General features: G+C 38.8%; 1 protein-coding gene across 1 annotated transcript; it reads left to right on the plus strand.

The window, feature by feature from the left end:
• Positions 1-14,430: 14,430 nt before the first annotated feature.
• dachc (dachshund c) lies at positions 14,431-121,186 on the plus strand. Its single transcript, XM_052126038.1, has 11 exons — positions 14,431-15,200; positions 48,140-48,255; positions 83,243-83,368; positions 98,766-98,938; positions 100,466-100,601; positions 101,368-101,502; positions 112,179-112,324; positions 113,435-113,582; positions 118,518-118,661; positions 119,050-119,115; positions 119,751-121,186. Exons 1-11 carry the CDS (start codon positions 14,659-14,661, stop codon positions 119,786-119,788), a joined length of 1,770 nt encoding a protein of 589 aa, XP_051981998.1. The 5' UTR covers positions 14,431-14,658; the 3' UTR covers positions 119,789-121,186.
• Positions 121,187-121,896: the final 710 nt, after the last annotated feature.

The raw sequence follows: 121,896 nt of genomic DNA on the forward strand, positions 1-121,896 counted from the left end.
TGGAAGATCCAAGCAGGGCCCATTGTAAGCTTTCTGATGGGGGCAGTCAGGTTTTTATTTTTTATCTGTTGGTATTTGATAGAGTCCATGATGCCATGTATCCGAACAATATGTCCAGGACCTCTGGCAGAAAAACTGCCCCACAACATTCAAGATCCAGCACCACATTTAACTGTGGGCATTGGTTACTTCTTCATCTCTGTGTATGCCAAGCCCATCTCTGGTGTTTGCTGCCAAAAAGCTATTTTTTTTTGTGTCATCTGACCATAAAACCCTCTCGCATTTGAAGCTCCAGTAGTGTCTGGCAAACTGAAGACACTTGAGTTTGTTGTTGGATGAGAGCAGAGGCTTTTTCTCTTGAAACCCAAACATCTTGTGGTGATGGCGGTGATGTCTGATATTTATTTATTATATATATTTGTTAGACTTTCTGACCCCAAGACCCAACTAATTTCTGCAATTCTCCAGCTGTGATCCTTGGAGATTCTTTGGCCAATTAAACCATCCTCACTGTGCGAGGAGAGACACGTCCTCTTCCAAGCCTATTCTCCAGTTGATTGGAACTTGTTAATTATTGCTCTGATAGTGGAAATGGGTATTTTCAATGCTTTGGTTATTTTCTTGTAGCCACTTCACATTTTATGAAGCTCAACAACATTTTGCCGCACATCAAAACTATATTCTTAAGTCTAACCCCCTGTGATTGATGATTAAGGGAATGTGGCCTGTGTGTTACCTCATATTTATACCCCTCTGAAACAGGAAGTCATGGCTGAAAAATGTCATGTCACCCAGGTGTACTAAAATGTAAACTATGAATGGGAATATACTTCAGATATATTTTACTCATAAGAGTTTCCAGGGGTGCCAATAATTGTGGCCAACGTGTTTTGGAGAAAAATATTTATTTAATAATGAGATATTTCCCCTTTCAATTATTTTACTTCAATTAAAAGTTAGATTTCTGTGATTTTTTTTTAATGAAAGATCAAAAGGATAAACAATACAGATTTCATTTCACAACCTTCTTTGATCATATTTACCAAGATTGCCAATATTTTTGGCCACTACTGTATTTTTATTTTTTGTATTGTATGCTTGCGCTGTATTTTTCTTTACTTTTGTTTACAAATTTGGCGCTTTGTTATTCAAAACTTGCAAGCAAATGTGAGTTTCATGTAAATCAGAGGGTGTTTTGTGTCCCTATTGGCCCACTAGTTCTGTTAGGAATTCCTTGTCTTGTTTCACTGTTGCCCTTGTTTGCCTTTTTTGTCACCTTTGCTTTCCTTAGTTTTCTCTTCATTCCCCTGTTGTCTGCCCTGTGTTCACTTGTCATTGTTTAGAACTACACTTCCCAGAATCCACCTGCCATCATCACTGCCATTTTGTTCATTGTTTTCACCTGTGTCTCATTCAGTCATCACTCACTGTGTATTTAAGCCCTGCTTTTTGTTCACTCCTTGTCGTTCGTTGAATGAATGTTGTTAGCCTGGTGTGTGTGTTCCCTGCCTGTGTTTTCTAGTTTTATGTTTATTTCCCCATTGAGGGTTTTCCTTTGTGTTTTTTCTTGCTTGTTTACTTAATAAAGTTGAACTGCGATTGGATCCGCATCTCCTCGTCTGCTTCGCTGCCTCCATTCGTAACAGAAAACAATGAACAAAATGGCAGTGATGATGGCAGGTGGATTCTGGGAAGTGTAGTTCTAAACAATGACAAGTGAACACAGGGCAGACAACAGGGGAATGAAGAGAAAACTAAGGAAAGCAAAGGTGACAAAAAAGGCAAACAAGGGCAACAGTGAAACAAGACAAGGAATTCCTAACAAGTTCTTGTTCAACAGCTCCTCCTCTAGACAATAATCCGAAGAGGGGAGGTGACATAACTCCAATGCGTCTCCGACTTCTGCTGCTCAATTGCATGATGGTAGACGAAGATGGATCGCTGTCATTTGGCAAATCCTGGACAATCTCAGGTAATTGAATATAACTATATTATTTGTGGTTGATTTGATACGCTGCTTGTGTTTTGAGTATTTTCTGCCAGCTCTAGGAAACAATGTGTTGTCCTAGTAGGCCATTATCATAGTCCATTAACACATGTATCGAGTCAGATGAATTTAGTTAGCAGAGTCTTTAGTTTAGGCATTATTTAAGACTTCCTTGTTTGTAGGTTATTGGCTACATATATAAAAAAAAAAAATTTAAAAGCTGTGTTGGTGTGGATGTTTGATGAATTTTTTTACTAGCTGTACCAGTGTAGGCGCAAGTTCAGAACCCAACATGATCCGCTCTTCCGTGTTGCTGAATGTGCCGTTATGTTCTGATCCTATGTTGGCATCATTGGCACAGCTACATGTAGTTTCTTTTTCCACGATACTGCAGCAAAATCAGAAACAAGTGACCAAGCGTCCTCATATCAATAAATAATGCAATAAAGTTGGCTTGACGTTGAACGATCTTTATTCACAAATAGGTGCAAATTTAGGGACCATCTCTAGAGATACAGGCAACATTGGAGCATACATTTCCAGGATCACATCCATGAGTTTTTAGAGCTAGCAAATTTAGTGCACTATCCAGACCGCTCTCTAGTGGTTTTCTTCCGGACTGGTCTGAATAGTGCACTGAAGGAACTGATGCCTGCCATGGCCAACGAGTCAGCGCCCACGTCTGCCTCAGCCAATGAGCCAGCGCCCACGTCTGCCTCGGCCAATAAGCCAGTGCCCATGCCTGCCATGGCCAACGAGTCAGCGCCTATGACTGTGGCCTCATCCACTCCCTTGACTATGCTCCCAGCTTTCTTGAAAAGGAGAAGGAAAAGGACACCTTCTCCCCAGTCGCTGCCAGTACTTACGACCACTGATATCGTTCCCTAGTCGCTGCCAGTTCTCACGACCATGGAGGTCATTCCTCAGTCTCTGCCAGTGCTCACGACTATGAAGGTCGTTCCTCAGACGCTGCCAGTGCTCACGACCATGGAGGTCATTCCCCAGTTGATGCCAGTGCTCACGACCATGGAGGTCATTCCCAAGTCTCTGCCAGTGTTCATGACCACAGAGACCATTCCCAAGTCTCTACCAGTGTTCAAGACCATGGAGGTTATTCCCAAGTCTCTGCCCATGCTCATGACCACGTAGGTCGTTTCCCAATCATCCAGGACTCTTACAACCGAGCATCCCATGGCTCTGCCTGCTATGGCCTGCCTGCTATACTCATGGTCATGAACATGGACAGAGACTTGTGAACGACCTCCATGGTCGTGAGCACTGGCATCGACTGGGGAATGACCTCCTTGGACTCAAGATGGCGGCGAGTATGGCTGCTGCGTTGCAAGCTCCGACACGTTTGTTTTGTTTACAGTTTTTTGTTTTTGTTTTGGATGTTGTCTGCCTTATTGTATATGACAGACAAATGCTTTTGGACATTGGTTCTGCAATTACACACCGAAAACCGGACTTCAAATTCCTCAATGCCAGCCGCGGAAACACAGAAGGAAAAGGGGAAAAAGAGCCTGCTTTCTCATCAGAGTAAGACGTTGCGCAAATCGACCCGCGCTACCCAGTATTCTACTTGCAAACGTTCAATCTCTGGACAACAAGCTCTGCGAGCTGAGAGCGTGGATCTCTATCCAACGAGAGATGAGGGACTGCTGCATTATCTGCCTAAAAGAAACCTGGATGTCTGCGGAGATTCCAGACTCAGCCATCGAACCCACTGGGTTCTCCGTGCACCGAGCGGACAGAGCGAAAGACCTCTCAGGTAAAAGCAGAGGTGGTGGTGTATGTTTTATGATCTACAAATTATGGTGTGATCACAGGAACGTACATTTGATCAAATATATCTGCTCTCCTGATTTGGAATTTCTCATGCTTCTGTGTCGACCATTCTGGCTACTGAGGGAATTCACAGCGGTCATTAACACAGCTGTGTACATCCCCCCCACAAGCCGACACAGACCGGGCACTCGAGGAACTGTATGGGAGTATAAGTGAGCAGGAAACCATGCACCCTGAGGCCACGTTCATTGTGACCGGGGACTTTAACAAAGCCAAACTTAAAACAATCGCACCAAAATACCACCAACATATCAGCTTCAGCACACGAGGGGACCGGGTTTTGGACCATTGCTATTCTCCTTTCCGGGATGGATACAAATCCCTCCTCCACCCATAGCGTAACGTGTTTCATCAGGAAGTGCATAGAGGACATTGTTTCGGCCAAAAAAATACGTATCTACCCCAACCAGAAACCATGGGTTAACAGCGATATTCGCGCGACACTTAATGCGCGGACCTCCGCTTTTAATTCCGGGAACACAGAGGAGCATAAACAAGCCAGTTATGCCCTCTGTAAAACTATCAGAGCAGCGAAATGCCAGTACAGGCACAACATTGAAAGACACTGATTGAATTCAACACCACCGACTCTAGAAGTATGTGGCAGGGAATTAACATCATCACGGACTACAAAGGGAATAAAAACTCCGCCATGAACACCGCTGCCTCTCTCCCGGACGAGCTAAATACATTTTATGCTCGTTTCGAGGAAAATAACACCGCCCTCGCGGAGAAAGCCCTTGTGGCCGACGCTACAGAGGTTGGTTCACTCTCTGTCTCTGTTGCGGATGTAACCCGTTCCTTCCGACGGGTGAACATCTGTAAAGCAGCGGCTCCAGACGCCATTCCGGGCCACGTCATCAGAGTGTGCGTGAACCAACTGGCTGGTGTTTTTACGGACATTTTCAACCTGTCCCTCTCCTTATCTGTAGTCCCCACATGCTTCAAAACGTCCACCATTGTGCCTGTACCAAAGCAATCAAAAATCACTTGTTTAAATGACTGGCATCATGCTTTGAGAGGCTAATCAGAGATAACATCTGCTCTGTTCTGCCCACCTCACTGGACCCATGGCAGTTTGCCTACTGCAACAACCGCTCCATTGATGATACCATTGCATCTACAATACACACTTCTCTCTCCCACCTGGACATATATGTGAGAATGCTGTTTGTAGACTACAGCTCAGCATTCAACACCATAGTGCCCTCCAAGCTTGATGTGAAACTCCGGGCTCTGGGCTTAAACAGAATGGGCAGCAACATCTCCTCACTGACCCTCAAAACTGGAGCCCCGCAGGGCTGTGTTCTCAGCCCACTCCTGTATTCCCTGTACACACATGACTGTGTGGCAACACATAGCTCCAATGCCATCATTAAGTTTGCTGATGATACGATGGTGGTAGGTCTGATCACTGACAATGATTAAACAGCCTACAGAGAGGATGTGCACACTATGACATGCTGGTGTCAGGAGCACAACCTCTCCCTCAACGTCAGTAAGACCAAGGTGCTTGTAGTGGACTTCAAGAGGAAAGACAGAGGACACAGCCCATCACCATTAATGAAGCACTGGTGGAAACAGTCAGAAGCTTCAAGGAACTCACATGGTCCGTCCACACTGAGGCCGTTGTGAAGAAGGCTCACCAGTGCCTCTTCTTCCTGAGACGGCCTCCACATCCTCATACAGTTCTACACCAGCACTGTAGAGAGCATCCCGACTGGCTGCATCACCGCCTGGTATGGCAATAACACCGCCCACAACCGCATAGCCCTGCAAAGGGTGGTGCGAACTGCCAGACACATCATCGGAGGCGAGCTTCCCTCTCTCCAGGACATATATACCTGGCGGTGTGTGTGAAAAAAGCTTGGAGGATCATCAGAGACACCAGCCACCCGAGCCATGAGCTGCTCTCACTGCTACCAGGTGGTATCGCAGCATCAGGACCAGCACCAGCTGACTACGTGACCGCTTCTTCCGCCAAGCAATCAGACTTTTGAACACTTGATCTCTCACGATCAATATCCATCAGAACTGCACTTTATTAATCTTATTATCTCACACTGGACTGTCATAATTATATTCTCTTCACAATACAACTTCTGTATATATATTTTTATTAACTTTTTATTGTATGTGTATTCTATATTTTGTGTATTGTTTACTGTACATTTGTATATTATTATTATTGTGATGTGTAATTGTGTACATTTAATATGTAAATTGTGTTGTGTAAATATGTTTATTGTAAATTGGTATATGTCTCGTCACTGTCATGACTGCTATGTTGCTCGGAACTGCACACAAGACTTTCACCACTGTTGCACTTGTGTATATGGTCATGTTACAATAAATTGATTTGATTTGATATGGCATCGCCCCTCGAGCCTCCCACAGCTCCACCTTCCATGGCTTCGCCCCTCGAGCCTCTCACGTCGCCTCCTTCCATGGCTTTGCCCCTCGAGCCTCCCACGGCTCTGCCATTCATGGCTTTGCCCCTCAAGCCAACTACGGCTCCGCCTACCTTGGCTTCGCCGCTCGAGCCCCCCATGGCTGCGCCTTCGATGGCTTCGCCCCCTGAGCCTCACCCGGCTCCACCTTCCATGGTTCTGCCCCTTGAGCCTCTCCCAACTCCACCTGCCTTTGAGCCTCTCCTGGCTCCACCCACAGATTCTTCCACGGCTCCACCCATAGAGTCTTCCACAGCTCCGCCTGTTCCCCCAGAGTCTCCTCTTCCAGCAGCTCCGCCCGCTCCCCAGAGACTCGTCCTCCAGCAGTGCCACCTACTTACCCAGAGACTCCTCCAGCGGTTCTGTCCGCTCCCCCAAAGACTCCTCCTCCAGAAACTCCTCCTTCAGTGGCTCCTCCCATTCCTCCAGAGACTCTTCTTCCAGCGGTTCCATCCGCCCTCCCAGAGACTCCTCTTACAGTGGCTCTGCCTACCCCTCCTCCAGCAGCTCCATGGCCTGACCCAGTCCCTGTCCTATGGCTGCCACTGTTTTACAATTAAAACTGAATTGTTAACAATATGCTTCAACCAAGATTCTTAACTCGACATGGCCCCAACTCAGACAGTCAGGCCTCAACAAAAATCCAGAATTTCCCACTCATAATTAAGACTTTGTGGTGGCGTTCATGTGCACTCAACTCCTAAATACAATCATTCTGACATGACTTGAATGCTATGATACCCAAGTTTCCTAGGTGAGAGGAGATGTAAACTTTCAACAAGAGTACTGTAGTGTCTGTGTCATAAAAGAGTTTCCCAAGAAATATACAAGAATGAAACTGAAACATTGTTAGATAATTACGATAGCAGGTCCAAAACACAGCATCAATCCACGATAGCTTAGAGCAGATTACTACCACACTACAGCTGAGGAATAGAGTTAAACTAACAGCTTAAGCATCAATGTTCATAACTTCTTTTGAGTGGCAACAGGTGCTGGCGATCTCACACGCACATCTTCCTGTTCAGCTCAAGTGAGGAAATGCCCAAGATACTGGATTATATGAATCAGTTATTTTCTTCTAAATTCTTTCTGTTTTTGCACTGTTAATATCTAGCAGTATTATTTTTTTGTCAACATATTTTTTTCAACAGTATGTTTCAATTAAAATAATTTACTTATCGGCATGTGTCTATTACATCTTGTATTCTTTAGTAACTTGGAAGAATGTTGTCATTCAGTGTGCTGGAACATTCAGTAGTAACATGTCTGCTTCCTGTTTGATCATGTTGCTGAGGTAACCATCTTTCCAGAGTTTGCAGATTAGAGCTATGTTTCAGCCAAATCTTTAAAATTTGTATTTCAAGGACAAGCTGGTCCAGGATCAACACAAAATAATAACTTCCCAAGGCATAACTCTGGCTTACACTAGCAGTGAGTCTTTTATAGACAGCTTGCTCACTGCTGTAGTTGAGTGAAGGTTATTTGCCAGCTGAATGACCCCTCTTGTTTAGGTTTGATGGATGTTGCACAGAATGAGCACAGCAGGGGGTCTAAGGGGCAGGATGTGTGTATGTGAGTGAGTGTGTGTGTGTGTGTGTGTGTGTGTGTGTGTGTGTGTGTGTGTGTGTGTGTGTGTGTGTGTGTGTGTGTGTGTGTGTGTGTGTGTGTGTGTGTGTGTAAGGAAAAGGATACTCTATGATCTGTAAAAGAATCAGAGCGAGAGAGAAACAGTGTTAGCATCAATGCTTATGAGGCTTATCCATCAAACTCAACAAATAGCTAAGCACGAATGAATAACCTTCACCCTCTCTCCGCCTCAGGAGGAAGGGATAAAAAATTGCACTGCCGTTGAGGTCACAGAAGTTGTTGGAGGAAAAGTTCAGTTACACGTTTGAAAGGAAGTTTTGTTCTCAAAACAGGTTATAGACCTCTGGAATGGATGGTAAATTGAAGAGAACCCCCATGAAATACAGTAGGGGAATGAAAAATCACTGTACAACTCTGACTGGCAAAGTTCAGATTCCAAATTGAAAGTATTTTTCCCAACAACATCAAAGGCTTGAACTAATAAAATGTTGATGTCACATGTATCCCTTTTGTGTCCAAACTACTAGGGACAGTATATTTTGTAAAAGGCATTATTAAAATTTAAATAGTTTGACTCATTTGAGTACACAAGGCTGATCTAATCTGAAACGGTATAACAAAGCACAACTTGCTTCTTTTCCACAGATTTTAAATGAATGGCTTAGCCATCCACAAACAGAGAACAGATTCTCATTAGTACACGGGAATAGGGGTTGCACGACTAATGATTTTTAATAGTCAATTATTCTAGCCCTATAAGTCAACGCCATTCCACACATAAACCATAGTATACATGACCAACCTGCGAATGTGCAAGACACATATGGAGAATTCGTAATATTGTTATTGATGCATTGCGTTGTTGAGCAGAGTAATACATTAAACCAACAACGGTTCTGAAGTACATTCTGTGTTTGTGTGTGTCTTTTAATATGAGTCTGACAGAACATCACAACCTATATTTGAGCTGTATTTCCTACAGACGCGTTTCATAAATCATGTGGTGAGCACCTAGTCAACTTCAGGCTGACGGTATCAACTATGTTTGTTGTAGTCGAAGAGTCGGCAAGTCTGTGCAACCCCCACAGGGTAAAGAATGGATTTTAGACTGTTGATAAGTGTAATCTGGCTGTTGATTGGCTACCAGTTGTTTCATGGAGAAACCGGACAATTCAGATTACTTATATTCTTAAATTACTCCTATTTTTTAAAGGGAATGTATGACCGATACATTTAGAAAAAAACTGCAAGTACTGTCACTTCTAATTTAACTTTTGTTTAGCTTTCACTTTGATTCACATCCCAGAGTCTTAAACTCTGCAACCTTGTTACCTCGGTATTATTTTACTCTTCTTTATATTTCTGTCATGTTCATTGGTGTCTTTTGTCTTCGTGCTTTTATTTTGAAGTTCAGTATAGTCCTTGTTTCCTGGTTCCTGTTTCCTGTTTGGTTTCTGTCATGTTCATTGGTGTCTTTTGTTGTTGTGCTCTTATGTTGAAGTTTAGTTTAGCCCCTGTTTCCTGGTTCCTGTTTGGTTTTTTGTTGTAGTTTGTTATTATGATTGGTGTTCCCTTGATTGTTTCTTCCAGGTGTCCCTCATTCCCTTGTTTGTTCCTCTTGTATTTAAACCCTGGTTTCTTGTTCAGTCCTTGTTGATCATTGTTTGATGTATGTGCATGAATGTTTGCTGCCCTAGTTCTCTGTTTATGTTTGCCCTGGTTCTCTGTTTAAGTTTATTTCCCCCTTGTGGGTTTTTCCTTTGTTTATTCGTTTGTTCATTTAATAAAAGTGTAAACTGCATTTGGATCCTCTCTCCTCGTCTGCCTCGCTGCTCAAACGTAACAATTTCCTTTCCTATGACACATTAATCAGAGTACCAGGAGAACTGAAAGAAAGCGAGGTCTTGATTTTACAACCCACTGTGAAACACAGTGAAGCAGAGGTGCAGCATATGGAGGAAAGGAGGTTAGCTTACTTTAACTGCTGTGTGATTGACTACTGTTGAAGATATGTTGGATGAAATGTCATATGTATAAAGAGCATAGTGACAACTGTCAATCACAAAGTACCAAAAACAAAGAATGTGTTGCGTCGTGTATGTCTAACAAAACAAAACTTGTTAATATATAGTGACATGTTCAAAAAAGTTCAGTTATCAGCTCTTTGGGAAAATATTGTTATGCATAATTACCCAAATTTGATTAGAACAGAACTTGACTTCTGGAGATGACTTTTAATGAATGTAAATCAGGCATCTCACATCTCCACAATTAATTTTGTCTCTACCAAAAAAAATAAAAAATGGTTAAAGAAAACAGAAAAAATGTCAAAGCGCTGACGGACGAGTGCTGTCAGGCATTTTCTGCTTATGGTGATGGGGGCGTGGTTGTGTATCTGTCTGTGGGAGAGAGCGGTAAGGCTCGTCACCTGGGTTGTCATTATTTCTTACACCAGTTTCTTGATGTAGTGATGGTGGGGGTAGACATAAAAAGGCGCACGAGGTGTCAGAGTAACAGAGAGAGACTGTTCCTGTGTGTGTGTGTGTGTGACAAGAATTGTTGATTCATTTTTGTGTGATTACCTGGCCACCGAGTGCCCTTTTTGTTTAAGTTTTCTGAACACCGCTGAAGAGTAATAAAAAATACTTAAGTTGACAGTTCACTGCCTCCTGACTCATTCCTTGCTCAGATTGTGAACCAGCTACACTGCTCCATCTCATTTCCATGTCTGGCACTCGAGATATTTCCCCACCCTGTCTTTGATCATAGAAGTGATGTTCTTGATGAAGCTGGAGTGAATTCCAATGTGAAGTGGGCACGTCTTTAGCATACCTAAATAAAGTTGGACTGGACACTGGCATTTTTGGAGAGCTTGAGTTATTGCAACAAGCGTCAGTGGCTGCATCAAACTCCATTCTCTTCTGAAGGACCTTTGTGAAAATGGCATGATTAATCCATCAGGGGACATGGCTATGCAGGGTTTATGCATGGCGAAGGGAATTAAATTACAGGGCTGTTGAAGGGACCGTCCCAGCACGGTGCATTTGAAAGTGTGGCAGCTTTAGCTGATGGATGTTGGTGGTCTTAATAGGCTGGTGGTGTGTGAATTGAGGCATTGACTCCTTCACACTCTGTGTCTCGTGCATTGCTGTTAAGGTCGACATGGGAGATAAGAGAAAGTAAAACATGAAGCCTGGTGGATTCATATGCAAATGTGAGGGTGAGATTTAACTAAATTGAATGTTCATGAGGCCTAATGAGCAAATATGATTTATGTTCTAATTGCGTATGTTGTAGGTGTATTGATTGAGGGAACAGCATTGCTAAAAGACGTCTTGGAGGAATCGATAAGCATGTGTATATCAGTAGTACATACAGTAAATTCTCCAATTGTAAATTGTATGCACATAGTTCTCTATCTCTCTGTCTATCTCTCTCTAGTACAACATGGTTGAACTTATTGATCGTGATTGTTCAAAGGCACTTGATGTACATTATAACAAATGTTCTCTGTAATAGGGAGCGACAAATGTGCCCGACCGATGAAGAGAAGGTCAGGGAATGGACTCTGGCCATAACAGAGAAGTCAATGAGGAACTACTGTAATCACTGTAGTGAATTGAATAAAGGAATGTGGAAATGAGGAATGCAGGCAGTATAACTGCTTCAAAGTAACTCAAAAAGATCATCAGTGTGAAATTCCTCCAGAAATGCACACTGTTTTGTGTAATTTTAATGGAAAAACAATGAAAAAATGCTACATTAAAAATAAAAAAGTGTGTATATGTATGTATGTATGTATGTATGTATGTATGTATGTGAGATATATATATATATATATATATATATATATACACACACACACACACTGTGGCTCAGTGGGTAGCACTGTCACCTCACACCAAGAAGATCCTAGTTCATGCAGGTGAAGTAAACTGGAATCTCTAAAATTGTCAATAGGTGAGAGTGTGAATGTGTATGTCTGTGTGTGTTAGCCCTGTGATGGACTGGCCACCTGTCCAGGGTGTTTCCATGCCTTCGGCCTGTGACAGTTACAATTTGATCCAGCACTACCTGCTACCATACATAGGACAAGCTGCTATAGAAGATTGCAAAAAAATATGATTTACCATATAGTTAACGGTTACATTTTATATGATATTTAACAAGACAATACTTGTACTTTTATGGTACACTTCTGTTAAAATTACTGTAAAAGACAATAAATGGGTATTCCCGGATATCCCTGCTTGACCCATCATATTTGATTCTATTTATTAAAATAGTTTTCTTCTTATTTTTTTTTTTAATCAGTTATTTAAACTGGTGTGTTTTGTTACATTTTATGTTGTTTAGTTGATGCATATTGGATTATTTTAGTGTCCTGTGTGTCGCTGTTTTGGGTTTGTGTGAGTGACACTGAACTGTTTATCCATGTGTATCGGCCATTGCTCCTGGAAAGGCCACTGTAACGTATTCAATGGAAAGGAGGAGGCGAGTACCGGCTTGATGATATAAATGAAAGTTTTAATGAGAAACTTAAAACAAAGACACAAACACACACATGACGGACATGTCCGCTAACGATATCTCTCTCTCCCGTACGATACTCTGCAGTCGGCCTTTAAACGTCAGGCCGGGGGCTCCCTTAGCTGAGAGAACGAGGGAGGAATGTGGCAGGGCGGAGGGCGGGGCCGGGTCGTGATCATACACACCCGGTCCCGTATCAGGCTAATCAAGCCTCTGAGGTTTAAAGGCCGACTGCAGAGTATCGTGCGGGAGAGAGAGATCGTTAGTGGACATGTCCGTCATGTGTGTGTGTTTGTGTCTTTGTTTTAAGTTTCTCATTAAAACTATCATTTATATTATCAAGCCGGTTCTCGCCTCCTCCTTTCCACTGAATACGTTAGATACTCTTGATGAAAATACAGTAATCATGAGGCTTTATTTTTCACCACCTGTGTTGTTATGGTGGTTAACAGCCATGGTTTTACTGTAGAGTTTATGTTGTTGTTTGTGTAATGCAAATGTGCAAGGTTATTTAACATAAGAATACATGACAGATCATTAGCGTGTGACCTATTACATGTGTGAAATACACTAAACAAAGTATGAAGTAGAAGAACTCTTAAATGTTGCATAAAAAGGGGTAAATTTATAATTTTTCATATAGTGATAATAAAAAATGTAAAAGGAAAAAATAGGGAAATTATTTTAAACTCATAATCAAGACCAGTGAAAGAATTACAACACTGCTGCTGCTGCTGTTGTTGTTTAAGTCTATTCAGTGTATTTAAATTGTTCCATTATTCCTGCACACATGCTAAAAAACAGACCTTAACTAGGGCTAAAATGAGGTAAAAAATTGACTTCCTGCTATATATTATGAAATTTAGAAAATGATATAACATCAATAAATGCTATTCTGTATGTCAAAATATGTGTTTAAAATGAGAGTTAAAGATTAACAGCTGTAAATGTTATGAATTCTCACAAATCATAAGATCTACAGTCTGTGAGGAGCACTTCGAGCATTTCCAATTAGTATATTTGAATTCAATTAATTCATTTTTTTCAATCCTTCACAATAGATGGCAGCATAAGCTTTAAGTCCTGTCTCTCTGTGTATGTGTTTGACATCACAATGTAACAAAACAGGAAAAGTATTCTTCTATAAGCAGCAAGTAGGCTATATTTGTTTGAACTTTACTCCACATTCAAGCAGTGTTATGGCATTGCACAGAAGTTGTTTACCCCATTCTCTCAGAGCTGACCAGTTATATGATGATACCCATAATGTTCATAAGGGGATGATGTATAATTGCTTTAATAATTTCTTATTAAAAATTTCACCATGCTTTCTAAGGCATATCAATTTTGTTAATACCATGTAATTAAAATATGTCAGTGCACTACAATGCTCTGGCTGTATTAATGACCATGAAAATTGTTTTAATTAAACAGCCAATTATAGTAAAGCCCCAACCATGAGAAATGACATATAAATGAGCTTTATTTAAATTGCTTTCAATTTAGTTTCATCAGAATAGTTCACGTGGCGAATGAATCACTTACCCATGTGCATGTACAAAGGGACAACTATTTAAGAGCTGTTATTATTCATTTCACCTCATGCTTGCAATGATACAGTACATCTGTCCTTTCATAAACTTTATGCGACTGAATAAACTTGATTTTAACCCCGGATACAGTACAGTAGACACTTATTGCGTAGGTCAACATGATAATATGTGAACTCGACATGCTGCGTCCAAAAGTTCATGTACCCTGAAATCGACACCATTCTGACGAATTACTGAAAAGCAGTAGAATGAAACGGGAGATTTTTGTATAAATGGCTGCAAAAATAAATGCTAAATACGAAAATTGTATTTCATACAATATAACTTATAAATCACGCAAAATAGCATGATTCTTAAGTTCATTGTTTTGTTTCAGATGTACCTGGTCTGAAAGAGTGAAACACACGTGCGTGCTGTGTCCTTCCAAACTCTCTTTGTTTCTTGGCTCCTCCTCCGGACCACACTAAATGTGACAGATTCAACCCGTCGGAGCACCAGCGCAGCTCTTCACTTTTTACCTGTCACTACCACGCTTTGATCTATGTCGTGACGCACAGACTATTAATAGTTTTTTTTTCTCACAGTGTCAGGCTCTTTATATTTCTCAATCAAAACGGAACCGTTTCTGAAGTTTTTCCACCAGTTTTCCCCGTGATACTTTTTGTCCGAAGACTTTGAAGACATTTATTTTGTGTTAAACATGGCCACACCGGCTGCGCTTCTACCCACGACACCGATGGCTCACGCGCCTCCAATCTCGGTCTCCGCCGTTGCCAACTCCTCGACCCCCGCGACCCAATCCCCTCCACAGTCAGTGGTAATCCCCGCCGGACCAAGCCTCTTCAGATCGGAACTGCTCTCCTCCGCAAGCCCGGGTATACCCATCGGTGGTCTCCCTCACAAACCCGTATATTCCACCCCTTCTCCTGTGGAAAACACCCCACAGAACAACGAGTGCAAAATGGTCGAGGTCCGAGGCGCAAAACTAGCATCTTTCACTGTAAACGGCAACGAGCTCATTTGCCTCCCGCAGGCGTTTGACCTCTTTCTCAAGCACCTGGTCGGTGGACTGCACACCGTGTACACGAAACTCAAGCGTCTGGAGATAACGCCAGTGGTGTGCAATGTGGAGCAGGTTCGCATCCTCCGTGGACTTGGCGCGATTCAGCCTGGGGTCAATCGCTGCAAACTCATATCGAGAAAAGACTTTGAAGTCCTGTATAACGACTGTACCCATGCAAGGTAAATGTCGTGTTCTCTAAGTTACATCAGAAAAACTTAAAGGTAGGCTCATCCTTTTCCCAAAAAGACTTAGCAAACTTTAAGTTAATAAAGTTGCAACAAATGAAACAAGTAATAAAGTGCTATCACACTTGGCACCTTTAACTAGTAGGTTAAGAAAATGTGATAATGCTTCATTGTTTTATTGAGCTCATATCAGTACAGTATCTTGCATAGGCCTTACTTGCATCTTTCTTTGCTGAGCTAAGTGCAATTATCTGCTTATGTTCCACAACAGTTTGGCCTTTGATAATCATGCACATATCAGGTTACTTTTATACTGAATGTATCAGCTTCAGCAATACACACTAAATATACACCACACACACTTAGCCAGGCCTGGGACACCTTTGGGCAGGACAGTCTATCACCATCCATTATATATAATATATATAGTCAGAATAGAATTGGATGTTATTCTTTGTCTCTTTTCTACCACAGATAGGTATATATCGAGAGAGCGAGAAAGAGAGAGATGATATCTGTCCATGATATGAATATTTAATAGGAATTCACTGCTTCTGTTATGAGTTAAAACTGAATGTCAACTCACAGGTTAATCGGCAGTTGTCCCGTGCTTGGTATCACCTGTCACCACTTCTAGTTTGTTGTGTTATTGTGTTATATGATTTTAAAGGTTGTGCTTATGCCTATCATGTACTATTACATGTGTAATTTCCTTATAATCAAAATAATTACTGTGGTGTGTGCAATGAAAACACTGCACCACTGTGTGCTTATTTAAATATGACGTGTACACTTCTTTCTCAGTAAAAACTGAGTGACTTGCAGTGACTCACAACTTGACCTGAATTTATTATTCCAGGTAGCAATTGAATGTGGTTATTATCTGTGGGATGCCTTGCCATAAAAAGTTATTTATCATGTTATAATTAAATATAGTTTGCCTTCAGCTGGTGCTATTGTCAGCAAAGCTTGCATGATTTGAAAACAATGAACACCTTTATTTGCGTTTTACACACATATATTTGTCCAAGGATTTAATGCAAGTCTACTAATAGTCGGACCTTAGAATGGTAGTAAACATACTTATGCGTTTGCTTTGGGAGCGAGGTGTTTGGTTATCTAAACCATGGTGTATGTGGGCAACTTTATGACACCAGCTCAATAGAGAATGCTTATAAAGGAGCGATTGCCACTGAGAAGATGTTAAGCGCTTGTGACACAAGTTTCTGGAAAGCAAGGGCGTAGATTTGTCTTGAAAATTGGGGGTTTGCAGCGTGAAGCATTTACACGTTTCCATTGATCATGGTATAAATATATAAACCCCCCCCCCCATTCCCCCCTAAATCTACGCCTCTGCTGGAACAATTAGAATCTCCGATTCCTGTCTGTGCAATGCTCTCACTCTCCGGCAGTGTCTTATATACAAATTGATTCTCCGCAGAAATTAATTAATTTTTCATATTGCCTGGAGCGGCAGTTTTAAAACTCTCTAACAGCCCCCCACACTTTTGGTCTCCACTTTGAATTATAACCTCGTCGCATTAATAACTTTTGACTCAGGATTAAAATAAAAAAAATTACCAATGTGTTTTGAAGTTTGTATCATTGTCTAATTATGATTGTGTTATATATTATTATGTATTATGTATTAGGTTATGAGAAGGTATTTGGTAATCTAAAATGTGACTAACTCTGGTCAGAAAGCTCAAAACTGCCACTGGCACAAAGTTTCAAGTGTCTTTTGTATAGGATTTGAGATCAGACAGCAAGGCTAGACAGCATGGGCAGAGCTCAGGGACCTCGGTTTCTTGAATTCTCTGAAGACCTAACTGAGATCTGTGAATTAAATGATATGATGATATGTAAAGGATGGTATTTGATTTAAAAGAGTCAAAATTCGACACTGTTCTGTTACTCTTTGACCGGATAAAGGGTTCCGCTCAACTGGCACTTTACTTTTGTTTTAATTAACTCATTAATACAACATGATTTAAAGTGATAGTTCACGGAAAAATGAAAATGCTCTCATCATTTACTCACCCTAATGCCATCCAAGTCCATACAATGCAAGTGAATGGTGGCCAGAACTTTGAAGGTGTGCAACCTGCATATAAAGGCAGCATAATAGTAATCCATATGACTCCAGTGGTAATATCCTTATCTTTAAAAGCTATATCATAAGTCCGGGTGAGAAACAGATCATTATCTAAGTCCTTTTTTTAGTATAAATCTCCACTTTCACTTTGTGTTTTGAGCGATTCACATTCTTTGTGTTTATTGCCACCTACTGGGCTGGGAGGAGATTATTTAATAAAAAAGCCCAAAATATTTTTATATATCATATTACTTCTGAAGACATGAATTTAACCACTGGATTTCTTTTATGCTGCCTTCATATGCTTTTTCAACTTTCAAATGTCTGGCCTCCCATTTGCCTGCATTGTATGGACCTACAAAGCTTAGATATTCTTCTAAAAATCTTTGTGTTCAGCAGAAGAAAGTAAGTCATCCACATCAGGGATGGCACAAGGGTGAGTAAATGATGAGATAATTACATTTTTTAGGTAAACTATTCCTTTAATGAATGTAGAAATTCTACATTTAAACAACAAAACCAAGACTTTCATATGCATGTCATGAGTGTCCTTCAGACTCAAGTATGCAGTTATATTCTCTGATGTCCTTTTTAGAGTAAGCGCTATGCTTTTATTCATCAAGTTTGATTACTTCCTCAGCGCTTCACTTTGTTGAAAAGATTAATCTTCTTGGACTGCCATGAGCTCTTTCTGGCAGACAGAAAGAATGCCCTATAGGTGCTGACTTGGTCTGTTTGCTTTATAGACATTCATCACATTGAGCATTTCCTTTTATGACTAAATTCTAATGGTAAATGTTCAAAAACAACTAAACATAAATTTGATCAGCATAAAAAGAGTTGATTTACTGCAGTAGTTCACAGTGCCCAATAGATTAAGCAATCTCAGTTGTGCAGTTTTCTGTTGCACACAAACATAATGTTATTATTTAAAGGCTATCAGTGTTTTTGGTTTTGCACATAATAGTAAAAAAAAGTGCATGCCCTCTTACAGTTAGACTGCACTTAGTCAGCCTTTATTTATTGAATAATTTGTTTTCTCAGAATCACATTCAATTCCAGAAAGTCTTAAATGGACGTGATGTATCACGACTCATTGGCTTTATGTTTTGACCTTTCTCTCAGAAACTCTCCATCTGTGAAATGTAGCCTATGCAAGCCTGTGTTTTGTGTGTGAGACTTGTGTCCAAGCAAGAGAGTGAGAGACAAAGCTTAGCCCAAACCTTTCATTATTATGCTGTAAAAATTGGTATTTGTGTCTTTGAAGATTTTCTTGTCGTAGAGTTAATGTGTGAGAGGAGTGTGTCAGTGTGTTTTCTGTTTCTCTGATCTTCAAATTGAAGGCATTTTAAAGACTACTGATTACAGTAAAAAAAAACTGTACATCATGCATTTATTGAACTTGAAAAAACTTGTCTTTTTAACAATGGATTTCCTTGAACTTGAAATGTAAACTGCACTGGGTAGGGGAGGAGGCTATTGTCATATGATCATTATTTTATGTTACGGAAGGTAGTCAAATAAAGGAAAGCCTCTATCGCCATAATTTACAGCAGGGGTGCTCACACTTCTATGAAATTAGATCTACTTTTTCATCATGTTATTTCAGCAAGATCTACCGTGTTCAATAAGGGTTATACATTATCACAATACCAAAATTTCGGTAGTGAAATTTGATGATTCTCAATTCCAGCTTCAAAACCACAACAAATAATAACACTAACTAGTTAATTATGGAAGAATGGTTTCAAGTTCTTAAGTAATTATTCAAGACTAGTAATCTAACAGTAATAAAATAACAATAAAATCAGCAATGTATAGAAATAGATACAAAATAATTGAAAAAAAAAAAATCCAAATTAAGAAAATTCAGTGTTTTTTAAACAGGTTTAAAAGTATGATTATATACATTAATCCTTTTTAAAGCTACTAATGTTACCCAATCAAGAGAGTGAGCGTTTTCTTGTTGTTGTTTGCTTATTATAATGGCACATTACATTAGATGGCAGCAGATCTATTAGCTTGCGTTTATACTTACATGTCCGACATTTTAATACAAATCCGATTTTTTTCTCTGCTGTTTACGTTCATTTGAGACATCACACTCTGTGTTTACATGAATACCTCACCAAGACGGGCATTTTGGCAGACTTATGAAATGTATTTTACCATTCAGCATTTTCGGAACACACGTGCATGCTCAGCACACTCTCATAAGCCGCCTGTCAATCAAACAGTTGCTAGATTGCTAGCGAATTAGAAAATTATTCTGGATTACTTTCAGCAGCAGTATAAGAATATTAACTTTCTAATTAGAGACACAGGCCTAGGCTATCACAAATACAGCAGGTTAGTTTATTGACGTTTTAATCAGTCTGCTTGTCCAGTCGGATAAGTAAAATAATATTTAACTTGCCCCTTCAAAAATCCACTTGTGCTGGACAAGTGTTAATGTCGAGCCCTGATTAAAAATTGTATTCAACATTCTCTGATAACAATTTTTTATTTTGCAGTATAGCTCCTAAAGAAAATGTACATTGTTTTAAAGGAGTTTTAGATGTTATTTAGGAAACAAGCCAAATCATCAGCTGGGAGAAGATTAATTCTCTTCCCCGGTCACTTCACGCAACTCATGGATGTGGCGTTGAACCACACAGAGAAATGGCTGTTTATTTTCATAACCTGCTTCCTTATAATTTTAACTTTAATAATTGATACTTTAAAGATATAACGCCGGGGTGTTTCGAAACGGAATGCTGCACAATAATAGTTTTATCTCGATTATCTTTTTTCATAATCGTTGGAAGCCAAAATCATAATTGAAAATAACATTTTATTAATAAACTAGCCCTAATGAAAATATAATGAAATATGAATATAATAATTATTTAGTACCATAGTAGTACCCTTGTAACACCACAGTGCTTCACAGTGCAAACACTTTTCTAATCACTCTTCACTTTCTCTCATCTCTGGTCCCTCACTTCATTCTGTCATCTCTGCTGCTTCCACCCTAACCACATCATCCCCTATATAGAATTGACACTTCCTGTAGTACTTTTACTTCATTTAATTGTAATGTAATGCTATTTTACTATATTATGTGATTAATATTAAGGACCCTACAGCAGAAAAGTGGCAGAACCATGGTACAATGATGATAACAAGATATTATGATTCTGAATGGTTACCATGTTATCCTACATGTCCTTAAAATGGTAATTCCATGGTACGTTTACGAAAGTAGTGATAAGTGTAATGACTTATTCGATTTAAAGAAAAAGTAAACTGGATTTTGCTGAATCAGACAGCTCCTTCAGTTTATGACAGTTATTATATGAAAGAAAAATATAATATGAAAGACATATTGAATTTCTATCCAAACTGAAAGTGACATGCATACTTCCATTAAAATTATTAAAACTGTCTAAACTACAAGTTTACGATGTTCGAAATGCGGTAGGACTCAAGTATTTTAAAAAAATAAAAATAAACTGAAACTACAATTCTGTACATAAAGTGGACTTTTTATCTGACGTGTTACTTTTTTGAGGCAACACCACTTTGATGATCCTGGGGGGAAATTCCCAACAGTATTTTTGCACCCTTGAATGCCACTACGCGAAGGAGATGCCACTTGAAGGGTTGTTCCAAACGAAAGTGAGAAAATTAAGCTTTTCTTGAAGGGCCCATCCTCAAGACTGATAGCAACGGGTACAGTCACACAGTAATGGTCTTTTGAATGGAATTTGCCCCGATCTGCTGAAGCGTGCACTGTTAAAGGCACCTTCACTTCATTTTCTTTAATGCTTCTGCGATTTACAAAGAAATTTCAAATTGACACATTATTACTGTTATTGTGAGATTATTAAGACATTTTAATAATTTTATGTTTTTTACAATTTCCCTCCATTGTCTGCATGACCAGAAAGGCACCTTTAGAGTTGTGAATGAATGTGCATGCCACTGTATGTCAGTTTTATTGCTTTATTTAAAAAAAAAAAAACAAATCTTCCACTACCCACTTTTTTCCCCAATCTCTTACGCACACACATACTCATTAACCTCAAACAAACGTTTCTATATTTCTCTCTCTTCCCTTGACCTTCAGGTCCTATCCAGCAGTAACATGAGCTTCTATCAGTCAGCAAGGTTTGATTCAGCCAGCCCGTTCACTGTGTGTTAGTGCGGAGCGAGGGATTAGTGGAAGGAAAATAGAAGAGGTTTTGGATGTGTGACACAGAACCAGATCTGTTATCCATCCATAAAGTTTTCCTGTGCTTGTATTGTAATGAAAGGTTTCGATTGCCGATGCTTTCAGGGCTGCTGTATATTTTTAATCCTGTAATATCAATCATTACATATGTCTGTGGACTTTATGGTCGGCTGTTGTACATGTGTGGTTGAAATAGATACTCTTTGTGTGTGTGTGGGCAGGTTTAGCTATACTTGTGAGAACCACATTTTTGAAAATGTCCTCACAAATATAGTAAAACTTAAGAAAACCTACTTGTGGGGACCTTTTAGCTCACAATCAAAAAATCAACTAAATTATGTTTATCTTTAAATCTAATGAAGTGCACAGGTTTCTGTGAGGGTTAGGGGTAGGGGATAGAATATATCTTTAGCCTGCTATAAAATACACAAAAGTCTATGAGATGTCCTCACAAGTATAGTAAAACCAACATGTGTGTGTGTGTCCAGATATCTCAAAACTTTAGTGACTCTGTTTGAAACATCCAGAGCAGCTGCTCAGACAGCTGATAGCTTTGTAGTGGCATGCTGTGTATCATAAAAGAAATGTGTTTGCGAATAAGGCTTAAAAATACTGTTGATATCTTTGTAGTGCTATAAGTACTTTTATAGTCCATCTGCCTTTTTGTGTAAGAGTGTGTGTTCTCCGATGAATGGGGTGGATTTTTTGATTGAGTACTTTTGGAAAATATCAACTTACATAGTTTGTGTGTGTGTGTGTGTGTGTGTTTGTGTATAATTGGATGTTTAGTGAGATGAAGAATTAAGCATTTTAGGTAGAATTATTCAAAATGTAAATATATGGAATTACTTGTAAATCACTAAAGCAGCCAAGAACATAAAAGTGAATGTAAAAAAAAAAACTCTTTATATGTCCAGTTTGTGTGTTCATGTTATATTGACATTATTGTACCAGATCATGTCATGTCAATATATACATATATTTTACTCTCCAAAAGTGCACAGACACTCTCACACACAAACACACACATTTCTCACATCCATGCATGCGATAAATCTGAGACTGAAAGAGGAGACAGTTGAATCCAGTGGTGCTTTTCAAAAGTGGGAAGCACAGACAATGTGTTTTTAGTTTCTTGGATGTTGCTCCAAAAGCCGCTCAAACTACTAGTCAAATTACTTAACGAAAATGAACTGAGCTGAGCTTAAAGCTTTGTTGGAAAGTCCTGACCAATTGAGAGTGAGACCAATCATCATATAAAGCAGCCAGGCAACCAGGTGGGACAAAAATGCATTGATTGAAAGCCCAGTGTCATATAGGTAATCAGATGCAGATTCAATGCAAATAGCGCTCCTGAAGCTCCCATAGACTCCCAGAGAAGCACGGCATCTGGGCGGGACTCAAAATAATGTGTTTAGAGCCTTTCATCCAATGAACATCAATCTTTTGTACCATTAATTTGAATGGTACAGGTATCTGCCATAGACATACTTCTGTGGGGCTTTATCAGTCCTGCGTCCATTGACTTCTACAGACATATTCATGTCGAAAAAAGCGCATTGTGTTACTTGAATGAACATTGCGATAGTGATATGTGATATTTTACACATTTATTAACAAAAATATAAAAAAGTTATATGAATCTTATATATATAATTTGTACATATATTAAACTCATCATTGTTGTCCTTCTCATGTAGTCTTAAAGCAATCGCCATTGGTTAAATCTAACATTCAGTGGATATCTGCTCTTTAATTATGAACTGAACTGAACTGAACTGAACTGGTTTAAAGGAATAGTTCACCCAAAAATGAAAATCCTGTCATTATTTACCCATGTCATTCGGTTTGTATTAGGGATGCACCGAAATTTCGGCCACCGGAAATTTTCGGCCGAAAATGGCACTTTCGGTTTTCGGCCGAAAGAGAAAAAAGGCAGAAAATATGAGCCGAAAATATATACCTCCTCGCTCCGCCCCTCAGTGCTCTGATTTCACTCTGGATCGATCTAGCCCTTATCACGGCGCTACCAAACAAAGGCCGATCATGTCAGCGGTATGGAAATTCTTCAACGTTTCTGATAAGGACATCACATTTGCGATCTGCAGTGTTTGTTCAGCAGAACTTTCAAGATATACAGGTGAAACTCGAAAAATTAGAATATCATGCAAAAGTTCATTAATTTCAGTAATTCAACTTAAAAGGTGAAACTAATATATTATATAGACTCATTACAAGCAAAGTAAGATATTTCAAGCCTTTATTTGATATAATTTTGATGATTATGGCTTACAAAGTAAGATATTTCAAGCCTTTATTTGATATAATTTTGATGATTATGGCTTACAGCTTATGAAAACCCCAAATTCAGAATCTCAGAAAATTAGAATATTACATGAAATCAATAAAAAAAAAGGATTTTAAATACAGAAATGTCGGCCCTCTGAAAAGTATAATCATGCATATGTACTCAGTACTTGGTTTGGGCCCCTTTTGCATTAATTACTGCCTCAATGCGGCGTGGCATGGATGCTATCAGCCTGTGGCACTGCTGAGGTGTTATGGAAGACCAAGATGCTTCAATAGCGGCCTTCAGCTCTTCTGCATTGTTTGGTCTCATGTCTCTCATCTTTCTCTTAGCAATGCCCCATAGATTCTCTATGGGGTTCAGGTCAGGCGAGTTTGCTGGCCAATCAAGCACAGTAATACCATGGTCATTGAACCAGGTTTTGGTACTTTTGGCAGTGTGGGCAGGTGCCAAGTCCTGCTGGAAAATGAAGTCAGCATCTCCATAAAGCTTGTCTGCTGAAGGAAGCATGAAGTGCTCTAAAATGTCCCGGTAGACGGCTGCGTTGACTCTGGACTTAATAAAGCACAGTGGACCAACACCAGCCGATGACATGGCTCCCCAAACCAACACAGACTGTGGAAACTTCACACTGGACTTCAAGCATCTTGGATTGTGTGCCTCTCCATTCTTCCTTCAGACTCTGGGACCTTGGTTTCCAAATGAGATGCAAAATTTGCTCTCATCAGAAAAGAGGAATTTGGACCACTGAGCAACAGACCAGTTCTTTATTTCTTTAGCCCAGGTAAGACGTTTGACATTTGAAGCCCATGTCCAGGACCCGTCTGTGTGTGGTGGCTCTTGATGCAGTAACTCCAGCCTCAGTCCACTCCTTGTGAAGCTCCCCCACACATTTGAATGGCCTTTTCCTGACAATCCTCTCCAGGCTACGGTCATCCCTGCTGCTTGTGCACCTTTTTCTTCCACACTTTTCCCTTCCACTTAACTTTCTATTAATGTGCTTTGATACAGCACTTTGAGAACATACAACTTCTTTTGCAATTACCTTTTGAGGCTTTCCCTCCTTGTGGAGGGTGTCAATGATGGTTTTCTGCACAACTGTCAGGTCAGCAGTCTTCCCCATGATTGTGAATTCAACTGAATCAGACTGAGAGAACATTTAAAGGCTCAGGAACCCTTTGCAGGTGTTTAGCTGATTAGAGTGTGACACTTTGAGCCTACAATACTGAACCTTTTCACAATGTTCTAATTTTCTGAGATTCTGAATTTGGGGTTTTCATAAGCTGTAAGCCATAATCATCAAAATTATATCAAATAAAGGCTTGAAATATCTTACTTTGCTTGTAATGAGTCTATATAATATATTAGTTTCACCTTTTAAGTTGAATTACTGAAATTAATGAACCTTTGCACGATATTCTAATTTTTCGAGTTTCACCTGTATATATACAGAGTACAGCAAGAGATTCTACAGGAAAGCGCCCCGATCCACAGCAGTGCCACAACTAGCGCAGCTACACCACAACTTGAGACGTATCTAGCTGAACTACCCATTGCCAGAAGCGACAATCCCCTTGACTACGGTCGCATAAACAAAGACCGCTTTCCTTTGCTTGCGCGGATTGCGCACAGGTATTTATTTGCCCAAGCACCAGCACAGAGAGTGAGAAACTGTTCAGTGCAGCATCTCATGTTCTTGATGAGCTTTCTGACAGGAGAGACTGTCAGAAAGTTTAGCAACTTTTGTTCTTGAAGAGAAACCTGTCACTTGTAGTTAAATAGAAAGCGGTCCAAATTGATGTGTATAGCAACTACATTACACTTGTTCTTCACTTGAGGATACATCTGTCATTTACAGTTGAGGTTGGATTTAGTTCAGTTACTGCTGTTTTGCACTGTTGTTTTGCACAATAATTTTCACTTAAAGTGTACATACGTTTACATAAACAGAATAGAGCACTGATCTATATATATAATTATATATTATAGTTATATATAGATCAGTGGAATAGAGGCCCTCTGCCATTCTGTGTTCTGCCTGTTGTTTTAATTAAAATTACTGTTGCATATTTAAACTTTTTGAAAGATGCTAGCTAAGTTCATTACTTGACTGTTGTTTTGCATATAGTAGTTTTCTAAAACTTTACATTATTTGGATAATTGTTAATAAAATCTGTAAAATTGCATTTTTACAGAACTGAATGAAGAATAATATTTATTAATGTTTTAATATATTTTTTGTCCAATATTGGTGTTACTTTCAATAAAAGTGTGATTTATTTTATTGGTTTGTAGTTTTTAAATTCCGATTCATTAAATTCATGAAATTAATGAAAAAATATGTTAATACAGTTATACACAACAATTTTCTTAAATAGGTAAAAAAAAAAAAAAAAGTAAATTTCGGTTTCGGTTTTCGGCCAAGTGCATCCTGGATTTTCGGTTTCGGCCCAGAATTTTAATTTCGGTGCATCCCTAGTTTGTATGACTTATGATTATTTCTTATGATTATTATTTTTTTAAATAGCCTAATAACAGCATTTTAATTTGTGGATGAAGTATTCCTTTAATATATCTCTTGAAATGGTCGAGGTGTGGAATTGGGTGGACAGATTACTTTCATATCATCATTTGGCACTAAAAAACTGTTGTTTATTATTTCTCTTTCTTTTTGAAGAGTGGGAAACTCCAGCTGCTCACTCTCTCTCTCTCTCTCTCTCTCTCTCTCTCACACACACACACACACACACACACACACACACATGTTTGTGTGGCTACCCTTATGAGGACTCTCCATAGACATAATGATTTTTAAACATCGTTTCGTTTTTTTAAGTGATTTGAATTATGGGGACACTAAAAATTTCCTCATAAACCACATTTATAGCATAATAACCAGTTTGTAATCTAAAGAAAGTCCTCTTAAACCACCCAAACCACACACACACAGAGACACATAATTAATTTTATACTGTACGAACTATAGAAATTAACCCTCACAAAAAACATTCTGCATTTTTACATTTTCAAAAAACATAATTTAGTAAGTTTCTAAGTGATTTGAATTATGGGGCCACTATAAATGTCCTCATAAACCACATTTATATCCTAATACCCTTGTAATTACCAGTTTGTAATCTAAAAATATGTCCTAGTAAACCACACAATATAACCCCCCCCACAAACAGAGAGAGAGAGAGAGAGAGAGAGAGAGAGAGAGAGAAATGTATAGTGTTGACTACCCTCAGTGTTACATGTGGACACACATCTTTACAGGTGCACACCCACTCTAAACTATCATGTTCTTTAGTACATAACGGTGCTTAGGCTTTTTCTTTTTTTGCTGAGCAGGTGAAACACACTGTAAAACGAATGATGGATTACTCTGATAACAGCTGTTCTCACAGTGTTGTGTGCAAATTAAATATGATGTCTGTAGACTAAAGGGGTTTTATCTTTAATTGACAAAATTCTCATTTGGGTGCTAAAAAGACATTTTTGGATCCATTAGCTGTTTGCTTATGATGTGTTGTAGTGTCTGATAGTGCTCTTGTGTATTCAGTGTAAGCACTGCGCTAAAAGTTCCCCTGGTGTTTACAGAATGTTACCAAGCTAATGAAACACAGGAGGACATTAGAGATAGAGTAAACATGTCTTTTCAAATGGAGTGTGTGTTTGAGTACACGGTTGTGCTTGTGTGTGTATGTGTGGGCAGCTGAAGAAATAATGTGTATGTCTGTGTGTGTGTGTGTGTTGGCGCTGATGGCCTCTGTGGGAAGGCGAGCCAGCATGGAGGAAAGGAGGACGTCAGAGGGAGATTTTAATTAAAGTATGAAATGAGAGGTCATGCGCTCTGACCCCCCTCCACTCACTACACTCACAAGGACATGCTATCTCTTTTTTTACTTTCTCCCTTCCTCTCTATCTCTCTTTTTCTCATACACACATATACACACACTAGTGGCCTCCTCCTCTCTCTCTCAGCTTGATGAGTTTTCTATGAAAGGGTTTTTCATTAATTCCACCTCAGGGAGTCTCTGTGTTCCAGCTCCCTCTGTAGCACATAGACATCTAAAGTGTGTGTGTGTGTGTGTGTGTGTGTGTGTGTGTGTGTGTGTGTGTGTGTGTGTGTGTGTTTCTGTTTGTACGTGGCCGCCATTATGTTTTGATTCGGTCTGATCATTAACACACTGTTCTGGCGTTTTGATCAAGTATCAGCCTCAAAAGCACACACACAGCAACACATGGTCCATGAACTCGTTGATGAGTGAGGATGATTGACAGAACAGATACGGTTCATTAGTTTCCTGTGATTGCTTCATAAAGGGACATTATAAACACCAAATTACAGTGGTTTTAGGATAATTCAATCCTGAATAACACTTGGACACAGATAAGGAAGTAAAAGGAATAGTAAATACTGGATACGCTTCAAAGTATACATTAAAACTCTGTGGTTTTTGTTTTTATCTGTATGTTGTATTAGTGTAGTTGAGGTCATAAAAACTGATTGCATCACAATTATAAAAGTATTAGCTGTTTCAAATAGTTTTAGATGAAATAGCCTATAGTATGTCACACTGCAGAACACCTCAACTTTATAAAAGGAAGAATTTACTAAGAAAAAATTGCGATCGGTAAAAACGCTTGTTGATTTGCACACACTGTCTGCACTCATTTAGTGGCTGATTCACAAAAGGAAGTATGCAGATCAGGCAACAGTGCAAACACGCCCTCAAAATCATTGCTGAATGTAATTTGCATGCACAATTCTGATCTTGCAGGCCGGTTCTGAGTGCTATAAAGCGGAGGATGCAGCAGACTGTTTTCTGATACACTTTAGCAGAACTGAACAATATCACTGACTACTGTGATTCAGACAACTGAATCATCTCTTTAACTTGACAAAATTGCACTGGTCTACACCACACATATACAGTCTATGCCAGGTTATAGTGCTCTTTTCTTCATTCTCATCATTATTTGTTAAATTACTGATACCGATAAAGTTTTGTGAATGAGGCACAATCTATAATAAGCCTAATTTAAATTGAAAGGAGGTGTTTGTTGTGCGGGATGACTAAATTGAATTATGAAAACGGATTAAAATGTCAGTGCTGATTGCGCCTGCTTAAACTAGATTGTGGGTGGTTAGTGAACAAGACGCAGGTTTTTGCACTGAAATACCACATGCAAAAGTGGCACAACTGTTGAGTAAATTCGTCCCACAATGTTTTATTTAGGTGCTCACGTCTGCTTTGAAGCGACAGACGTGACATCAGAGATGATCATGATCATAAGGCCTGTGCTGAGCCAGTTAGATGTGTCACCTTTGGGCACACTTTATAAATACAGCATGATATGAAATGTGCTGTACCTGTGAATTAAGCAGAGAATAGCTGCCGAAAAAAGCCCTTTAATTCTTTACTGGGAAAAAAAATTGTGGTTAAGTAAATATAGCAGAAAAGATTCAGTACTTTCTACATTTAATAAGTTAAAGTGTGAACTTTTGTACTTAATTCAAACATGTAAAAATTAACAGTCTAGCTTATAAGTAAATATTATTTGTGATTGTTTGTGTTGATTTTGTTGTTAAGTTTGGTAACTTCATGTTTTGTGAAGTCTAAAGTTCATTTTCCATTCAAAATGACCCCAAATATATAATCTGTTAATTGTTACATCATTGTGTTTTGTGCAGCAAGTGTTGAGGTCTGTGTGCAGCTCTTGATCCTGTTTCTATCATGATTAAAGTAAGGCAATTTTGTATAATAGACTACATAGCATGGGTTAAGATTTCCCCTGGAAGGTTTCTGTGTGTCATGTGGTACAAGATTAAGTATGTTAAAAACCCATTGAAATGCTAGTACACTTTTAAAAGCATGAGTTAATTACTTGAATTAAGAATTGTGTTGAGCCTTGATTTGAAAATATGATCTATTACATTGACCAGCAATTTCTGCTTAGAAATTGTTTCCTAGGTTTTTCTAAGTAAATCTCACTCCAATTTAATTTTTCAGTGAGCTTTTTCTGATCTGTAGTGTAAACTGTGAAGCTAGTTGAGTAGCTTCTTCTAGTGGTTGCCCAAATTATTTTTTTAAATATCAACAGCTGCCGATATCAATATCTTTTTCCTCCTTTTCTTTTTCTTTTTTCAGATGCCGATATCAAATTCCTTTTTTACATGAAAAATGTGACATGACATGTACACAATTAAATGTGATTATTATTAGAGAAGCCATCATGCTTTGAAAAGCTACTGTAAGAGACTTAACCATGGACGTTTGGAAAGTGTTACAAACCTTCACAATTGTGCAGTTTCACCCCGCTGGCTTTGAAGCTAATAAGATTATGTCAAAAAAGAATAGAGATGTCCAGACACTGGATGTGGCACGGCCACTGCTACGCTTGCACAGTGAAATTAATTGTAAATCAGACCGAAAAGGCAATCTAAGTGTGCACTCCTGTTTGTTTGTGCTGTATCTAGGAAGCATGGTGTGCAGAATGTGGCTGTTTTTGAAGTGTCTTAGTTGCCAGAAGGCTAAACAGTTGCATGCTTGTTAAACAGCAGTCAGTTGGGGGGACGACCATAGAGTTGAAGGGAGAGAGATAAAATGCAGAGGTTTCGATTGGAGGCAGAGAGAGAGAGAGAGGGGGGAGTATCTGTTTGTGGGACAATTCAGCTTAATGAGTTATGTGTAAACAAAGTGTATTAGAAGGCAAAATCGGCATTACAGTATTGCTTTAAACTGTTGTTTAATCTTTTCTCTCTTTCTTTTGCCCGCTCTACATTTGCTCTCTTTTTTTTCACTGTCTTAAAGGTAGTGCTTTTTAAGTAGAACAGGATACTGTAGCAGTAACGCATAAAGGTTTTGCCTAAAGCTTCCTTTATGACTGTGACCTGATTAGTGGAGAGAGGACAGAGGAAGGAAATTTTGTGTGTCCTTAAAATATGCAAAAGAGACAAAAATAGAGATGTAGATATGGGTGGAGTGATCAAAGTAAAACACTTACAAACAAGGAGAAAAAGATGAACCCGTATTACAGCTAGGGATGGGCATTTTGGTAATTTTGTCTACTCGAATACTCAGACTAATTACTCGAGTACTCAAGGGGCTATTACATGTTCATAACTGTATATATAATAACATGTCTGACAAAGGTCTATGGCTGCTGCATTGCATCTTGTTGTTCCAGTGTAGTATGTTACAAAATGTACAAAAGATTGCATAATCAAAATATAATGTTTCATATTTTGTCATTATGTGAAGATTCGCTGCCCAACTCTGAAAGAATGATCACACCGTGCGTTTGTCTGTTCTTATTTCAGGTTACTGTAGTAATCTTACTAACTAAAACACATTTTTTGTAGTGACCGTCTGAACCATCTATTTTCAAATAACAGGAGATGCCATAACCATTGCATTTTAATATATAATTTAAGTTGAAGTTACATTTTTAAAAGATGCTGCATTGTGTTCCAGTTAACTGCTCTCTGTCTAGCTGTTTGAAACACTTGCCTGCTGTACACTGCCACATGCTCCTGGTGTGTATGTGTAAGTGTGTGTGTGTGTGTGTGTCCAAATGTTCACTCCTGTGAGGAAAGCCGTGATGCTCTGTATTGTTGTTGCTGTGATTCATGAAGTGTTCCATTCAACTCGGAGAGTCTGAATTTACACCTTTGAACTGAGGAAAGTGCAACAGAATGATACTTTATATCGGATATCTAACTTGGAAACTCGAGCAGAAATCTTCATTCATTTCGTCGAGATGCAGGTGTGTGTTACATCATGCAGGGCAGGGAGGTTTAGCCAGTGACAGTCATTCACTTTTATTAAATAATATCCATTAACGAGTCAAAGTTCTTACAATAAATTATAATAAATCATGTTTAGCAAATGTTTTACAGAGACAGGTTTTCAAAGCACAGTTAATTACACGCTCTTTATTTTGATTATTGTAATGATAGCATTGCAGCTTCGTATCAGTGTGTTTGACCTTAGAAATCTCTGATAATTAATGTACTCAAAGTCACAACATAATCAATATTAAAATAAAAAATAAGCTCCCTCTTTGACACATTTGTGTTTAGTTGTCAGGTAATTGTCCCTGGATTTCGAATTAAGTGAAAATTCACATGATGCGTGATCATTATCTATCATCGTTTTCATGATCGATGATCACCACGTCCGAACACCCGAGTACTTGTGCCCATCCCTAATTATGGCTGTGTCGATTTTACCTCATGTTTGTACACAAATGTTGTCACTGAGCTTCAAAAAAGCTGCAGTGCTTTTAAAATGTCTCTGGAAGAAGGTAAAGTTTACACACACACTCATATATACCAAAAGCCACTGAGAGTGAGAAAAGCAAGTGATTTATATGCCAGCGTGTGAAAATTCCTATTTCTGTTGTGGACCTTTATTGTATGAAGGACAAAATGATGAGAGGCAAAGCAATGTGATGTTAAATGACCTACATATTCTCAAGACATGGCTTAGATTATGTCCTATATAGAGGTGAATACACAGCTTAGATATCCCCATAAATGGCAGCTGTTATTAGCTTTTATTACTATTGTTTCAGACCACATAGATGTTTCTGTGGAATTGAAAAGCCCTCCATTCAAAACTCGGAGTACAAGGAGAATGTTTATCACTTTTGTTAAGCACTTTCTGCATAATGATCTTATCTTCATTTTTATTCAGATATACTGTATATTTTTTAAGATATTAAAATCCATGTGAAATGCATTTTGCATTTACTTCTGTAATGTGGTGTATTTCCAAGCGAAACCGGATATCCAATGAGAAAAAAATGTATGGCGGGACTTATAGCATGAATTTATTGAATTGTGAAAAGTGTCTGTTACATACCAGAATGTATCAAGGTGGTTGGAGGGAAAGAGTTGAAAAGTCATTGCAAAAGTTGAACACATTTTTCCACCCCCTTTTGATTGACAGCAAATAATCATCCCTGATCATCGGCTGTTTTTAAACAATCAAGCGATGTTCGATGCAGATAATGCTTTAATCGGCCATTATACTGATAAGTGGCTAATACTTCTGTGCATCGCTAGTAAAAAAGGTCAATATTGATTTCATGTTGCCTTTTAATTTATTGTTCATCCTAATATTTGATAGAATTTTGTAAGTTACTGCATCAGGATGATATGGATGGAATTGGTATTTCTCTTATTCATGGTTTTAGAGATTGTTTTGACAGATGTGCCAAAGAAATTCAGCTCCTCAGGAAACCAATAAAAATGTTCTGTCTTCCAAACGTGTGTTGCTATTCACTGACACTCAAATTAATATTTAGCAGCCTGTCTGCCATCTTTTTTCTTTACCTATACAAATGTAGCCCAATATCTATGATTCGTAAATCCTGGACTAATGTCCTCAACAATTAAACTTCTATCATTTACTCACCCTCATGCTATCCCAGATGTGTATGACTTTCTTTCTTCTGCAGAACACAAATGTATATTTTTAGAATAATATTTCATCTCTGTTGGTCCATACAATGCAAGTGAATGGTGGCCAGAAATCAAGATTAATATTTCACAACGTGGTACCTGTGAAAGTGGAGATTTATAGAAAAAGTACTTGAGTTTTGATCTCTTTCTCACCCACACCTATCATATCACTTTTGAAGATATGGATTTAACCACTGGAGTCTTATAGATTACTTTTATGCTGTTATTACCAGCTTTTTGGTCCTTCAGATTTCTGGCCACCATTCGCTTGCATTGTATGGACCTACAAAGCTGGAATTTTCTTCTAAGAATCTTCATTTGCGTTCAGCAGAAGAAAGAAAGTCATGCACAACAAGTATAGCATAAGGGTGAGTAAATGATGAGAGAAATACTGGCTTACATTGATTTTATAATTCCTATAGTAATCCAGAGGAGCTGGTTTATAACCCTCCCCTGATGATAGTATGTCACCTGGCAGGTCCCTATTGGCTAATTCTGTAATGAGAGACAATAATAATAGAAAATTAAACCGGAGCACGAACCTGAACAGAAGAAATAGGCTTTTACAATTAACCTTTTAACACCTGCCAGATATGAGATTGAACTGTTCCCTGGTTACAAACTGATCAAATCGACCTGTGAACTTATATAACTGAACTGAAAGGATTCATAGATGTTGAATTATGCTTGTCAAATGATAAGGGAGTTTGGTTAATTCAATTTGTTCATAAGCTGTATGCTTCATTCTTTTGTTGATTAAACGGATCAGTTGTTTTGCCTTTGATTCTGTTTTTTAGGTCATTTAAAACGGTTCTCTCTCTCTCTCTCTCTCTCTCGCTCTCTGTTTTAGAGTCAGGAGTTTGTTACTTATGTTAATCATTGGCATATTTGTCAAAACCAGTTGAACTTCAGCTTAGCGTGACATGTTTTTAACAACGTCTTGAAATGTCATACACAAAAACAAGACAAGGGGGTGAAATAGTTCACTTTATGTCATACATATTTACTTACAGATGAGTTCAGTCAACAGCTCCTAAATGACTCCGTTGCACTCATCCTTTGCTCGGCATTAATTTCCGACCGATGTGTTTCTTTCCCAGCACAATCCCAGCAATGAAAACATGTCTTCTTTAAGTTCTTTGTATCATATTTATTGGGGTTTTCAGACTATATAATTTCCACAGAATTCTGGTCAACATATTTGAATGTGTTTACATAATTCTGATGAATGTTTCCTAGTCTATCGAATGCCATTATGACCTCTCATAGTTCCTGTTATAATGCATGTGGAGCTCAGATTTGTAAATTATATTTCATGAATTTTGTTGTTGTGCTGCTTTGCTGTGATTGTGTGAATATAATCTGTTATGAGAATGATCTGAGTTTGTGTTCATAATGTAAACAGACTTGTCAAAGACAGCTGGCAGTGTCAAAGAGAATATTATTGCAATACACACAAACTCATTGCAAGATTCTTGTGAAAATTTGTTTGTGTGTGTTTGGGGAAGCAGTCTGTTTGTAAAATGTTTACTGGACTGCCTTTTTCCATTGCTGTTATTTCCTGTGCATATGCATGTCTCTGTGTGTGTGCATGTATGCTTTGGGAACAAGAGTGTTGGAAGTGTCTGTGTGTGTATGGGACAGATGTTAAGTCTCTCTGTCCCTCCCCGCTGGGGCAACAGCACATATTTCCTTTTCATTTATCACAGAGCGCCGCAGATTGAAACACAAACAGTGGACTATTTGGGTTCAGTCTTTCACTGTGATAAGAGCTCCGATTACGCCCCATCATGAAGGAACTTCCTGTTTGAACCCAGAATAAAGGATGTTTGCTATTATCCTTTCTTCTTCCCTTTCAACTGTATTTTAATCATCAAAGATCAGTTCCATCAAAATGTTGTCCCTTTTTGTTTCATGTTGTTTTCAATTGTGTAACATGTTACATGTTGCAATCCATTTAAATGTATTAAAAAAAGTCAAAAATGTGTAGATCAAAATGGCTAAGTATACAAATAAATGAAAAACTGATTGGACATCCTTTTCAATAAGGCACTGTGGGTGAATTCACTAAGAATTAATTGTGCCCAATAAAAGTGCTGGTTATTTGCACCTGCCGTTTTTAAGTGCCCGATTCACTAAAATAATTATGCAGATCAAGCAATGGCACAAATGTGCCTTCAAAATCAACGCTGAATGCAATTTTAACATTCAGTTCTAATCTGGGCAGATTCTGAGTGCTTTATAGCGGAGGATGGAGCAGTCCACCGTTACATGACACACTGTACTTGGACTTTACATCATCACCCCACTACTGTGATCCAGACACTGGAATTATCTCTTTAACATGCTTAATGCACACTTGACTGCACCCTGCATGTGGATATAGGCCAGGTTATAATGTTCTTCTCTATCATTTGATAATTCACTTCTGACATGTTGAAAATGTAGACAAACATCTCTTTTAAATAAAATAAAATCTTCCGCCTGCAAAATTAGATTAGTGAATAAGACTTATAGACTTTAGATGCGCTAAAGTGGTGCAACTGTTTAGTGAATTCAGCCCCACAGTCTAAACTCTGAACTGGATTTTTGGAATTGGACATTGCTCAGTTGAACCATGCGCTTTGTGAAGTACACTCAAAAAAATATTTTTGCCTATTTTTAAGATGTATCCATTTCAATTTAATAACAAATTTCCATCTAATTTAATTGAATAGTCTTGAAGAAAATGTAATTAAGTTGGCTTGTGAGAGCCAACTTACTGAAATCCTATTTAAACTTATTATTATTAAGTTGGCTTGTGAGAGCCAACTTACTGAAATCCTATTTAAACTTATTATTAGTGGTGCTTGCCAAAGGCAAGGCATCACTATTGTTATTCGCCATACTTATTATTATTATTATTATTATTAGTGGTGCTTGCCAAAGGCAAGGCATCACTATTGTTATTCGCCATACTTATTATTAGTGGTGCTTGCAAAGCATCACTATTGTAATCTCACATACTTATTATTTTTATATTTTTTATTTTTATTTTTTATATCTCCATCGTACAAAACTTGGCACCTAACTCGTCCCGCACCGTTTGGCGTAGACCCACGAATGAGGTGTCAAATCGAACGGCCTATTGATGACATGTGTGCTATGACTTTTATAAGTGATCGGGGGTACGGTATTTGCCCCAGGGGCAAAAAAGCAGCCGAAAAATCCCATAGACTTAACATTGCGACAAACTTTGACGCGTCACAGCTCCAAGCGAGGATTTCGCAGAAACGTGTGATTTGCTACATTTGAAGAGGCTGGCAGGCTCAACATTTACCCCAGCCTCAATATGGGGTAAATGTTGCACCCCTGGGGAGCAGGAGCAGCCCAAAGTTGCCCCCATTGACTTACAATGGTGTAGGACGGCCCATGAAATGAAATTGCATGGTGATTTTGTATTGAACATAGCTCTGGATCACAGTGTCATAGAGACGAGGGGGCAGGCTCATTTTACTCAGACGACCAATCAGTCAATCAGGATCATTGTGAAGCTATCAAGCCACGCCCTAGCAACAATTTAAAACACCTTACCAACAAGTCCCATAGACTTCTAATGAAACACATCAAAGGAATATCTCCGGATAGAAGTGTCATAGAAACACAAGGGTGGTCTCGTTTGACTCGGGGCAGCAAACAGCCAATCATGAATCACCTCAACACTTCCTAGCCCCTCCCTAGCAACCATTGTCGAGCACCTTAGCAACCAAAATCCATAGAGGGATATCTTCCATTCTGAATGTCACAGAGGCATGGGAGTTGGTTTATATCATTCATACTGACAAGCAGCCTTTGGAGTTTCATGATTGGCAGCTGCCAAGCCACTCCCTAGCAACTAAACAGAGTACCCTAGCAACCGTTTAGCAATAACTATATCTCTGCACCACAAAATCAGAGAGACTTCTGGGTTGATTTATTTCACTCAGGATGGCAAGGAGACTTCATTAGTATCACTATGGTATAGGGCTGTCAAAATTGCTAAAAAATGACGTTCGAATATTCCCTAGAAAAACACACATATATTCGAACTATTCGAATATCTGGTTGCGCATTTTTTCAATGACGCAGCATTACGTCAACAACAGGACAAATTAATACAAAGAGACAGAACTGCTTATATAGGTAGTTTATTTAATTTTAAACATATTTAACAACGTATTACCTACACAAAAAAAGTAAAACAAATAATGGGCAAGACCATAAACCTCACTCTCACTCGCAATATCTAATTAGTCAGTACAAGCTAATGTTTCTGTTTAAAGTTAAATAAAATGAGGCACACAATTCCGAGAAATGTGACAACACCTTTACCCTGAGGTTCATAAAAAATAAAGTGCTATTAAAAACGAAAAAGGCTACTTACATTCTTGGTGCTTGTATTAAAAAAAAAAAGGGAAGGAAAAAAAAATGACTGCAATTTATTCCATTGTCTTTTTAGTGCACTGTCACCGTCGGGTCTACAGGTTATTTGCCAAAAACACAAGACAGTCCACATTTGAAGGGGCCAGTGCTGATCTCTTTTTATTTACTATATTCCCAGCGGAGGAAAAGACGCGTTCAGAGCGCACTGAGGATCCGGGGATGGAAAGATATTTCTTTGCCATCTGGGCGACGTGAGGGTATCTCCCAGAGCCCAAAGTTTTCCACCACATGAGAGGATTTTGTTGAGCAGGTATTGGAGACTCTTGTTCATACATCAACATTTATTTTTGAAGTAGCAAACTGATGTCCTGGTCTGGGCTGTCCGTGCAATACGTGTCTCCGAAGAGACACCCCATAGCAGATAACGCAGTTTTCTCGGCAGGTTGCTGATCACGGGGCTGTCCGGCAGAGGCCTCACTTCCTGTGCCTCCTTTCACATTCACTTGTTTCATCTCCTCCAGTATAGCCACCTGCACCTGCCGTCTCTGCTCCTCTTTTAAATGAACGAGGCTGATGAAAGCGTGGATCCAGGTAACTTCGCTTTGTTAAGCAGCATAAATCGCCCTTTTCCTCTCTATAACGCTTCTCCAGATCTGTGACGATCTTTGTCTTCATCTCTGACAATGCAGGTGGTTCTGGTTCGGTCTGGCGTTTGCTTGTTCAGTTGAGCTGAGTAGAACATGTATTAAAGGCAGTACAGCTGACGCTGTTGGATATTTGTCAGTTGAAAGTGCTTCGGTTGCCACTTTAAAGGGTTTAAGGACCTCTTGCACCTGCGATAAATAAGTAAATATAATGCGTTGATATTAGGACAGGTTTGCATTTGTCCAGCTTATTAACATTCACACAAAGTGAATTAGGGCCATCATTCTACCTATTTAAAAAAATATATTTGGACAGTTTTGTATTTGTCCAGCCTATTACGGTAAATATTTCATACACTATGCTCACCTTTTCCATTAGGGACCATTCAGCTGTGGTCAGCTCCATTCTTGACAGTTTTTCTCGAAGATGACAGCAGACACAGCTGCTTGCTGCTCCGATGCACGGCATATCATTTCATATGTGCTGTTCCATCGCGTCGGACAGTCGTTAATCAGCTTCTCAGTTTTCAATCCCAAAAGTAGTTGTTTCTGCTGAAGGAGGTAGCTGTCGGCGGAAGATTTGCTGAAATGTGAGGCCGCCACTTTCAGCCTACTAACAGGGATTTCAATGGCTCTGACCCCGAGCCCTTTACGCACAGCCAAGTTTATTGTGTGCGCAACACATGGTATATTTACTGTTTGAAGATGTCTCTCCACTGCATTGACGTAATTAGTGCCATTGTCCGTTGTGATGGCAATCACAGATCCCCTTTCTATGCCAAAAACGTCCAAGATCTCTTGAATGCATTCGCCTACATTCTCTGCAGTGTGGCTTACCTGAAGCTCTTTTGTTTTTAGCACATTGTTAAGCATTTCCCAGTCATCATTAATCCAGTGGGCCGTTGCTGTAACATAGGATGCTGTTGCTAGGGATGTCCACCCGTCCGTGGTAAGAGCCACATCTTTGTCTTTGATTGATTCCTTTATTTTGTCTGAAGTGCTGTTATACACTTCTACAATTCTATTGGTGACTGTTCCACGGCTAGGGATATGGTACCTCGGTTCCATTGATTGACAGAACTCCCTGAATCCTGCCCCATCCACGACACTGATTGGTCTCATGTCCTTACAAATGAATGAAATTAATTTCTGCGTGATGGCCTCTTGTCGTGATGCAGACAAAGAGTGTGTGGCTGGCGGTGCAAAATAAGTGTCAAGACGCTGCTGTTTAGCTGGAGTTCCACACATTATGCCATGCTCATTTGGGTGCACATTTTCGAGATGTGACCTCATGTTGCTAGTGGTCGAATGGTATGCTAACTGCATCTTACATAGCTTGCATACAACTTTATCTCGCTGGCTCCACAATTTTACCATCTACCGACCAAAATCCAAAGTACTTCCAGACATGGCTTTTTAGATTTTGGGGGTTAAAATCACTTTCTCTGCTGCGGTCGAGTTGGGCTCTGCACTTTCTGCCATCTTCCATATAAATCAACTTTCAACAGTGAGTGACGCGGCTGTACCAGTGCGACTCATGTGACCTGTCCCTGATCCCTCAGGCAGCGTGCACGCCCACTCGCAAAGCAGACAGCCGCGCCTCTGCTACCGCGGGCGTTTTTTTTTCCTCACATTCGAATATTAATTTTCACCTTCGAATTTCTGTTTTTTAAAACTATTCGACTATATATTCGAATTTAGAATATTCGTTGACAGCCCTACTATGGTAACTGCCTAGCAACCAGATGGGGTTACCCTAGCAACCGAGTAACAAATCACATATCTCTGCATCAGAAAAACGTAGACTTCGGGGTTGACTTATTTCAATCAGGATGGCAAGGAGACTTGATTAGTATCACTATGGTAACTGCCTAACAACCAGATGGGGTTACCCTAGCAACCGAGTAACAAATCACATATCTCTGGATCAGAACATCGTAGACACTTCCAGGTTGACTGATTTTACCCAGGATAGCAAGGAGACTTCATAAATATCACTTTGGTAACTGCCTAGCAACCAGATGGGGTTACCCTAGCAACCGAGTAACAAATCACATATCTCTGCATCACAAAAACGTAGAGACTTCCGGGTTGACTTATTTCAATCAGGATGGCAAAGACACTTCATTAGTATCACTATGGTAACTGCCTAGCAACCAGATGGGGTTACCCTAGCAACCGACTAACAAATCACATATCTCTGCATCACACAAACGTAGAGACTTCCAGTTTGACTTATTTCAATCAGGCTGGCAAAGAGACTTGATTATAATCACTATGGTAACTGCCTAGCAACAAGGAGGGGTTACCCTAGCAACCAAATAACAAATCACATATCTCTGGATCAGAACATCGTAGAGACTTCCTGGTTCACTGATTTTACTCTGGATAGCAAGGAGACTTGATAAGTATCACTATGGTAACTGCCTAGCAACCACATGGGGTTACCCTAGCAAAGGAGTAACATATCACATATCTCTGCATCAGAAAAATGTAGAGACTTCCGGGTTGACTTATTTGACTCAGGATGGAAAGGAGCCATGTATTGTATTACCTTGGTAACTGCATAGCAACCACATGGGCTTACCCTAGCAACCGAGTAACAAATCACATATTTCTGCACCAGAAAATCGTACAGACTTCTGGATTGATTTATTTACGACCATAATTTTTGTTCTTTTCAAGCATGCTATTTGACGAGTTTTGCCACAGCAAGCACCACTCACATTTTCTTCAGGGAATGTACCTATCTAGTTATTATTATAATAATAATAATAATAATTATTATTATTCTTCCACACAAAAGTTCGACGCGTAACTTGTCCCGCAGCTTTTGTCACACACCCCTGAGTGAGGCATCAAATTATGCGGCCTATTGAGGAGAGGTGTGGAATGACTTTTATAAGCGATCGGGGGTACGGTATTTGCCCCAGGGGCAAAAAAGCGGCCGAAAAAATCCCATAGACTTAACATTGCGACAAATTTTGACGAGTCACAGCTCCGAGCGAGAATTTCGCAGAAAGCGTGTGATTTGCCACATTTGAAGAGGCTGGCAGGCTCTGTAAGAGCATACCTCAATATGGGGTAAAAGTTGCACCCCTGGGGGCAGGAGCTGCCCAAAAATGCCCCAATTGACTTATAATGGTGTAGGACGGCCCATGAAATGACATTGCATAGGGATATTGTATTGAACATAGCTCTGGATCACAGTGTAATAGAGACAAGGGGGTGGGCTCATTTCACTCAGACGACCAATCAGTCTCTCGGGATCATTGTGAAGCTATCAAGCCACGTCCTAGCAACAATTTAAGGCACCTTAGCAACAAGTGCTACAGACTTCTAATGAAAGACATCAAAGGGATATCTCCAGATAGAAGTGTCATAGAAACACAAGGGTGGTCTCATTTTACTCGGGACAACAAACAGCCAATCATGAATCACCTCAACACTTCCTAGCCCCTCCCTAGCAACCATTGTCGAGCACCTTAGCAACCAAAATCCATAGAGGGATATCTTCCATTCTGAATGTCACAGAGGCATGGGAGTTGGTTTATATCATTCATACTGACAAGCAGCCTTTGGAGTTTCATGATTGGCAGCTGCCAAGCCACTCCTAGCAATTAAACAGAGTACCCTAGCAACCGTTTAGCAATAACTATATCTCTGCACCAGAAAATCAGAGAGACTTCTGGGTTGATTTATTTCAGTCAGAATGGCAAGGAGACTTGATAAGTATCACTATAGTAACTGCCTAGCAACCACATGGGGTTACCCTAGCAACAGAGTAACAAATCATATATCTCTGCATCAGAAAAACGTAGAGACTTCCGGGTTGACTTATTTCAATCAGGATGGCAAGGAGACTTGATAAGTATCACTATGGTAACTGCCTAGCAACCAGATGGGGTTACCTTAGCAACCGAGTAACAAATCACATATCTCTGCATGACAAAAACGTAGAGACTTCCGGGTTGACTTATTTCAATCAGGATGGCAAGGACACTTCATTAGTATCACTATGGTGACTGCCTAACAACCAGATGGGGTTACCCTAGCAACCGAGTAACAAATCAAATATCTCTGCAACAGAAAATCGTAGAGACTTCTGGGTTGATTTATTTCAATCAGGATGGCAAGAAGACTTGATAAGTATCACTATGGTAACTGCCTAGCAACCATATGGGGTTACCCTAGCAACCGAGTAACAAATCACATATCTCTGCAACAGAACAACATAAAGACTTCTGGCTTTGTTCATGGGACTCAGGGTAGCAAGGATCAATCAATCAATCAATCAATCAATCCATCTATCTATCTATCTATCTGAGGGTCAATATCTATCTATCTATCTATCTATCTATCTATCTATCTATCTATCTCTCTGTCTCTCTGTCTCTCTGTCTGTCTGTCTGTCTGTCTGTTGTCTATCTATCTATCTGAGGGTCAATGTCTATCTATCTATCTATCTATCTATCTATCTATCTATCTATCTATCTATCTATCTATCTATCTATCTGAGGGTAAATATCTATCTATCTATCTCTCTATCTATCTGAGTGTCTATCTATCTATCTATCTATCTATCTATCTATCTATCTATCTATCTATCTATCTATCTATCTAGCAACTAAGTTAAACTTTAAACTACTTTAAACTAATTTAAACTAAACTACTTTAAACTATAAACTACTTTAAACTAATTTAAACTAATTTAAACTTCAAACTAATTTAAACTACAAACTAATTTAAACTATAAACTACTTTAAACTTTAAATTAATTTAAACTAATTTAAACTTCAAACTTCTTCAAACTTTCTGGTCCAAACTTTCACAAGCCAACTTAAAGTTTGTCTCGATCGAACTTTTTTTTCTAGTTAATAATTGTTTTTTAAGATTTATACACTTTATTTAGTTAAAGATTAGGCAATTAAATTAGATGGAAATTTGTTATTAAATTGAAATGGATACATCTTAAAAAATAGGCTAAAATATTTTTTGAGTGTATATATTAATAATACTGAGTGTGAGATTGATATTAAAATAATTCCACTGTTTCACGTTTAAACCCCTCCACCTAATGACAGAAATTCACCTGTCTGTATACACATACTACAGCCTCTATTTGTGTGCTTCATTAACTCTGAACATTAATATGGTCATCTTTTAAAAGAGAGAAGAAAATGCTACCCATATCTTTGTTTTATTTAATTAATCTTCCACTTATAGAAGCTAGATACTTTAGGCAGATGCCAACATGGACAGGTAATGTGAAATACTCTCATCTGAAAAAAAAATGATGATGAGAAAAGTACCTTTTAAGATAAATTACAATTCAAAATCATGTTTGAACCAATCACAGTTTTGTGTGATGAGATTTTGGCTGCCGAGAGCCTGAAACCATATTGTTTGCCTGAGTTGCATATTGCTGAGCCTATTTTTTTCATGGAAATATGAATTTAAATTTTGATTTACTTTGTACACGACAGACAGTTTTGCACTGAAAGTACTAAAAAGTACTAAAGCACTAAAGTAATCAGTTTTCCTCATCTATAGTGCCGATCTACTGCCTTCACTGGACATAATCATTGAAAAGTTTATCTGAATGTTTGACACTATTTTTCATTGGACTACAGGGAATTAGATTAAACAAGAACCCCTTTTTTCTGGCAGAGGGGTTGTGCCCTTTCATACACCAGTAATTGATGAATTGTATGTGGTATGCAAATGAGAATCCATAAATCTTATGAATGACAGCTTAATTTATGTGAGCCTTAATGAATGCAGGATTAGATTTTAATTAAATGTCCTCAAAGGCACCCTGAGTTGTACGTTGCATTTTGTGTCCCCACTCACTGTTTTCATATACTACCATGTTAATCTTAAGTCTTGTTTCCTGTGCACATATGTCCTCTCAAATAAAGTATCTAGAAATATCTAAATAATAGAAAACTCTTCATTTTGTGAACAGAAGGAGGCCATAGTTAATGAATCATACCGGGAGGGAGAGAGAGTTAAAATGGGACTGTATCTACTGATCTCTCTTAGAATATCTTCAGTCATTTCCGCTGCACAGCTTAACCACATTTAATCTGATTCCATCAGTATCTGTTTAATTAAAATATGGCCCTATTAGGAATTATTAAAAATGTCAGCCTGTTAGGCATTCAAATTCTACATTGCTGTGGGAAGAGAGAAAGAGAGAGTACTTCAGTAGAGCTGCATCATTAGCACTAACATTCTAGCACATCTCTGTGCTGTTACCTAAATATCACATGAGCAAGAGTGCTGTTAGGTAATCTAACAGAGGTTATCACAGTCATACTGATATTCAGTACAAGTGCAATTGTGAAATATACAACAGTTCTACAGTATAAGCAAGAAGTTTAAATTGAAGAAATAATTTTAGACACAATATGGCCAGTTATTTTGCACAGATTGACAGCCTGTCTGGAACGATGCAGAAACAAACAAGCAGAGTGATATAAACAGTGAAGCTTCTCAGTACTGTTATACTAAATATGAGCACTCTTGGAATGGCGCTTGTCCATTCAGATTCGAGGACCGGAACTAACCGTTGTTTGTAAACTGAATCAGACTAGATGTTCTGATAGCCAGAGATGATTGTGTTTGTGCAGATACAGTATTTGCATGTGTATTCGCTGTTGTGTTTGTATAAAACATGAAACCGCAAGGGTTTCAACTGGTTTAAATATATCTGATAATAAAGAATAAATGAAAAAGAAAAGAATAAATGAAGTATTCTGGGTTGTGTTGAAACAAAATGCCACAACCAACATTATAAATATAATGTTCACGTCATTGTGTTGTCGTTTGCTTTATTCCTCATATGCACAAAAAAAAACACACTCACACACACATGCACAGACCAGTCTGTGTACAGGGTGGGAGAATGGGTGAGAAATAAACCTGTGATAATCCTCTCCCATTTCAAATGTCAAGCGCTGTGATAAAATGGCTATTTTGTTCATTTATTTACTCTCTGCAGTGTACAGATAAGGAAAACTACAATTAGGGAATTGAGAGAGGGAGATTTTAAAAGGGCAAATGGTGGGGAGTTTAATATTTTATGAAGGATGATTGGCGCACAGGAGCACTAGGGGAGGTGTGAGCCGAGAATTTTTTTTGGAATGCTCAGCAAAATGGTAAAGTACGTTTTTAAAAGAGAATTCTTTCCATTAAAGAACTTCTTAAAGATCCACTTCAATTTGTAAAGATATAGAGAGGGTAAGAACAATCAAAAAGTGCACTTAATTGAGTGAAACTGGACCATAAGCTACCTCCTCTCCAACTTGGACTCAATTAGGTGAAGAGGGTTGTCTAGAGGAACACCAAGTTAATGCAAATGTTATTTGTGTGTGCTGCTGCTAAGAGCTGTGGATGATTTTAGCGCATGTTAACTCGACACATTTAAATTGCACATGAATGCACAGGAGCAGGTAACAAGGTGTACAGCATGCATTATACATGAGAAAAAATATTGGCTAATTATGAAAAAGGGAGATGAGTCTACTGTGTGATCTAATTAAAGAGAGAGAGAAAAGAGTTTGGAAGAGGAACAAGGAGTTGCTGAAAAAAGATTGTCATTGAGTGTATTTTCTGGTGCATGCTAGTATGCATTGTAGATTTAGTCCAACTCTTAATATAAATGTGTTTGTTTGACTGTGTAAGCCATACCTTCTTTTGTCGACGTCTGAGTTGCTATATGCATTTTTCAGTCATGTGTACACATCAAAACTACTATTCTCCCATTATTATCAACAAAGCTGTTTTAATCACTTGTGGTGTAGGTCAATGGTTCTCAGTTGGCTTTGCTTCAGGACCCAGTTTGAACAGCACAGCACCCATCACAGTAGCAAAGTTGTTTATCATAGAAAAGTAACAAAAAATTTCCTTAAAATAAAACCTGAAATACATTAATGTTACCATAAACTGCATTCATGTTACCATAAACTGCATAGGCCCAGCAATTTGCAAAATTATGATATTGACTTACTTGGCTTAATATGAAAAAATTTGCACAACAATAGCAGAAATGGGATTTATCTAGGGCTGTGTTGATACAATCAAATATCGAGATATCACGATACTTTTTCTCACAATGTATTGTGATATATTGTGATATGACAAAGTTCAATCTAATCTAATCTAAATTTTCAGCGCAGTCTGAGATGCTTCTATGAGGCACGAAATGGTCTGAAACTGATCCAGCATGATTCACGGTGTGAATCTCTCACGCGTTTAGATCTTGGGCTGGGCAACAATATAGATTTTTCTAATTTACCTTCATTTGTAAGGTTCCAATGTCAATTATTAAAATGCCAAGATCACTCTTTCTTTCTGTCTGCAATCCCCACAATCATATTTGCGTGAATACTTCGCATTTGTTTTACTGTGATTAGCCACTGGCTGGTAATATTTTAGATTACACTCTCCATTGTTTGATTGGTGTAGTGGTAGAACTGAGATATTTTTGTATCGGGAAGACACACAGGCTTGAGTGAAGTTTAAGATGCCATTTATTTGATAAATGTAAAACAGAAAGTAATGTCTCTCTCTTTGGCGTAGGCCCCATCCGGCGGTCCGAGGGAGTTGTGCCCGAAACCGTCATATCCTGCCGGAGATAGGAGGCAGGGGCGAGGAGCCTACCCCCATGCGGGACAGGGCTCAGCTGGTGGTGGTGGGGTGGCGGAGGTTGCCTGTGTCTTAGCACACTGAAACAGCAATGTGATAGATTGTGAGCAGACTTATAAAGCAAAGGCTTACATGCGATTGGCTAGGAATTACCCCGCTAATGAAGTGATGATGTACAGCCGCTTGTCTTCCTGCTAGAACTACACTGCACTTCCATTTACTGCATGCCGAGAGTAAAAGTTTTGATTCTTTCTGTTTAATGTGATTCCTAAGACTAGATTCAAGCAAACTATTTGTTGTTTAATAATGTCTCTTTTAATATCTTTTCTGTTATCTACAGTCAGTTAATTATCAAAAATAACAAAATAAACATTAAATTTTAATTACACATAGCATGGCCCGTGCCATTCTACCAAACGAACACTACTGCCACAGGTCTTAAAGAGACAGTAAAATTTGTTGACTAACATTGACTATATTTATAAAAGATTTTTTTTTTAAATGTAAAAAAAAAAGATAAAATGATAATGATAAACAAAAATGTGTTCAAATGATACTGTATGTCTGTAATTTAATAAGTTAGAAGGTCCCCTGTGAATAATGAATAAAAGCATTAGCTGAAAGAGAATTTCTTTCATACTGTAAGCAAAATGGACATTATAACTGAAATAGACCCAAATTAATTGAAATTAAAAGCTAAATCGAATCATGATATTGTGATGTATCGCGATATATCGAATTGTGACATGTGTATCACAATACGTATCGTATAGTGAGGTGGCTGGTGATACCCTTCCCTAGATTTACCTACTCAAAACATTGAACAAACTCCAAATATTGTATTAGTATTAGCCATATTAAATACATTTTGCTCTAAAAACATATAATATAGATATGGGAAGTGTTTCCTCTTCCCTTAAAAAGTTGATAAGCCTATTTATTTTGTTATCCTAGCTACAGTATACACAAGTAATTGGTTAGTTGGATTTACTTTGTATTTAGTATTTTCCTGCTGTCCGTGACCTATCAGTTCAGAACTAGTGGTGTTAAAAGTGTGTATTGTAGTGTTACATGCAACATAGTTAGCCTGCAGTAGAACACTGAAGGAAGTGCCTGTCTGACATTTGGTGTTCATATTTCAGCTCCAGACCTGGCAGACCTCCCAAACGGACCCAGAGTGTGACATCACCCGAGAGTCCTCACGTCCTGCCCCATTCCGTCTCTGGACTCATGTCCTCAGGAATGATGTCTCACGCTGGTAAGAAGATGAGGAAATGCTCTTGCCTTATTGATACTGCCAGAACAAACAAATCTCATTGTTTCTCAAATGAGACAAAAGGAATTTATGATGATCTGGATTCATAATTAAAAGTCAAAGGAGAACAGGGAAAGGAAGTAGTTCATTAATCATTCAGAGAGGGTGAAATAGGAAATACTGAGATTTACATTAGAGCTTAACTTCATTTTTCAGCACTTGTGCATGGCTTTGTTTGCATGGCCTTTTAATTCAGTTGTTTGTTGCTGAAATGGTGTAACATTTCTGATGAAAACCATAATATCTGGTGACCAGCATATGTGTGTTTTAGATGCAGGTATGTTGCTGGTGGTAAGCTTAATGAGTAAGACTTGGTCAACCAGCTTTGTTTCAAAAGTCATTCTTGTTTACCAACTTCACCAGCTAAGTTTTGCTATAAATAGTCGGTATATTTATGTCTTTTTTTATGTGATGTATTTGCTTTATTCAAACTGAAATCATACCAGTCTGACTTATTGACCTACATAATGCGTTTGTAGCTCGGCTACATTTATTTATCCCAGACTGAAGCCCTGTTTACAACAGGCATTAAGATTTGTTTTAGGTAATCCGATCACAAGTATATTTTGATTACTTGTGTTGGGGTTTTGAGGGTAGAGTCTCTGCTATCATGACGGCATACATCAATCATTACATAAATGCATTACTGCATGATAATAAATCGTAAAAGGTAAAAGAAGAAATAAAAGCATTATAAACCGGCAAACAGTTTCACTTAATTAAACTTGCATTTAATATGAGCACAAAAATGACGTTTAGAGCAGAGTTATTTTAGTGGAATGTGTTTCTCATCCGTGTCATTACATGTTGATACCAGGCACAATAAAGAAGATCTGTGATGTTCTTGTGCATGTAAATGTATTCTCTATTTTTACTTTTTCTGATCGGACTGTTATTTCCTTTCAAATTTGCACATAACCGGAAACAGATCAAGCGGATCACTCAAAGTGCATCTTAAAGATACGATCCCAAAATTAATTCACAAAATCGTGCATATAGCAACGGGAGAGTTTATTATTGATAACATGTCAACAAAAAACATAAAAGAAGGGTTTTTATGTTTTGTTTTCTTCTTCTCAATGAATTACTCTCCTCTTGCTCTCTCTCTGTATTTCATTGGCTTTTGCTCATTGTCAGTCTCGTTCATTGGAACAGTTTGCACACCTGGTGACTCGTCAGTCAGATTTCAAGCAGGTTTAAAATCTATCATAGCTTCTGCAACTAGTCTGGGCATATCGCACAAGTGCACACACTACACCGACCATCAGTCATGAGGATCTGAGACTTCTCGTTGCGGACGAGTTGTTGACTCAAAACATCAATGGAGACGAGCTTGAGTCCTGTTGTGTGCGCCAGGCAGATGTCCTTCCTCAGGGCTCCAGACTGTGACTAAAGTGGTCGCAAATGTGGCTCGGATTGTTGAACATGTTGGCGATGCTGACGAAGGACGTTGCTGACTTGGAGAATCTCGTGGCAATACTTTGACAAAATCACTGCCATGGAGACAAAATTCACTGACGTGATTACAGGTCAATTATCTGGAGTCATCGAAGACAGAATAAGCCGCTAATCCGCTCGTGACTAAGGTGGATTTGGAGCGTGTCTGGGAGAAGTTTGAGGGCTTGGAGAACCGTAACCGGCAGAATAACAAAGTGTATGAATTCTGATATGGTGAAATTCCTGGACAGGCTCTTTCCGAGTCTGCTCGACATAGGCCATAAGCTGGAAATCGAGCAAGCTCACAGGTTTTGCAAATTTGACAAGAGAGAAACGTGATCAATTCAAGGAATGCAAAAAACTCTTACATCAACGGAAAGTCGCTTTTGCACTGATGTTCCTGGCCAAATTGAGATTAGATGCAATGAATGGCCGTAAGATATTTACATGTCCCCAGCAAGCGATGTCCTTCATAAAGTTAATGGACTGAGTACATTATTTTGTGGTACTCACGTTGCAGCCAAGTGGCAGTCAAATATTTATTTGAGGCAGATGAAAAGGGAAACATCATAGATCAGCAAAAACCTATTTGTAAACGCTGCTTTCACAATTTTCCGACGAAAGGAGGAAACACATCAAACTTAATAAAGCACCTGAAAGACAGACACCCGGATTTATTCAAGCAAATAAAGCAGGTGAGTTTTGATATTATCATTTACATTAGGGCTGAAACATTTAGTCGATATTATCGACAACGTCAAAATAAAAAATTGTCGAGAACATTTTTCGTTGTCTAATAGTCGTTTGATCTCAATGAACGTAACATGAAATCACATAAAACTGTAATGATGAAGCGTGAGAGCAGAACTGCAGTTCACGCCTGGCGGAGGAGAAGAATTACACAGATGACAGTCCAGATGCACTCTAAACTTTCTCAGCTTCATCTTTTGTAGATCCCAATGTATTAGGGAATTATGAAAAAAAATTTAATTCAGAAGCACTCGTTGTGGAATAAGTGGAGCCGGAGCTCTTTAAAGGAAACATGCGTTACATCTTAAATGCAGTTATTTTAATGTGTTATAGCTTTATTTAAGTTCAAATAATACAGAAGCAGCTCATGTTAATAAATATAAACTCATTTCTCTGTGTGGTCGGTGCCTCTTCTATGAGTTGCGCGAATGTCCCGATCTGAGGGAGAGAGATTGAAACTGCACCCGACTGAGAGAGACTCTGCCTCGGGGACGCGCATCCCTCGAGCAGCTCGCAACTTATTTAATCATAATATATGTCACTGTGCATTTATTATCGTGAAGAAAATTGGCAATATGCAGCTTTATTAATATGAGAGCACTTTGCATATTAGTTTGGAAATAGTTTTTTATTAATTCTATTGTATGCTTGTTTATTTAGTTTTTTTTTAGTACTTGGTAAAAACTAAAAAAGTAAAAGTTGAAGCAAATCTTATATATGTGTTCAAAAATACTTTAAGCATACATTGTACAGTTTTGTTATATTTCAAAAATAATATATTTAACTTGAAGTGTTGCTCAATAGTATATTTTTGTTCTTGGTTCAGCTGTTCATTTGTTAACTTTGTTTATAAAAGAGTGTTGTTCAGTAACCTGTTTTTGTGTTTTGCTTTGGTACCGAAAATGGTATAGAGTACCGTGAAATTTCACTGGTATTGGTACCGACTACTGAAATTTTGGTACCATGACAACACTAAAAGGCTGAAATCAGTGTTTATATGGAGACCAACTGGTCCTCAGTATCCTCTGTGGGCATGGCTTGGAAGGCACTTAAGGCAGTTCCTAGGGGTCGGATCATATATTATGCCTCATTCACCAAAAAATACAAAGTACGAGAATTCGTGGAGTTGAAAGGGAATATTATATGCTGATGCAGAGCTGATGCGTCAAATGTTGTCTGATGGCCTCAGAGAATTGACCCGATTGAAATACAGATATAATACTATTTTGTCGCGGAAGGTGGAGTATTGACTATTCAGGGCAAGACAATCATACTTTGAGTCAGGGTGCAAAGCAGGGAAGCTTTTGGCTAGATATATTATAAAGCAGAGAGAGAGTCTTTTTCTACCATTCCCTCAGTGAAACCTGCTGGTGGTGAAATATTTACCTCGGCCATTGATATTAATAATGCTTTTAAAGAATTCTGTCTTGATCTCTATAGTTCCACATCTTCGCTACTGATGAAAATATTAGAAACTTTGTGGAACCATTAGAACTCCCTAAACTGACAACTGAGCAAAAACAAATGTCTTGAATCTGAGATAAACTTGGATCTTGGTGAGGTAATTAAGGCCTTGACTACAGGCAAGGCTCCAGGGCCAGATGGCTTTGCCGCTGAATGGTTTTAATTTATGCTACAGAACTTGCTCCACTTTTGTTAGAAGTTTATACGGAATCATTAAAGAATGGATGGATGGATGGATGGATGGATGGACAAATATCCAAGCGAGTGTAAGAGTTACCGTCCAATTTACCTGATCCAGCTAGATGTAAAAATCAACAATGTTGGCTAACCGATTAAGTGAAGTTATGACATCTCTTATAAATATAGATCAGGTGGAGTTTATTTGGGGCCACAGATCTTCTGATAACATTAGGCGTTTCATCAATATCATGTGGTCAGTGGCGAATGATCAGACTCCGGTCACTGCCATCTCACTTGATACCGAAAAGGCATTTGATATGGTGGAATGGGATTATCTTTTTAAGATTTTAGAAATATACAGTTTCGGGAATGCTTTTATTAAATGGATTAAGTTACTTTATAGACACTCGGTAGTGGCAGTACAAAAAAATTTATTAACTTCAGATTATTTTACTCTGAATAGGGGCATTGTTGCCCTCTTTCCCCCTTATTGTTCTGCCTTGCCCTGGAACCATTAGCAGCCACGATAAGAAATTAAGATGATTTTCCAGGGGTGGTGGTGGCGCATAAGCTTTTGCTTTATGCAGATTATATTTTATTATTCGTCTCCGACCCCACTAGCTCTATACCTTAAATCCACAGAATTATTAATTCCTTTTAGAAATGCTCAGGATACAGAGTAATCCCAAGCTTTGGATCTGACCGTGTACTGCCCAGTAACAGATTGTCAGCCAGGCGGCTTCCACTGGCCCTGACAGGGCATATTTTGGGTATTTTATTCCCAGCAAATATGTGTGATTTAGTTTAATTTTGACCCTTTTAATAAAAAGGTTTTCGAGCGATGTGGGCAGGTGGGCTTCATTACATTTATCTATGATTGGGAAGATTAATGTTATTAAAATTAGTTGTATTCCAAAATGTAACTGCTATAGTCTCTCCATATAGATGTCCCCCTCTCTTATTTCAAGTAATTTGATAGCATAGCAAAGTCTTTCATTTGGAATGGAAGCATCCCAGATTACATTTCAATAAATTACTGAGAGAGCCCCTCCCTGGTTTTGTATTGAACTGGAAGTTCTTGCTCCTATTTTGCCATTGCAAAGCCTTTCTATTAAACTAACCGGAGAAGTTAAGTTACACCCCTTTATCTCGCATTTGCTTGCGATATGGACAAAAGTGTCCAGAGTGTTTAATTCAGACATTTATTTTAATGTTGCCTCGAGCATATGGCTGAACCCCCAATGATGTATTAATAAGTCCCCTTTCTGCTGGTCAGAGTGTATTGTGAGGGAGGTTAATTTTCACCTATATGAAAGTGGATTGTTGAGATCCTTTGAAAATATGGTTCAACATTTTAGGATTCCCAGATCCCAATTCTTTAGGTATTTACAGCTGTACCACCTGCTCTGTACTATTTTTGGGCGTAATATACACTCCCCTAAAGTGGTAGATACTACTGCTTTTAGAAAAGATCACGAGGCATCAGTGTATTACTCCCTGTTAATTCAGAGTCTGGGGGATGGCGCTTCAACTTCTCTACAAGAGATTATGGGAGAAAGATTTAAACTTGGTATTAGAGGATAGAGTGGGGGCTAGGATTCTAAAAAACATCAAGTCTACATCTAGAGGTGCAAGGGTGCGTCTGATGTAATTTAAGATTTTACATAGATTCTATTGGACCCCCTCTAGATTGTATAGGCTTGGTCTTTAAGATACACCCACCTGCTGGCAGTGCCAATCAGAAGACGGGGACACAACCTAGGTTTTTTGGTAGTGTGTTAAAATACAAGAATTATTGTGAGGGTACAGAGTTTTATGTGTGATGTATTGGGCACTCAAATTTCATTTAGCCCTAGACTCTATATTCTAGGCCAGGGGTTCGCAACCTTTTGCAAGCTGGGCCCCCACAAAGCTGGTTCATTGCAGTTGGGGCCCCAGTGCTTTATTGTTGTTATTATTATTATTATTATTATTATTATTATTATTATAATTGGCAGTAGCACCAGACTTCTAATGTGAGCTTGCAGGCATTATTATTATTATTATTATGAGTAGTAGTAGGCCTATCATCATTACTAGGCTATTGCTATATAATTATATGAGGTTACATGCTTTATTGTTGTTATTATTATTATTATTATTATTATTATTATTATCATCATCAGTAGGCCTATTATCATTACTAGGCTATTGCTATAATTGGGAATTGACACCAGACCTCTGATATTAATTTATGCTTTATTATTGTTATTATTACTAGGCCTAATAGTAGGCATCATCTGCATTTTTTAACGAAGCTTGCTGGTAGGTGATGTTAATGTGAGACCTGAGCCTGCTTTGCCTTGCAAAGATCCTCAATTCTTGGCTCAATGTTTGATAAACATAGCCTCAAATCATCCTCGATTTGTGCACGATTGCGGTATTTAGTTTTGATTGCAGTCATTTTTGAGAATCCTGCCTCACACAAATATGTCGACGCGAAAGGAAGGAGAATCTTCAAGGCGACGTCACAGAGTTCAGGGTATTCCTGCGTCAATGCTGCCCAGAATGACGAAAGAGGGCAGGAGCTAAAGAGTTCCTTCAGTCTACTGTCACTCTTCAGCTCAATAAGCTGTTCCTGCATATCAATTAATAGCTCGTTTGCTGTGCACACAAACGGATCTCGAACCCACGCAAAAGAGCGATAATCCTCTTTAAAGTACGTCGCAAATTGTTTTCTCATTGCTGACAGGTGCTCAGACGCTGATTGAAATAGGGAGGAGAAATCATGTGACGTGCCTTCATCAGTGATAAAGTCTGCAAGGCTGGGGATCTCCTTTGAGCACATTGGTCCCTTAAAAAGTGGGAGGCACATATACAAACTGTTGTAATTCCTACACCGTTCACCTGATTTGGATGTAAATACCCTCAAATTAAAGCTGAAAGTCTGCAGTTAAAGCACATCTTGTTCGTTTCATTTCAAATCCATTGTGGTGGTGTATAGAGCCAAAAAGATTAGAATTGTGTCGATGTCCCAATATTTATGGACCTGACTGTATGTTTAAATAGAGAGTGCATGTACTTTTTTACGGTAAATTATTGTTAAAATTACAGTAAAAAAAAGTATTGGGCGCTCTCAGAATTCCATGCATGATCCTATCACATTCAATTATATTTTATGGGAATTGTTGTTTCTTTTTCTTTTTAACATCTTTTATCTACATTGGGGTGTTCTGTGTTATATTTTATGTAGTTTAGTTAATGTTTATTGCATAATTAAAATTTCACATGTGTTACCCTGATGGTGTTTAGTGTTTGTGTGAGTGACACTGAGCACTGTCTTTACGTGCTTATTGGTCATTGCTCTTAGAAAGGCCACTATTTATGAACTTGTCATCATGCACCTTTCTGTAATTACTGCGGTGAATAACAATACATTATAAAGTGAAAAGCATTGTTACAGTTTCAGAAGGTTAAAATTTTAAGTTAAATGATTAAATAATAAATCATTTAATAATATAAAAGGTAATGCACTGCAAAATATACAGGCATCAAAATTAAATCCCATAATGCTGGAAGCGTGGTTACCGTATTTTTTATGTTGAATTTCTGACAACCTCAGCTGCCAGTTTTTTACAGTAATTTTAACAGGATTTTTTTTTTACAGTGTAGGTGTTATTTTTTATTGTAAATATAATAATGAAAATAAAACACATTAACTTGTTTTGTCTTTGATTTGACTTGATTTAATATAGTCTGTTAAGATGAACATACAAACATATTATTGTATTGTATGCTTATTAGGGCTGCACGATTTGGACAAAAAGTCATATTGCGATTATTTTGAAAAATATTACGATTTGAACTACGATTATGATGGTAATATTTTCCACATGTTCAACTGCAAAAAGGCTACTTTTCTTCACATTTGAACCCTCTTAAAAAGAACCAAACTGAGGCCCTTTTTCATTTCAACCACAAACAAATAAATATATAAACAGTGAAACAAAGTCTTCTTCATATCCAAATGTTACCATCCAACATGTACCTGATTTTGTCAATTTTGTGATAGGGTCTCAGCCCACTAATCATCATCATTAGTTTTTGAAACAGTCAACTTGAATATTAGGGATGCTCCAATCAGGATTTTAACATCCCATTGGTGTAATTAAATTTAAAGTGAACATTTTGGTTAGTTTGTCACCATTTTATTAAATTAGTTTTGCTCATTATTTTATTATATTTAATTTAGCAATGCATTATATTATAGTAACTAAATATTTGATATAGATTTATTATATGTATATTCCTTCCTTTTCATTTTGTTTGATGTTGGTAATATTAGTTCCGCTTTCACTTGTTTCCGCGGGAGTGTAATAAGGCGACAAGCTCTCTTGTGAGGTAAACAAATTGCAGGAGAATGAAAAGATGTTTGTAGACTCTACAGGTGTTTCTGTTAAGGCTGTTTGCTCAGCAATCATTTAATAAAGATGTTTGAATTATACCCCATCTTGTATTTTGCGTTATTATTATGATACCTGTGCCGTGCGGAGACTGAGATGCTGCTACTGCAGATGATAATAATAAAAAAACGCTCACGCAGGACCCGCCAGTTTAGTGTAAATAAAGCCTTTAGCGCAAGTAAGTTTAGCACTTCTGTTACTCTAAGCATGAGAGGGAGTTGTGGAGCACGTCCGCTCTGAAAACACTGTAATAATGCTCTAAATGAATGTAGACTGGACAGAGCAGTGCAAATAAACTTCGAAGGGAGCAGAGTATATTTAACTAGATGGGTACATTTCCTGAAGAAAATGTGAGTGGTGCTTGCCGTGGCGAAACCCGGAATTCTGTACGATTTTCTGGTGCAGAAATATGTGATTTGTTACCCGGTTGCTAGGGTAAGCCCGTGTGGTTGCTATGCAGTTACCAAGGTAATACAATACGCGGCTCCTTTCCATCCCGAGTGAAATAAGTCAACCCGGAAGTCTCTACGTTTTTCCGATGCAGAGATATGTGATTTGTTACTCTGTTGCTAGGGTAACCCCATGTGGTTGATAGGCAGTTACCGTAGTGATACTTATGAAGTGTCCTTGCCATCCTGATTGGAATAAATCAACCCAGAAGTCTCTCTGATTTTCTGGTGCAGAGATATAGTTGTAGCTAAACGGTTGCTAGGGTACTCTGTTTAGTTGCTAGGGAGTGGCTTGGCAGCTGCCAATCGTGAAACTTCAAAGGCTGCTTGTCAGTATGAGTGATATAAACCAACTCCCATGCCTCTGTGACATTCAGAATCGAAGATATGCCTCTATGGATTTTGGTTGCTAAGGTGCTCGACAATGGTTGCTAGGGAGGGGCTAGGAAGTGTTGAGGTGATTCATGATTGGCTGTTTGCTGCCCCGAGTCAAACGAGACCACCCTTGTGTTTCTATGACGCTTCTATCCGGAGATATCCCTTTGATGTCTTTCATTAGAAGTCTATGGGACTTGTTGCTAAGGTGCTTTAAATTGTTGTTAGGGCGTGGCTTGATAGCTTCACAATGATCCTGAGAGACTGATTGGTCGTCTGAGTAAAATGAGCCCACCCCTTGTCTCTACGACACTGTGATCCAGAGCTATGTTCAATACAAAATCCCTATTTCATGGTCGTCCTACACCATTGTAAGTCAATGGGGGAACTTTGGGCTGCTCCTGCCCCCAGGGGTGCAACTTTTACCCCATATTGAGGCATGCTCTACAGAGCCTGCCAGCCTCTTCAAATGTAGCAAATCACACGTTTCTCGCGAAATCCTCGCTCGGAGCTGTGATGCGTCAAAGTTTCTCGCAATGTTAAGTCTATTGGATTTTGCGGCCGCTTTTTTGCCCCTGGGGCAAATACCGTACTCCGATAACACATAAAAGTCATAGCACCGTGTCCTCAATAGGCCGTTCGATTTGATACCTCATTTGTGGGTCTACGCCAAACGGTGCTGGGACGAGTTAGGTGCCGAACTTTTGTACGGAGATATAAAAATAAAAATTAAAATAATAAGTATGTGAGATTACAATAGTGATGCTTTGCAAGCACCACTAATTAAATCGCAGCCCTTTGCAATTTAATAATCACACAAGGTCATATCGTGGTTTTGATTTTATTTCGATTAATTGTGCAGCCCTAATGCTAATTACATAAGATAAAAGGTATTTCACATACTTTCCCAAATAGAAATCTGATATATGACCATGAACATTTTAACCCTTTGATGCGCAAGCTATGGAAACCCCTTCTAATTGCGCAACATGTGTCTAAAAAGACCCGTATTCATGTCCTATGTTATTTCATGCATGGCTGGACTTTTTTTTAATTTTTTATCTTTTGAGATCAATTTACTTCAGCATTTAATATTCCATGATCTATAAATTCCATGATTTATAAATATAAAAAATTTCTTGTTTTCAATTACCAACAATTATTATTTAATTTTTTTCTAGGTTTTGTGTTACTATATCAAATTTACTTATCAAGCATGATAAAACAAAAGAATAAAGACAACATTTTGTCAAATTAATCATTTTAGCAGTCATTTAGACAACACATTTAACACTTGAAATGTTTATTTGCCACTTTGTCTCACATAGCGTTCACATATCACAGATAACTGATAACACTGAAATTGAACTGTGTAACTGTATTGAATTGTGGTGAATGTGATCAAATAAAAGAAAATACAACAAACAAAATAAAATCACACTGGTACATCGGCATCTCAAATTGCCATCTTAGTGCTTACATGCCTCACAAATGACAACTACACGTTTGTGCTCCTTGCACACAGGCCTGGTGCACTGGGAACACCAGCTGCTGACTTTTCTGTCTTTGGCAGCTGGGCATATTCTGCATCTCTTCCTCTTCGATTGGCCCTCCTGCCTGATGTCCTCCTGTGGCCGAGTGTTTTGTTTTTCTATCCCACATCTTCCCATTGCCTCTATGATATGGCTTTGAAGGAGAGGCATGCCCTCCAAGCGTCTCTTCATATAAGGCATGACAAGCTCTTTGACGAGCTCCTTGAGGAATAGCCATCTTGCATTGGTCACACCACCCATGTAATCAGGGTGATGTGCAGTGAAGATGGTGTAGGCATTGAGGGTGGCAACATCCAGTACATTGTACCATAGCACCACGGGCCACCTCCGTGTTCTCCGCTTACATGAGTAGGTGTGAACCATCTGATCCATTGTGTCCACTCCTCCTTTGGTTTTGTTATAGTACTTGATAATTTCTGGTTTCTTCTTGAAAGAAACACTGTTGTCATCCACTGCTTTGTCATCATGCATGGTGCTCAGGAGGACAACAGCCTTTCCCTTCTTTGGCACATAGCTTACCATGGTCATGTTGCCATTGAATCCAAATTCTGAGCTATACTTCTCGCTCAATTTGGATGGCTTCATGACAGGCGGTATGTCCTGCTTGTTCTGGCGAAGAGTTCCCACAATGGTCAGGTTCTTCTCAAGAAGCTTCTCAGCCAAAGGGACACTGGTAAAGAAGTTGTCCATTGTGATGTTGCGACCTATAATTAAAAAAAGTAAATTAAGTACATTACTTAAATTTAATTACTTAAATAAATTTACTCAACATAAAACTCTCAATTTCCTAGCCAGGAAACAGTCCCAGACATACCTGAATGCCGCCATGTGATCTGTTTCCAGTCGTAATGCCCTGGTCCTCTTGTCATCAAATCGTATGAACCTGCGGATATCCTCATATCTCCTGAGCCCCATGGTTGCTTTGTACATTGGATTTTGCAGTGGATCCAGAAACAGCACCCGCAAGGCCACATCCCAGCTCTTATCCCCCCCTGCAAGGAGGGTCAAACCAATAAAGGCCATGAATTCCTCTTTGTGAATGCTTCTCCATTTTTTCCCTTTTACTGCTGCTGTTCTTCTTCCCTCTAAGTTGGTACATTTCAGAACCTCCTCAATGATGTTGTCACTGATGAACATATCCCAGGCATCTTTTGGTGAGATAGCTGTTGAACCAGGTACAGGTCCTGGGCAGCTCCTTAGGATGTTGTGGCTTCTTGTTCTGCCCTGAGGGGGGGATGCTCGCTCCAGTAAGACCCCCTTTTACTCATTCTATCTGACTGGGTCTGATTTTCATCTTCAGAGGACTCATCAGACAAGTCTTCAATGTCATCAAAGGAGTCTTCATCTACAAGAGCTGGATTTACACCCACAACTCCAGATTGACCCTGTGGCACATAGTCTAGGTCATCAGCATCAGATATCACAGAGTCTGAATCAGTACTAAGAATTGCCTCATCTTCCTCATCCTGTTCTTCATGCAGCATCTCGACAACCATTTCAACCATTAATCTTGATTGGCTGGTCCCAGTCATACTCACACTCTGTGTAAAGAAATTCAAAAGCACAAGAATATTTTCAAATGCACATCAAACAGTTTATCAAGTATATAGTTATTATATATTGTCATTATTGGACAGAAACCTTATATGTCCAAAACCTGTGATTTATGACAAAAAATAAAAATTAAGGTTTCGCTCAGACAGCTAAGATATATATGAATATTAGTTTATTTACAGTTTCAGTGTGTCTCTTCTATTTGTGTATGTAAAAAGAAATTATGCTTTTGAAGGCCAAAATTAGCATAAATGGACAGTATGTGAGCCCTTTACAATGTTAAAAGAAAAAAGGGATATAAAGTCATGGGACTTTAATGTTTTTTTGTTTGTTTTTTGTGTGACATACATTATATTTCTCTGTTGGCTACTTGGTGGAGTAGAGAAAAATGTCCTTAACTGAAGAGAGCTGCTCACACTTAAATGTAAACTAAAAAAGGTAATGACTAGCAGGACACCACTAACAACTTGAAAGTTTAAAAAAGATTTACAAAGATTAAAAAGATGTTAAGAAATACATAATTTACCTGTTGAGGGTGTCTTGACAATCTGTGTAATTGGCCCAGCAAACATGCTCCATTGGGGCCCGTTTGGGGCCATTGCGGGCAGCACCACTGTGGGCCCAGATACCGGCGCGAAATGTGGGGCACGTGTGGGCACCACACTATGGGACCCAGGTGGGGCCCCAGTGGTACACCCCAAAGTGTGGGCTGACTGTGGGCAGGCCCACAGTAAGTAGAGTGGGCCCCCATTGGGGCCAGTTGTGGGCCCACAGCAAATCCCTTAGGGGCCCATGTGGGGCCACTGTGGGCAGCCTATTGTGGGCCCAAATACCGGTGTGAAATGTGGGGCACGCGTGGGCCCCACACTATGGGGTCCAGGTGGGGCCCTAGTGGGACAGCCCAAATTAGAGTGGGCCCTCATGTGGGCTGGATGTGGGCACACTGTGGGTGTAGGTGCAAAGTTTGAGCACACGGAGTGTGGGTACTTTACTTTATACAGAACAATTGCACTTGTTAAAGGTAGCAGCAATAAATCGAGGGTCATGTTTTTTTAAAATAATTTATTTACAGACATTAATAATAATTATAATTAATAATAATACATTGAGATTTATTTTTAACCAGCAATAAAAAAAGCAATAGAGCAGTTTAAAACAGCAATAAACACACAAAAACAGAACCACAGAATATTTAAAACACATATGAAAGTAAATTAAAAACCAATCCCCTCAGTAGGTATTTCCCTCATTGCAGTTCTGGCCCTTCCTTGCCTTCCCCCATCTCTGTCCCTTGCATTACGGAGCCACGTTTTTATGGACGCTTCCACCTCGCATGCAGTGGCTTGGCTGCTTTTTGTCACAGCATCTAAGTGAGAAAGGATCAATTGAAATACAAATGTTAAAAACAAAATAAGGGCTGTTCAAGTACTGTTACGCCATTTCAACCTCCTTTGCACTTTGACGAGGATTACTGGCTACAGGAAACATGGAGACAGATCAAACATTGTTCATTTACTGTACATTTACACCTGACTACTGATTTTTCCTTCCCATTTATTATTTTTTTTAATTTTTATTCCTGTTATACGGGCTTATCACATATAAACATTATATACTGTACCTATAACTGCTTTGCAGACCAACATCTGCCCAAAGGCCATCTTCTGGCCAGAGCCCTTCCAGCACAGTTGCTGGGCAAGTGAGGTGGTCAGCATGCAGACCAGAATACGTCTGGTGTTGGAGGTTGGGCTTGTACCCCCAACTGTTGCCAGATACTTTGCCTAAATTAAAGCAGTAACACGTTAGTATATTCACAGTACAGCTATACTGAAACTGTAGTGAAAAAGTACAAAACTTTATTTATTTAAATGCATTTATTAATTTAGCAGGCTTTTAAAGAGGTGTTAAATACCAAATATGTGTGTTAAGGAGTGACTCATTGAATCGTTCAAATTCAAACTCTTCGCACCACTCTATTGTCTGGAGACGCAGGCGCACAACCGTTTGGCTGTGGCGTTATTTTGGAACTATTAAACAAAACATCTAATATTCGAGTTTTGGGGGCTCTTATTTTGGAAGACAACATCAGAATGTCCTGAAACATTGTAGTTCACACCTTGAGAAGGTGTCCTCCCCATCTGAGGTGAAATTGGTCTGTGGAAGCTAGGACTTTTATTTTTATGATTTTCTGAATGTATGGACAAAACAGGTAATATATAAGTTTTGGGGGGCTCTTATTTTGGGAGACAACATCAGAATGTCCTGAAACATGTAGTTGACACCTTGAGAAGGTGTCCTCTCCATATGAGGTGAAATTGGTCTGTGGAAGCTAGGACGTTTATTTTTATGATTTTCTGAATGTGTAAACAAAACATCTAATATTCGAGATTTGGGGGGGCTCTTATTTTGGAATAAAACATCAGAATGTCCTGAAACATTGTAGTTCACACCTTGAGAAGGTGTCCTCCCCACCTGAGGTGAAATTGGTCTGTGGAAGCTAGGACTTTTATTTTTATGATTTTCTGAATGTATGGACAAAAAAGGTAATATATGAGTTTTGGGGGGGGTTCTTATTTTGAAATTCAATATATCATGCAGTGACAGGTTGTGAGGTGTGCTAAAATCTTTCTTTCGTTCTGTCTTTCTTTCTGACAGACAGACAGACAGACAGAATAAATGAATGCATGTGAAATTGCCTTAGCAGGAATTTAACCTGTTTTAGTTCTGACGGTCATACCGCAATAACCAGTGTATACGCAGCACCACTGAAATATAGGTGCGGCCGCTCATTTCGAAGTGGCGGCTGGCTTGACCGCAGTAAATGTTTGGAGGTTTCACCATGACAACAACTCCTTGGTATTTAAAAATGACTGACATTTAATTTAGTGAAATTTGGAAATATGATATTTTCAATTTGACCAGATATTCTCCATTAGCGCAAATGCCCAAATGACGTCACACAGATATAACGACATTAACGGTTATTGACGGTGTAGACGGTAGCAAAACCCGTTTACGTGAACATTAGAGTTGGTAAAAGGTAGTCCGTCAATTGATAATTAATTGGGTTTTATATAAAATATGAAGAGGGGTTATATTATTATTATTAATGTGTTTGAAACTGCAATAGCCTAAGAAAAACAAATTGTTCCCTCAGACCGCCTGTGTCCTTTTTTCATAATTCAAGATTTGATATACGTTTTCTTAATACTTTTAATTGTCATTGATAGTTGTATTGGAGTTATAAGTTTTAAGTTATTTGAATACAATAGTTTAAAAAGTATTTTACCTCAGGAAACCTCTTTCTTCAGGATGTCTTCAGTACAGTCAGGATGTCCACAGATGGAGTCGTCGACGTGCTGTGCACTTGATTGCCGTTGATCAGAGCTTTTATACCGGCTTCCAGGTTCTTTCATGGGCCTTGCACGAGGTGTAAAGTTGTAAAGTATATTTTTATCATTTTTAAAAAATAATTTATTATAATATTACAATATTAATGTATTTTATATATATATATATATATATATATATATAGCCTACCTTTTATGTCTACCTGGCGCAAGGAAAAATAAACAAAAAATTTAAATTAATGTATTTAAATTATCCAGCCTGCAAGTGTCTAATGTTTTTTTAACTGCCATAATCCATGTTAATTCTTTAAATGGTAAACTCGTGGTGGTGGTGCCCCCTCCCTTTTTCTTATTGTGGAAGATAAACTAGGCTTTTAATATTAAGTTCTCATACTACATATGTAGGCCCATTCATGACAGCAGTCAAGGCTATTTTTGTCCTGTGACAAAGAAGTCAATTACCTAACATAAGTTTTACTAAACATGTATGAAGTTAAGATTTTATAAGAAGTCTTGTGCTCACCAAGGCTGCATTTATTTCATCAAACAGTAAAGTAAAAATTGTAAAATATTATTACAATTGATCAATGTTGAAAACTGTTTTTGCTGCTTAACGTTTTTGTAGAAATGTATACTTTTTTCAGTTTAATAAACAGCATTTATTAATTTTATTAAAGCATTTATTGAATAGAAATCTTTTGTAACTTTATAAATGTCTTCTGTCACTTTTGTTCAATTTAATGCATCCTTGATGAATAAAAATATTAATATCTGTCTTTTTAATCTTACCACATCATTGTTCCACAAAAATGTTAAGCAGCACAACTGAAATGTTTCTTGAGCATAATTGAGTTTATAATTGTATATTTTAATAACAACAGATACAATAACATTTATTTTAGTAAAATAATAATAATAAAAAAAACATCATGGGAACTGATTTTATCTATTTTACAGCTTAATGATCATTGGATGAGACTATATCTCCCACCCAAAAAATTGTAGGCTATACCATATGAGATTAGTTGGGTTTGTGACAAAATCTGGCAACCAATTAAAAAACACCCACATAAAATATTTAACTTTTTAACAATTTTTAACAAAACTTTTAACTATTTTTAACTATATGCTAAATGTGGGTTGCCCACAGTAAATCCTCATGTGGGTCCAAATGGGCAAAACTGCTATGGGCCCCTAATGGGCTAACCCACTGGGGGCCGTGTGGGTTTTCTGTGGGCAAACCCACTGTGGGTTGCCCACAGTAAATCCTCATGTGGGCCCAAATGGGCAAAACGACTATGGGCCCCGCATGGACTAACCCACTGGGGGCCTGTGTGGGTTTTCTGTAGGCAAGCCCACTGTGGGTTGCCCACAGTAAATCCTCATGTGGGCCCAAATGGGCAAAACGACTATGGGCCCCGCATGGACTAACCCACTGGGGGCCTGTGTGGGTTTTCTGTGGGCAAGCCCACTGTGGGCTTGCCCACAGAATGCCCACATGGGGCCCCAAAGGGTTTGCCCTTGCCCACACTGTCCCACAGAAAACCCACACTTACCCACAGTGGGCCCGCACTGGCATGTTTGCTGGGGGATGACTGCTGAGCTCCAGTAATGAGGTGGCATTGACAGTTACAGTTCGAAAGTCAAAAAGGCGGGAAAAAAGAACCCTAAACTCTTAAAACATTGAATCATTTCAGCATATGAAGGATTATGAACTGTTAGGCCTTCTACATGTAAATAAGCTTTAAAATACAATCTTTTTTTAGTGTAGCTAACATTAGCTAGCTAGAATATGTCACCAGCTAGCTATAGCTAATAGTAGTATTGGACATGTTTCTCCTTCTCACAAGTAATTTCTCTCTAGGATTACAAGGTCAAGGTAACCATAGCCTAATATTCCAAAATTATCTTTTACAAAATATAAAATATTTTCTGTGGTTAAAATAAAATAAGACTTGCATCAAATATACAAAAGCAGCCGTGTTGAGTTGTGAAATGTGTGGCAGGTGAATAGTATTCTGCAGTAAATGTTCCTACTTTCAACAATGTGCAAATATCAAATATCATTTTTGACCCATGTATGTAAAATTGATGTAGAAATAAAAAAAAAAAAACCTGTGTTTGTTTATAAAGTAAAAAAGGAAACATTAACATAATGATTTGTGGAAATCAAAAACAAGATATTTAATGAATACCTGGAATAACAAATGATAAAATACATATATTTTAAAGATTCAGCAAAGAAACACTCAGCCATGCATGAAATAACATAGGAAATGAATACGGGTCTTTTTAGACCCATGTTGCGCATTAGAAGGGTTGCGATACAAAAACGATTTTTATTTGAAAAGTAAGAAATGAAAAATTTCAATTAGGATTTTTAATGATCTAAAACAAGTTAATTGAGGAATACCTGTAATACTGAATGATGTCTCAGTCAGGTCTTTTTAGACCCATGTTGTGCATCAAAGGGTTAAAATGGTAGTTCATATATTTTTTATAAATTGAGCAACTCTGTAGTTTAGCAACTAAAAACAACATTTGGCTACTAAATGTTTCAGTTTAGGAGCCAATGACTTGATTATATCTGCACATGTAGACATACTGACTATGAATAGGGCCTATGCTGGTCCACCAGGTAGGCCAGTACAAAACCAGCACTTTTCTTGCTGGTCTAAGCTGGTCTTTTCAGCAGGGTTATGTTTTCAGACCAGCTGCAACCTGTTATAGCCCTATGTCAGCCTTTTTAACAGCACCTATTTGAAGTGAGGCAAATAAACATAATCTGACTTGTATTGTGCTGTGGGAAAAGCCCCAAGACAGAAAAAAAAACAAAAACATGGCTATTGTTTCTACACTCACAATGCAGGTTTGCCAGAGGTAATATGTAACCTCATCTTGCCAACTCTAATTCGCCCTTTATTGTGTTGTGATATTATGATTAAAACCTATAACATTTGGCCTGAAGATATGTTCACCTCAGTCTCTGTGGTGTCAACTCTACTCTTTCTCAAGAGAGTGCCATTAAAGGCATCACAACTTCTGTCCATCCCGCATGTGAAGCTAAATGCACATTTGCTGCCACGACTTCTAAGCTGCCCTTCTCTTGTGTGCGCACTTGCAGTCTGCTCATTATGACTTCTCAAAGAGACTCCCAAAAAGACAGCACATTGTAGTCATTTAGAAAGAGCAGGTGATGGAAAGAGAGAGAGAGAGAGAGAGAGAGAGAGAGAGAGAGAGAGAGAGAGAGAGAGAGAAATGCTCAATAGCACAGGCCTCTTTTATCTTTAGCAGAGGTCACACTATCAATGTCAGCCACAGAGATTGGAACTCAAAGGCCACTAGGGAGATAGAAAGAAAGAGAGAGAGAGGACACTTTTTCCCCCTTTGAGTGGATTGCAGACAGAGAGTGGGGAATGCTTTGATATCGTCCCCTTCACAGGCTGAATAGGGACCTTGGCTTTCATGCTCTGATCTTGACATTTAGTGAAAGCATTTCGAGAGCAACTGAGAGAGCAAGAAAAAAAAACAGCCTGCAGCCAAAGCTAGCTTCATATTGCACATAACTGTTGTGAATTTCAGCCAAATGCCAAGGAGCCAAAGTTCTAGAACTAGATTTGAGAGTCGTTTGCCCAGCGAGGAAGTTGAGTGCAACATTGCACTCTCTTGTTTTGTTAAAACTTGCTACTGTTTTTATCATTGGGGTTCCAGACACCCCAATGATGGGTGTGCATGTGTAACAAAAATAATCATAATGTACACAAAAAAAAAGTGGTAACTTGCAGTTGTTACCTCAAGGAGCTATCTCTGCCTGATCTAACTCTTAACATTAGTTTTGTTGGTGTAACCTAATGGATTCAGGTTGATTCATTGATATTAAATAATGTTTATTTTTTGAAATAGTTTTTTGCTTTGGACGGGATTTAGATCTGGCTTTGCACTCGACATACAAAGATTTGTGGTGCTGACTTAAATGATCAAACAAATTGGTCGTGTTTCCTCGTGTTGTGGCAACAATTGCAAGACAATCTCGACAAAGTACCTGTTTTTGGTCAACATCATCCTGTCTGTAGACAAAATATTTCCATATAATTGACAATGCATTTCATTTTGCATCCAAATCCTTTTTTTTTTTGCCTGTTCCTCACTCATCATTTCATCATGCGCAAGCAGAGCCTGCACGTCAACAACGTGCAGCAATGTACGTTAAAAAAAAAATATATATATATATAATAAACTCTGTGTATCTATGAACCCATAAATCGGAACACCACAGTGATGCCACAGTTTCAATCTCTCCCCCTTAGATTGGGTCATTCGCGCAACTCATAGAAGAGGCACTGACCACACAGAGAAATGCCAGTCTTTGAGTTTATAGTTATTAACATGATCTGCTTCTGTATTATTTGAACTTTAATAATGCTATAACGCATTAAATATAAGTACATTTAAGATGTAACACATTTTTCCTTTAAAGAGCTCCGCTTATTCCACAACGAGAGTGCTTCTGAATTGTTTTTTTTTTTTTTTAATAATTCCCTAATACTTTGGGATCTACATAAGATGAAGCTGTGAAAGTTTAGAGTGCATCTGGACTGATCTGCGTAATAATTATTCTCCGTCAGGCGCGAACTGCAGTGCTGCTCTCGTGCTTCATCATTACAGTCTAATGTGATTTCATGTTACGATAAATGAGATCAAACGACTATTCGACAAAGAACATTTTGCTGTAAAAAAATTATTTTCGACGTTGTCGATAATGATGACTAATCACTTCAGTCCTAATGCAAATGATAATATGCTTGAATTAATCCGGGTGTCTGTATTTCAGGTGCTTTATTAAGTTTGATGTGTTTCCTCCTTTCGTCAGAAAATTGCGAAAGCAGCGTTTACATATAGGTTTTTGCTGATCTATGATGTTTCCCTTTTCACCAGCCTCAAATCCAAAGAATTTCCTGGCTTTTTCCACTTTTCTTTTCGACAAGATTTAGTTCAGCCTCCGCAGCAGCTTCTACATTGCTTGTCGCCATCTTTTGCTTGTTGTGAGCGTTAGAAAGTTCCCGAATCTGCATGGGAACCGGGTAAACCCGGTACTCTGTACTCAGGTACCTTCAGAAATTCTGGTATTGTAGAAAAAATTTGGTTTGAGTATCGACCTGGTACCGGAGTACCGGTATTTTTGACAACACTAGTAGACTATATGTTTATCTTACTACATTGCACGTTCTGCGTTGTGACTATTGCAGATGCGCACATCGCGATGCCGATGCTGAAACGATATATCGTGCAGCCCTACTGTGGATAGAGCTTTAATTGTTGGTGACTTCAACATTCACATAGATAATGAAAATTAAACATTTGATTTGCATTTATCGATATTCTAAACTCTCTTGGAATCAGACGAAATGTGACAAGACTAAGTTATCGCCACATACGCTACATTTAATTTGTCATTTGGAGTTGATATTGATACTATAGAAGAGTGATGCCATCTCAGATCATTACCTCGTCTCTTGTATGCTTCAATCAGTAAATGTGGGAATGTAGTGGGAATGTTACCCAATCTACACCACGCTATCGTTCAGGTAGAACTATTCTTTCGACCACAAAAGATAGCTTAATTAATAATCTTCCAGATATATCTCATATACTCATTAAGCCAAAAAGTCTAGAAGAACATGAGGTAATATCAGAAAATATAAATACAGTCTTCTCTAGCACTCTTGATAGTGTCGCCCCCTTTCAATTTAAGAAAATTAATGATCAAAGCCCTGCACCATGGTACAATGATCACACTCATGCTTGAGAGTTGCTCAGACATTGAAGAGTGGAAGAATACAAAATTATAGGTATTTCGCAGTGCATGGAAGGATAGTGTCTGTAGCTACAGACAGGCACTAAAAGCTGCCAGGTCAGTATATTTTAGCAAACTCCTAAAAAATAACCACAACAATCCTAGGTGTTTATTCAGTACTGTGGCTAAATTGGTTAGGAATAAAGCCTCGACTACACAAGATATTCTGTCACAGGACAAAAGTAATTATTTCATGAATTTCTTGACTAATAAAATTGAAATAATCAGAAATAAAATGTGAACTATACAGTGGTCTTTCACAGTACCACTGAAAACAGTATCTCATAATTTTCCTCATGAGCAACATCCATCCTTCACTATCATAGGTCATGAAGCCAAATGACAATGAAAAAACGTACCGAAACATCAAAAGCCACAATATTTAGATCCAATACCAACTAAGCTTAATATTCTTAACTCCTCGCTATCCTTAGGACATGTCCCAAGAAACATTAAAATGGCAGTTAGAAAAACACTTATGAAGAAGACACAGCTTGATCATGGTAAATTGGCTGATTATAGACCGATTTAAAATCTCCTGTTTATGTTGAATATGGTAGTGTCCTCCAAACTATGTTCATTTCTACAGAGAAATAGTATATATGAACAATTTCAGTCAGGATTTAGGCCTCATCACAGTACAGAGACTGCACTTATCAAAGTTGCAAATGACTTGCTCTTATCATCTGATGGTGGCTGCATTTCTCTTCTAGTGCTTTTAGATCTTAGTGCTGCCTTCGACATTATAGATCGTGACATTCTCTTGTATTGGCTTGAGAATAATGTTGGCATTTGTGAACTGGCATTAGCATGGTTTAGGTCCTGCTTAGCAGAATGCTACCACTTTGTTTGTGTAAACGAGGAGTTGCTAAATCAAACAAAACTTAAGTTTGGAGTGCCACAGCTATCAGTTTTAGGGCCTCTACTTTTCTCCTTATATATGCTTACCCTGGGAGATATTATCAGGAATGTTATATTTCGTCAAAACCTGATGCAATTTCATGGGGCCTGGGTAGCTAAGTGAGTATTGATGCTGACTACCTCTCCTGTAGTTGCGAGTTCGAATCCAGGGTGTGCTGAATGACTCTAGCCAGGTCTCTCAAGCAAACGAATTGGCCCGCTTGCTAGGGAGGGTAGAGTCACATTGGGTAACCTCCTCATGGTTCTCTCTTTCAATGCGGCATGTAGTAAGTTGTGCATGGATCATTGAGTGTTGCATGAGCCTCCACATACTGTCAGTTTCCATAGAGCCACGTGACAAGGTGTGCAAATCGGCAGTCTCAGAAGTGGAGGCAACTGAGACTTGTCCTCTGACACCCAGATTGAGGTGAGTAACTGTGCCACCACAAGGACCTACTAAGTAGTGAGAATTGGGCATTCCAAATTGGGAGAAAAGGGGATCAAATAAAAAATAATAAACCCAACAATTTTCACAATTTCACAATTATTCAAATTAGTAGAATCAAAGATTGGATGGCCAGAAATTTTCTTCTACTCAATTCCGACAAAACAGAGGTTCTAATTATTGGACCAAAACCCTCTAAAAATAAGCTGCTAAAATTTAATTTGAGTCTCGATGGATGTAGTTACATCGTCTTCTACAGTGAAGAACTTAGGTGTTATATTTGATCTGTCCTTTGAAAATCAAATTTCAAATGTTTGTAGAACAGCATTCTTCCACCTCAGAAATATTGCTATGTTACGGCACATGCTCTTTGTTGCTGATTACGAAAAATGTCATGGTTACTGTTGTAACCTCCGTTCCCCAATGGAAGCAACGAGACGTTGTGTCGATTGTAGTGACACAAGGGGTCTCTTCTGAAAGCCTTGTGTACCTCTGAACTTGAAAAAAGGCCAATGTCAAGTTGGCAGACAGAATTTGCATGCCCTGCCCCCGGACATACGGGTATAAAGGGGAGCGAGCAAGCGAATGTCAGACAGGTTTTCACTGAGGAGCCGAGAATAAGGCATTACAGTGGTAGGGATAGTGACGTGGCAAGGGGAACGCAACATTTCGTTCCTTCCATCGGGGAACGGAGGTTACAACAGTAATCATGCCATTCCCCTTCTGTCAATCACTCAACGTTGTGTCGATTGTAGTGACACAAGGGGTCCCTCTTCAAAACGCCATGCACTACCCGTGTTACGCGACTGCCGAGCCAGGTGCAAGCAGGCTGCTGTGTGCTAGAAGCAGCTGGGTTGGCTGCACGTAACCCTCCCCAATGCCCCCAATGAAAGGTGTCATATACCGCTCTTAGGTTCCCAGCACCTGTACGGGAACAGGTGACATGACTTGTATGGGAGCCAGCCAGCCAACCGTGCCTTTTCTCTCTCTATGTTTCTCATCATAGAGTTAAAAAGTGGCTGGGTCTATCTTAACGCTATAGACATGTCGGGGGACACGTCGTCTTTTTCCGTTCCTATTCTTTCAGGGGAAAAGGCCCCACAACCTACCCAGACTGGGGGAGGTAACTTGTGGCTAATACACACGGGGGTTGTCATGCCACCCGTGGACACGAGTGTGGCAACAAAGAATAAGGAAAACAAGGGATTTCCTCCACCGGGGGATGGAGTGGTCTTGGTACCAGCTCCGGAGCGAACATCTGACTGCCTGGGTCTTCCGTGTCAGGGGCAGACAGGCACGGGCTGCGTTGAGGTATGATGTGAGATATAGCTTCCGTCAGCATCTTCACCGCCGGAAACTACTGGCCGAAGTCATTGACAGAGTCGCCGAAAAGGCAGAACTGGGAGACGGGGGCGTTGAGAAAGCGTACCTTGTCAATGTTGCGCATCTCGACAAATTCAGGCAGAAATGGTGTTCCTGGACCACGAGGGTGGCCATCGCCCGCCCGAGTGCTTGCGTTGTGACCCTCGTAGCTCTGAGAGTGAGGTTGGAGGCAGGGGGATTGGGACTACCCAGGTGCAGATCTTTAAATGCCTTGACTTGGTGAACTTGCAGGAGAGCCATGACATGCAGGGTGGAGGCAGCCTGTCCAGTTGCGCTGTAGGCTTTCGCAGTCAGTGACGACGTTGTCCTACAGGACTTGGAGTGGAATACCGGGCGGTCCCACCAGGTGGCGGCGTTCTCGGGACACAAGTGGATCGCAACCACCTTGCCCACCTGAGGGACCTCCGTGTATCCGTGGACCACCCCACCATCCAGGGTAGTGAGAGCGGACGAGAAAGGAGGTCGGTTATTGGCAGTAAAAGGTACCCACCACGAACTTGTCAGCTCGTCATGCACTTCTGGGAAGAAAGGTACCGGGGGGATGTGGCCCGAGGAAACGATCAAGTAGACTTGAGGGGGGGACGGAGGTTTCCGGTCCACCTCGTGCTCACGTCGGCCCAGGAAAGCATAGAGGATATCCGTGCGTCAGGCTCAGACTGGGCGAGCAGACCCGAAGGTGGCAGCCCAGACGAGTTATCAGCATCAGATGCCGCTGTGACGGTCTCCGATGCAGCGGCAAAATCGTCATCCAATTCCGGGGGCTCGAAGGAGAATGCTGGCTGGCCACGAGGCGAGCTGCACTAATCCCGAGCTCGTACTGAAGCAAGCGTGCCGGAGGGCGGGTGGTTTGTGGGGTTTTTACCCTTTGAAACCGAGCCCGTCCTCATCCCCGAATTGCTTTCAACGCCAGCTAGGTCGTCCTCAATCCTGTAGGAAGAACGAACGATGCAGGGGGCGCAGCTGAAGTGGCTTTCTCTCATGAGAAAAGAAATCCGTGACCACAATGTTGCCATGGCTATGTTCTCGCACTGAGAACATGAGCCATTCATAAAACGCTGCCTGTGTGTGTTCGCAGCAAAGGCACACAAGGCAGCTTTTTGCAAATTTTGTTAACTACGCAAAAGCTTTGAATGGTCTAGCTCTGTAATACTTAAGTGACTTTCTACCACGCTATATTCCATCACGTACATTTAGATCAAAATTATGGCCTAATAGATCCTAGAATATCAAAATCCACAAAAGGAGGTAGGTAATTTTCCTATTTGGCTCTAAAGTATGGAATAGTCTCCCTTACACTTCTCGGGATATAGACACACTCACCCAGTTTAAGACTTTTTAGCCAGGCATACACCTAATTTATCCATCAACTCACAATTAGGCTGCTTTAGTTAGGTCTGCCGGAACCAGAAACATTGATCATGCTCTATAACTATGCTAATATTGTTATATTTGTTTCTTTGTCTCAACCTCGGGATTCATATATATTCCAGAGCGAGCCAGATCCACTTACATTCCTGCTTGGTGTCAGACTCCACTGCTATGGGTCTCATCACTTCAAACTATTACGATGGACTTCAGGGGCTGAACTGATGCCAAATCCAATCATAAGACAATACTTCATATGCCACTGCCTGAACATTGAATTTAGGATAGACCTCACCGAAATAACCTGCTGATTGAACTGCGATGCACCTCACTGACCGCTGCCTGCATTTCCTTGGTCTAATGATGGACTACACCCTTAAAATGGAATACATAGACTTTCAATTATTTTCCAATAAAAGCCTTCATTGGCCAATTAGTCAAGTCATTTTTTTTGTATAATGCCTTTCACAAGACATAGCGTTTCAAAGCATCTTTACAGAAGATCAGGCATTAACAGATGATAAAACTGTAATATCTATAATGCCTATAATTAGAGGTCAAACGATATTGGTTTTTTCAGGCCGATGCCGATGCCGATCTTTTGAAATCCGGGTCGGCCGATGGCCGATTAATGCTGCCGATTTATTTTGGCCGATATTTGGCCGATATGTGCTTGTTTTTAACCTCTTCTTTGAACCTTTTATTTGAAAGATAAAATGTAACACAAATAATTACTTAAGATAGACAACATTTCTCAACAAATACATTTATTGAACACTTGACCGATCTGCACTTGTACACTTAAATTAAAAATGTATAATGTAAAAACATATTGTATAAATAATGTATAACAAATATATTAAATATATTCAGAGCATCCAAGAGAAGCACAGGCATAACTAGGGATGGGTATCGTTAAGGTTTTAATGGTATTACTACTCTTACCGATACTGTTTATCGATCCGATGTACTTTAATCTTGGTTATTCTTATATCTAGTATCTATTTATGTATATATATATATATATATATATATATATATTACAGAAATATAAACGTTATATAGGCACAGTGATTTAATTTCAGGAAGGTCTACTAACATTACTGTTCAGGTGTGGTCTAAAAAGAAATCTAATAAAGTAATCAATTGTAAAATAACACTGCATAGTTTATCATAGATAGATTAATGCTTATTAATGCAGAAGTTATTCATTCAAGAGCTGTAAGTGATTTTCTCTTTGCCTTTTGTTGATTGATTCACAGCAATGGCTCAATCGTCACATGTTCAATAGACAGCTTCCCCTTTAAGACCGAGTTCAGATCTAATAGGCTCCTGATGCAGCATATTTTCTCCCCAACTATTTCCATAACTACGTCCATTTAAGACATAAACTGTGTTTAAGTGAATCTCCAAGCCGGTCGTTTTGACATATTTTTGTGTATATTTGATCGTTTAGACGCGCACATGAAACCCAAAATAGCCTATACTTTGCTTGTCTCTTTGCGGTGTGTTTCGGAGCGCGCGCTGCCTTGGGAACGGTATCTCTTGCCCTCTTTTTATTATTAAACGCGTCCCGCAATTTAGCAACAGTAGCTAGACTGCATTTTACAACAATCACTGATCGTGCTGATTCTGACGTTAAGTTTGAGTTTTAGGGAGAAATGTCAGTGCACCGCTGAGAAGGGAAGGAAGTTGTGCTAGACAGAATGCGGCTTATGTATAAATATTCTTTTTATAATCTTTGGAAGGCAAAATCTAAAATAAAATCAGACTAATAATCACAGATCTAATCCAGGCTATGTCTGAATGTTTAGTTCTGTCACTCATTTAGCAGGGCTCGTGTTGTGCTCGCTGTGGCACCGCGTGAGCGAGTCTCTCTCTCTCTCTCTCTCTCTCTCTCACTGCGAATAGCTAAATTGCATCACAGACAAATGGTTTCATATTATTATACATAGAAATGGCTGGCGAGATAAAATAACTTTCTCTTTATAGCAATAAAGAATGTATTTTCTTAATTTCTCCAGTACCGACAGCAGAACCGATAACGTCCGAGCTTACCAAAGCCAGTCCTTCACTAGCCTATACTGCGTTGGTATATTTTTATTACTTATTTATCTGTATTGAGTGACAACCCTCTCAAATATAAGACACACAAACCGAACAAATAAAAGTCTCAGATTCACTGTCTGTAATTGCAAAATTCTTGCTCAATTATTGTGACATGATAGCAACCCTTCTGCTGTGATAATGCAACTTCAACTATGCTATCAATATCCAAAGTAGCCGAACGTCATGTCAACTATCGCGTTTGTCACGTTTTTTCTTGAAGTTGGCAGTAACATATCAAAAGTTTTTAATTAAATCTAAAGAAGTTATACAAATTTAACCCTTACTGTTTTCTCCAAGGAACTTAGCTCCTTCCTTAGGCACTGGATGAGGTCAGCTCACTCTGCTGGAAAATGACACTAGGGGCAGCGTGTGTCGAACACGTGTTCCACAACAACACTAGGCTGCCCACAGATGCGCCTGCCTAATAATCGGCTTGATATGCGTGGATATTGGCCGATGCCGATTATGTAAAAAATGCAAAAAATCGGCCGATTAATCGGTCGACCTCTACCTATAATGAGTCATTATTGTGTAGTTTGATAAAATAAGATTTTTAATTGTGTTTAAAAATAAGTTATTAAATAATAATTGTATTTATAACCCCAGTGAGCAAGCTGAAGGCGACTGTGGCAAGGAACACAAAACTCCATAAGATGTTGGTTAATGGAGAAAAATAAACTTGTGAGAAACCTGACTCATTGTGGGGGCCAGTTCCTCTCTGGCTAACATCATGAATATCATGCCAATATTACTTATGTATAGTGCAATTCATTATTAGACTAAGTGTGGCGGCGTAGTGGGCTAAAGCACTGAGCTGGTAATCAGAAGGTCTCTGGTTCGATCCCCACAGTCACCACCATTGTGTCCTTGAGCAAGGCACTTAACTCCAGGTTGCTCCGGTGGGATTGTCCCTGCACTGTAAGTCGCTATGGATAAAAGCGTCTGCTAAATGCATAAATGTAAATGTTAAGGGTCAGGGTTTAAACAAACATTTTGGATGAACTGTAAGATTAATGACAAATGTCTTTGAAGTCCATCCTTTGAAGTTCTGCATTAACTGCAGAAGTTCACATAGATACAATTGTCCTTGTTAGTTGGCTTATGAAGGGTATGGTTGGCAATTAATTGATAGTCTATGTATTCCATTTCTAGAGTGTAGTCCATCATTAAACCGAGGTGATACAGGCAGGAATCAGTGAGGTGCATTGCAGTTCAACCTGGCCGGTAATTTCGGTGAGTTCTATCCTAAGTCCAAGGTGCTGGCAATGGCATATGAAGCATCCCATGTCTTATGGTTGGAGTTGGCATCAGTTCATCCTATGAAGTCCATCATAATAGACTGAAATGATGTTTGGCTGGCACTGGCCATTAGTCATCATCGCACAGTGGCACCTAGCAGTGGAGTCCAACATGAAGCAGGAATGGTGCTGGATCCAGCCGGTTCTGGTGACCTCAGAATATGAGTCCCGAGGTTGAGACATTGAAACAAATAAAATAATATAAGCATAGATGCCATTCAATTTATTGCAGAGTTATAAATCATTATCAATATTTCTGGTTTTGGCAGACTAAATTAAAGCAGCCTAATTGTGGGTTAGGAGGATAAATATGCCTGGCTAAATAGATGAGTCTTTAGTCTAGACTTAAACTGAGGGAGTGTGTCTGCATCTCGAACAGTGTTAGGGAGACTATTCCATAGTTTAGGAGCCAAATATGACAAGGATCTACCTCCTTTTGTAGATTTTGATATTCTAGGAACTATTAACAGGCCAGAATTTTGCGATCGTAATAAATGTGATGGAATATAGTGTGGTAGGAGGTCACTTAATTACTGCAGAACTAGACCATTCAAAGCTTTGTACGTAGTTAACAGAATTTTTAAATGAATACGAAGTTTAACAGGTAGCCGATGTAACGATGATAAAATGTGCCTAATATGATTATATTTCTTGGTTATTGTCAGCACTCTGGCTGTTGCATTTTGAACCAATTGAAGTTTATTTATTGATTTTGCTGGACATCCTCCAATAAATGCATTACAATAATCAAGTCTTCAGGTCATAAACGCATGAATTAGTATTTCTGCATCTGCAACAGAGAGCATGTGTCATAATTTAGCAATATTTCTGAAGTGAAAGAATGCTGTTCTTCAAACTTTGGTCATTTGATTTTCAAAGGACAGATTGATATCAAATATAATACCTAAGTTCTTCGCTGTTGAAGATGATGTAACAGTACATCTATCGAGAGTCAAATTATATTTTAGCGGCTTATTTTGAGGCTTATTTTGAGGTTTTTGGTCCAATAATTAGTTCCTCTGTTTTGTCGGAATTGAGTAGAAGAACATTTCTGGCCATCCAATCTTTTATTTCATCGATGCACTCTGCTAATTTGGAGAATTGTGAAATCTCATTAGGTCTTGAAGAAATATAAAGTTGGGTATCATCGGCATAACAGTGGAAACTTATTCCACGATTCCTGGTAATATCTCCTAGGGGAAGCATATACAAGGAGAAAAGCAGAGGCCCTAAAACTAATCCCTGTGGCACTCCGTACTTTACTTTTGTTTGGTTTGACAATTCCTCATTTACATAGACAAAGTGGTAGCAGTCTGTTAAATTGGACCTAAACCATGCTAATGCAACTCCACAAATGCCAACATAATTCTCTAGCCTATTTAAGAGAATCTTGTGATCTAGCATGTCGAAGGCAGCACTAAGATCTAAAAGCTCTAGAAGTGAAATGCAGCCTTAATCAGACGATAAGAGCATTTGTATCTCTGATAAGTGCAGTTTCTGTACTGTGTTGATGCCTAAATCCTGACTGAAATTGTTCATATATACTATTTCTCTGTAGAAATAAACATATTTGGGAGGATACTACCTTTTCTAGTATTTTCAACATAAACTGTAGATTTGAAATTTTTCTATAATTAGCCAGATTTCCTGGATCAAGTTATGGCTTCTTAATAAGCGGTTTGATAACTGCCATTTTAAAGTTTCTTGGGACATGTCCTAAGGATAGCGAGTAGTTAATAATATTAAGAAGAGGTTCTGAGATTACTGGGAATACCTCTTTTAAGAGCTTGGTTAGTATTGGATCCAACATACATGTTGTGTCTTTTGAAGTTTTGCTAAGTTTTGTTAGCTCTTCATGAACTATGACAGTAAAGGATTGAAGTTGCATGTGAGGAAAATTATGAGACACTTTTTTCTGAGGTGCTATGACAGATGATTGCGTAATTTACATTTTATTTCTGATTATTTCAATTTTATTAGTAAAGAAAGTCTTCACTCTTGTGCTGCGACCTAATATCTGGTTCTGATGAGGCTTTATTCCTAACCAATTTTGCCACAGTTCTGAATAAACACCTAGGATTGTTGTGGTTATTTTCTATGAGTTTACTAAAATATGCTGACCTGGCAGCAGACACTATCCTTCCATGCACTGCAAAATACCTCTAATTTTGTATTTTTCCACTTGCACTCCATTTTCCGAGCTGCTCTCTTGAGAGCATGAGTGTGATCATTTTACCATGGTGCAGGCTTTTTTCTTTAATTTTCTTAAATCGAAGGGGGGCTACACTATCAAGAGTGCTAGAGATGACTATTTATATTTTCCGTTATTTCATCAAGTTCTTCTAGGCTTTGGGGTTTACTGAGTGTAATAATCTGGAAGATTATTAGTGAAGCTATCTTTAGTGGTTGAAAGAATAGTTCTAACTGAACGATAGCATGGTGTAGATTGAGTAACATTAGCTGATCGCGGCATACTAGAGATGAGGCAATGATCTGAGATGTCATCACTCTGTGGCAGAATTTCTGTATTATCAACATCAACTCTATATGACAGAATTAAATCTAGCGTATGATTATGCAGATGAGTTGGTCATGTTACATTTTGTCTGACTCCAAGAGAGTTGAGAATATTGATCAATGCTTATGCTATTGTCATTATCTATGTGAATGTTGAAGTCACCAACAATTAAAGCTCTATCTACAGTAACTACAAGATCTGATAAAAAATTAGCAAATTCACCAAGGAAATTAGAATAAGGCCTGGGAGATCTTTATACTTTAGCAAGACAGAGTTTTTTTTTTATTTATATCTGACGGTGTCACATTAAGCAATGTTAGTTCAAAAGACTTAAATGTACATCTTGTCCACTGAGTAACACCAAAAATGTCACTGTAAATTGTAGCAACACCTCCTCGACCCTTCAGACGAGGCTCATGTTTATAACAATAAACTAGGGGAGTAGATTCATTTAAACTAATATAATCGTCCGGTTTAATCCAGGTTCAATCCAGGTTTCAGTCCAACAGAGAGCATCCAAACTATGATCTGTAATAATTTAATTTACAATTAGTGCTTTGGTAGAAAGAGATCTAATGTTTAGTAGCCCTATTTTTATATGATGTGTATTTTTAATTTGTTTGTTTTGTTCAAGTTTGACCGTAATCAAATTTTTTCTTAATGATTTAGTGAGGGTTTTGTGTTTAGTAATTTGGGGAACAGTCACAGTCTCTATGAGATATCTAGGTGATACGGTCTCTATGTGTTGTAGTTTATGTGACATGTGTGATGTCTCAAGGCAGCTAGCAGATGTTCGGATTAACCAGTTTGTCTGCTTCCTGAGCTGGGCCCCAGTTAGTCAGATACTATCATTTTGAAGACTGTGAGCCAAATTACTAGAGAGGAGAGCGGCACCTTCCCTGGAGGGATGTAGTCCATCTCTCTTTAGCAGGTCAGGTCTACCCAAAAAAGACTCTCAGGTCTACCACTCAGACATCCAGCCATTCAGTGACACTAATCTACTATAAACCTCGTCACCACGACAAGTAGGGATGGGGCCAGAGCATATTACAGTGTTTGACATCATTTTTGCAAATTCACACACCTCTTTAACATTATCTCTAGTGATTTCCAACTGGAGAAGCCAGACATCATTAGTGCAGACATGAATAACAATTTTAGAAAATCTCCATTTAGATTTTATGTCAGATGCTCTTGCTCCCGAAATGCATTTAACAATAGTGGCTGGAGACTCTATTTCCACATTCCTTACAATAGAATCACCATTAACAAGGGCTCTTTCAACATGATTCTCAGTGTGTGCATCACTGAGTGGGGAGAATCGATCGGAAACCCTAACAGGAATGGGAGAGTGGTGTTGCTTTGCTGAGCTAGTATGCCGTTGAGACGTCACCTAAATGCCCTGCTGCAGGGGCTTTACAGCTGGAACCAAAGTGTGTGTGTTTCTCCCTGTAATGCTGCATCCAAAACAGTACCTACTGGCTTCTCTTTCTCACTGACCTCCACTAGCGTTCAGATGTGTGTCTCTAACTCATTAACCTTCTCCTTCAGCTTGTCTAATTCCTTACATTTATCACATGTGAATCCCTCACTGCTGATGGATGAGACTTTTGTAAACATGTGACATTCAATGCAGGAAGAAATAACATGAGCAGCTCTCATGACTTACCGCAGTTGTTTGTTGTTATTGGTTGTTCCTGAGTGGTTAGGGTTTAAGATCGGTGTGAATCCCTCACGTAATTGTTTGTTGTTGTTGGTTGTTCTTGATAAGCAGTGCTTAAGGATTAAAGGCAGAAAACAGATATATAATCGATGCTAAACAAGCTAGCAGGCTACAAACACAGACTACAGCTAGGTGTCAGCAGCAACAGGTAAAATACACACAGATGAAACAGTAGAAAAGAAGAAAAGACTGAAACATGTGGTAAAATGACAAAGGATAAAAAGACGAATGTATGAGAATAAGAATAAGCAATGCTAAGCAGGATACAAACACTCATACAGCATGCCGTCAGGAAAAGGAACAGGAACTCAGATTTAATTGACAAAGGACAATGTATCTATGTGAACATCTGCAGATAATCCAGACAGAATTTCAAAGACATTAGTCATTAATCTTACATTTCATTCAAAATATTTGTATAAACACTGGCCCTTAACACTTACTTAGTTTACTAATTTTAAACCATGACCTGCACTGCACATAAATAACAAATATTGGTATTATATTCATGCTGGTTAGCCAGAGGGAAACTGGCCCCCACAGTGAGCCTGGTTTCTCCCAAGGTTATTATTCACCATTAACCAAAATCTTATGGAGTTTTGTGTTCCTTGCCACAGTCGCCTTCGGCTTGCTCACTGGGGTTCTAAATACAATAATGATTTATTTTTATACACATTGAATCAAACTACATAATGATATATCTAAGACTTTATAGATATTAAAGTTTTCATTTTCTGTTAATGCGTTATTTTCTGTAAAGCTGCTTTTATGATATACTCTATTTGCTATACAAATAAAAATTACTTGACTTTACTTAAAACGACTGTGAAAATTACAATTTAAACAACCATACAGCTCACATAACACACACGTTTTAACAGAAGAATTAATGCTAGTGCTTTTATAAAATTATAAGCTTCACATTTCTGTCTTTAAAGCCTCAAATTGGCCCCATTCACTTCTATTTTAAATGCCTCACTGTAACCTCGATTAGGTTAATGTCTTTCAGACCCCAAACTGAACAGGAATTTAAAAAATGCTTCACAACTGATGTCCTTATTCCTATATTAGAATAATCTTACATTCAAAAACCTCACCTTCAGTTTGACTGATGGGGATCATTTTAAAGCTAGAGTAAGAGGAAAGAGATGTGTAGCTTAAAGCAGCTCTCTGTGCAATGAAGGGAAGCTAATCTAATTTTAATTGAATTATAACATGTGTGCACTGGGGCACACACACAGTTAACAAGGGTTATTGGAGACTTGTGACTATGGGCAGGTACCTGGCAGACTGAATTAAGGAGCAGAGCTTAACTTACAGACTTATCCTAGTTCAGCTGATCCAGGACCAGCTTACTAAGAAAGAGGTGCATAGTCGTGCCGCTCAGCCTGGAAGTGGAAGGTTTAGGATGACGCTATTGGGTATTAATAGACCTATTGTTATCATCTAATGTTACACTGCCAGTGTGTTCTGTCAAATTCAATTATGGGATGGGAAATATTCATAATTGCTTTCACATTTATGGAAAAGCATTTGCGTAGCTTTATTAGATCCTGCGATTGATGCAGTGAGGTGCATCTGTTAGCAGTTTTACATGTTCACTTATTCTCACAAAATTTAGGCAACTGAATAAACAGCATTGTTTTTTTGGAAAAGGCATTTTGACACACTGAAAAGTAAGCTGAATGATTATGATGCTACATTAAGTCAACCGAGTGAATATGAATGAACACTTTATCTTTTGTTCTCTGTTTCTTTCTCTCTGTTTAACACTGGGACAGGCCTAACAGCTGCCACACTCGCTGAAGCCATGACGAAGAAGATCAAATTGGAGGTGATGAATAGTTACCATGGCAATAACAACCACAGTGCAGATTCTGAGAATGGTGACATCACCTCCAGTATGGGTGAGTGTCAGTTCCCCCCTTAAACAGATGCTCACATGTCAAGCCATCCCAAATGCTCAGTCCCAAACTACAAAGCCTGACCAAAACTGAATGCACTTAAATGAACTTTTGCTGTGTTTTTCCTATCAGATACTTTCTGTCCATGATAGATAGATATTGTTTATTAGATTTGTATTATTTACACTTTTTAAGATTAACTTATTAGGCTATATAGAAACAAACATTTCTAAAAGTGGCTGTAACTGTTCAAGGATGGTCAAGGAGGCGGGAACAGGCTGAGCAGTCAACATAAATGTTTAATGATATAAATGAACTTAAAACAACATAAGACAAACTCAGACAGACATGCAGCACGGCTGCATGCATCTCTCTCTCGAACTATTGCTTCCGGCTCCCCTATATCTTGCTCTCTTGCTGATCAGCTGAATCACCACTGGCCATGCATCATCACGGCCCAGCCACACCCTCTTCCTCGTCATACTCCTCCCCCGCCCAATTCAGACCGTGGTGCCACCGGTCTAACAAAGTCAGGCTTCCTAAGCAACCAATTGGCCCAGTTTCTAGGGTGGGTAGTGTCACATAGGGTTAACCTCCTTGTGGTCGCTATAATGTGGTTCTCGCTCTCGGTGGGGTGCATGTGCATGGTGCTCCTTTAAAAGCTGATCAACGAGCTGGAATTTTGCGATCGTGGTGAACGTAATAGATTGTAGTGCGATAGAAGGTTGCTTAAGTACTGAAGAGTCAGACTTTCAAAGCTTTGTAAGTAATAAGCAAAATATTTACATTTACATTTATGCATTTGGCAGATGCTTTTATCCAAAGCGACTTACAGAGCCCTTATTACAGAGACAATCCCCCCGGAGCAACCTACATTTAAGTGCCTTGCTCAAGGACACAATGGTGGTGACTGTGGGGATCGAACCAGCGACCTTCTGATTACCAGTTATGTGCTTTAGACCACTACACCACCACTCCATATTTCAATTGATACGAGACTTAACAGGTAGCCAATGTAGTCACAATAAATGTCACAAATGTGATGATATTATCATATTTCTTGGTTCTAGTCAGCACTTAATCTGCTGCATTTTGAACTATTCAATTTGAAGTGCACAGCACAAGCAGACTGAAGATTTATTTAAACCTGTATGTCACTTTTTCAGTGTAAAAATATTTTTTTGTATACATGCTTAATATGCAGAGGAAGCTATTAGTAACCCATTTATATATACATTTTTTCGAAAACTGTAAAACCTGTCTCTGTGGCGCTATAAAAATGTTGTGTGTTTGTTCTGAGTTACCCACTTAGACCTGCCCCAACGGCTATCTGACTCTTTGAACAACAGCAGGTATTTGGAAAGCTGTTTTGAAAACGTTTCGATTTTGCAATTCTGTTTGATGGCGCTATTAAATTGCATCTTTTTGTGGTTTAAATATCAAGAACACTAGGCCATATCAAGATTTTAATTTGATTAACTGTCCATTTTGGTGTCAAAGGTATAACAGAGCACATGCTCAAATAAGCATGCGGGTAACAAATTGAGTCTGTACTTGGTACTACTGGTACTGCAGAAACACTGGTATCGTTAAATCTTTTTTATTTTATTATTTATTTTTGACATCCCTACTCCACACTATATTACATTTCTTGGCTTAATTAATGTAACACTATTACCACCCACAGAAGGCACTCTGTACTATTCAGAACTGACCCACAAAATCTGTAATTGTGCCGTGCTAATTGCATTCAGCACAGATTATTTGGCCAGAAAACAGATTATTTGCTAAACCTGTGCAGACAATGCGTGAAAATAAATGGCACTTTCATTGTCAGAGTCAGCCATGTCTTGTTGTTACTTCCAGTGTGAGTACGGTGTGGGCGTTTGGCTGCCGCTTCAAATCGGGTGATGCTTGTTTGTATTTTTTGTCTCGTTGTTGTAGTTGTTTAAATTGTCATGTTTATTCTGTTGGTTCCTGTTTTCTATATCTTTTATTTTGAAAAGTTAAGTCCCTGTTTCCTTGTCATGTGATGTCCTTTTTTCCCTCCATGTTCATTTGTCTTGGTTTCATTGGTTTATTGTTTAATTATAATGTTTAGAGTTCTGAATGTTCATTGGTTTATGTTCCTGTACATGTATTTAAGCCCTCATGTTTTCTATTGTCCTTTGTCTAGTATTGTTAATGTATCATTGTTGGTGTACTTCGTTCCATGTTAAGTATATAGCCAAGTCTAGTAAATGTTCATGTTTTACTTCATAGTCGAGCCAAGTTAAGTTTATGTCTAGTCATATTTTATAGTCATGTTCATGTTTATGTTTCACGTTTATAGTTAGGGTTGTGGATTTCACTTATAATAATAATAAACTGCACTCGGGTTCTCGTCAAATCATCGTCATTGTCTCTTCGTCATTGCCATTGCCAGCTACACATTGTTACATAAATGTACTTCGTTTCACACATCCATAAAATAGACATTCTTGGATTTCAATCCTACAGACTGTCAGCTGATTTTTGCTTCCCGCTCCACCGGCCTGCTGCGGTGTCTCACCCAGCCTTCCTGATTCCACTGACCTGCTTACCTGGTGGTGTTTGCAGGATGGTTGCTCTGGACGGTGTGCCTGTGTTGTCTGACGGAGGGATTTTGTGGCGTGGTGCCTGTCATCACCATTTGGTTCCTGGAGTATGTTCTTGCTTTGGAACAGTGTAGTGTGAGATGCGGGACGACGTGGGTTGCTTGGTGTCCCTATTCATTCAGGGACTACTCTGGTCATTTAATTTTTTAACCTGCTTCTTGTTTTATTTGAACTGTGAAGTCGGACATGTGCTTTCATAACTTTTCATAGACTATACGTATGACTCTTGGATCTTTGTGTTGTTTTTATTTATATTAAACACTTGTTTTATGTTTTATGTTATGTATTTGTGCTTGTTGTTGCTTGTAAAGCACTATTATTTAAACATTATTATTATTATTATTATTGGCCATAATTTATTCATGAATTCCCCCCAGAATGTTTGAACTTTTGGGAAAAACAATCTACAAATGGCTTACTCCGATGTCTTGGCACATTCAATTAGAACTGGAGAAAGTATTTAACAATGAAACTACAAATTATGCCACCTTTAATAAAAGAGAGAAACTCTAATAAATCAGAAATTAATTTTTCTGAAACTGGGCATTGATGCAGTGCTTATTTTTCTGAAACTGTGCTTTGCAAGCAGATTTAAGCAAGACAATACCCTGAAAATGAGGTTGTAACTTTTCTGGGGGAAAGAAATGAAAACAGAGTCCAGGATGTCACAGTGAGAGGGATAAGTGTGAATAAGATTAGCCAGGATTTACCCACAAATGCTAATAAGGTGTAGCTTTTTTATCTTCAGCAATTTAGAGTGAGAATAACCTTGAGTGTGGGCTCCTGGTGTGGGATATTAATATAACTGAAGAGAGCTGACTGGTGCAGAACTGCTCTCTCTTTTCAACTCTCTTTCCATCTACCTGCTTTAGTTGCCTCTAATTTTACTACTTCAACACAATTAATGCCTTATTTAGTGAACATATCTGAAAATGTCTCTTATGCCTCATGCCTGCATTCTAAACCTAATCCTTTATCCCCTGATCATATGATTATTTTAATGTGACAAATAAAAAACTGTTCCCAGAATAGGACTCTCAGTCTGAGGAATGTGATACATGTAAGCCCTGAAGATTGAACAGATCTGTAGGGCTGTGTGACATGTATGATGCTTGCCAGATAGATACAGCAGTGTTAAACCAGAACCTCAGTGGCGCTGATCCAGTTTGTGATTGGGGCACTGTTTTTAGCAGCTCCCCCTCTGCCCTGATTGCCAGGATATGAGCTCATCTCTGGTTAAATAGAGGTTTTATAACAGCTGTGCCTCCAAGCAGGAATTGGGAGGAAAGGCTCTGGATGTAGTCACACCGTCCTGTCAATGAGGTATTTGGAGAGGATGTGCTTTGTTGACTTTAAATTTGCAAAAGACAGCAACTAGTCTCAGTTATGTGTATTGTACACACACTTAAACTCTCACAAAAAGGGTATTTTATTTATGTAGCTTGTCATTAGCTGGTCAAATGTGGTGCAAGCTGATTATTAGAAGGTTGATCTGCTACCATGTTGGATGACCAGCTACTTTAAGCTGGTATGACCTGATTTGTGAATGCTGATTTGTTTCTGGTCCAAGATGGTTTACCATCTTGCACCAATTAATGACCAGATTGGACCAGCTAATGACCAGCTTCAGTCAGTAAATAACCAGCTTGGACTAGTTAATGACCATCTTAATTCAGCTAGAAACCAGCTAACATTTTCCAAAGCACAGATAACATCTTAAACTGGATTTTCCAGCAGGAAGAGAAGAGAAGAGAAGAAAAGAAAAGATGATAAGATAAGATAAGACAGGAGAGCATAGAATATTATATGATATGAGAGAAGAGAAGAGAAGAGAAGAGAGAAAAGGAGATGAGATGGAGATGAAGAGAAGAGAAGAGAAGAGAGAGAAGAGATGAGACAAGAAGGCAAGACAAGGCAAGGCAAAGCAAAATGGGATTCCTCCAGAACATAATCATCTGAGAATTAGCATAGAAATAAAATATATATGAATAAAAAAATTTACTGAACAAAAGAAGACATCACTGAATTGGTTTGAGTGTCTTTGCTGGTCTGAAGTGATTGAGCCATAATGGCTGACACTAGAAAATGTTAGACAGATTAAAAAGCAGACATAACATCTATGCTATAATTACATAATCTTTCTGTACAATATTCAATAGTGCATCCTTATTAATCAAACAGTAGAGATGATATTAAGGTGTTGTAAAGCAGAGTAATGGTCAAAACCAGATCCTAAAAGACCCAGGCACAGACTAGATTCCATAAAATCTAGACCTAGACCAACTCTAGAACCCCCTAGACCCAGTCCACTTAGACCCAGACCAATAAAAGAACCACTAAACCAAGACCAATACCAAAACCCCTAAGATCCAGACCAGTAATAGAACCATTAATACCCAGACCAATACCAGAACCCCTAAGACCCAGACCAGTACCAGAACCCCTTAGACCAAGACCAATACAAAAAAAAAACATAAGACCCAGATCAATACAAGAACCCCTAAGACCAAGACCAATACCAAAATCCCTAAGACCAAGACAAATACCAATACCCCTACTACCCAGACCAATTCCAGAACCCCTAAGACCCAGACCAATACCAGAACCCCCAAGACCAATGCCAAAACCCCTAAGATCCAGACCGATAACGGACCCCTAACACCAATACCAAAAGTCAAGTCAAGTAAATTGTATTTGTATAGCGCCTTTCACAACACACATCGTTTCAAAGCAGCTTTACAAAAGATCAGGCATTAACAGACGATAAAACTCATGTCTATAATGTCGATGAATCATCATTGTGTAATTAGATAAAATACGATTGTTTATCGTGTTTAAAAATAAGTTATTAAATAGTAATTGTATTAATAACCCCAGTGAGCAAGTTGAAAGCGACTGTGGCAAGGAACACAAAACTCAATAAAATGTTGCTTAGTGGAGGAAAAATAACCTTGGGAGAAACCAGACTCACTGTGGGGGCCAGTTCCCCTCTGGCTAACATCATGAATATAATGTAAATATTACTTATGTATAGTTAAAGTCATGGTTTAAAATTATTAAACTAAGTAAGTGTTAAGGGTCATTGTTTAAACATCGATTTTGTTTGAATTGTAAGATTAATGACCAATGTCTTTAAAGTCCATCCTGGATTAACTGCAGAAGTTCACATAGGTGCAATTGTCCTTGGTAATTGGCTGATGAAGGCTTTTTTTGGCAATTGTTATTCTATGCATTCCATTTCAAGATCGTAGTCCATCAATAGACCGAGGTGATGCAGGCAGAGATCAGGGATGTGAAACGCATTTCAACCTGGCCTGTAATTTTGGTGAGGTTCGGTGTGGTCCATCCTAAATCCAAGGTTCAGACAATGGCATATCAAGTATCCCATGTCCCCTGGGGTCCCCAAAACCCCTAATACCCAGACCATTACCGGAGCCCCTAAGACCAAGACCAATACCAAATCTCCTAAAATCCAGACCAATACAGAACCCCTAAAGCCCAGATCAGTATATTCAAGACCCAGAATAAGACACCAAGTAATGAAAACCAGACCATTTAAATTCACTCATTTAGCAGATGGTTTTATCCAAAGCGACTTACAAATGAGGAATACAACAAAAACAAATCATTTTAAGGAGGCAATAATATGAGAAGTGCTGAAATACATAAATAAAAAAATTATATGAAAATTTTAATAAGCAGAGAGGAAAGTGAAAGTGGTTAAAAAATTTAGAATTTTATATATATATTTTTAGATTTCTCAAGCAGGTTGCGCTAGAAAAAATATTCATCCTTCACTCATGGTCTATTTGTATCCGTCATACTTGTTTTCATTTCATAAGTACGAAGGTGACATTCAGGGTTATAGCATCCATTATAAATGGTATGTAGACTACATGACAGTGGATATACAATAGATTTTTGACTCCCTAAGTGAGTGTGATGAAACCAAGGAGATCTAGGGTGAAAGTTCTACCTGTCAATCAACCACTGTGCTAAAACAATTTTTTTTTTAAAGTTTACCCATTACTAATGACTTTAAACTGTCCTGAAATGTGAAAAAGCGCATACACACATGCTCAAGTTTACAAATCTTCTACAGAATATCTAATATCAACATAAAGTGACAAATGAGAAACACACACATCTGAAGTTCATTAATAAAGCTACTCCACAAAAATAATAATTTTTCTCTAAGCATCATTTTCAGAAATGAATCACCACTTTTTTGCACTTTCTTTTTTCTTGTGCTCTTTTGCTCTTTATTATCATGCAGTAACACACTGAAGTAATGATTGATGTATGCAGTAATGAGGTCAGAGGCCCTCCACTCAAAATCCCAACACAAGTGGTCAAAAGAGAAGCATATCATGAGCAGGTTTAAATGGTGATGGCACCTGTCCACTCATGATCAGATCGCCCTTGTGGTAGCGTAGTGGCGTAGGACGAATCTCAGTTGCCTCCTCTTCTGAGACTGTCAATCCATGCATCTTATCATGTGGCTTGTTGAGCATGTTACCGTGGAGACCTAGCGCATGTGGAGGCTCATGCTATTTTCCGCGGCATCCACGCACAACTCACCACGCGACCCACCGTGAGTGAGAACCACATTATAGCGACCACAAGGAGGTTAACTCAACGTGACTCTACCCACCCTAGCAACCAGGCCAATTGGTCACTTAGGAAGACTGACTGGAGTCACTCAGCACGCCCTGGATTCGAACTTGCAACTGCAGGTGTGGTAGTCAGTGTCTTTACTTGCTGAGCTACCCAGGCCCTCTAAAATGGTTTCCTGGTTTGTCAAAATCTGTCAAAATGACTGACAGCATTTGGAATTATCCGTCACTGTTTCAAAGAATCCGTAAGTGACTTTTCGGTTAACACAACCCCTAGAGAGCAAGACCACAAGATCAAGACTTTGCTGTAGGGATAATTGAAAGAAGAATGTGCATTTGTTTTATACTTTGCATCTATTACTGCAAAATGTAGATGTAGTTAGATGAGTATGTACCATAGTCTTGACTACAGAGTGTGTGGGGATGTGATATAATCTATACTAAAATGTGTTTCACTTTATTTTGAGCACTTGGGGTTGAACTTGGGGTTTCTTGCCATAATGAGGCTGTCGTACAAAATACAGTGACCTTTAGAGAAAGGATTAAACCATAAGACAGACACAATGTGAGAAAACACTGCTACACCGAGCGAGTGCTCTTTATAATTAGAGCCAGATAGAGTAGTGTGGGACCAAAGAGATAATTCTCATTAGCCTTTTCACAAAGTGATTTCATTTTAAGTTTTTGCTCTCTAATGACTTAGAGATGTGCTTGCAAACTCTTAGACCACCTTGAAGTAACCGCAAAGAGAATGGGGCAGGTTCACTAAACAATTGTGGCTCATTCCGCATGGTATTTGAGCGCAAATACCTGTGTCTTATTCACTATCCACTAGCGGACGCAATCAGTGCTGAAATTGCATCTTTAATATTTAAATCACTGTCATTCCTTATCGCAAACATGCCTTCTTTCTATGTAAATTAGACTCATTGAAGACTGCACTTCATTCACAAACCTCTGTCTTTGCATGCACAATTTAAATAGTTCTGTTACTGCCAAATGAATGTAGGTGGTAAAATTGTATTTGATATAAAAGAGATGTTGGTGAACATTTTAAACCAATAATTTCACCAGTAATGACTCAAATACTCATTAAATGATGTTGAAGAGCGTTATATACTGGCATATATCCAGATGCGTGGTGTCATCATGCACATTCTGCTTGTTTAATAGATGATCCAAGTGTCTGGATCAAAGTGATGCTGTTTAGTCCCGGCAGGGTGGGTCACATCCTTGGCTATATTGCACTCAGAATTGGACCACGAGATCAGAATTGCGCATACAAATTGTGTTCAGCAAGGATTTTGTGGGTGTGTTTGCACCGTTGCCTGATCTGTATAATTCCTTTAGTGAATCAGGCAATAAACGAGCGCAGTTAGTGCATGCACACACAAAAAAGAAAACAGCGCTTTTAGCGGGCACAATTCATTCTTAATGAATCTGTCCCAATATGTTTGATTGTAACTAATTAGAATATAGAGAACCAAGTGGTTGAGCTATACATTAATTAAATCAAATATACCACGTACAGTATGTTTTGTTTATGGCCATACACTAACACACCCACAAACAAACACTATATCAAAGGACTGTTTTTCAAATACCTAACCCTAACCCTCATATGTTGCCACTTTAATAGAAAAAAAATAAAATTTTTGCGTCAGTGTGTTATTAATAAACCTCAGTACTCAAGGGGGTGATAGAGTTGAGTGTATGTGGCATTAAACGGAATATGTTATAATTCAGGCAGCTAGCATGTTGAGATTTAGCTAACTTAACTCTTCAGACTGTTGCTCCGACAATGACAGTAGTTGACCTGAAAGCAAAAATTATCCGTAGAAGACAGTTTACATTAATCTCAGCTATAGCACCCTTTGCGGCAACACTGAAAATGCAATGCATACTTGTGGTGTTTTGAACATCTGTTTGACACATTTCAAAATAAAACAATGCACGAAATCAAGCTTGCATTAAGCGTTTTTGTTCACATACTTGCGAAGTGTATGTTTCAGGCATAATTGTCACACACACACACACACACACACACACACACACAGTTGATGTTTGGCTCATTTAAGCTGTTGTGCCTAGAAGAGTTGAATTATGATGATAACATTGACTCTTGTGAGTCTGTACAGATTTTAATAGTGTGTATGTATGCTTGTGCTCTAATATTGTGTATGTGCTTTTGTGTACATGTGTCATTAGGTTTTTCCACAGACTGTTGTATTGTGTGAGTGTGTGTTTTGGATTACACGAAGCAGATGCCTAACGCTCATTGTAAACACAAGTAATCAAGAGCAGCTGGTCAGGACGACTGCCTCTCTGACTTTGTGTGGCTGTGGGTGGGAGTCTCAAAATGTGTGTTCGTGTGTGTGTATTCTCTGTCTAGAGCACTAAATAATTCTGCCGCATGTTCCTTTGACCAGACAAACAGTCTGAGTGTGGGAGAAAACTATAGTTAAACACACTAACTGGTAATACTACCTTCTTCAGTTTTGCTCTGATTATATTTAATATTTCTTTATTTAGACTTTCTGAGCACAAATTTACAACTTATCTTGTCTCAGCTATAAAAGTAAGTTTTCCTTTTTGTTTGTGATCAAAGATAGAGGATCACATCAGCCTTGCAAAAGCAAAATGCAGTAACTACATCAACACAGAAACTGAGAAAAAACACATAACAATGTTTTGATTACTGCAGTTTGCCTTTGTAGTTACTGCAATTTCTACACTCATATATCTGAATCTGAGCATAGTTGAGCCTGTCACATTGTTGAGTCTGTCACAGGGCACTGATTTTTGCCAAACTCAATTTTGACTAAATGTAATTACTGCTTTTTGACTTTGCACTGTAGACATCCTCTTAGATTTTCATTGGGTGACTGTTCTTTTTATCAGCATAGCAAAAATATTTACACCTTTAATTACTCTTCCTGAATGAGGCCCCAAAGCCTTTCAAGGGCCTCAAGTTACACCACATAACCCCATTTCTTTCTTTCTTTCCATCTCTTTTTCATCTCTTTCTCTCCCCCACAGTGGCTGTTGTTGCTTGTTATGTGATTATTTCCATAAGGGAAGGAACTCAATGTTAAGCACATGGAGGCATCATTAATTTCATCTTAAGGAGAAACATGACTTCCGGTTTTTCCATAATCCCCTCCCCTCACCGTCCTGTTGACGGGAATGTGGAAATTACTCCACAGTGTCTAACCACTACAAAGACCAGAGCTAAACACACAGACTAAACACCTAGACCACTGCTGCTTACTGGCAGCCGCACCTTTGTCTGGGAAATCAAGCTCGTCAATCACTAACGTTTTATATGGCTGTCAGATTGGAACACATTTAGTGCCTTTAATGGGGAAATAGAAAAAAGAATGGTAGTCTTATTGTATGGTAGGTTAATAATTAATTGGAGATGTTGTAGTGTGTGAGAAATAGTAGAGCATTGGCATGATAATAGAGTTTTGCATACAAACAGGCCAAAAAATGCTTCTCAGATGTAAGTGTTCATAGATAGTCTCTTCCTCTCATGTACAAACACACAGTTATGCACACCTGCTGTTGGTCTGTCTCTTAGGGTAGGTCGGCCTGTGGTAAAGAAAACTGCTGAGTTGTCTTGCAGGGTGTTGAAACATATGATATGAGCAGAAACGTTTATGACTTAGATTAAAGTTGCAATAAATAAGAAGGAGCTTCCAGTAGCACTGGGAGAATTGGAAGCCTTGTTTCTGTGCATAATTAATCTAATTTGTATAGTTTTTTTATTAACACTTTAATGCACAACTCAGGTCTATAGTGACCTGAGACCTCATTCCACCCCTTTTGTAGATCTATTTGGGAAAGATATATGTGCCTGGTCTCTTAGGACCAGTGTATGTAATAATGTTTGGTAAAACACCCATGCGTTTAAGGGTTAATCTATTGTCTAATGATCTATAGTCTATAAACTTTGGTTTTGCAGAAATGAAGAAAAAAAAAGTGCACCATTACCAAAGATATGTGCAGGAAATATCAACATGTAAAATATTCATGGAGAGTCATGGAAATTTCTGTAGTGACTATAAATCTTTCTTGTTATACTCAGCTCTAAAATATTTAATTGGCTAGGAATTGCTCTTTATGCGTGCAATCTCTTTAAACAGACTAATTGCACAGTGGATTCAGCAACAGCAGGTCAAAAGTTTTGCTGCTGAAATCGGTCTGCGCTTACCAAAATTCAAATCAATGCCCTCCTGTGGCCAAAGCTGGAAGTGTTGTTCAAGCGATGGGCATGTGTGAGCTCCAGTTTCTGGGTGAGTTGTTTTTAGTTGTAATACAGTCAAAAGACATGCATATTTAATTTGAACTCTACCCCCAAATCCCAACCCTAAACCTAACTGTTGGTGGAGTAAAAATTGTATTGAGTGAAAACATTACAAATCAAGTTCCAAATTACGTTCACCAGCATTAATGTGAACGCAATTACTTCCTAGTTCTCACAAGACCAGAATCTGTGTCCCTGAGGTTGCTCACACAATGTGCTATTCGCAACGCACGAGGGAAATGTGTTGATGAAATTGATGAAAAAATGCCTGATTGGCGATTGTGATTGTCAGTCATTTGGTTAAATAGGGTTGATTTCAGGGTACACGAACATTCGAAGCAACATGCTGATTTCATTTGTGATCGTGTTGCTATAAAATTACTTTTAAAATCCTTATCCAGTATTCACAAATGATTGGAAAAGTCATAGAAATTCATTGATCAAAAGATTTGGGAACCCTGAATGAAAATATGTGCTGATTCATTCATTCAGCCCAAACATTACATCTGATAATCAGCATTTTATAATCATCACACTGTATTCTAGCAGCAGGCAAAATGTTATATTTTTTGTTTCTGTTTTTTTTTTTAATCCTTTCCAGGTTTTGTGCTGTTTTGTTATTCTCCCTACTATTTTACATAACAGTTTTGTGGCCAAATTTGTACCTAGATCTTTTGTGTTTGGATTTATCCAGACAACTTCTTGGCTTCAGCCCAGACTTGACATTAGACTTCCTTTGTTTCCTTTCCTCAGCATTCGGTTTGTTTTGCTTCTCTTTATTAAACGCTAAACATTTATACAATTTGCAACTTCCTGTCAAAATCATTTACACTCCCACAATAGCTTGGCTCCACCACACAATGCCATCTGCTGCCGGGGGATATTTTAGAATGGCGTGTCTCCAATTTTTTTAAGCCCTGAGCTCTTATGTTTTAGGTAAATAAAGATTGAAAGCACTTTGCAAGTGATATTGGCCACAATGTGTTTCTGAAACAGACCTCAGTGGCACTGCAGTGTTAGCCGACGCTTGCAGACCATTGACCATTCTTTTTGCAGCTGAAGCTGAGATGTAGGCCCCTCGAGATATGGATAAAGGGTGACGGATGTTGATGCATTTGGCTGAGTTCCAGTCTCATTGAAAAGTGTCTTTTTGGATGGGGAGGGGTTTTAGTGTTTTCCTGCCACTTTGGCCCTTTCCTGAATGTGCTTAGAGGGCCAGATATTGCTCATATCAGCATGTTCTTCTCTTTGCATTTTCCAGCATAATATGACAGTTTAAATTCAAATTGAAAAGGCAAAAACAGACACTAGAAAGAATTTGTCTAATGCATGGATGGCAGACATTGTCATTTAATCTTTCAAAGCTGATGTGTGTAATTTTTTATGTTTATACACTTTCTGTTATGCACTGTGATGCTGACGAAACATTGACTACATTTACATAGACACTAGAAAGCAGCTTATAGCAAGAAAGCGACGTATTGCAAGAAAGTAATGTCAGTCAGCAGCTATCTTCACAGCAATGTAATTTCTTTGCAACAGTTTTGTAAATAACAAAATCCAAAATTGACATCTGAGGAAGACTTCACTATTTGTATTCCCCATTGCTTCGCTTTTTTCCAGATATTCCAGAGTTCTTGATGTGTTTGTTTTCTTAACACTCTATTGTGACATGCAGCGGAATTGCGATGCAATAGTTGGGTTTCCCTCTTATGTAAAACTCCAAGATTCCCCCAATGTACTTGAGTGCATATAAGCGAACATGAGGGATTGTCAATATTTTACATTGGTTTGTATAAATGGTTATAGTTTATAGTGTATGTGCTTGTATAGTGTATGTTTCCCACTGTACTTCCAGAAATGTTGAATACATTCAGCTGTGTTGACTTGTTGTTGGGCTCTATCCTATGATGTCTGTTATCCAGTATGTTGACGCACATGCGCACCCCTCAAAAACCTGTAACAACGCTGCTTATGCATTTACATGACCACACAAGCTGCGTTTTCCTGGAGAAACCTGGGTGTGTTAAACTGCTTTCTCTTAATCCCTTAAATGGTGTAAGGAATTCAGCATTCTGTATACATGATGTTTTAGTAAGCCACTTTCTGTAATAAGCCGCTTTCTGGTGTCCATGTAAACATAGTCATTGTTGTGTTTAAGCACCCCGATCATCTATAACAGCAACATTGCCTCAACCAATAGCATGAGTTTGCAGCAGGACTCTCTGCTTTCTCGACCAATGGGGGAGTGTTTAGAAAACAATCATTCATTATCTTTGTCCATTTGGCGATGCTGGTGGAGCAGAAATTACACACTTCAGCTTTAACATACACAAGAAAATTAGTGATGGCCTACAGAAAAAGACGGAGTAGCTTGCATGTTTTTGGCATATGGTTGTGCTTGGCTCAGATTCCCCCTCCATCCATACATCAATCCCCCTTAGACAACACACACATGCACACACGCACACACAATTATTTTCTTTGATCTCTCCTTCACTCTCTTTCTCTTGCCTGATCTGCGTGTCATCTGTTTCATGAAAATCAGGAACTTTTTATTCTTTCCTCTCACTCTCCATCTCTGTGTAAAAATGTCATGGAGAAAAGAGGGTTAGGGGGGCTTGGAAGGAACTTTCATTTGTAAGTGGCTCCTTCAAGTCTCTGTTTCAGAAAGGTGACCCTTTACCCTCAGAGCTGCCTGGTATTTGCTTGAAACGCAGAGTGAGATGGAGGGTCTACAAAACTATCACCTCCAAAGGGCTCATACTCTCTTGGCCTTCACTTTCATCATTGTCTTGCCACAGCCTCACTACAGTGCGAGTGTCAACCCGCGTAAATCCATTACCTCAAGACCAGCACAGTTCAGGAGCGTCTCTTAAGGCAACTGATGGAAATTGAAACTGTCTTTGAGGGAAACTGCCAAAATGTCCTCTATCTCTTTCTCTGACTCTCTTTCATCCTGCACTTTCAAAGTGGCGGCAAAGTACAGCCAGCCATAGAGTGTCTGACTGTTACCTTATGCCCTGACCTGTTCTGTTGTGAGAGCATCCATTTCCTTTTTTCCTGCTGTTATTCATCTCTGGAGAATATCCGCTCACATTCCTCTGAAGTACCACACCGTTAGAGTGCTGCATGAGATTGGATCGGCACATTAAAACAAGCAAAACACCAGTCACACAGCAGGCGTATGTACTGAAGTCTTGCTGTCATATACAGTAGCTTGTTGTGCTACAAATAGAGTGTGTGGTCTCATTTATCACAGAGTTGTTGTGTATAAAGACGTTTTCAGCATTTTTGAGAAGCAGCTAATTGGTTTGTGGTGCAGACTCCAGCAGGTCTACTTGTACTTGTAGACATGCTGTGCCATAATGGTACAGCATCTGAAAAGAGAGCTCTAACAAAGCAGAAACTAATAACATTTCATAATGTTAAGCATCATAATTTTAAACTATTTACAAGATGTTAAAATTTTGTAATTATTTACCCCCACTCCAAACCATCTCCATAGACATTTCCAAAAATAAAGATAGATCGTGTTCTAGGCACAGATTGAAGCCTTTAAGCTTAAAAAGTTTGCAAAAGCTCAATTCAAGTATTAAAAGTAATACATATGACTCATTTACTATTTTCAAATCTTCAAAAGCCATATGATAGCTTTAAATCACACCAACATTTATAGGATTTGTATTACTGTACAGTAGGTGCATGTACATGTCATTTGAAAGAGTTTGACTTGAATCACAAAAGAACATTTCTGGAGAAAAATGTAGTAATTTATAGTCCTGGGTGATTGATTAACATTTAAGTGCTATAATGTGTTTTTACCCTTTTCTGCTCAGGTTTGGATCTGCCATTTATGATGATGCCACATCCCTTGATTCCAGTCAGTCTCCCTCATGCTTCAGTTACCATGGCAATGAACCAGATGAACCATCTCAACACTATAGCCAGTATGGCTGCTGCTGCTCAGGTCCAGTGTGCTCCATCCAGAATGGTGACATCAGTCATAAAGGTACATAGACACAAAGGGTTCAAGTTAAACTTTTATTGCCATGAGTTAGGCTAATATGACACCAACATAACCCTAGCAGGCTGTAACAGCAGCTTTTGAACTTGTACAGAATGTCAAGAGTTCCAAACCCATATGACTTATTTATTTATTTATTCAAACATTTTTTTTTAAGTTTCTATTCGTTAACATTAGTTATACAACGGGTCTGTTGAATTCTTGATTTTTTGGGGGGGTTTACAGACGTTCTAAGACGTAATTTTCCAGTATATGCACAGCTATGAAGTTGTTCCAGGCTTTAAACTGCATAACAGTTCCAAATCACTTCATTTGTCATTTCAAATAGCCGCACAGGCTAACACAACAAAATAACAAGATAAAACAAAGACATTGGCTAAGTACATTGGATAAGAATGACAAACAATGTCTAGAAAATCCAAAATGTAGTTACATTTTGGTTGATAAGCACCCTTGCAATCACTCTCTCTCTCTTTGCCCCTGTTTCAACCACACGAATACATTACATGACATTACATAATGTGATTACGTGCACACACACGTAGAGACTTGCACACCTGAGACTTAATCAATACAACAGTTTCTATATTATCCAAAATAACTTTTAATATGTGCAAGTGTTGCAATGTAATGGGATACCTATAGATCGCCCGAGATCAAGATCTAGAGTGCATTGTACGCAACAAATACGGACACACCCTATATATATTGTTTGTGGGCTGGTTATGCAGTTATAGGTTTAGGTTCATCATCATTCTGTTCAAGTCATCAAATCTTATTTGTGTTATTGAGATCGCTTCTCGAGTTTCCCCGGTAAGCGTCTCTGACATGAGTAGTGGAAAGTGGTATGTTTGTGTCTGCGTGTGTGTGGCTATACACTAATGCCTATTGGCTATTTTTAAAAATGAGACGAGTCGTTTGACTTTGCCACCCCAAATTCCTGTTTCAGTAGGAAATACATCAAAACACCAAATCGAACCTTGCTCGTCAAAGCACTTTATGGGGACTTTAAATATTAGGTATCATGAACTAACAATGAACGATATATTTTTTACAGCATTTATTAGGCTTTTTTAATGTGAGTTAATACAAATAAAATTGTTAATTTTTAGTTCATAATGCATTAACTAATTTTAACATATACAACTTATGATTTAAAAATGTATTACTATACATTATGTTGAAATTAACATTAACTAAGATTAATAAATGTTGTAAAAGTATTGTTCAGTGTTAGTTCATGTTAACTAATGTTAACAAATGAAACCTTATTGTAAAGTGTTACCAAAATGTTTTAATTTTCTACTGGTAATTTATTTTCTATGCAATGACAATGAATGGGATTTTTTTATTTTTTTGGTTAACTATTTAAGATTTAAGATTAGCTTTAAGATTTAGAACAGAATTTTTAATATCACAAAATGAAAGATCATGTGCAGTGATTTCAAATTTATTGGATTTATCTGAAATATAACAGATGATGATTATGTTAATGTATGTGTCCACTAAAAGGAACGAGTTCCAGAAAGCCCATCACCCGTGCCATCTTTGGATGACGGCCGCAGGCCAGGTAGCCACTTATCCTCCAGACAGAGCAGCAGCATGTCCAGCTCTCCTGCCCACACAGAGAGCTCCTCTGATCGGCCACGTATGTATGCTTGCACTCTTTCAACCACATCAGAAGAATCAGTCCATCATCTGACCACATTAAAGTCCATTTATCTTTATGCAAAGCATACTTTGCAAATAAACTCAGTATTTCAGATTTTTTACATTTTACTTGGTGTCTTTTTGTGTGGCTAAAACCAAACAAAACAATTTCAGCATCGTTGAGTTTGGTCCCAGGGCACTTAGCACTATGCTCTTAGGAGAATGTGAAACTGGACATATAGCCTTACAAATGTGCTTTTAGAATTAAGAATAAGGTGATATCACAAAATCCACTAAAAGCAAAGCCTTCAGAGCCGTACATGTGCAATGCTTTAACTGGAACTAAAACTACATAATTACAGAAAGTGCTTTCTACTTTTTCAGTGTATCATCAGATGCATTTAAAAGTCTTAACCAAGATATAGGATGTCAGTGGTATGATACAATTTGGGGTGGAATATGTGTTTTAAATCCTATTTTTGACAAAACTGTGATTCAACTCTTGTAATCATTTTTAAGCCTTTTGAAGTTACATTGCTTCTATAATATCTACTTACCACTTGCATAGAGGTCTTGTTCAGTACAAGATTTACTTAATGTTACCTTCTTAGATAGAAGTGGACCTTGCATTATTGAGTTAAAATATCATACACCTATCTTCAAAAAGCATACATTAATGATTTTATAGTACAAATTTCATATCTGTTACAAGCACTATGAGTCTTTATCAGTAGTTTATAAAAATGGATTTACTTTCTCTTTAGATTTACATCAGAATGGTCTGTCTCTTGGCCATGCCTTGTTAGGCCTGTCTCCAAGTGCTCCACCAGGACCAAAAGAGGGTGATCTGGCAACCCATGACACAGGCCATGAAACGAAGAGGACACATACAGAAAAAGGTTAGACTGCAGTATTATCTTATTGTCATTTGCATAAAATAGCATTTGCTGGGAAATTACATTCTAAAACACACTTTTATCACATTAATCTGAAGTGAGACCTAATGACATGTTATTAAGTTTGCAGGCATCATCTTTGTTAAAATAAACATTGTGAAAATCTGCAAAAAGTCTTCATATGGTTTGTATAGGCTGATTATGTAAAAATGTATAACTAATCTATGTATTGTTACAGATTTTATGCTTTCAGGAATAATTACTTTAGTGCCTTTTGTCTGAGTTGAAAAGACAGAGTATCCCATTCATTTGTAACGTAGCAATAGGTACTAATCGAGGATAAAAGAAACAAGTTCATTACAATAAGATTCAGCAAGGTCAAAACGTTTAGCAGTGACTGAACATTTGACTGTTCTTCTAATAGTATAGAAAATGGTTTCAAATTACATAACAGGAAAAACATTTCATGGAAAATGCATTTTTCCTAAACAGATTTGAAATTGTATCTAATATTTTTCCTTAAGCATTGCAGATCATTTATCAGTGTACAGATCTAATTTAGATTGACTGCAGTAAAAGATTACTGATCCCCCTAGTATTTAATTTAATAATAAGTATGTTTTTTTTGGTAGTGATGCATGAGTCTCGATGTGTGTATTCGGAGAACGAAATAATAACTCTTGCTCACAATTCTGTGAAAATAATCCACAGAGGTAGAAAAGTCATGGCAGCAGAGCTTAATTAGTTAGCGATTTGCAGACCATGAATTAATGAACATGTCCCCCACCACCACCATCTCTCTTACCCCTGGCCCTCCTGGAGGTGTAATTTTCCTAATAACCTCCCAGAACCCTTGTTTGGTTTTTGCATTTGAAGGCTTTAATTTGCCTAATGAGGACTTTGCAAGGGCGAGTAGTCAGCACAATTTTATTATTGCGCCGTGGAGTGAAGACAGTGCACCAGAAATCAGTAGGGGAGCTTTTGTGTGGCGAAATTGTTGAGATCACACAGGTGCTAAAACCCGGTATCACTTAGCAGCGACAGTGGAAAACAAGAAGGGCGGCAATTACATCTTGCACTGGCAAGGTGATATTTATGACATAGAACATAACATACTGGATTAGTTTTTGCAGAGGGTGTGGAACAATCATTAGGCATGACCAATCAATAAGTTCATTCTGATAACTGGGCAACTGTGCAAGTATCCTCTCTCTCCACTTCTTGGTTTTGATCTTGATATTAGGGGAAGGAACATATTACAGTGCTGTGGAAAAGTCTTTGCCCCCATCCTGATTTCTTCTGTTTTTGTGTATATCTCATACAAAATTGTTTCAAAACTTCAAACAAAATCTAACCTAAAACAAAGGCAGTCTGAGTAAACCCAAAATATAGTTTTTAAATGATAAAATGATTTATTGAAGCATTGAACTAGGCCTGTGTGAAAAAGCATTTGCCCTTTAGTTACTAAATCCCAAAAATCTATGAAACCGCATTCATTATGGGGTTCAACTGGACTAGACACACCCAGACCTGATTACTGCTAGCCTTGTTTAATCAAATCAACACCTGAATAAAAAAATTTCAGCTGCATGAAGTTGGCTAAAAGGTCTCACCCAGTAGCACACTATGCCAAGATTGAAAGAAATTCCAATTTGATGAGGAAAAAGGTGAAGCTATTTCAAAGGCTCTGGGACTCCAAAGAACCACAGTGAGAGCCATTATCTCCAAATGGAGAAAACTTGGCATGGTAGTGAACCTTCCCAGAAGTGGCCGACCTTCCAAAATTTCTCCAAGAGCACTCATCCAGCAAGTCACAAAAAGCCAAGGACAACATCCAAGGAACTGCAGGCCTCTCTCGCATCAATAAAGGTCACTGTTCATGACTCTGCTATCAGAAAGACACTGGCCAAAAATGCCATCCATGGAAGAGTGGCGAGGCAAAAACCACTGCTAACCTAGAAAAACATTAGGGCTCATCTGAATTTTGCCAAAATACACCTTGATGATCCTCAAACCTTTTAGGAGAATGTTCTGTGGACTGATGAGTTGATAGTGGAACTGATTGCAAGACAGGGATCCTGTTACGTCTGACGTAAATCAGACTATTCTGAAGTTTTGTCTCGGATGCTGATTTTATGAAACATACTTCAAAAATTAATGGCTTCTCCTTTGTAGAACATCATTCTAGACTCCCACTCTCTGCCAGGGAGGACACCTTTACCAGTCACTTTATATGAGGACTGAAGTATAACGTCCCACCTTCATGTTCCTGAAATTAATCTTTGGGGGCAGCTCTGAAAGTGAAAGATCAGAAGTCGTATCTCTCCTTCATTGCTTGTCAAAGACAGAAGAGTTCAAAGACGGTTCCTTTATCCACCTTTGAGCTTTTGAACCTTTATTCAGTCTCTGTTCTCTCTCTTATGCTGACTGTGGAGGACTGTTGCAGTGGATGCAGAGGCTCATTAGTCCAGGGAATCCAAAACAAGAGGGGGAAAAGTGACCTTGGTTTAGGAGATACATTTATGATCTAACAGGCTGCCAGTAGTTTTTTTTTTTTTCTGGAAAGCAAATGCACACACTATAATAATTCAGTGAAGGATCAATCAGATTTGAAGGCACAGTGAGAGATAGAGAAGGGAAAATAGAGTAGTGCTAACTCAGCACTGATTGTCCCTCCGGGGCACCGTAGTTCAGTGGCATGGCTCAAGCTTCCTCCCGCTGAGTGCTTCAGCGGCCGACACTAATCACATTCCGGCAGACACCATGCTTTTAGGAACCCTAGAGAAGAGGGAGGGAGGAAGACAGGGAAAGCGAGAGAGAGAGAGATGGGCAGAGAGGAGCTGAAAGTGAACGAGAGGCAGAGGAAGCCAGAGACAGATTGTTTTTCCTCTTTGAAACACCTTGAATGTGACAGAGGCATCTCTCTCCTGCCAAGATGCGAAGATCAGATAGTGTGAGATTAAGATGCTTTGGTCAGCTAAGTGAATCTGCAGAGATAAGGGAGGGGTGAGTAAATCTAATCAGACCTTATCAGGCTCAGGAGAAGGTGAGATTTTGAGCACCTACTTGTTTAAATGGATCCTGAGTTATATATACTTAAAATACACTATGGGCAAAAGAGCTGTGTAAAGGATTTTAATACATTTTTTAAAGTGAAGGACATTCAAGATCAGAAAAGAAGAGATACATTGAATATTGGGGTTTAAAAGATGAGAAGGTATGTGAGGAATGAGGAACAATGGACTGAGACACCAAAGTCAAGGACAACTCTAAGGATAAACTTAGTTCATAAAGATTTATTTACTACCCGATGTTCCCTGTGACTTTATCAACAGGATGCCTGTGTATGACCTCACCACACTAGCTCAGCCAGAGCAAATTACATCACCAGAACTTCTTTTAAAAAGAAGATACAAGGTTTTCCTTCATACCATCTTACATACACTCACTGAGCACTTTATTAGGAAGACCTGTACACCTGTTTATTCATGTGATTATCTAAACAGCCAATCATGTGGCAGCAATGCAGTGCTTAAAATCATGCAGACACGGGTCAGGGTTTCAGTTAATGTTCACATCAACCATCAGAATGGGGGAAAATGGATCTCAGCGATTTTGACCATGGCATGATTGTTGGCACCAGACGTGTTTGAATATTTCTGCAACTGCTGATCTCCTGGGATTTTCATGCACAACAGTCTCTAGAGTTTACTCAGAATGGTGCTAAAAACAAAAAACGTCCAGAGAGCGTCACGGTTCATGAATTCGCTGTTTCCTTCATGTCTCGTTTTATTGTTGTTCTGTGTGTGTGAGCGTGTGAGTGGGCGTTACCGCTCGTCCCATTGATCAGCGTGCCAGCTGATCTCATTCCCTGCACCAGCTGCTGCCTATTCACTCATATATATATACTCATCACACTCTCCTCTCTTTGTCAGATCGTTGGTTTGGTGCCCTCAGTGTTTGTTCTTCGTGTGCCTGTCTGCAATCCAATTCTGGTTCGTGTTCCTGTTCGGTGTCTTCGTGGTTTCGTCTCGTCTGGATATTCACCTGCACAGGATTCACTACCATCACTCTTCACCAGCCCCCATATTTCTGAACTGTTTTGTGTCTTCTGACCTCTCAATAAAGGAGTGACTTGCATTCTTGCTTCCGCCTAGTGACTGTGACAGAACGATCTGACCAAGCTATGGAAGCAGCAAGCGGAACCTCCTCTTCTTTGGAAGATTTCATCAAGACCAGTATGGCATGGATGGATTCCCAGGAGAGGAACATGAATGAGACAGGTCGGGCTATTCAAGCTCTTGTGGCGCAGGTGTCCGAGCTCACTCAGCAATTCCAACTTATGCGAGCTCCCACTGTGCCACCCACACCGCCCGCTCCCCCTGTACCTCCAGAGAACGTCTCCCAGTCTGAGCCCCGCCTACCTGTTCCCGAGTCTTACAACAGTGAGCCGAACTTTTGCATAGCATTCCTAACACGCTGTTCAATGCACTTTTCTCTGCAGCCCAGGACTTTTGCTACCGAACGAAGCAAGGTTGCATTTGTACTCACGCTACTGACTGGGAGGGCAGCTCTATGGGGGACGGCGGTGTGGGTGAACCAAGATCCATGCTGTACCTCGTTCCAGACACTCGCCACCGAGATGAAGAGAGTTTTTGACCATGCGGTCGTGGGCAGAGAAGCGGCACGGAGTCCTGTCTTGTGTCTGCTTGTCCGTTTGTTTCTGTCTCTTCGTTTCAGGAGGAAGCAGTGGATTTGTCAAACGTGCCCACGGAGTACCTAGACCTGAAGGAAGTGTTCAGTAAGTCTCGTGCTGCTTCCCTCCCTCCGCATCGTCCCTATGACTGTGCTATAGAGTTACTTCCAGGTACGTCTCCGCCTAAGGGCAAGTTATATTCACTTTCTGTTCCAGAAAGAGAGGCTATGGAGAAATATATTTCTGATTCTCTAGAAGCGGGGTTCATCCGTCCTTCCTCTTCTCCAGCGGGGGCGGGGTTCTTTTTTGTGAGGAAGAAGGACGGATCCCTGCGACCTTGTATTGACTACCGGGGCTGAACAGCATCACGGTAAAGAATACTTATCCTTTGCCGCTGATGTCTTCAGCCTTCGAGAGGTTGTAGGGAGCGTCGATCTTCACAAAATTGGATTTACGTAATGCTTATCATTTGGTCCGCATTAGGAAGGGGGATGAATGGAAGACTGCTTTTAATACCCCCACGGGGCACTTTGAATACTTGGCCATGCCCTTCGGCTTGTCCAACTCCCCAGCAGTCTTCCGGGCACTCGTCAATGACGTGCTGCGAGATATGGTCGACCAGTTCATGTATGTCTACCTGGATGACATATTGATTTTTTCGTCTTCTCTCCAGGAACACGTGCAGCACGTTCAACGAGTGCTTCAGAGGCTCCTGGAGAATGGGCTTTTTGTCAAGGCGGAGAAATTCGCTTTTCATGCACAGTCGGTTCCTTTCTTAGGGTACATTGTGTCGTCTGAGGGGATGCGTATGGATCCTGACAAGGTTAAGGCTGTGGTGGATTGGCCAAGTCCGGATTCCCATAAGGCCCTACAGAGGGATTATGGTCCGACGTCATTCAGTGGGGGCATTGTTCCAATGTGGCCTGTCACCCAGGAGTTAGTCGCACTACATCTTTAGTCAAACAACGATTTTGGTGGCCACTTATGGCTCGTGACGTTCACAGTTTTGTTTTGGCTTGCTCAGTTTGTGCCACTGGTAAGACTTCCAATCGACCCCCAAGATGGGCTCCTTCAACCGCTGCCGGTCCCTTCGAGACCCTGGTCCCATATCGCGCTAGATTTCGTCACCGCCCTCCCACCTTCTCAGGGTAACACGGTAGTTTTGACCGTGGTGGACCGGTTCTTGAAGGCGGCCCACTTCATTCCCTTGCCCAAATTACCCTCAGCCAAGGAGACAGCGTTTACAGTCATTAACCACGTCTTTCGGCTACATGGCCTCCCGACGGACGTGGTTTCCGACAGAGGACCCCAGTTTGTGTCCAAAATTTGGCAAGCGTTTTGTAGATTACTGGTAGCGACTGTTAGTCTGTCCTCAGGGTTTCATCCCCAGAGCAATGGTCAAACAGAGAGAGCCGACCAGGATTTGGAGAGAACGTTGCGATGTCTGGTCTCCAAGAATCCTTCCTCATGGAGCCAACAACTGTCAATGGTGGAGTACGCCCACAATTCGTTATCAGTGTCATCCATGGGCCTATCTCCGTTTGAGTGTAGTCTAGGTTACCAGCCACCAATTTTTCCTAGTCTGAAGTCGCGGTCTCCTCCGCTCACGCGTTTGTCCAGAGGTGTCGTCACACTTGGACTAGAGCCCGTGAGACTGTACTCCAAGCGAGAGCGCGCACCAAGGCCAAGGCCGATCGCCACCGGTCGAGACCTCCTGTATACGTCGTCGGTTCCAAAGTGTGGCTTTCTACCAAGAACATTCCTCTCCGCTCTGTTTCTAATAAACTTGCTCCCAAATTCATTGGCCCGTTCACTGTCACCAAGATCATTAGTCCGGTGGCAGTCCGCCTCAATCTTCCTCCAGTGTACAGGAGAATTCATCCCGTGTTTCATGTATCCAAAATCAAATCCATATTTCATTCTCACATTAATCCGCCAGCCCCGGTTCCCCCACCGCCGCGACTCATAGAAGGGGAACCCACGGAATCCAGTACTTGGTGGACTGGGAAGGTTACGGTCTGGAGGAGAGAAGTTGGGTGCCTGCTAGAGACATCCTGGATCATTCCCTTATTGATGATTACAATCAACAGGTAAGGGAGTCTGGGGACGCCAGGAGGCGTTCCTAGGAAGGGGGGAACTGTCACGGTTCATGAATTCGCTGTTTCCTTCATGTCTCGTTTTATTGTTGTTCTGTGTGTGTGAGCGTGTGTGAGTTGGCGTTACCGCTCGTCCCATTGCTCAGCGTGCCAGCTGATCTCATCCCCTGCACCAGCTGCTGCCTATTCACTCATATATATATATACTCATCACACTCTCCTCTCTTTGTCAGATCGTTGGTTTGGTGCCCTCAGTGTTTGTTCTTCGTGTGCCTGTCCGCAATCCAATTCTGGTTCGTGTTCCTGTTCGGTGTCTTCGTGGTTTCGTCTCGTCTGGATATTCAACTGCACAGGATTCACTACCATCACTCTTCACCAGCCCCCCATTTCTGAACTGTTTTGTGTCTTCTGACCTCTCAATAAAGGAGTGACTTGCATTCTTGCTTCCGCCTAGTGACTGTGACAGTGAGAGGCAGTTCTGCAGAAGAAAACACCTTGTTGATGAGAGAGGTCAACAGAGAATGGCCAGACTGGTTCAAGCTGACTGAAAGTAACTCCGTTAACTACTCAACTGTACAATTGTAGTGAGCAGAATAGTATCTCAGAATGCACAACACGTCAAACCTTGAGGTGGATGGGCTACAACAGCAGAAGACCACATCGGGAACTTTATAAGGACCATTGTGTTACTCATAAAGGACTCAGTTAGTGTAAATATTTGACAACTGTGCTGTTATTTTTTTTCGTTATGCCCCAAACCTACTGTATATAATTGTAATGTCAATACCATATGAGGTACAGTATTATGCTAATATATGAGCTGTGTTAGAACAGAATGTCACCTTTCTCTGGCTTCCCTGCTGACATTTTTTATTAGCATACACAGGGCTGGTTATTAGCACTACAGGACTATGGATACCTGTGAAAACCCCATGCTTTAATAAAGCCCTACAAAACGAACAGATCACATCTGCTCTCTGTGCAAATGTATTAAAACTGCTTTGATAGGTACAATGCTGGAGCCCTAAAGTGTTTATTTCAATAGATGTAGAAATGAAAAGCCTGAATCTTGTGGTACTCAATTTTTAGCTTGTATATTGACATAACTATTGCTGTGACATGCTGTGACTTGTCCTGCAAGTTTACAGTAAACTGAACGAAAAAACATAGTCCCAACTCTACTCCTATTTTTTTTCTCCCCTGAATATTTAAAATTATGGTTGTGTGATTCATGAATATTAGAGTAAGGCTTATTAAATAAATATTTCACCACTCATCATTTACTCACCATCATGTCATCCCAGATGTGTATGACTTTCTTTCTTCTGCTGAACACAAACAAATATTGTTAGACAAATATCTGAGCACTGTAGATCCATACAATGCAAGTGAATGGTGGCCAGAATTTTGAAGGTCCATATAGAACATAAAGGTAGCATAAAAGTAATCCATATGACTACAGTGGTTAAATCTATATCTTCATTAGCAACATGATAGGCAAGGGTGAGAAACAGTTCAATATTTAAGTTTAAGTCATTTTTTACTATAGATTCTCCTCCATACCCGGTAGGTGTTGATATGCGCAAATAATGTGAATTGCCAAAAACAAAAGAAAAATGTGAAAGTGAAATAGGAGATTTGGAGTTCCCACACACCACAACGACCCACACTTAACTTATCGCTTCTGAAGATATGGATTTCACCACTGGAGCCATATGGATTACTTTAATGCTGCTTTTATATGCTTTGTGGACCTTCAAAGTTCTGGTCACCATTAACTTGCATTGTATGGACCTACAGAGCTGAAATATTCTTCTAAAAATCTTCATTTGTGTTCAGCAGAAGAAAGAAAGGCATACGCATCGGGGATGCCATGAAGGTGAGTAAATGATGAGAGAATTTTAATTTTGGTTGAACTGTTTCTTTAAAGATAGAGGAGAGGAGGATTATAAGATGAACTTGTCCGATTGAGACGTCATCTGGTGTTGCTGGTAGTTCTGGACAGTAGCAAGAACACCATACATTAGCAAAGTCTTTGAAGTGAGTGACAATGACAAGATCAAGGCTTCCATCTGATAAAAAAAAAAAAAAAATGAAATCATTGCTTGGTCTCTCTCTCTCAGCCTTTTCTTGTAATTTAAGTGCTGGTCTTTGGTGAGTGTTCCCATTTTTTTCTCTGCCCTATTCAGAAGCCTTGAAAATAATGTGGGATTGCTGGAAGAACTCAATGTGTTGTAATGGAGAAGAGAGGTACAATGGAGGGATACAATACAGGATGTTTGTTTGGTAATCTTATGAGATTGCTTTTGTATCTCCTAAAGCAGGGTCAGGATCAGATTCATTCGATATGTCCCAGTCATATTTTAAGCCTCATGAACATCCTAATACTGCTGTTACTAAAACCTGAGGAAAGAGCTAGAACTATCTGAAAGTATCTTCTATGGCTGAAGTTTTTACTTCCTATTAGAACCAGTACAGAGTGTTAATAGCTCATTGAAAGTCTTCTGTTTTTGAACAAGCCGTTGTGCTATTCTGTCCATGATCAGGCGTATGAAGACATTATGGAATAAGTGCATCATAAAAAAACAAACAGCTGCTTCATGTTTGGAGTGCTTGCAGATATGCGAACAAAAAACATGCTCACTTCAGTCCGGTTATCGACTGTGGTCCATTCTGACGAGTGATTCCAATCTCACCACGTTATTTAGTATAGATTCCGCTCTCATTTTTGTTCCAGGAATGCTGTTGAACATGCACCGGGTCAGTAATAGCTGTCACGTCTGTGCATGATTTTGAATTCTCTGCTGTTATGCAATCTCACCACAGTGTTCAGTGCAAAAGCCTCACTTATATCTATTCTGTGAGGGCTGTTGAACTTGCACCGGCCAGGAACCACTGTCACATCCATGTGTGATTTTGACGTCTCCGCATTAATGTGTGCTCATGCTTTAGGCAGCGTGGTGATTGAATGGAAGCGTTCCTTCTCATGAATAATGTAGAGAAACATTCATAATTGAATGACATTTTAGCGCACTCTAGTACCAAACACAACCCAGAGTTTATGCATATACCTCACATTTTATGATGTTGCTTCGAGTTTGGAAATTAACGAAATAGCTAAACAATACAAATAGAAAAATATGTGCATCCTGCACATTTCTGTTATTTGTTGCTGATTCTTAGCAAATTAAAAGATAGACTGAAAAGTAATTTACTGAAAGAAAGAAACAAATTAGCACAGATGTGCCATGGTGACCTTGAACTGTTAGATGACTCTAGCATTCTGCACAATGTGTTATGAATTTAAAAAATGCAAAGACACAGAGTATGGAGGACTGTTTGCAAATGTGCTTGGAAGAATCAGTTTCCCAGTACCTAGACTTGTGTAAAAAAACGTTTTTGCACGCCTCTGTGGAATATTTGATTCTGATTCTGATGATGCTATATCCTGCAGTCCGATAATTTTGCAAAATAACATCTAAACTGTATATTTGACCGTTGTCCCAGGCTCCTACACTGCTAATCGCATGTCTCTTGCAGTCACATATTATAATAATTAAAAAATTTAATGTTAATTTATATACTTATCTGGTAGGTAGCCGTGAAATAACCAGGATAATGTACAGTCAGCTGGTTATTATGGCAAAATACATGAATACTTGTGTCATCCTGAATACCTGATCACCCTATCACTGTGTATTTTGACATAATGACTGGCTGACTGTACATTATCTCTTACATAAGGTATTAGCTTAAAAAGAAGAAAGACATATATTCAATAAATATTTGAATAAATATACAAAATAAGCAAAAGAGGCTCTGAAGTGCCATTTTCTATGTAATAAATACTTAATTGCAAATATTATTCTTGTGTTCTCTTGTGACAGATGAGAATGTTGTGTGCACCCCCACATCTCGAGACAACTATGAGAGAGTGTCTCACCCTGCGCAGACATTACCTTCAGGATTCCCTGCTCCGCTGCGCTTTCCTGAGGGCCTGTCCTCCATAGAAACCCTCCTCACCAACATACAGGTAGACTGAAAGCACAAACACATTTAGCCTAAAATGTGAATTAAAATGATGGGTATTCATATACACAGCATATTAAAACTTACTTTGAAAAAAGGTCTTCAAAAATGTAACAGTGAAAAAAAAAACATATGCAGTGGGATTCAATAGTTCAAGCCTGCTTGTGAAAATGTTCCTATCGCATTTTTCTAATTTAAAGGTTCACTCAGTAATTTTTGGAAAATGTCGTCTTGGACTTACACTGACACTAATGGGCCTGGATGCAGCATCATTCAAACACATAATTTTTCAGTTACTGATGCAATCATAGAAACTCACTATTCACAGCCACGATTAATTTAACCCATTAAAAAGTGTCAATAACAGAGCGGTTACTGAGATTAAGTGAGTAGTATTTGGCTGGCCATGTGATCCTAACCTGGAAGCCACCATGAGAGGAACCTCTCCATGTAGAATAAAACAGCTTTTATAAGGTAACTGATATGACTGGATTTCATATGAGTGTTCATGATTTTAAATATATGTTAAAAAATGTACAATTAATTTATTTAGGAGTCGATCATTTTTAATGAGGAATAAATTACTGAGTGTACCTTTAAAACAGTTCATTGCATTAGAAATTATTATGAGCATAACCATTTGAGCGAATTGAGTAAAGATGTTAAAAAATACATGCACAGACATTTTACTTTAATAACAGCATGCACTTGAGTTGGCATGGATTCCACAAATGTGTGCAAAATCTGATGTTCCATGTTAGTCCAGTATGATTTGAGAAAGTCTTGCGTGCTTCAATGGAAGCAAGGAAATCTGACCTTTGTAAAAATAAAAAAAAAAATGTACATGCTCAGTGTTTTAAATATACTTAATTGATAAGTGACCTATATATAGTGCAGAATCGATAATATTTCACATTTATTTTGTGTCATAACATCGCTTTGTTTTACATTTTTCAAAATTCTAAAACTTTATTTCCAAGTTTTAATTCGATTTTGAATCCCAGATTTTAAATATGGGCTTTTTAAAAAAATCTGTTGAACCCCACTGTATTTAGAACATTTCAGTGTGAAGATTCACACATCTTAATGTATAGCCCAATTTCCTCTTCTCCAGGGACTATTAAAGGTGGCTATTGACAATGCCCGGGCACAGGAGAAGCAGGTGCAGCTGGAGCATACAGAGCTGAAGATGGAGCTGTATAGGGAGAGAGAGCTGCGGGAGACGCTGGAGAGACAACTCTGCGTCGAGCAGAAAAACAGAGGTGATTAGCTTATCTAAAAGCAGTCTGCTCACAATGCTGTGATTTAAAAAGTGGGTTTCTGTTTATACCTCTGGTTAGCTCACATTTGTGTCCCAGATAGCACACTTACATCACAATACAGTGGCAAGAAAAAGTATCTGAACCCTTTGGCATTAGCTGTTTTTTTTTTTTTTTGCATTAACTGGTCATAGAAAATGATCTCATCTTCATCAAAGTCACAAGTATAGACAAACACAATGTCCTTAAGCTAACAACACACTAACAATTATAACATTTCATGTCTTTTTGAACACATCCCTTTAAACATTCACAGTGCTGTGGAAAAAAGTATGTGAACTCTTGAATTTAATAACTGACTGATCCTCCTTTGGCAGCAATAACCTCAACCAAGCATTTCTGGTAGTTATGCATTAGACCTGCACAACATTCAGAAGGATTTTTTTATCATTCTTCCTTACAGAACTGCTTCAGCTCAGCCATATTCTTAGGATGTCTGGTGTGAACAGCTCTCTTGAGGTCATTCCACAGCATCTCTATTAGGTTATGGTCTGGGCTCTGACTGGGCCACTCTAAAATGTGATTTATTTTTTTAAGTCATTCTGTAGTGGATTTACTTCAATGTTTAGGGTGCTATTGTCCTGCTGCATTACCAAACATCTACTGAAATTCAGCTGGTACACAGCCACCCTGACATTATCTTGTAGGATATCTTGAAACACTTGGGAATTTTTCCCTCAATGATGGCAAGTGGTCTAGTCAACAAAACAACAAAGCATCCCCAAATTATGATGTGACAATACTTCACGTTCGTATGATGTTTTAATGTTTGTATGTGGTGCCCGTTTTACACCATACGCAATGCTGCATATTCTTCCCAATCAATTCAGTCATAGTTTCATCAGTCCACAAAACATTTCCCAGTAGCGTTGTGGAGTGTCAAGGTGGTCTTTGGCAAATTTCAGTGACCACTTCTTTCGTGTTGTCCTGCCATGAACATGCCTGTTTAATGTTTTCCATAAAGTAGACTCATGAACAGAGATGTTAACCAGTTCCAATGATTCCTTCAAGTCTTTAGCTGTGACTCTAGGGTTCTATTTTTTTTTTTCCACCTCATTGAGCATTATGCAGTTTTCTCTTTGAGTCATCTTTGCTGGACAGCCACTTCTAGGGAGAGTAGCCAAAGTACTAAATCATCAAAATATTTAACTGTGGACAGATGAACTTCTAAGCTCTTTGAGATGACTTTGTAACCCATTCCAGCTTCATGCAAAGTAACAATTCTTGATCATTGGTCTATTCTTGATCATTGGTCTTCTGGGATCTCTTTTTTGCGTGGCATGGTCCACATCAGCAAATGTTTTTGTGAATAGCAAACCCAAAATTTTTTAGTGCTTTTATAAGTCAAAGAAGCTCTAACTCACACCTTCAATCTCTTTTCATTAATTGGATGCCAGGCTTGCCAACTCCTGACTCCAATTAACTTTTGTTGAAACCATTAGCCTAGGGGTTCACATACTTTTTCCAAACTACACTGTGAATGTTTGAATGATGTATTCAGTATGTACAAGAACAATACAATAATTTGTGTGTAATTAGTTAAAACTAAAAAAAAATGTGTGTTTGTTTATTATTGGAACTTGAAGATCAAACCATATTTTATACATAAAAGCCTGTAATTCCAAAGGGTTCACATACTTTTTTTTTTTCTTACCACTGTACATCTATTTGATCAGTGCATTTTCATCCGGAACTTAAAAAAAATTATGTTTTCTCATTTGCAGTACATCTCTCAAATGTTCTGTTTTAGGCGTTAGAACAACACTCAACAGCTTTGTTCTCATTGTTTAAGGTTTACACATGTCCTATCCAGCCACAATACAATTTCAGCAACAAGCATTTTGCTTGTCTACATTGAACATGAAACTGCAATGTGGGGTGACACAATCACAGCCAATCAAAATATATTTGGCATCTGTATAAAAATAAGACATTTAAAAGAGAACGTAATGCCTCGGCAGCATACAGTGTTGGAGCCCCACCTCCACCAAATACACACACACACACACACACACACTACAAAACAGATAAAAAGACAAAAAACATTTCAAATTATGTGGCCTTTTGGAGCCCTTTTAACTTTATATTAAATAGTCATGTGAAAGTGACAAAAGCTAGGCACCTACAACGTTACCATTAATAATGCAACACTTAACTTAATAAATAGTCTTTATTTTTTATCAAGAATTCAATAAAAAATTTACAACTTAATGTGATGCCAATTATTTAATCTGAACTTTTAGACTTAGAACTGAATTTAGAATTTTTGTATGAACAGTTATGTGCATAGCAATGAAACCATATAGTTATATATTTAAAAAAAAACTATTGAATTTTATTTGCATCATTATTTTCCATCCAAACAGAAAGAAAAACCGAAAGAAAGAAAATAAAGAAGAGGCTTAATTGTTCAACATGATTGATTCTTAAGCAAGCCTCACATCACACATTTCTTTGCCCAATATTTTGGATTTAGTCAATAATTGATCCAGGTGTTGTGTAATAATTCCTGTGGTAATTTACTTACGTTTGAAAGCGAGACGACAACAGGTGAAGGTAGGAAAGTGCAGCTACATTAGTTATGGTTAGTAAGAGGAGCCCAAGTTTGGGTTGGGCATGCAGGAGGGAAAGTTAACACATTTTTTAACAAGCTTTTCTCTTTAAATGTAAAGTGGTTGAACATTCATTCCCAAACATTTGGCAACTTTTTGCATAACCATAACAGAAAAGATACTCAAAATTAATTTATATTTATATTAGCTGGCCATCACTACCTTTCGGAAGTGTTAAATGTCAGTTAACTTAAAGCCTTTCTTCAAGATTTTCAGTTATATAGTGATAAGTTAAGCCTGCCAATCTCTCTTTATCCACTTGGGCATTGTTTTCTTCATTTTCCATCTTCCTTTTTCTGTTCTACACCTCAGACCAAAAGGCATTCCCCCTCTGATCATTTTTGTCATGTGACAGTTAGAGCGACATTGGTAGACGGAGGGTGAGCGGTAGCTATGAAGGTAAAATAAAATAAATACATATAATGCATATTTGAACCCATTAAAAATGCTAACAATCAAATAAAAGTTCAATAAAAAGTTTCATTATTGTTTAAAATTGTGCTTTTTCTTATTTGTAAGGATGCATGACTGATGATCGACAGAAGTCTTCAAGTTAAGCTGTTAACTTGCACTTTAAGCACTTTAATTCTGAGAAGAATTAAAGTGAAAAGCAGATCTGTGCTTTCACAATGTTAAACTTTATCTACCGTTATAAGCAGAGCTCATCTTCAGTTACATGTAATATTGTCTGCCCACATCGAAAAAAAAAACAAGTACAGCAAGTGTTTACATACCAGAATCTAACTGCCTGGCACTCGATCTTTAACATTACTTCAACCACCAAATACATTTTCAGGCAATTTAATCACTTCATCTTCTGTTCACCTGAATGTATGTACAATCTAATTCTACTGTACATAAATCAGAAGCCTTGGAGACTACCATCATAAAATGGAGGAATCATTAAAGAAGGCAACAGGGCAACATGCACCATTAATGAATGTTGCTTAATTAGAGAGCTCCTCGTGTCGTATTCTCCTGTCGCCCGCATTGTCCTTCAGCTAGTCAGAGTACTGCAAATTCAGCACTTTCCTTCAGGAGCACACACACACAAACCCGCACATATAGACACAGAGAATTACCCATTGTAATTACAAGTACATATTATGATATTAGTGTGAATGATTTATTATCAGCGTAAACAGAATTGCTGTGTTAATATTCGCCCGCATCATATTTGATGAGGATAATGAATCTTCTGCATAATTTATCACATCAACTGGCTGTTCCATTAGTGAGAGATGTCTTTATACTCCAGCCAACTGACTTCAAGTCAGTTTGTGTTTTATGCCTAATGGCGAGAGGGAAGATTAAGAATAAGAAGGCTGGTCCTAGATCACTCTGGGATGGTTCACAGCTATCAGACAGAATGTGTTTTATTTCTGCTGACTATGCCATGTGAACTAAGCTCTACTGCAAAGTGGAAAATTAACATGTTCCACTGGGCTACAGCCTAGTTTCTCAGATGTTCATTATGTTAGACATAATATTTAGAAAAAGGCTGTAATGCTGTAATGATTTTAAAATTATCCAGTGGTGTTAAGTTTATTCTTCAACATTTTTAGCCACCTCTGAAAAGCCAATCCAATGTTGTTTCTTGTTTTATTATGGGCTCTGTCAATTTCCCTTTTTGCTTTCAGACTCTTCTCGGTTTGTGGTTTCTTTATTTTGAAAACGGGTGATTCCCCAGAGGGTCACCTTTTTGAATGATCCATGGTCAATGTTGCTAATTTGTTGTGGCTACAAGCTTTCAGTTTCATACCACTACCACATCGATCACTGCACATATACATTTGCTGTTGTAGCTAGACCTTTTCTTTATGGACATGGCATAAACACGCATTGTCGAATGACAGAAGTATGCAATTTCCCGCAAAATCCGTCCCGACATTCTAAAATATAAATCATTATTATAAGGCTTACAATAGTAAGGGTAAGGCAAAAACATGGTTTGGAAGATGGATTGTTGGTGTACTTGCTCATTAATGAAATTATGTGAATTTCTCACAAAATAATCTTACATATTGTAGCTTTAAAGAAATTGTATGAATGTATACCAAATACTAAGGAATTCTGAAACTCAAGTTCACGTCTCAGTTCAAATTTCCACTCACATTTTTATGCTGACAATAATATTTGTAATGAAAAAAGTTTATTAAATTGCAAAATAGAAAATTTATCACAAGTGGACTCTAGACTTTTGAACCCAACTGTACATTCCTATCAGAAAAGAAATAATGTAATTTTCTATTTGTGCTCATCTCAGCAATCATCCAGAAGCGACTGAAGAAAGAGAAGAAGACCAAAAAGAAATTGCAGGAGGCTCTGGAGGTTGAGTCCAAGAGGCGTGACCAAGCGGAGCAGACCCTGCAGTGGACGGCCTCTAGCAAGAGATCACCCACTCAAAACGGTTTGAACACACACCTTCACAGGGCATAGATAGGGGGACATTGATTAATGTCAATGCCAAAATCAATATTGTAAAGACAATATCCTGTATGGTGTCTACTCCCAAACCCCCACCCCACTTCTTTCACCAAGCTAAAGGAGATCTACATCCTTGCACCTGCTTTACTGTATCCGACAAATAAAGCATACATTAAAAGAGTCATGACCATGTTACCAAGAGTGACAAGAGATATCTGCCTCATCACTGACTAGAAAAGCAATTTGAAATTGATTTGCTCTTTGGTCGTCTTCAGTGTTTTACTATGTGATAAGATACTTTAAAATGTGTTTTAATGCTATTTGAAGAACAAATGTGACATCATTCGTAACCAATATCTCCATGTTATCAGACCCTCCACAGGAAATGGAGACAAACCATAACATCATCAAAACAGACACTGACAGAACAATACAAGGTACTGAATGGACATTTAATCTGCCCATATTACATTGCATTGTTTCTTTTTGTCCTGTCATCCAGAATGTATTGAAAGAAAAAGCTACTACAGAACATGTTGTCTATCCTTTCTGTTGTTGGTATCTGATCATGTAGACTGTTAAATACTGTTTTGTCGCTGCATCAGAATCTTTAGCACAAGATCCAGGCTCTGGAACATGAGACTAGACAATGTACATTATCATGAGCCTTTATTGGAATATTAAACATATAAAACATTGAGAGTGAAACCATATTGAATGCAGTGAAGCAAAAAAAAAAAAAAAGTAAAAGGAACGACAGAAAATAATAATGGGAGCAGTAATTAATGGGTCCCTTAATTGTCCTCATGAAATATTTGCATGGGCATAATTTACATAATCTACATGTTGTAATTAATCTTTCAAAGGGTTTGCTTTCTCTTTTCGTCTTGGTTGAGAGGAAAGGGAGGGAAAGGGCTTTTTTGACATTTATTCTAATACTGCATCTTCTCTTTTAACAAGCCTTTCATCTTTCTCTCAGTCTGCATATGTTAGAACATTATGGATGTATTCATTCATTATATGCTGCATGTGACATCAGTCAAGCTTCATTTGTATCCTTTTCTGTCCACAGATGGAAGGCTCTTTCTGAAGTCGGCAATGATGTACTGAGTAATGAAAAGAGGGGGCGGAGGAAACACATTGGTCATACTGTATGGGGAGGGTCTGTAATCAACTGGCTGGTAAATAATGTCTGCAATAATTCTGGTGGACTGATGAGAACAATGAGGCAATTCTATAACTTGATGTCAGTCTATTGCAGCAAAGACTTGACAAGATTATTATGGACATTGAATGTTAACATTAGGTAGGCTGGAGTGTGAGCCAGGGTGTAACTAGCCTGGGGCTGAAAAGGAAGTGATGTCACCATGCACACCTGGTTGAATTTTTTTGTTGGACTTAGAATTAAATAACAGTTTATAGAGCATTTAAATCTGCCTGACTACACTGACAGATATATTCAAATTAGATTTTGCCATTTAATGCCCTTTTACCATTTCACATTTGTTGATAGAATAATTTTCTTAAGGAGGTGTTGGACAAGAGATTTGAATTTATTTAGTAATTTATCAAATATAAACACTGCATTTAAACGCGTATTGTGTATTTGTCTGTTATTCAAAAAAGAAGGTATTGCTGTCCAGATTTTTGTTTGTCATTGTTGTATAAGGAATCATAGCTGTCTCAAAATTCATAAAATATGAAACATGTACATAAAAGTGAAGAAATGCTACTGTGCATTGTATGCTGTAGATCTAGGAAATCAATACAAATTTTTTAATACGATTTCTTGTATCTAAGTTATTTTTCTGTTCAGTTGCTGTTTATTATCATACCCAACATTGAGAGCATGCTGGCATGTCGTTACTTCTATCCTGTCCATCTGGAATACAATAAAGATTTTCCCACATGCTTTAAAAGGGAGACGTTTCAAAATGGACTGATACTTGTTTAGTCTGATACTTGTTTAGTCTGATACTTGTTTTACAAATCAAATGAATTAAACAAATAGATTGAAGTCTTTTTTTATCACTCTTGTTCTTGTGTACTACTGATAAAGGTTTGCCATGTTTTCTTTAAATTAGAGCTTTAAAAACTAATGTATTAATGCATGCAATTCATTTAAAATATGCGATTAGTGCATTTACCATTAATAAAGCATAAACCAGCATAAACACTGGTTAGAAGGGTGGAACCTTGGCGATGTGTTCGTCCAGAGTCAATACACTGATGGACACACCACAACACACACACAACAGTGATGGGAAATGACCTCTTAATGCTATTTGTATGTACAAAACAAGATGGGACTTGTGGCAGAAAGCAAGGACTTTGCAGCCTATGTAAGGTGCAATTTAATTACCACAGAAGCAGGTCAAGTCTTAACATCTCACAAAAGTGCAAAATTAGATGTTGTCTGCGGAGCTTTTCTTATGGAGATCAAAGCCGCAGATGATGCTGGCATTGACATGCTTACGAGAATCATGAACACGGCTTCATAATTGCTGTAGCAAAGCAGATAGCCACATATTATTTTGCTTTCTTTCTTAAAAAGTAATTTAATACATTTTGAGAAGAAAAGAATTATATATATATATATATATATATATATATATATATATATATATATATATATATATATATATATATACACAGTTTTAGCTATTCAATCGTGAATAACTATGAAACATTCTGCAATTAATCACCATTAAAAAATGTATTGACCTACAGCACTCCTATAAATATAATATATTCTTTATATTATTTTTCTTAAAACTTCAAAAGACAGAAAGTCATACAGATTTGTTGACTTGATTTGATTAGCAAATCACTAAAGGTGGATTGTTTAGCAGTTTTCTGTCTCTAGTTCTTTCTCTCTCTGAACAATATAAGTAGCCAGGAGAGATGAATAATTGACTGATTGTTGCATTATTCAGGCCCCAATTGTGGGGGAAAAAAAGCCCAGTCTCTGGCACATCAGGTCTCTCTGGCATATTGAATATGAGGTTAAAGTTTCAATCAACCTTGAAAGGGTGAGGCATTTTCCTTGCACCGCTGGCACTGTAAAAAAGAATTGTTGAGCAAACTTTAAAAAATCAAGGCAACATGATGCTGTAAGGTTTTTGATTTCTCTTAACTGCTGTATTAACACTTTTCCTCAGTAACATTGCTTTGCTTAATCATTGTGAATTTGTTCAATAAATGCAAAAATTCTTCTT

Source organism: Xyrauchen texanus, chromosome 5 (assembly GCF_025860055.1).
Source record: "Xyrauchen texanus isolate HMW12.3.18 chromosome 5, RBS_HiC_50CHRs, whole genome shotgun sequence".
NCBI lineage: Eukaryota > Metazoa > Chordata > Actinopteri > Cypriniformes > Catostomidae > Xyrauchen > Xyrauchen texanus.

Excerpts from the sequence above, each read along its gene's own strand:
- dachc (XM_052126038.1), top strand. The coding sequence starts at position 14,659 with ATGGCCACACCGGCTGCGCTTCTACCCACGACACCGATGGCTCACGCG. Across the intron at positions 48,256-83,242 it reads AGGAATGATGTCTCACGCTG|GCCTAACAGCTGCCACACTC; the intron begins GTAAGAAGATGA and ends ACACTGGGACAG. Across the intron at positions 101,503-112,178 it reads GAGGACACATACAGAAAAAG|ATGAGAATGTTGTGTGCACC; the intron begins GTTAGACTGCAG and ends CTCTTGTGACAG.